We start from the raw sequence: 121896 nt of genomic DNA, 5'->3' as shown, positions 1-121896 counted from the left end.
TATACATATGATCAAGAACTTCTATTCAATGCTTTTACCAGCAAATCTGGCGAATCTATTCAGCTGTTTTTGACGTGTCTGCACAACTACTTTACAGCATGTTACACAGTTTTTTTTCAATCTTTACCAAACCATTTAGTAATATAATTCGCTTCAATGGCGCTTATTCAGATTTTTTGAATCTGTTAAATAAGTTTTATACAGCCACTGAATTCAATTTGATTAAATATTATTTGAGAGGAGAGTAAATTTCGGGAGTTTATTCAATGTTTTTTTTTTTTTGTGAAAACTCAAATATCAATTTTGTTGCTACCTAGATTCGAACTCCTGATCTCCTGATTCAATGGCCGCTGCTCTGTCATCACCGTCACTTTGACATATGTAAATAACAAAGGAAATTATGGATGTGCTTCTTCGCATACCCTATAGGTTGTTTTACTAACGCTATTTTCAGATTCAAGCTGTATAAACGTTAGAAAGAGGCCTACATGCTGCTTTCAGCACATAAGCTTAAAAATTATGCTTTCAGCATTATTTCAACCATTATTCAAACATCTATCAGCATGATCTGTTGGCTAACTTTATCCATCATCAATCCCTGAAATTGTTTTTAGGCAACATTTTCTCGACCTGTATAGATGCTACTTTGCTGCTAATCGTTTAACAGTAGCCGTCAACAGAAATATCGCTTCTAAATGGCTTGTTTTCTTACGCTATCTGCTAGCATTAATGACAGCGCTTTGTCAGTTGCTATAAGAGCAGGTGAATATCTTTGTAGCTGCATTACAGAAATCAATAGCTCATACACAGCTCCGGCAACAAAAATCAAATGTAAACATAGCGGTTTTGACGTTCCATACTGATATGCTATTAAAAGAAGCAGTAATAGGTTTACTTAAACGTTGTGTAATCTTCAAAGGTACAGAAGTTGCCTAAAAGCTTCGTTAGTTCATTTATAGCACCATTACGCTATATTGTTAGTGCTATAACAACAGCAAAAACGTTTTCATTGTGAATGCTACTCACCGTAATATGGGAAGTTGCTAACAAGCAACTCAGTTACATACATGAACTCTTAACCGATACGCTTTGTTGCTAATTCAGACAGAGCTGTTTTATGACTATATGAAAGCTGCATAAACGATAAAAGATTGAATATATTCGGCACACTGACTAGCTGATAGGTATTTGGGTAATAGTCGAGTTGAAGTTTAAGGATTATTTGTGGAGGCTTTTCTTTTATTCAGCATTGGCTGCTTTTATTCAAATATTATACAGCCAAAGGCTAGAAGTTGAAGCTTTTAGCACCAAAAATGTTAGTTGGGAAGAGGATCAAGTCTCCCCAAATTTTAAAATTGCATGTGATGTCGAATTCAATAAAAAAAATCGTTCATGTATACGCACAGCAATTCAAAAATTCTGTATATTTTGAAGGAAAAATATTTAAAAAATCTGAGGACACCTTTCTAATTTTATCAAAGCAAGTTCTTGAAGAGGGATCAATTTCCCCCGAAAATTCAAAAAGTCGATTTTTGACAGCACTCCAAAAAAACGATTGTGTATCAATAACAACAATATTTTAAGGACTGTCTTACATCAGTAAAGTTAAATACTATATTTCTTAGAAAGTCTGTGGAAATCGCGAAAGTTTATTTATTTTTGGCTGTTATATATCGAAAATCAGAAAAGCGGATCAAGTCTACCCAGTCTCCCAATTGATATTGGAAACGACAACTTCCATGCTGTGTAGAATTATTAGCAATTTATTTATTCAAAACTTTTTATTTTTTTGATTTTTTTCAGCAGTGAGCACGCATGTTTGCAAAAAAAGCGACAAGATTGGTGCTGAATTTCTCTGTTTTGCGATGAGATGAATATATTATGTTTAGTGAGATGGGAAATGGAACATTTCCCCTTTTTGAAGTTTAAAAAATCTATTTATAAAATTTCCAGACTTGGGCAAAATGTGCTATTTTGAGGAACTGTTCCGTTTTCCAAACAAAGAAGTACAGCACCCATTTCGTTGCTCCTTTTTGCTAACATGCGTTTATCAAGTCGAGGAGCAGTAACCCTACTAAAATAGAGGAGGTACTGCTAATATGTTCCAAACTCCGAATCTACGTCAACTTTAATAATATAATTTATCAGAAAATGAAAAACAAAAAAAAAGATAATGCTTATTTAAATTTTCTTCTGGAAACTATTTTTTGCGGACTTTTTTAAAACATTTACATGTAATACAGTGAAATTTTCTAATGTAAAATGTTGCTGATTGTGCATCTTTAATTGCCAATGACTTCTGCGAATAAATGAAAGTAATTATTTTAATCAAATTTTTATTTTCATCAGTGTAGTTGATTTTTTTGCTGGGGAATCAGAACTGTTAAAGGATAACCATGTTTTAATGTACGTGTCGGTAAGTACCAACCACAACTTAACATATGGTCCGTCATATGCCATAACTCGTATCCATCCCGGGATCATGTGGATTTTGAAACCAATCACTCTTCGTGAATGAGCAGACCAAATCTCTTTAATTTTATTCTTCTTCATCCACCACCGCTGCTACCCTCACTGCCTCAGCCATTATCGGCCTCTAGCCGTGAACTCCGACCGATGCGATGGGCGACTGCATCCGGCCATCATCAAGCACAGAATGACAAAAAAAATGCGCCCACTCACGCATATTCGCAGACTCATCGGCAGCTCCCCCCGCTGAGGACTGCATCCTGTGTAGGTAGGTAAACACAGCGAACGAACGAACGAAACGAAAATGGGCGAGCAAAAAGCACGTCAGTACGTGCTGCTGTCACAAATTGTAATGACTCGCACACGGCAGGCACTGTTCTTTTATACACAAAGAAAATCTTTCGGTGGACCCGAAGGCCCGTGACATACCGCATTCTGATGTCCGTGTTAGGAATGCACGGGATTGGTTACATATGAATTTTTTGCTGGCTTTGACAAGAATTGACATAATAGCTTATCGTTAATAATCTAAAGTTTCAATGAAATAGGCAAATTGCTGGAGAGTGTCCGAGTCGATTGATATATAAATCATAATTTTTTTTTTTTTTTATCTTTATTAAAGTGATTTTTAAGATGGTACAAAGTTCATCACTATAAATCATAAAAATCCATTGAAAGATAAAGGCGCTAGTAACGTTCGAAATCTTCCCTTCCAGCGTAACGCTTTCGATTTCCAAAAATCTAAATGACACCCAGTATAGTAAAGAAAGACGTAAGTCCTACGTCAAAAAATTGTAACGAAGCGATTTAGGATAAAACGAGCAATGGGTAATGTTTTCAACATAACCGCGAGTAGACGTAGGACTTGTATAACCGTAACGTATTTACATTTAACTTAGCAACCCTATAACCAGAGACCGGTGGAGTGAAAAACCGTCAGAATGGCAACGTATGAAAATGCATGAAATCGCGAAAATGATAATGGCAGCACTTGAACTTTTTGCTTGCTTCTTAAGGAAGTCGAATTGGAACCTCTTTTGACGGTTCGATTGGAAACAAGATGGTGTCTTTGCCGATCTCTTATTCTAGTATTTCTAATTTAACTTCTTACTTTTGCATTTATGGAGTTTGATTACACCCAGGTTTTTTTTTACACGGTTTGGTTTTCGTCGTTTTAGACCTTCAGCGTCAATAAAACTATGAGTTAATCCCACGAAAAAATTGACAAAAAAATCAAAGAAAATTCATGGGGTATTTAAAAAGCTGCAAAAGTTTAGGTTAACCGAGAAATTAACGAATTCCAACCGCGTAAAAAAAACCTGGGTGTATAGGTTTTGATATTGAAAACGACAACTTCCATGCTGTGTAGAATTATTAGCAATTTGTTTTATTCAAAATATATGGGAATAGAACTAATAATTAAATACATAATTAGAATTGGTTTGTTTTTAACTATTAAACCCTTATTTACTCAAGCAAATGTAGGTAATTTATTTTTTTTTTAATAATGATAGTATTTGAAGTTCAAAATTTTATTTATACATTTTTCAGACCTGGGCCAAATGTGTTAGTTTAGGGAACTGTCCGTTTTCAAACAAAGAAATACAGCACCAATTTTGTTGCTTCTTTTTTGCTAACATGCGTGCTCACTGGTTTAAAAATCACAACAATAAGAAACAAGTCAAGGAGCAGTAACTCTACTAAAATAGAAGAGGTGTACTGCTAATACGTCAACGGAAAATTATTTAATGTTTTGATTCCAAACTCTAAGTCAAGTTTAATAAGTCTACGTCAAGTTTATTAATACAATTTTTCAGAAAATGCAAAACAAAAAATAAGATAAAGTTTATTTAAATATTCTATTGGAAATTATTTTTTGTGAACTTTTTTTTTTTTTTTTGATATTAACACTATTGCTGATTGTGCATCTTTAATTGTTAATGCCTTCTGCAAACAAATGAAAGTAATTATTTTAATCAAATTTTTATTTTAATCAGTAGAGTTGATTCTGTTTGCTGGGGAATCAGAACTGTTATAGTATAACCATGTTTTAATGTACGTGTCGTTTAGTACCAAGCACAACTTAACAAATGGTCAGTCATATGACATGACTCGTACCCATCCCGGGATCATGTGGATTATGAAACCAATCACCTGGATGAGCAGACCAAATCTCTCTAATTTTATTCTTCTTCATCCACCACCGCTGCCCTCGCTGCCTCAGCCATCATCGGCCTCTAGCCGTGAACTCCGAGCGATACGATGGGCGATTGCATCCATCGCAACCGACCCCACTGCATCCGACCATCATCAAGCACAGAATGACAAAAAAATGCGCCCACTTCTTTCATGCATATTCGCAGACACACCGGCAGTTCTACCGCTGGTGACTGCATGATGTCGCTGTGTAGGTAAACACAGCGAACGAACGAACGAAACGAAAAAATGCGCGAGCAAAAAGCACGTCAGTACGCGCTGCTGTCACAAATTGTAATGACTCGCACACGGCAGGCACTGCTTCTTTTATACACAAAGAAAATCTTCCGATAGACACGAAGGCCCGTGACATATCGCATTCTGATGTCCGTGTTAGGAACGCACGGGATTGGTTACATATGAAATGTTTGCTGGATTTGACAAGAATTGAAATTTTCAATAGCTTATCGTTAATATTCTCGAGTTCCAATGAAATACGCAAATTGCTGGAGAGTGTCCGAGTCGATTGATATACAAATCTTAAAAATCCATCGAAAGATAAAGGCGCTAGTAACGTTCAAAATCTTCCCTTCCAGCGTAACGCTCTCTATTTCCAAAAATCTAAATGACACCCAGTATAGTAAAGAAAGACGTAAGTCCTACGTCAAAAAGCTCTGATGCATTCCTTCAAATTCGAATCGAGTTTGTTCATGTGGGATGATTGAGGGGCTCGGGCTCGATGATTGAGATTTGTGAATGATTTACCAACACTGTCTGTTGTTCAACACTGCGCTAGAAGATGTCATGGGGAGAGCTGGGTGTAACAGCAGAGGCATGATTTTCAACAGATTCAGTCAATTTGTTTGTTTCATGGACATGAACATTGTCTGCCGAACATTTTCAAAGGTGGCAGAACTGTACACCCGCCTGAAACGTGAAGCAACAAAAGTTTGACTGGTGGTGAATGTGCCGAAGACCAAGTACATGCTAGTGGGCGAAACCGAGCACAACAGGACCCGCCTGAGTAATGCAGTGCACTGCAGTGTTACGATAGACGAGGATACTGTTGAGGTGGTCGATGAATTAATCTACCTTGGATGCTTGGAACAATGTTACTCATGAAAAACGAAGGAGCATTATCCGTGGAAGTCGGGTTTACTATGGGTTGCATAAGGAACTGCGGTCAAAAAAGATTCACACCCGCACCAAATGTATCTTATGAAACGCCATAGCGCTATCATCTACAGAAATGAAACATGGACTATGCTCGAGGAGGACTTTCAAGCACTCAGGTATTTGAGAGACAAGTGCTTAAACCCATCTTTGGAGGTGTGCAAGAGGACGGTGGTTTGGAGACGAAGGATAAACCACAAGCTCGCCAATCTCTACGACGAACCCAGTATCCAGAAGGAAGCTAAAGCCGCTGCGTTAACCAGCTGCAGTGTAGCTGCCAGACAATTTAGATACTCACGCTCACTCTAAATGTGAAAGTGTGCTACACACATGTGGAAGCGTTGGTGGGGAATATGGATTATGAGTTCTTCGACCATGCGTCCGATTTGGGAATTTTTTTTTTACTTTTCATTATTTATTTCTGTGAGACAGATGTTTTTCGCTGTAATCTTCGAAAAAAGATTTTTATCCGATCCGAAAATCGGTTGATTTCATCTCATCGAAACGAAAAGTACGAATCCTGCTTCCTACATATGTAATTTATTGTTAGTGATGCTAGCTGGCATTCTTATGTCTTAAGCCAGGTGTCAATAGATATCTTCGAATTTCGCTGTAAATCCATAAATTATTCATGAAATAAAAAAAAAATTGGAAACAAACTACTCTTGAGTCTTGAAAATCTATAATACATAAACCCTTGTAGGGATGATTGTATGAAAGTTATATAAATGAATGCGCATTTTTAGCTATTTTCCCTTACCAACACACTATTATTGACGCTCATCACTTAGCATAGCACTGTACAACGTACGCGAGCAACCGAGACAATCTCTCGGCTCGATATGTTTCCTCGTTGCAGTGATTTAGTGAGTTTTGTTTACTGACTTGAGCAACATCGGTTGTCTACAGCTGGTCTAATCTAATATTTATAGTAGAAGTAAGAAGTCGAATATTTTAGGACATCCTCTGGGAATTATACTGAAGTGATGAGATCTGTTACCGACAAAAATCCTGAACCAGAGAAAAACTCCCATTTTGTTGAATCCCTTATCAATGATGGCGCTGTATTGCCAATTGACGAAGACATTAATTGCTACAAGATTCATCTGCCACCCTGGTTCGATGGGCCGACGTTCAAACGGTTCGAATGTTACTCTTAGTTTTACTAGCGTGAACACATAATGAAAACCCGTTTCGATAACTCTACAGTGGTCAGCAGTACTTCCGTGACAATCTGGCGGCGATTGTAACGGCCGGTTTTTGTGGATTAATATCAGTGCTTGCCATACCCTCTATACTGGATGTGCTTATCTTCACCAATCGATCGTCAACGCCAGTGACGGCTTATAAGCGCTACGTACTCACCGTGCTGCACTCGTTTAATTGGTATAACGAAGAGCTGCGACCGGGATCCAAGTGAGTGAATATGGGGAGATGTATCACGACGGCTCTACCTTAGCTGATGTTGTTTTTATTGTGATTGCGCACATTTTGATTACTTCGGCACGTGTCATGATGCGGCGTTGTTTTTGATACGATAGCGGGCTTTAAATGTATGCGGAAAAAAATCTTTGACGTTATAGACGCAGCGAACGTACATAGTAATTATATTTTAGCCTATATCAATATATAATAGGGGAACTGTTCGGCACTTCATCTCATAGCTCCCATTTCCATCCCATCAAAAACAAGGCAATGAAAAGGTGATTTGTTATTTATTTTCGTGATTTTGTTTAGCAGTAAGCACGCATGTTAGCAAAAAGAAGCGACCAGATTGATGCTGTATTTCTCTGTTTTACGATGAAATGAATATATGTTCAGTGAGATGGAAAATGGAACAGTTCCCCTATGTACATTATTCATATAACATTGAATCAATTGAATCTTCAGTACTTCTCGTACTTCACGTACTAGTCAAGTACGAGACACTGAAGACGACTATACTGTTGAGGTCGAAATACGTATCTGTTAAGGTACAATAAAGTGGTGGAATTAAATGGGATTGTACAAACTCGTCTTATGACAAGTGAAGACATTCCACTAAAAAGCTCAAAATAATTTTCTTAATTTCAAACCACCTAAAAGCTGCGAAATCCCCTAAACATGGCCAAAACCTAAACAAAATCAATCACAATGCTCAAAAGACTTTTAGAGCTCACCAAAAGCGTTCGCTTACAGGTTGTTGAGATGATTTTTGGCGTCTATAACTTTTGTTAGTTTTTTTTAGACATGTGCCCAAAACACCGAATCCAAATGTGGCATTTTGAAATTTCATTAACATTAGTTTTAAAATTTGACTGAAGGCCTATTTTGGCATAATAATTGTGATTATACGCAAACTGGTTGAATTTCTGGTACTTTTTGAAAACAATTGAATACCATAAAAAATCCTAGATTAAGCCCCATAGTTTGTTCCAGCATTAATTTTATTTAGATTGCAACACATTGTATAGAAACACCTTAACGTTATTTTTGTGTTTTAGGTCATGGAAATCTCTGGAATATGTTCGTCGTATCCATGCCCTCAGTGGAAAGCAAGCCCACGCAAAAGACCCAAAGATGCTTGTGTCCCAAAAGGACGTGGCCATAACGCAGTTTGGTTTCGCTGGGTAAAATCAAATGTTGTTTTCCATGACATGAATAAATACTCAAATAGCTCATTTGTTGATCCGTTTTTCAGCTATGTGGTGCTAAGCTACAAGAAATTAGGTGTCCAATACAGCCGTGAAGGCATGGAGGGCTTCGTTCATATGTGGCGTACCATTGGATACATGATTGGATTGGAGGACAGGTTGTTGAATGAAGCTATCTGAAGCATTTTCATTTCGCAATTCATGGTTCAATTTTAGATTCAATCTTTGTACTGAGGATTTGGATACTACTTATCAACGAATGCAGCTCATCAATGACCATTTTATGCGTCCGGGTTTGCAGAACCCCAGTGCTGATTTCGTGCACATGACTAAGGCCATGATTGACGGGATGTGGTGCTACAGTACAATGCTAGACTACGATGCATTTATGTTTATTACAAGACGATTGTCGAATGTTCCCGGTCACCATTATTGGGACAATGAACCAAGTGAAGGGGTAGAAGCCGTTTATAAGGCAATGCCATGGTTCAGCAGGATTATGTTGAACATTTTGACGGTAATTCATGAGGTGCTGCTGGATATCACGGCTATACGATGGTACATCAATTGGACGTTTCGTTTCAACTCTAACATTGTGAACAAATACTTCCCGGTATTGGCTATGGTAAAATATGGTTTTAGAAAAGCATATGTGAAAATTGTGTATTGACAAATATGTTGTAAAGAAATCAAATATACATACTGCCCATATGACAAAGACTGGTTTAAATGATTTCAACCTTCATAAACTGATAAAATTATATGCTGATAATATCATATGTATTGCCATTTACGTGCAGTTTGCAACTAAACAATAATAGCGCAACAAGTTTTTGTTTTCAAGAACAAATAAAGTGTCCAAAGTAAATTTTCATTCGTTGAATCCTAATCTGACTTTGTTCTATCACGTTAAGGTTTTGAGATACAACAGCTCGATGAATGTCGTCAAGTCAGTGATTTCGATAATTTTAAAACGACCGCCACTAAGCACACAACTGAAAGTCAATCAAGGTCCAAATTGGTTCACACTCATCTAGTCTATTATAATATAGGGGAATATGTGGTAAAATGAACACATTAAGGTCTTGCGTTGAATTCAATCATAAAACAAGGATAATTTGTTAGTTTTACCGCTTAGTTCAACAATTTAGCTCATATTAATATTTCACTGAACATTTTTCTCTCTTATAATGGTTATATTTTATATAGTTTTTCTTCGAAATGAGAAATATCGAAATTTCGTATGTACAAAGATAGTGCTGGTAAAATGAACACTGCCTGGTGGTAAAATGAATATCGCTTTTAAAACTCATTTGAAACATTTTATTTCCTGTTTTTAAACTCCAGCACCGTATATAGATATAACCAACTAAGATTACGAGAGCCTTTTGAAAAAATCTGATATAACTTTTGAAAAGCTCATAATTATCAAAATAACAAAAAGAAGAAAAAAAGTTTTAAAATATCAGTTATTTGGAAGTTAAATTTTAAATTTTTTAAATTTTTAAAACGATGCAAACCAAAAATTGTACTACAGTGAACTCTCTCTAACTCTAACTGTTCTGTAACTCGATATTTTCCCATACTCGTTGAAATTCAAAGTCCCTTGAATCTAGCATATTGCGTTCGCTCCGTAAGTCGAAATCTCCCTTACTCGATATTCGGTAAGTCGAAGTAATTTTCCAATGCATTTTCGTTCGTTCGCTAACTCGATGCTGTCAGAAACAGTTACATGCACGATATAGTTAGAAGTGAAAAGTGGTAAGTTAGAAGTGAGGAATGCGAATTGAGAAATAACAAGCTAGAAGTGAGAAATGAGAAGTAAGAAGTGAAAAGCTTGAAGTGAGAAATGAGAAGTGAGAAGTGAGAAATAGGAAGTGGGAAGTACATAGTAAGAAGTGAGAAGTAAGTAGTGGGAAGTGAGAAATTAGAAGTGCGAAGTGAGTAGTGAGAAGCAAAAAGTAAGAAGTGATAAGTAAAAGTAAGAAGGGATAAGTGGTAAGTGAGAAATGGGAAGTCAGAAGTGGGATATAGGATGTTATAAGAGAGAAGTGAAAGGTGAAAAATAGGAAGTGAGAAGTGCAAAATGTGAAGTGAGATGTGCGAAGTGAGGAGTAAGAAACGAATTCGAAGTGAGGAGAGAAAAGTGTAAAGTGAGAAGTAAGAAGTGCGAAGTGAGAAGTGAAAAGTTAGATGTGATAAATTCTAAGCTTGAGTAAATAGTGATTAGTTGGAAATGATGAGTGAGGAGTGAGTTGTGAGAAGGGAATAGTGTAAGAAGTGAGAAGTAAGGATTTGAGAACGAGCAGAAATGAGATTCGTTTTTTTCCCTTTCTTCTTGTTTCTTTTTCTGTCTTCTTTCTTCCTTCTTTTCCTGTCCTTTGTTTCTCCACTCACATCTCACTACCCAACATCTCACTTCCCAATTATCATCTCTCTCTTCTTACTACTTGCTTCTGTTTAACTCACTACTCACATCCTGCTTATTACTTCTCAACTATCCCATATCACTTCTCACTTTCTGCTACTCACATGTTACTGAACACATTTCACTACTCAATACTCATTTCCATTTCTCAGTCTTCTCACTACTCTGCTTTACTCATTTCGAACATCTCATTTCTCAGTTCTCGCTGTTCACTATTCACTTCGAACATCTTACTTCTCCCTTCACTTCACAAGGAACCAAATTTCAGTAGTAAAAAACAAAAGTTTTCCCTATCTCGATAGTCCCTTCAATGTCGAGTAAGGGAGAGTTTACTGTATTTACCTCTGCTGCATCTTTGTGAAGGTTGTCCTATTTCCTGCTGAGTTTGCATCAACGTTATGATAAATTTATCAAGAATTAAAGATTACGGAAAAATGATTGAAAATGACATCAGATCCAATTTGCACGGCCTCGTTTGATATTTTGGATAGTAATAGCTCCTTAGCCGTGCCGGTAAGACTCGCGGCTACAAAGCAAGACCATGCTGGGGGTGGCTGAGTTCGATTCCCGGTGCCGGTCTAGGCAATTTTCGGATTGAAAATTGTCTCGACTTCCCTGGGCATAAAAGTATCATCCTGCTAGCCTAAACGAATGCAAAAATGGTAATCTGGCTTAGAAATCTCGCAGTTAATAACTGTGGAAGTGCTTAATGAACACTAAGCTGCGAGGCGGCTCTGTCCCAGTGCACAATGGTCCGATTCAGTTATTTAGCAGGAAAAAACTATTTTCCTCCGTTTTCGTTCTATTCAGACACTTGGTGTCTTCAGTGAAGTTGTTTATAATAAAATATTGCTTCTTCGGACAAAAAGTTCGATAGGGTGGTCCTTATCGTTTCTCAAAACTGAAATTAAACTTTTTTATTTCGGGTTTTTTGTGGATGACCTCTTCAGCAAACTTGCAGTAAACATTATTTGATGCAACTTTGCCGAAGACACCTTGTGTCTAGCACATAAATTGAGTTCAGTAAATGAAATTTTCGATTTTAACCTAGGGTGGCCCCAAAAAAATCAGTTTTTCTATTCTAACTTTTTTGTTTTCAGTTTTACGAGAATGTGGTCTTCAGAAGAAATCAAGAGCAAGTGATGGTGCATATTTTTGCTGAACACATCATGTTTATAAGTCTTACCATTTAAAAGTTATATGAAATATATACCAAAAAACAATGCAATCTCAAAATGCCTATATCTCATGGAGATGGTTCAATAATTTTTTTTTGAAGGTGTTATCTGAAAGTGCACATATATAGTAACTTTTACTGCAAAAATTACGGGAACGTATATTTTTTAAATTGAATAAATCGACTTTGAAAATTTCTTCGACAAAATTTAAATTTACTAGTATTTCACTATATATTAAAATTATGAGTAAATTACCTTCGGCAAAAGTTCAAATTTGAACTAAAAATACATATTCGATTGTTATTATTTAATCAGACTAAGACCGAAGAGGCCTGTGCAGTATACAAGAGTCTTCTCCATTCGGTTCGGTCCATGACTATTGACTACACGTCGCCAGTCACGCAGTCTACGGAATCATCTTCCATCTGATCGATCCACTTTGCCCGCTGCTCACCTCGCCTTCTTGTGCCCGTCGGATCATTGTCGAGAACCATTTTCACCGGGTTACTGTCTGACATTCTGGCTACGTGCCCGGCCCACCGCAGTCGTCCAATTTCGCGGTGTGATGGATGGTTCTCCCAGCAGCTCATGCAACTCGTGATTCATTCGCCTCTTCCACGTACCGTCCGCCATCTGCACCCTACCATAGATGGTACGCAGCACTTTCCTTCCGAAAAATCCGATACAAAACATTTAATAACAATGTAAAATAAAAACCCTAATTGATCCACCTTGCAATAATATTGCCATTCCCGTTCATTATAGAAAAAAAATGATATAGAATGACTCGACTTTGAAACTTGCAGTTCGTTTTGAGTTGCTTATATATTTTGTACAAAAACGCAATAATTATAAGCCGATCGCCGAGTGATAATTTCCGTAATTCTAGTTGAACACGCTTTGTACAAGATCTCATGTGTTCCACATAAGCTACTGTAACTCATATGTGATCAGATTTAGTCACAAACAAGTTATTGCTGGGAGAACCATCCATCGTTCACACCGCGAAAATCGGACGACTGCGGTGGGCCGGGCACGTAGCCAGAATGTCAGACAGTAACCCGGTGAAAATGGTTCTCGACAACGATCCGACGGGCACAAGAAGGCGAGGTGCGCAGCGGGCAAGGTGGATCGATCAGGTGGAAGATGACTCCGTAGACTGCGTGGCTGGCGACGTGTAGTCATGGACCGAGCCGAATGGAGAAGACTCTTGTATACTGCACAGGCCACTTCGGCCTTAGTCTGATTAAATAATAATAATCGGATATGTATTTTTAGTTTAAATTTGAACTTTTGCCGAAGGTAATTTACTCATAATTTTAATATATAGTGAAATACTAGTAAATTTAAATTTTTTCGAAGAAATTTTCAAAGTCAATTTATTCAATTTAAAAAAATACGTTCCCGTAATTTTTGCAGTAAAAGTTACTATATATGTGCCCTTTCAGATAACACCTTCAAAAAAAATTAATCGAACCATCTCCATGAGATATAGGCATTTTGAGATTGCAGTTTTTTGGAATAAATTGCCTATAACTTTTAAATGGTAAGACTTATAAACATGATGTGTTCAGCAAAAATATGCACCATCACTTGCTCTTCATTTCTTCTGAAGACCGCATTCTCGTAAAACTCAAAACAAAAAAGTTAGAATAGAAAAACTGATTTTTTTGGGGCCACCCTAGGTTAAAATCGAAAATTTCATTTACTGAACTCAATTTATGTGCTAGACACAAGGTGTCTTCGGCAAAGTTGCATCAAATAATGTTTACTGCAAGTTTGCTGAAGAGGTCATCCACAAAAAACCCGAAATAAAAAGTTTAATTTCAGTTTTGAGAAACGATAAGGACCACCCTATCGAACTTTTTGTCCGAAGAAGCAATATTTTATTATAAACAACTTCACTGAAGACACCAAGTGTCTAAATAGAACGAAAACGGAGGAAAATAGTTTTTTCCTGCTAAATAACTGAATCGGACCATTGTGCAGTGTGGGGATGTAATGCCAATAAGAAGAAGAAGAAGAAGAAGAAGTAATAGCTATTCGTTCGGTCTCAAAAAAATATTAGCTCAGGTATCTTATTTTATTTCAAGCAAGACTTGTGCATGGTTTCGGTGGGCCTGGCCGTTTTAACACTTGTGTCATATTTATGATATGTTGCAAATATTAATGCAGACAAGAAAATGCTCGGGAATACAACCGACATTTCCAAGATGCTTTTCAATACTGGCTGTGCATGTGCTAAGACAAGACAAGACAAGACAAGCAAGACTTGTGCATGGTTTACATACGCCCAAATACTGTTAGCTCGAATACCTCCAAATTTGGTTTTATTCACTCAATATATGCCGTTTGTTGGGGGAAGCCAGTTTTGAGTTCAAGCCGTAAGCTATAGTTGAAGGGTTTTATTTCTCCGTTTTTAATATCCATTAAGAGTAATCAGGGGTATACCACAAAAGTTCAACTCAATGGACGCAGTGGTTCTACGCCCCAACAAAAAAAAAATATCCATTAATATCAATGGAAAATTTCCTTCGTTACCCTTTCCCACCGTCCTAGTCGAAAATTTAGTCTAGTTTTTCTATTACTCGTTTCCTATCTGTTTCTGTTGAACTCTCATATGACCTCGTTGGGGCTAATATGCCACCATCGATGGTGCACCGTCGATAGAAAAACATCCCTCTATTGGTCCTACTTCTTGTGTCTTGTATTTAATGGAATGTAAATAAAATTTATTTATTATTGCACTATAAATTTGAGAACAAATATAGGTGATATGTGATAGGTGACTCAGTAGATAGAAGATATCTTCCGAGCAGTTTGGACAATCAGTCAAGCCAATGATTCACCGAGAAGTTGTGTTTTGGGCTGAGAGCGAGCCGTCTTTCGATGACATGGAGGAATTTGTGTATGTGCAAAACCATCAAAACCGTAGGCGTATCAACATCAAACAAATCGGCAGCAAACTTCTAGTTAGCTGGAAGGATATACGAGTGTACGTGCACATTTACTCCACTTCTGTGTCCTACAAGCAACTATGGAAATTGGTCGACAAACAATTGGTCAAGTTTCAGCAAACCAATCGAGCAGGTGCACCAAGCAACCTATCGCTTTCTCAGTTGGCTGTTGAGCTTCAAGAGCTTCATGGCAATCACTTTACAGGTCATGCAAGTTCATGGAAACTATGGGCAAATTACATCCACACGGCACCAGCGCATGAAAAGGAGCAGAAAAAGTCAGAGCTTCCACCGCATTCTATCATCAATCTCTAGATCTGTTCCGGTTTCAGACGCTGTACGGATGGAAAGTGCACGAACAGGATTGTCTGTTGCCAGTACCATCAATGATGCGTTTTCTACAGGGCTGGCAGAAATATAGGAAGAAGCTACACAGTTGATTGATTGAATTAATTCAAATAAACAAACTTATCTCTGAAGTACTAAGTTTATATTTTGACTGTCATAATGAGATAAGCCATTTTTCGGATCGAAAAATCCCCCTGATGAGTAGCCACGATGTGCGAATATTTTGGTGCAATCGTAGTTTTCCAGCTTCATAAAAGTTTCAAGAGCCAATAAAGATAAAGTTTCAAGAGCCTTTTCGTTCCTGTTTTCTACATAAGCTTTTTTTATTCGTGATTTTACAATCCCAAAAACCAATTCCACTGGATCAAAAAATGGGCAGTAAGGAAAAATACTGGTAGAATACCTATGCGCCATAAACGATAGAGTATGATATCGGGATTTTTCGTTACATTCTTCACAACCCAAAGATTCTACCCGAGATAAAATCTTAGTGATAAGTGGAGGGAGTGAAAATTAATCGAGTTTTTTTTTATATAGGTATTTTGCATATTTTACAATAGTTATGACATTTCCAATTGGTAATCTGTAAAGTTACAAACAAATAAGTGGAATTGAATTGGATAGTACTGCATCATGCGCAGGACGTCGTGGGCTCAATCCCAGGCATGTTCCATTCTTCTACTTTGTATTTTTCGTTCTTCCAATCGGTAGAACTGGAAATGGAGTCCCAATATCATCTCTATTTTCTTCTATATCTTCAACTAACTATTCTAGCATTGTGGTAGAATTTGTTTTTAACTGTACATACCTACTATTCATACCGGATTGTGATATATCACATAGGTGCCAGTTAATCCAGAACCTTTTTCTACACAATAATGTTATCATAATTTTATTGTATTCGCTCGATTCCTAGCAGTTTGTGACGTCACATAAACTTCAATTCCATACTCAAAAAGCAGCTCCACGTAAACAAAAATGCCATCGGTTTTGTTTGATTTTCTTCCTAAGATTCTCAATCTTGTTTTATTTTTCATTGGGCGTATCACTTCTAGCTTTCTAACACTCTACACACCGTGTCGTTTGTAAATCCCTGTGCTTCAAAACCATCTTCCCTTCTACACGCTACTGATTCAGTTTGTGCTTACGTGTCTTAAAAGCCTTCTTGTTGTTTGGAATGTTTTCCAGTAAAAATCCTATTTGAGTTTCATTGATTGAGTTGGTATATATTGTATAATTAGACTAAACTACATCGAACAACAATGGTACACGAAAACACGTATTGAACTGTGACCGTTGTTTGTTCTAAGTTGTTGTTGTCAATAAATGTAGTTTCTTCTAGGTTTGTAATAGGTGGCTATTCTGGTATAAACTGTTATTACAAACATTCAGTATTGTTGTATTACAGTCAGGTCTTCTACTTCCGCTTGAAAGGCTCACTGGGTTAATTATGCAAGCTCGTCAGCATCCTTCAATGAACTTGAGTGAGTTATTCTACACGTAGGATTTGTTATTTGATCCCATTCGTTCGTTCGTTTCATAGGATTTTGTGACTACACCCTGGTATTGTTTGGGTGTGAACTTCGAAGATTAGATGGTTTAAACTGGATTATAAAAAACAGTGGTCACTCAAAGCGAAGGACGAATATAAACACTAAATACGTCATCTAAGAATACCTATAGATTAATCGTTATGGGGGACATATAGCTTAATTAGAACGAGACGGTTCAATAGGCAAACTCATCTCTAGTGTGTGGTGATGAGTTTAAATGAGTCTTAGTCGAGCTATTAAATTAGTTGAAGCTGTTGCCATTGAAACGATATGTGAAAATTTTTGAAAATTATTTGCTTCAGAGGCTTAAATGTTTAGAATTATTACAACGAAGAAAGAAGAATTATCACAAAACATATTCTACTGCTGTGCATATTTCAACGGTCAACATTTCATCTTTTTTATTTTACTGGCATCTGATTTTTCATTTGATATTGGTATTCATTATGTACCTTTTCGAAATTATTCTCAATTAAAATATAGATACTAGAATTTGTGTTGTTGAATCATTTTACGATGATCACTGACAAATAATGATAAAAATCAGACAAGTGGTGCCGCATTTACTATTTTATCAGCGGGTTTGGAACTATCTCATTAGAATAATTGGCATTAGCAACTTTTTGATTCAGTGGAATAACACAGTTGCCTGAACCATAAAGAAAAAAAAGTTTGGTTGGAGATAAATAGTGTCAAAAGAAATTCTGCTCCAATTGATTGAATAATTGAATATTTGATCAACCGCAGATTTCTCCACAGGATCCGGAAAATGTTATCGGGTTATTTTCAATAAGAAATAGATGACTCCAAAAATTGTTTCAAAAGAATTCTCAAGGCGGAGTTTGATTTGAATTGAAATATGCACGATACGTATGCAATTTTTATAAATAATTCAGTTAAGTTCTATAATAAAATTACTGAATACAATTTAGAGAGATTGAATCAAAGGATTTTAGAAATCCTTTATTGAATTTGTAAACAAATAATAATCACTACCTCGGTTAAATATGCCCACAATATTCTGTGTTTTTCATAAGTATAATTGGGTTTATTCCGGAGATCCCAACAGATGAATCTTACTTAGTTGGAAAAGTTTGCTTCTTTATTCTTATAGCGTTGTTAAAAATCAATTAGAACCATTAATGCCATCACTGCTAAATGTTCAATCAATCATTCTTACCACTCTTCGTTTTTTTTCGAAAATAGATTTCATATAACGATGAGCCATTTTTTCGTAGCTTAGTTCTTATACGCCAAACAGTTGATTCAACATACATTTATCACAATAAAACACCACACATGGTTCTTGTTCAATTCCAATATCGTGTTTTTTCTGTTTCGGTCCAATCTACCGATGATTACTTATAAATACACAGGCTTAAATACTCGCATTGTTTAGCGCGGAATGAGTAATACAAAAAAACTTAAAATATACTTGACGATGATCATAATTTTCACTGCTCAATTCCGTACGATAAGCAATTCTAGAGGGCACCCAAAAACGTTCTACGTTGTTCTAGCTAATTTAGCGACTTAGTACGGTCGGTTTGTCTCAATTACGTAGGATTTTCTGATCAATTAGATTTTCTTATTGTGCAGATATAATCGGTGTCCAATTTATATCTGACTGAGTTTTCCCTCAATCCACATTCCCTTCGCCATGGTCTACTTTTGATGTGTGCAATACTTCAATGAAGAATTTGTGGCTCTTTGAAGTCTTTTATTTCCGGTTGCAATGGCGTTGAGGCCGGAGTCAATAAAAGTGATTTGGTGCGACGATTCCTCAACAGAACCGTCGATAGGAGCTGCTTCGATAGAACCAAAATGATGCTCCATAGAGAAGGTGTGGAAGGTGCGGCCACTACTGGTGAAAACCAACTGCGGAACCATCCGATAAATCGGTTGGATGAGGCCGCGCTTCCATAGGACAATGATGGCGAGGGGAATGAAAGTGGATCTTAAATGACGGTAGTCCTTTTGGCTACCAGCACATCGTTATGGGACATGACAATGCCACCGATCAGTGAAACCAGTGCCCGATCCAACCAGGTGACCGGATTCGGATAGATGAGACCTCCCTCATAGAAGCCGAGATGACCACCGTTGGCAAGTTCGATGTAGAGCGATTGATTCTCTGTCGCTAAAAGAGTAGAATTGGTTTTTGATTACTACAAACCCGGCGATATAAATATTTAAAACTTTTTTATACATACTTGCAAACTGCTTGATCGGTTCAAGTAGCAAATCTGGCACCAACGGATCGTCCCTGGCGTTAACGAATACCATTGGTCGCTTGATGTTTGCGAGGTAATTTACCGAGCTGCTCCAAATGTACATCTCTCGAACATTATTGAAATTGTGCACCCTTCTGGTGTAGGCCTCATCCAGTTCCGGCAGCGTGGCAGCTGCAGCGATGTCCCGCTCGTTAAGTTGATATCGTTGTTTGATGTCGTCCGACAACAGGACATGTCTATGCTTCATTATGATACTCTTTACGTTTTCGGTCAGTACGTAAAGATAGAAGCGGTGGAAGTTCTGCCACTTAAGAAGCCACTGGGTGCCACTGAGGAATATAATTTACCATTGTTTTAAAAAGACACAATTTTCATGCATTTATCGCGACCACTTACCTCTCAGCATTGTAGCCTTGGCAGATGGAGATTCCACCAATGACATTCTCCGGTCGGACTTCCTCGCCCATGTACTTGGAAATGAGATTACCACCAAGTGAGAAACCAAGCGAAACCACGTACGTCGTTGGGTACTTCTTCAGTAGATTATTAATCATTGCCGAGTAATCTTCGGTATGGCCTGATGGGGGTAGAAAAGTTGATTAGAGTTAATCCATAAGGAGTGACTACATAGTGTTAATTAAATCTAAAATTATCCCAATCATACATGTTTTACGATAAATAAATAATGCAGGCACATTTGCAAATTATAACAAAAGCAAGGAACTTTTTGACGAGCAATGTGATATTTGATAAAATGGTTCCGACTGTTTGGGAAAATTCTGGTACCTCCTTTCAAGAGGCTCGGAAGCCTCCTTTCAAGAGGCTCGGAAGCCTCCTTTCAAGAGGCTCGGAAGCCTCCTTTCAAGAGGCTCGGAAGCCTCCTTTCAAGAGGCTCGGAAGCCTCCTTTCAAGAGGCTCGGAAGCCTCCTTTCAAGAGGCTCAGAAGCCTCCTTTCAAGAGGCTCGGAAGCCTCCTTTCAAGAGGCTCGGAAGCCTCCTTTCAAGAGGCTCGGAAGCCTCCTTTCAAGAGGCTCGGAAGCCTCCTTTCAAGAGGCTCGGAAGGTTCCTTTCAAGAGACTCAGAAGCATCCTTTCAACAGGCCCGGAAGCCTTTTTTCAAGAGGCCCGGAAGCCTCCTTTCAAGAGGCTCGGAAGCCTCCTTTCAAGAGGCCCGGAAGGTTCCTTTTAAGAGACTCTGAAGCTTCCTTTCAACAGGCCCGGAAGCATCTTTTTAAGAGGCCTGGAAGCATCTTTTCAAGAGGCTCAAGCCTCCTTCAAGAGGCCTGGAAGCCTCCTTTCAAGAGGCTCAGGCCTCCTTTCAAGAGGCTCAGAAGCCTCCTTTCAAGAGGCTCGGAAGCCTCCTTTCAAGAGGCTCGGAAGCCTCCTTTCAAGAGGCTCGGAAGCCTCCTTTCAAGAGGCTTGGAAGCCTCCTTTCAAGAGGCTTGGAAGCCTCCTTTCAAGAGGCTCGGAAGCCTCCTTTCAAGAGGCCTCAAGCCTCCTTTCAAGAGGCCTGGAAGCCTCCTTTCAAGAGGCTCAGAAGCCTCCTTTCAAGAGGCCCGGAAGCCTCCTTTCAAGAGGCTCAGAAGCCTCCTTTCAAGAGGCTCAGAAGCCTCCTTTCAAGAGGCTCAAGCCTCCTTTCAAGAGGCTCAGAGCCTCCTTTCAAGAGGCTCAGGAAGCCTCCTTTCAAGAGGCTCAGAAGCCTCCTTTCAAGAGGCTCAAGCCTCCTTTCAAGAGGCTCAGAAGTCTCCTCTCAAGAGGGTCAGAAGTCTCCTTTCAAGAGGCTCAGAAGCCTCCTTTCAAGAGGCTCAGAAGCCTCCTTTCAAAAGGCTCAAAAGCCTCCATTCAAGAGGCTCAGAAGCCTAATTTCAAGAGGCTCGGATGCCTCCTTTCAAGAGGCTCGGATGCCTCCTTTCAAGAGGCTCGGAAGCCTCCTTTCAAGAGGCTCGGAAGCCTCCTTTCAAGAGGCTCAGCCTCCTTTCAAGAGGCTCAGAAGCCTCCTTCAAGAGGCTCAGGAAGCCTCCTTTCAAGAGGCTCAGAAGCCTCCTTTCAAGAGGCTCAGAGCCTCCTTTCAAGAGGCTCAGGAAGCCTCCTTTCAAGAGGCTCAGGAAGCCTCCTTTCAAGAGGCTCGGAAGCCTCCTTTCAAGAGGCTCAGAGCCTCCTTTCAAGAGGCCTGGAAGCCTCCTTTCAAGAGGCTCAGAAGCCTCCTTTCAAGAGGCTCGGAAGCCTCCTTTCAAGAGGCCTCAGAAGCCTCCTTTCAAGAGGCTCGGAAGCCTCCTTCAAGAGGCTCAGAAGCCTCCTTTCAAGAGGCTCAGAAGCCTCCTTTCAAAAAGCCTCGGAAGCCTCCTTTCAAGAGGCTCGGAAGCCTTCTTTCAAGAGGCTCAGAAGCCTCCTTTCAAGAGGCTCAGAAGCCTCCTTTCAAGAGGCTCGGACGCCTCCTTTCAAGAGGCTGGAAGCCTCCTTTAAAGAGGCTCAGGAAGCCTCCTTTCAAGAGGCTCGGAAGCCTCCTTTCAAGAGGCGTGGAAGCCTCCTTTCAAGAGGCTCGGAAGCCTCCTTTCAAGAGGCTCGGAAGCCTCCTTTCAAGAGGCTCGGAAGCCTCCTTTCAAGAGGCTCGGAAGCCTCCTTTCAAGAGGCTCGGAAGCCTCCTTTCAAGAGGCTGGCTCGGAAGCCTCCTTTCAAGAGGCTGGCTCGGAAGCCTCCTTTCAAGAGGCTGGCTCGGAAGCCTCCTTTCAAGAGGCTCGGAAGCCTCCTTTCAAAAGGGCTTGGAAGGGTTTTTGTTCTATTGCTTTGTTTGATACCTTTAATATATGGTAACACGATACCATATAGCTGCTACGACTCAATACAGAAATATTATGGCGCAAAATTTTCCGTATCAAATTAAGAAATTGTCAATAAAGAAAACCGGGTATAAGCAATAAATGAACAATTAAGAATTTTTCACAAAACAAAATTAAATTAGCACTTAAAAGCAAAAATTGTAATTATAAAAAAATAACTCCATAACGAAATCAAAATGTTCCATTGAAAAAAAAAAACAAATTTCCATAAATAAATAAATAATAGAAATACGCTGCAGAATAACAGTCATAAGAGAAATAAGAAGGAATTCGCTTTGGTGTGGTTCCAGGAACAAGATCAATGTCTTAGCAAATGTGTTTTACCCAAATGACCTCTTTATCCAAGAAAGGATAAAGTGAAGCAGAGCAGTTTAGACGACAATATATAAACAAGTCGGAACTCGGAGAGTCCAGCAAACGCTCGCAACCTCAGTCGAGTCCCTCATGTGATGGTTTAAAATTTCTATAGAAATTCCAAGTATAACTATTTTTTAACAATTACGATAAAATAACTAGTAGTTGATCCTCTCTGCACATTTACATTATTAAGATCTAAAAAATCTAAAAAATAACGTAACGAAAATACCGGATTTTCAGACTCCGTCTACCGCTCTATGTAACAAAAAGTTGCATATTTTATTCTCCACCAACACCTGATTAAATCTGGATTTTAAAATAGGGTGGGATTTCAGTGATGCTGAGAAGTTTAATTGCCAAATCTAAAGATTCGCAACCTGGAATAAAATCGGGTGATAATTATTGGAGTGACCAATCAATATGCGATCCATGCTGAATGAAAGCTTTTGAATATTATCCCCAGTCATGTGGGCACTTTGCTGACCAGCGCCCAATGGGGAAGCGCCTCAATTTGTACAAAGAAAAATTCAACCTTCTCATACTACCACCCCTCATATAATCCTAAAACAGCAAATCAGCCTTATCGGAACTATAGCCCAAACAAACGGAAGACACTCAGAATATGGAACAGAATCAACTGAGCGTGGCGAAGCAAAATCTATTGTTTGAACCACCTTAATTATTAGTTTGCTACTACCAGTGCCGGTCTTTACATTCGATCTGCGATAATTTTTTTTTGTATTTATTGGGAAAATAATTAATATTACGTTTTTGCTATCAAGAATTGACTAATTTGAAAAAGTGAAGTTTGATAAGAATCCCACCAACATTTTGGGTTAATCCTGTGCGGAATAGTGTTTGAAAACTTGATGTTAATTGCGCTGTGAGAAGAAGCGCAGTGATAGTTTCAGAGGGAGGTATTACATAAGCCATGTACAGGTTGGTAATTTGAATATTGAACTTTTGTTCGACGCTATTTGTAGCATTCAATGTTGATGGCAGAGGGATGAGGGAAACCAGAGAACGGGCGGGTGCCATATCGACTGCCACCATAGTACTCTTCCAACTATGTCCTTCATGGATCTTCCCTTAGTGCGACCAAGGGAGGGTTGTTTGAATTATAAAAATGTCATTTCAATTTGTCAAACTATTCATCAAAACCGAGTAACGATTGGCAATAACCAACCTCTAGCTGATATCGACTGTTAGTGGGATACTGTTTGGCGTTTCATATATACATACTATTTGAAATGAAAAACAATTACAAATATGTTTACTTTCTATGACTTTTCAATCCGTCAATACACAAAAATACCGTTTTTCACGTCAACATTTTCCTACCCATCCCTTAATTGATCTGCATTCAGTACAGACACGGCTGGCGTCGGTATTGCTTAATTTTCGGTCACCAGTTTTTACACACTGAGGATGCCGTTAGTCCCAAATATTATCTGTTGGTTCTCTGTGTAATTACAATTGGCCTGGTAATAACGAATTCGCAATCGTCTTGCTAAATGCTCATGCTCGTAAATATACAAATATATCGTATACGTAATATATACGTGAATATACAATTTAATGTAATTGAAAAGCTTTTATTTTCAATTTTCATAGATCGAAGACTGAATGAGATAGTTTTTTTGCTTAGGCATACAAAGCTGGGACGTGACTTGCGAGGAGGGATCGAGGTAACGCAATCTGCATCAATGCAATAATTGTGGTCAAGAGCTGTCTGATGCATCCAACAGAGTTTTGCGTTAAAACATTGACATTGACGATATTTAACATTCTGTAGGACTTTTGTTTTACAAAGATAGCAGAATATTCCAAAATAACCGGTCAGCCTAATATTGAGTGCTACAGCTATACTGAACGTTGCAGTATAATTTATTTCGAAAAGGACAGTGTGATATCTTTCATTACCGTTCTAACCAACTCTTATAAAGATAATATGCATTTTTATGCCGACAGAAAGAAGTTCATGTGGAACACCCTTGATACGGTTCCTGCTAAAAATTTCAATTAACGTATCGTAACCATTGACATGCACCTGAATCACATCACCGCCAGCGTTGTGCTCTGGTTATTGTTTAATGTTACGAAACTCAACCCACGTGGCTGATATCGAATGTGGTTTGGAAAATGATCAAAGCATTTTCACGTCAGCCTCCTAGGTATTCACCGAAACACGATTTTCCGATGCGATGCGATATGTTGGATTTGAACAATGGGAAGCGAAATTGCTACCATACAGTCATTCGGATTCTAATGGGTAAAATATCAATATAAATTTGTACGAACATCCATTCTGACTCAATTTGGCAAATTGTTTTTTTTTCCTTCCCATCTGTATCAGACCAATCCGAACCATCTACATCACTATGCGTCGCTTACCATTCAGGGCTGATTGGTATGTAAATGGAAGCGACAGTTGCGTGACGATAGCAATTATAATCTGCTATCAGCAATTTGTTCAACATGATGCACACTGGGACAAATCAATCAAGAGATTTTTTTCATCTTTTTCTGCGAATTAGGTTATTTTTTGTGTCATTGGTTAAACATGTAATTGTTTAATTTTGAACAGTATTGTTGACAGTTGGGTATTCGGTTATCCGTACAAGAAAATAGGTTTACAATTATTTTTATAAATGAATTAAAAAAACCAACATGCATTGCATGTTATAACAGATTTGCATAAAACAAGCAGCATTTGAACATATCAAAATGACCACCATATCGTGCGTTATACTCTTTTGAACGTGTCGAAATATTATCACGATGGCATGTTTTCATATCGATACTCCTGAGATAATTCTGATAACTATAAGACAATTTCGAATATCTTAGTGACGTATTCGGCATTCTGCTGGCTCTTGTTTTCAAGATGGACCAATTTTCTTCAAATCCGCAGAGTTGGAATGTTTTGTCTTTATATTCACACACAGAACTACTGAGTGAGTTAATTACTATCTTGTTTTGCTTTGTAGAAGCAAACTGCCGGATAATCTGTACGGATAATTTGCAGACACCCTGGATATCAATCACATGAATAATCGTAGTTTGTTTGTGAGCTCACTGAATATACGCATAAATCACAAGTTAGCTAAGAGAATTCACAAACCATCCTGAAGTCCACGCCTGATAATAACTTATTGGATTAAAATGATTTATCTTAAAACCCGTTAAAATGCACATTCTACACCAATTTGATTTGTGACCTGCGTAACATTTCTTCTGTAAATGCTGTATCAATTAATCAGAAAAATTGACTTTCGTTCCACTTTGTGACGGTGGAAACTTTCCATGTACTCCTGTGTGGGGAAAAGATCGGATTTCATTGAACAACGTCCTTTAATCTTATATTGACAATTTTGACACTAATAGTTGATGTTGGTTCGTGTGTTCTAAGCGGCTTTATTTCAAAATCGTTGAATACGGTTTAAGATATATCTTCCATTTAAATAAAAACGTAAGTTTGGTGACTATCTTGGTAACTGTCGAATTCACAAAACAAAAATTGTCGATTGTAAACCAAAATATTTGTTACTTTTCCCAAGATAAACACTTTAAGTTTAGGATAGAGTTGAAAGAGTATCCCAATGATGGCTACCACAATAAATGACCACTCCATATTGCTATTTCAATGATTGAAATATGAACTTTGAAACTTTTTTTACTTCCAAAAAAATACTTTAATAAAGCAATTTAATCAAACTTAATTTATTTGAGATGCATACTAAAACGTTTTTGACTTATGGATTGATCCATCATAACATTTTAGAATATAAACTCTACTTACCGTAAGTGAAAATCCGACTGGACGTAACCTGGACGCTGTCGAGCACCCCAATGTGATTGAGCACGGCACAACGATAGCCATGACACTGTGCATAGTGGACGAAGGTACGGATGTAGACCGATTCGGAAGAATTGCCAATTCCTGGGCAGATGGCCACCGTAATGTCATCTGTGTGAAACGAAATGTTCGGGCAATGCATATAAATTTGGGATAAATCAAAGCCATCTCCTTGCTGGCAGATGGATTTGGTTAGAATACATACCTTCTATGGAATTTATTAACGGCTGATATAGGTCGTACGTCAGTGTTGATCCGTCAGTCAGCGAGAGATACACACGCTCTCCCAGTGGCCAGGGACATTTTACGCGGCCGACAATACTGTGAATTATGGTCTGGATGTGACCACTGAATCCCCACAGGCGTGTTGGAATGTATCTGTGGAGACGAGAGATAAAAATTTATGATGAAGGATAAAGCTAGGGTTGACACACAGGAGCTTATCGGTATTCAGAGATAAATAGGGGAGAACTTGTTTTAATTAGATCTTGCTTAGCTTGGCGAACATATAGATTATTACAGTACTCAAACTTCTTCTCAAATAACACTTGGAAGCAAAAACAATTGATTCATCTTACGCAAGAGGCGTGACCAAATTTCGACAAAAAGATTCTCCTGTTATATAGATAATAGTTATATTATTTTATTAGTAGTAAAACCCTCGTCTTAACGAAGTTGAATTAGACCTTCCACTTTTCAAATGAAATAAACTTCTAGGTCGTTCGAGAATAAGTAGATTTGAAGATTGGATTTAAATAATCGTATAAATTAATTTGAACGCTATCATCGTGTTCGTTGGCTTTCGACGTGTGCCATATAAGTAGAGAAAGACGAAACGGAAAACAAACGAAAATCTCTCCTGGAAATTTTCCTTCACTGAGACTCGGGCCAGCCGATTAAATATGTAACGTTTTGCATTTCAAATTTTAACTCGCTTCCAAATTCCTGTTTCACGTTTGGCATGACTTTTTCAAAATTTATTGGAAAACCTTTACAATCTGACTGAGGTGATTAGAGTTAGTTATAGTGTTACAAAATTCATGAGGGTCGAGACTGGTGATGATAGCACAATAAAATCAAAAAGTGTAAGAACATGACGGCATTTAAAAGATGTGAAGTGCGTTGCCCTGGTTATACATTCTGTAATCCAATTTGAAAACCAAACGGTAACTAGCTGATTGATTACAAAGATTGTTTGTAGGTGTTTATAATGGATTTAAATTTTGAATTTGAAAATTGGAATTTTATTTTTCATATTTTGGGTTTGTTTCAATATTTATATATGTCTTTGTTGCTGTTTAAAATAGTGCATTTCACTTTTCTCCTATTCCTTATTTCTATAGGGTGCGTGATCCAAATAATTGCTCTTGAATACACGCAATCCGACCATTCCATCGGACACCGAAACCTTGACGATATCATTTCCAAATGTTTGAATAATTTATATCCATATTGTTTATCGTCGTCGCAATCTGTTTTCTTTTACAATCAACTCGTATGACCTATATATGTGGAGGACAAACTGCACTTGATCCTGAGTGCAGTCACGTGACCAAAGATGTCGTGCAGCATTTGGAATACAAAATGTGACTCCCGGGAAGTTCCCATGTCTTTATTTTCCCCTCACCCAGTATCGCATTTCGTGATACGTTGCGACGGTTCATTCTATCATTTCAGAGGAAGTGTTCCAAACTAGTCAGATATTTCCACAATAACGGCTTCCGAGCTGTACGTCAATCACCAGACTCGAGTAGTGGAGGCAAACACCTAGGAACAGCGCAGCGTATGAAGCATCCAATTATTTGGCAGCCATGAATGGCAATTGTCCTGTGGGCATCCCTTCCCATAGAAGCGCATACATGGAGCTTAATTGAATTTAGTCTACTCGGAAGATGAAACGAAACGGCGAATAAATTAGGCAGAAAAGTCGCCAAAATCAGGATGGATTTCAGCATACCCGCAGAAACGGATTTGGATTTTGATAATAGCTCTGGGATATGTTTAGTTGATCTTATCGTCTGGATTGGTTCCAAGTTTTCAGAATCGCGCACGGATAGAGCTTGCAGTGGCAGTACAATTCTTATAAGCATCTTTAAATCTTTTTCCAGCAGAATATCGTTCTTGGCTAATAACAATCTCGCATGTAGTTCGTTTTCTCGACCACTTCTGTTAAAATTCACAACTATTAGGAAATAAAAGACGAAAGTTTCGGAAAGCAAGTAATAATACTAATTAGTAGAGGGATCAAGTTTCTGTCATAAGCATGTAATATTCAAGGCGCAATGTTCGAGAGAAACATAAAAATGTTGCAGCGAAATAAACATACACCATGTACAGCGTACATTGTACACATAAAAATACCCCATTCAAACCAATGTATTTTGTTGACAATTATCATGCGGTCAGTCGGGCTGCTACATGTCTCCAACACCTGTCGGACCTCATGGAGCTCTGTTTGTGTTTGCACTGAGCATGCACAATTGCGATGCTTCAAACATGGCGTCCTTTGTTATTATCTACTCTCGGTAATTGCCTTCGTCAATGTCCCCCGTTCATATCCACTGTGGCACTGCCTCGTTAGAACTTCTAGATCTATGCCGGGGGAGTTTGGCGCTTTTTGTGCCCATGGAGCGCAATTCATATCCCCCACAATCAAGCATAATGCAAGAATTGAATTTAGGTTTCTTTTGAACGAGATAAAGAACTTTGATTGTTATCCGCTGACATTTAATAATTTTCATTTTTCTTGACAAATATTTGAAAGAAAAAGAAGTATTTTATTTTAGCAAAATTAGTATTTTCTCAAATATCTGTAAATATCGGGGCGCAAAAACATTTTGGACAGTGAAAAAAAAACCTTAGAGGTGCATTAAAGACCACAATTTCCTACAATTAAGTCTGTGGATTGTGTGTTTGACTTTGTTGATTGTGTGACTGACCGACCATCTGTGGTGGTGACTGAATCGTACCACGATAGCATTTATAATTAATGCTGATAATAATATCCATGGAACATCGCACTACCTATGGAAATAAATAAAAGTAGTGAAAATTTGTGCTTTTGTTGCGTATTTGGAGCTTCAAAACTATTACCAGACAGATGGATAAGAGTCATTAGAAACAAATCTCTATTGACTAAAATCTAGAACTTCATGAAAACTGCTGAACAAAATTTAAAAAATCTTTTTTTCTGCACATAGGCTATATCGTGCTATCCACATTTATTTACGAATTCATGTATGGTAGCATGGCTTCGAAACCTCTCAGTTAGTAACTGTTGAAGTGATTTATGGGTAATCAGCTGCGAGGCGAAAAGAGATAACAGAGGAAATATCTAATGATATTCAAATTACTGTTCTGCCGCCTTAAATCTTAATCTAAAATCTTTGTTTGACCAAAAAGTCATTTAGATGAAAATTCCTTAGGGATAGCTTTGCAGTTTTGACAAAATCAAAACACTGTTATTCAATCTTGCCCACAAAATTCCGTTTGGCCGAGAAGGTCACAAGAGTATTCATTTATTTAGTTAACATCTAAACAGATAACACTGAATCAACAATTTGACGCCACAATGCACGGTTCGAGGCCGCATCTCTCCATCCTCGGATACGCCCCACGCTCGCCAAGTCGTTCTGCACCTGGTTTGCCCATCTCGCTCGCTGCACTCCATGCCGTCTCATACCTGCCGGATCGGAAGCGAACACCATCTTTGCAGGGTTGCTGTCCGGCATTCTTGCAACATGTCCTGCCCATCGTACCATTCCGGCTTTAGCTACCTTCTGGATACTGGGTTCGCCGTAGAGTTGGGCGAGCTCATGGTTCATTCTTCGCCGCCACACACCGTCTTCTTGCACACCGCCAAAGATGGTCCTAAGCACCCGTCTCTCGAATACTCCGAGTGCTTGCAAGTCCTCCTCGAGCATTGTCCATGTTTCATGTCCGTAGAGGACAACCGGTCTTATTAACGTCTTGTACATGACACATTTGGTGCGGTGTGGTCTTTTTCGACCGCAGTTTCTTCTGGAGCCCGTAGTGGCCCGACTTCCACAGATGATGCGCCTTCGTTTTTCACGACTAACGTTGTTGTCAGCCGTTAGCAAGGATCCGAGGTAGACGAATTCCTCGACCACCTCGAAGGTATCCCCGTCTATCGTAACACTGCTTCCCAGGCGGGCCCTGTCGCGCTCGGTTCCGCCCACAAGCATGTACTTTGTCTTTGACGCATTCACCACCAGTCCAACTTTTGTTGCTTCACGTTTCAGGCGGGTGTACAGTTCTGTCACCTTTGCAAATGTTCGGCCGACAATGTCCATGTCATCCGCGAAGCAAATAAATTGACTGGATCTGTTGAAAATCGTACCCCGGCTGTTACACGGCTCTCCGCATGACACCTTCTAGCGCAATGTTGAACAACAGGCACGAAAGTCCATAACCTTGTCTTAGTCCCCGGCGCGATTCGAACGAACTGGAGTGTTCGCCCGAAATCTTCACACAGTTTTGCACACCATCCACCGTTGCTTTGATCAGTCTGGTAAGCTTCCCAGGGAAGCTGTTCTCGTCCATAATTTTCCATAGCTCTACGCGGTCTATATTGTCGTATGCCGCCTTGAAATCAACGAACAGATGGTGCGTTGGGACCTGGTATTCACGGCAATTTTGAAGGATTTGCCGTACAGTAAAGATCTGGTCCATTGTCGAGCGGCCGTCAACGAAGCCGGCTTGATAACTTCCCACAAACTCGTTCACTAATGGTGACAGACGACGGAAGATGATCTGGGATATCACTTTGTAGGCGGCATTAACGATGGTGATCGCTCGAAAGTTCTCACACTCCAGTTTGTCGCCTTTCTTGTAGATGGGGCATATAACCCCTTCCTTCCACTCCTCCGGTAGCTGTTCGGTTTCCAGATTCTGACTATCAGTTTGTGCAGGCAAGTGGCCAGCTTTTCCGGGCCCATCTTGATGAGCTCAGCTCCGATACCATCCTTATCAGCGGCTTTGTTGGTCTTTAGCTGTTGAATGGCATCCTTAACTTCCCTCAAGGTGGGGGCTGGTTGGCTTCCATCGTCCGCTGAACTGACGTAGTCATCTCCTCCGCTGCCTTGACTTTCACTGCCTGTACTCTCAGCGCCATTCAGATGTTCCTCGTAGTGCTGCTTCCACCTTTCGATCACCACACGAGCAATTTGGCCGAAAATTGCATTTCACCATACATATATGGGTTTGACCAAGAGTTTCCATCCCGGGATAACCCGGGATTTAGGAAAATTCGGGATTTCCAAATTAACCCTTATGCGGCCAACAAAAAAAAACACACGTCGATGGCCGACAGGGTACCCGTGTTCCACTGAATTGATATTCTCATAACTTCAACAATTTTCAACCGATTTGGATAATTTTGACAGTTTTGGAAACAGAAACTCATATACTTTTTGCCTATTGTCAAAGTTTACCGCATATGCCCATGGTTATACAAGAAATCTTTGAAGTAAGGCTTAAGAGTCTACACGCGTAACCAAAGGCCATTCAGCCAGTTTCAAATATGCTACAAGCTCTTTGCGCTTCTTAGAATTGAAGGTGTTTACAGTATATGCTTCGGGTAATGGCAAAATCCCTGAAATGAAGTCTTAGTCATCCGAGAAATCCCTGGAGTAAAGCCTAAAGATCTACTCGCGTAACCAAAGGCCTATTATGCAAATTCAAACACGGTACATGCTCTTTGTGGTACTTAGCATAGAATGCGTTCACAGTATATGTTCCGAGTCATCCAAGAAATCTCTGGAGTAAGGCCTTAAGGTCTACACTCGTAACCATGGGTCTATGGACTTGTCTCAAAAGTGGTACATGCTCTTTGCGCATCTTGAAATCAAATGTGATCACTACATATGTTCTGCACAATCGAAGAAATCTCTCGGATAAGTCCTCTGGCGCCTGCATTGCATATGTTCATGGTCATCCAAGAAAACCCTGGAAAAGGCCTTCAGGTCTACACGCGTATCCAGAGATCTTTTAGATTGTTTCAAAACTGGTACATGCCCTTTGTGGTACATAGAATAGAACGCCTTTATTGCAAATGTTCATGGTCATCCAAGAAAACCCTGGAAAAGGCCTTAAGATCTACACGCGTAACTAAAGATCTCTCAGATTTTTTCAAAAGTGTTACATGCTCTTTGTGGTACATAGAATAGATTGCGTCCATTGCATAGGTTCATGGTCATCCAAGAAAACCCTGGAATAGGACTTTAAATCTGCATGGGTACCCAGAGATCTTTTGGCTTGTTTCAAAAGTGGTACATGCCCTTTGTGGTACATAGAATAGAATACGTCCATTGCATATGTTTATGGTCTTCCAAGAAAATGCTAAAATAGGCCTCAGGATCTTCACACGTAACCTTTCGGATTGTTTCAAAAGTGGCATATGCCCTTTTTGGTACATAGAATATACCGCTTTCATTGCATATGTTCATGGGTCTCCAAGAGAACAGCAAGAACTTCACGCGTAACCAGAGTTCCTTCGGCCTAGTTGAATAGTTATACATGCCATTTATAGTACGTAGAATAGAATACACCCATTTTAAATGTTCATGATCATCCAAGAAAACCCTGAAGTAAGGCATTAGGATCTACACCAGAGATATATCAGCCTGTTTTAAATTTGGTACATGCCTTTGGGGCCCATGAATAAAATGCGTTCATGGCATATGCTAATGGTCATCCTAGAAATTTATGGAGTTAGACTTCTGGCTTACACGAATATCTAGAGGGTCTTTAAGGTCACTCCTTACGGAATCTAAGCTTCAAAGTGCTCGCGTTTTCAGGGGCACACCACTCGATACGGAAGCAACGCAAAACTGCAATTTTTATTATTTCACGCAAGCTGCGACGCAGCAAAGCTAAATCAACAAAAAATACAGTTGTGCGCCGCCTCCGTATCGATTGGTGTGCCCCCGAAAACGCGAACACTTTGAAACTTGGATTCCGTGAGGAGTGGCCTTAATCTAATTTTAATATGGTACATGATCTTTGCGATATTTGCCTGTTTTTTGCCTCACGTTCTCGGCGTGAAGTTGTATCGTTCCAATTTAGTTACATTTTGCATTTCCAAAGCATAGACTTCATATTAGTGATATCAATGAAGTTTGTATACTACCTGGAACCAACAACAACAAGACAACAATAACTACTTGGAATGCTAATATATCAAGATGAGGTTTCACATCTTGTTTATTCTTCAATAACTGCGCAGAGCTAATGACAACAACTTGAACTACTTGAAATGCAAACATATATCAATAGCCTTCCGTTCGTGGGTTGATCTACAGATCATTCCTATATGGAGTTCATAGACTACCTAGTACCATGGCAAAAACAAAAACTACAGCAGACGTTCGATAACTGCAAGTCATTTGACTGCAATGCTTTTAACTGCAATTCGATAGTTGCAACAGTTTTACAGTTATCAGACCGCTAAACCTCAAACCGATGTCAGACTCAATGACAGCTGCATTGCGCTGCACATTTAGATGCACTTTTCTTGTATTTGACGTTCGATTGACAACCGTTTGACGAAGGCGTTGCAGTTATCGAACGTCATTCGATAACTGAAAAGTAAACATTTTGCAGTTATCGAACGGCTACTGTACTAGGAATGCGTATATTCACTCAGATGAGGTTGACCCGATTTTGTCACTCCCAGATTTTGTCTACCCCTGATTTTGCCTAACCCGATTTTATCACGTTTTCGACCCAATTTGCCGCAAACAATAAAGATTTTCATGAAATAACTTTCATTGCCTGTAGCTTATTATGAATCATTTATGAGTACCTGTTAATAAGTTTGTAAGTCTTTTCGACAAAAAAATACGGATTCCATTCACGTATTTTGCCTTGCCTTCATTACGGAGCCCACGACAATGAAAATAACTACTTAAAATACAAACATATACCCAAAAGAAGTCTCACAACTTGCTTATTTTCAAATAACTGCCTCTATTAAGGAGGTTGATCCATCGACCTTGACTGTATTTCATAGACTACCTGGAGCTCAAGACAACAACAAGAACTACTTGGAATACAAACATATGTATATCAAGATGGGGTCACAAAACTTGTTTATTCTTCGACAACTGCCTCCATTACGGAGATTGATCTAGAGAACTTCGGTGGGGTTTGATCCAACGAAACCAGTACCCTAGACAGGTGTTTTCCCTACTAAACTATGAAGGACCTCCGTCGTCCTCCGCAGCTTAGCGGGTACTGATGAAACCAAATTCACAGCACCGGGCATGTAGCCGAACTCTCGCAATACATTCTCAGAACTAACCCTCTCATATATGTTTTTGTACAATGCCAACCAAGTAGGACGAGTATTAAGTATTATCTGGCTCCTACACACTTGCTTCATCACCAACGGCGTTCGATGAAGTAGGGTTGTGTGAGATTGGGCCAGTTGGTCGTCAGATCCCAACTCGACCACATAAGCGAAGAGAGATCGCCTTTCGAGTTCAGTACATTCAAAGTTAATTGCCTATGTTCCGGGTATTGAGCCACCCGGAGTGGAAATTAATTACTTTGTCTGAAACTCGATTATGCATATGCACAACATGTGATAGATTAAGTTCGGAAAAGGTATTGGAGGAAAACCGCTACCTTCCATCCCTCCCAGTTGTTCTTCAATAACTGCATCCGTTACGGAGGTTGATCCACCGACCTTGACTATATGGAGTTCGTAGACTACCTGGAGCCCACGACAACAACAAGAGCTACATGGAATACAAACATATACCAAGAAAGGGTCACGCTACTTGTTTATTCTTCGATAACTGCCTCCATTACCGAGATTGATCCGAAGATCTTGACTGTATGGAGTTCGTAGACTACCTGGAACTCACAACAACAACAACAAGAAATACATGAAATACAAACATATACCAAGAAGGGGTCACGCAACTTGTTTATTCTTCGATAACTGCCTCCATTACGGAGGTTGATCCACAGACCTTGAATCTATGGAGTTCGTAGACTACATGGAGCCCACGACAACAAGAACTACTTGGAATACAAACATATACCAAGAAGAGGTCACAAAACATGTTTATTCTTCAATAACTGCCTCCATTACGAAGATTGATCCACAGACCTTGACTCTATGGAGTTCGTAGACTACCTGGAACCAATGACAACAAGAACTACTTAGAATGCAAACAAATACCATGAAGGCGTGACACAACTTGTTTATTCTTCAATAACTGCCTCCGTTACCAATGTCGAACCCCATACCTTGACTCTATGGAGTTCGTAGACTACCTGGAGTCCTCGACAACAACAAGAACTACTTGGAATACACACATATACCAATAAGGGGTCACGCAACTTGTTTATTCTTAGATAACTGCCTCCATTATGGAGATAGATCCGAAGATATTGACTGTATGGAGTTCGTAGACTACCTGGCACTCACGACAACAACAAGAACTACATGAAATACAAACATATACCAAGAAGGGGTCACACAACTTGTTTTTTCTTCAATAACTGCCTCCATTACGGAGGTTGATCCACCGACCTTGAATCTATGGAGTTCGTAGACTACCTGGAGCCAACGACAACAACAAAAACTACTTGGAATACAAACATATATCAAGAAGGGGTCACAAAACTTTTTTATTCTTCAAACGCTGCCTTCGTTACCGAGGTCGATCCCCAGACCTTGACTCTATGGAGTTCGTAGACTACCTGGGGTCCTCGACAACAACAAGAACTACTTGGAATATACACATATACCAAGAAGGGGTCACACAGCTTGTTTATTCTTCATTAACTGCCTCCGTTACTGAGGTTGAACCACAGACCTTGAATTTTTGTAGTTTGTAGACTACCTGTAACCAATGACAACAACAAGAATTACTTGGAATACAAACAAATACCAAGAAGGGGTCACACAACTTGTTTATTCTTCAATAACTGCCTCCGTTACTGAGGTTGATCCACAGATCTTGACTCTATGGAGTTCGTAGACTACCTGGAGCCCACGACAACAACAAGAACTACTTTGAATACAAACATATACCAAGAAGGGGTCACGCAACTGGTTTATTCTTCGTTAACTGCCTCCATTACGGAGATTGATCCGAAGACCTTTACTGTATGGAGTTCGTAGACTACCTGGCATCAATGACAGCAACAAGAACTACTTGGAATGCAAACATGTTTTAAGAAAAGGTCATTGGATGACCCGGAACATATACTGTGAAAGCATTATATGCTAAGCACCATAAAGAGCATGTACCGTTTTAAAATTTACACGATAGACCTTTGCTTACGTTAGCAGACCATAAGATCTTATTCCAGGGATTTTTTGGGTGACTTAGGCCTTACTCCAGGGGTTTTTGGAGACCCAGAATGTATACTGTGAACACCGACTATTCTAAGAAGCGCAATGAGCATGTAATTTATTCGAAACTGGTTGGTAGTCCTTCGGTTACGTGTGTAGACTCTTAAGTCTTACTTCAAAGATTTCTTGTATAACCATGGACAAAAGCTGTAAACCTTGACTATGGGCAAAAAGTATATGAGTTTCTGTTTCCAAAACTGTCAAAATTATCTAAATCGGTTGAAAATTGTTAAAGTTATGAAAATATCAATTTAGTGGAACACGGGTACCCTGTCGGCCATCCACGTGGTAAAAAAATCAGATGCCCCTCCCCACGTCCCTCCTCACTGTATCAACGTGATTTTCTCACAGATGCTACATTTCGTGGAGTTCTTAGATGTCACCGAGTTTCAGCTTTCAGCTATAAAAATTCATTGAAATATCACCACTTGAATTTAAAAAAGGAACACGGGTACCCCGTCGGCCGCATAAGGGTTAACGAGATATTTTTTTTATATCTTTAATTAAAGCGATTTTCGGCTCTTGACCGGTTCATCTCTTTCCGGGATATTATTTCAGAAATGCCGAAAAACTCGGGATCCAGGGACAAAAACCCTTAGGCCAACTTTTACACTTTTCATCAGTCATGAAAATATTGAAGGTAAAGGAACCCACAATATTCACAGTATTCCTAAATATACAAACAAGTAGCAACATTCAACTGGCACCTACAGTCACTCTCAAAATTGAGCGTACAGTATGGATTAGTTGACTACATTCGAAAATTTCAAAGGAAATTAAATGGTTAGCTCGGTTGTTTTTAATGCATTTCAATATTCATCCCTTTCTTCAATGTATGTGTACATAAAATTGTTGAAATTTTTTCTCTAAAGTTCATTTATTTGAAAATAATCTCAAAATACGCCTATTAGATGTGACAAAATTGAGCGTACAGCTAATGTTTTTCTATAAAATTTCTTATTATAAACACGATTAATGTATTTTAATATTGTTTTTCATGATTATATTTATAATAATAAACATCCGCTACTTAAACATTCAATGTTTTGAAATTAAACCATGTTTTGGTCAAAATGGCGAACAAGTGAGAGGTAAGAACATTGCTATTTAACAATTCAATGCCTGTGGGCAAAATAAATGCTTTAATTTGTATGTTTCACCGGCATCGTATCTTATATATGATAGATAATCGAAATCGAGCGAGACATACGATTAATTTGTCAAAATTCAGTCGGTAAATGATGAAAACAGATGTAAACATACAGAGAAAACGACAAATGTTAGGAATGACATAATTCAAATTTAGTATGTCTTTAACTAAAATTTGTTTTAAAGCTCGATTAATGTCCCAGGTCTATCATTAAGAGTAATATTATTGAATCCAATCATTCACAGTCAAATTCTAAAAGTACAAGGTGCATGTTAAGGTACCGAACATAAAAACAGCTTTTCAATCCCGCAGAGCACTTCTGATTGAATATTGAAAAGATAGCTTAAAATCGTAATTTCATAATCAAATTTGGATTGAACTCCACTGTCTGTTACCATAAGGGATACAATTGGATGATTTCCATGTGGCGAGTAAAAATAAACTTTTTTAAGAGTTCGGCAGCTTATTTAATGATATCTTGGTGAATTTAAATGATTCAACCAAATTTGTTCCTACGGTGACTGAGTCTTCAAATATAAAATGACATCTTATAATGTATCCGTGTGCTGCTCTTTTATTAATATTATTATTAATGAGTGTCCTGAGCTTATAAGCTACCTATACATCGACTTTTTAATAAAGTTATACTTAATTTGAAATATGCCGTTCCCAACATTTGTCGTTTTCTTTGTATGTTTACATCTGTTTTCATCATTTGCCGACTGAATTTTCCCAAATGTATCGTATGTCTCGCTCGATTTCGATTATCTATCATATATAAGACACGATGCCGGTGAAATCCATATCTTAAACCATCTATTTTGCCCAGCAGCATTGAATTGTTAAATATCATTGTTCATACATCTTACTTGTTCGCCATTTTGATTAAAACATGGTTTAATTTCATAACATTGAATGTTTAAGTAGCGGATGTTTATTATTATAAATATAATCATGAAAAAACAATATTAAAATACATTATTCGTGTTTATAATAAGAAATATTATAGAAAAAAATCGCTGTACGCTCAATTTTGTCACATCTAATAGGCGTATTTTGAGATTACACTGGATTCTGTTTTTACACGATTTACATTTTACAATTTTCCACTCATCCTAAATATTAAACGTATATTAATTATCATGTGATTTTTCTTTGATTTATTCTGGATTTTTTGAAACATGTTGCGAAGAGTTTGGTGGCAAATTGAAGTCACACGATCAAAAATACGAGCGAAAAAAAATCGTGTAAAAACAAAATCCTGTGTATTTTCAAATAAATCAACTTTAGAGAAAAAAATATGTACGCATACATTGAAGGAAGGGATGAATATTGAAATGCATTAAAAACAACCAAGCCAACAATTAAATTTCCTTTGGAATTTTCGAATATATCCATCTAATCCATGGTGTACGCTCAATTTTGAGAGTGACTGTACATAATTCTTATCCTTACTACAGCGAGGAGTGGCACATTACCTGGATATTCCAGTCCCAATCTGTTACCAGTAGAAGTGACATTCCATTCGAAGTTTGAACAACACATGTGGCGATTCAAGATGCCCAGTTCAAGAGGCCCAACTTCGATGCTTGCACAGTGCTTGAATGTTTTGGACTGTGTTCTGTATGACGCTACAAATTTTCGACAATAATTCAACAGTGTTACTGTTGCGGTCACTTTGCTAAATGCGGGTTTTTTCTAGTTAACGTTTATTCTAGTTCTAAATTTAAATAGATTAAGCTTATTTCAAAATTGACAAAAATGCAAATGTTACAAATATGCGCTCATGGGCAGAATAAAGGATGTGAAAATTGTGAAGTGATAAACGATAATTTAGAAGCAAGAAGTACGAAATGTTAAAAAGAAATGAAAAGTGAGAAGTGATAGAAAAGAAGCAAGTAGTGAAACGCTCTTATTTCTCTATTATCACTACAAATAGAGAGAAGCAGGGTTCGTAATGCTCACTCAATCTCAGGAGAACAGGATGCTCCCTAACGAAAATTTTCGGGGAGAAATCGCTTTTCGGGAAAGAAAAACAGCCTGGAGAGTGATAACAATTTTTCGCTTACTTCAATTGCCGCCAATCGTTGGTTTGCTCTATTTCTTTCATATTCGAGTCCTTTCGTGGCATCATAAATGCAAATGGTAGTAGCTTATGTGGAACAAATAACTTAACGCTTTCATACAGATAGGATGATGGTGTGGCTAGAGCAAGCGCATCCCCACAGCTATTATAGTTACTATTCTGGGTTCGAATCCCGGCGCGGCCATACAATTTTGTAATTGTTCTGCGATAATTCTCGCGAAAAGTGAGTGAGAGGTAAAAGTTATGAAGCGAAAAAGGATTTTCATCTAATAGGCAAGATTTCCGTTTATCTCCCAAAACTAGTTCTAGAGAAAACATTGATGGGTGAAAGATGATCCTCAGCATAAACAAAGAAAAAAGATTTTTCCTTGGCCCGAAAAACGCTTGCTTTGGTCTCATTGAAACGAAAAGTCGAAACCCTGGTGAGAAGTATGAAGTGAGAAATGATAAATGAGAGGAGAAACATGAGGAGCAAGAAGTGAGTAACAAGATGACTCACTTCTCACGAATCATTTAACACTTTTAACTTCTCAGTGCCAAATGAAAAGTTCAATGTCTCACTTTTTGCTTCTCACATCTCATATCTCACATCGCACTTGCTACTCTTCACTTGTCACTTCTCATTGTGAGAAATGAGAAATGTGAGAATGAGAAAGGGGAAGTGAGGGGTATCACTACTCGTTTTTTGATTCTAACTTTTCGTTCCTTACGTTGTTCGGTCAAACGACATTTATGATCATATGATCCGTCCCCCAAATAACATTTTTGGCCATATGACCTGCTATAAATCCACCTAGGATCCAAATAGCCCCCCTAGAATTTTTGCTACTTCGCATAAGTATTGCACATAAGTTACTGCCAAACTAAAACACAGTTACCGCCAATTCAAAACAATTGCAAAACCAAAACACGTCGACCCGACATACGATCAAGTCAACGATATCACCGAGCCACACGGAGACCACACATCAACAATCGATAATTATCATTATCGAATCAAAATAAGGAGTCAGAAGAAAACACTTTTCACCATCTATAAATAACAGCAACCATCGGAATGTGAACAGTCAGTTTGTGATTAGCTTAGGATTAAGACAGTAGGATTAATAAGTGAATAAAGTTATTTTTTAAAAATAGATTTAGGATAGTAATTCGTTTAACTCATATCTAGCTTAACTACAGATAGTGAATTTTATTCATCTTCTCTCTTTTCAAATCTGTTTTTGGTTTCATGGTTTTGAATTTCGAATAATTCAGGACCACTTTACGATTTGCAAATTCCCGCTAAAACATTTTTTTTGCTCGAATACCACAGGGTTTGAATCCAAAGGAGAAAGGCAAAATCTTTCACTTTTATGTCTGTATACTCTCTAGATAGGTAGCATACCGTGAGAGACGTTTTTCGGAATCTGTTACGATAATGAACTGATTCGGGGGCTATACCTCATGATAAAGGTCATATCAAAATTATATCAACATATGTTATTATGTTTTAAATTTCTTCAACAAAATTTGTTACAAATTAGATGCATCATGTTTTTAAAATATCAAAATAAATATAAAAAATAACACTAGGGGAACAGACGGCTTTGGCAGGTTTTGTTCTATTATTGGAAGGGGAGTTTTTGTCGACCGAATTTTATGATATTTGGCCACAATATTCTTTGATATGCAAAGAATGTTTGGGCCAAATTTGAGCATAATCAGTCATAAAAAAAAACCCTGCCATTAATAGAACAATACCTGCCAAAGCCGTCATTACCCCTACTTAAAACAAAAAGTTTTCAAATTATGCTACAGTTTTGTTACAAAGATAACATATTCTGTTAGAAATTTATAACAGAATCAGATACATAATACATTGTTTACTGTGTAGTTGAAATTTTTTACAGGTCGTAATAGGTCTCAGGTAAGTGATTAAACATGAAACTAAGCCTTTGCCAATTCGGCAATCTTTTTAAATAATATCAAAGTATGATGATCTATTTGGCTTGGAGACTTCAGCATGCCTAGATAACCGAAGAATTTCAAACAAATCTTGATTTTAGGGATTTCGTAATGCTGCTATTTCTTGAAAATTTTAAATTTTCAGTAAACAATTTAGGCTTCTTTATTTTCGACAAAGTTTTGGCAAATCTATCACATTTTAAAGAAAGGTACCGTCAACTGAGGGGAAGATGATCATTGAGGTGAAGATGATCATTTGATGTGTCAGTCAAAAGTGCCAAATTTTTTTTTATGAAACGGTAGTCAACAATATTATCCGTTCAAGTAATGTTAACGCTAGGTAGAAAATCCAAGTTTTTCGATTATAATCATGAAAACGTATTTTGTGGAAGAAAGAGAGAGATAGTCATAAATGACGCTATTTTCGTTTCAAACATTCACTTCGTAGACCTCCATACGTAGTAAATTCAACATTCATACAAATAATCTAGTGTATTTTGACTACTAGGTCATAATGATTTTAGTAGAGCTAAATGTAAAAAAACTAAAAGTAGAAAACTAAAGTTGTTGATTATTGCAACGTATAGCAGTACATGTTTTGAAAATATTTGTTTCGATTTAAAATGTAAACAAACATTGTTATTGCATGTTTTGTTTTAAAAATGATCATCTTCCCCCCAGTTGACGGTAATTTAATATTAAATGAGAAAGAACTTGGAATGCTGTTGGATGGATTATAAAAACCATTTTGAGACTCATTTTGCTTTGCTAAGCCTCCTATGATTTTCTATTTTTTATAGACTGAGTGTCGTCGTGGACCATAGTTTATAATGTTCAAGTCGTCAATGAATGTGTTGTATGTTAATAGGTCAATGTTTGTTTGGTTGGCCAACTTGCGAACAATATATATTAGTTGTTTTGAGCATTGAGCGAAAACGATAAATTATTTGTTTTGAGTGAAAAAGTAGAAATATTAAAAAAAAAAGTTCGCCTCCCCTAGTATTTTCCATTAGTTACGTCAATGGAAATAACAGGAGCAGATTTCTATATCTTGAATAATTTGTCCTGTGCTATCGTAACTTTGTATCAGCTAAACCAAAACAAGCAGCAGTCAAAATATTTGTTGCAACCTAATCATATTCAAGAGAACCACAAGAGAAGTACATATTACTAGAAAAAAAATTAATCATGATACAATAGTTTTATGCCAAGTTTATTCAAGGGACATCAGTTTTATTCAATTCTGGAATAATTTGTTATGGTTTTATTCGCTATAATTAGCAACAATGGCGATCAAATTGAATCAAATTTATGACTGATCTATGACATGTTTATAAGGGGGTTGAACGCATTTTAGTTTTATATTTAGGGTTTTCACCAAGTTGTGCTTCCATTTCACTTCAAAGGTGTCTTAAAACAAATATTGTTATTTGGGTGGGCAATCGACGTTTATGGCCGTAAGAGAAACGTTAAAGAAACGACCAGTGACCAATTCGACCGAATGATTTGAGCTGTTTGCCTATATGCCCCCATATACAAAATGACATTTTCGGCAAAACGGTTTTCGGCCTATATTCGGCTGGATGTCTTCCGGTCTAACGTGTTATCAAACGACCCTTCCTCGAGATTCAGGAGAATTTTGTGGAATTTCTTTACACTTCCAGAGGAACTTCCCTAGAGAATTTGATATATAAATTCTGAAGAATATCTCCCGGAAAAATGTACAAAAAAATGTTAGAAAAATAATTGAAAAAGTTTTTAGATTGTTTAGGCAAAATTAAAATAATTCAAGAAATATTAAAAGCAATCCATAAATAAGTCCCCTGGACCGGCGCGTAAACAAATAAAAATCATACCCGAAAGCTTTCCAAAATCTGATGGTAATGGAGCAATAATTCAAAACCTGAAACAGCCTGTCTATACTTCTTTTTTCCCCCTGAAGCATTAAGACATTGCCGCTATTGCCACGAACTTATGCTTCAAAGAATCATCAGTCTAGGAATATCTTCTTTTTCTTCTTCAATGGCTCTGCATTCCAATTGGAACTTGGCCTGCTTTTCAATTTAGTAATCTAATAGCATTTTCTCAGTTATTTATTGAAAGCATTTTCTATGCCCGCCATTGCATGTGTATGTATCTTGTGTGGCAAGTACAATGGATAAACCACGATACACTATGTCCATGGTGTCGAGAATGTTTCCCACCCGAAAACATGCTAGATCGGACCGAGAATCCAACTCATCATCTCCGGATTGGAAATTCTCCGCCTTTGCTCGCAGAGCTAACTGGAGACCAGCTCCACCGATGGGATCATCCTGAAAATAGACGATCGAAAATGTTTTGACCTCCTAAACGGCGTCCTTCGCCACGGTGCCTTCCTATTTATCCCCTGCATCAATAGAAATATAAATATCAAGTGTCAATTTACATGGACATCCGAACAAAACAAAATTTCCGAGAATTTTTTTATGAGGGTTGATGTCTTTAGCAAAGTTGTAGAGTATGTTATTTTGAACATCTTTGCTGAATAAATCCTATACTTTAGGCTAACCTCTTGGCGCACCTCTTGGCACCTAAGTTTTTAATAATTTGCTAGCCTATTAGGGTAAATGATATATTTTGGACATGTACATATTTTGGACAAGCCTGAGTTTCCTCGATCAATTTTAGGTAATGTGTAAAAAATTTTTTATCGAAAATATGATCATTGCATACTTTTACCTCAACTCTAGCGTCTCCTAATGAGAATTCTCAAATCAACTATTATTTATCTTTAAAATTACCTAAAATGTAAAGCTTTCTACCAAAGTGCCTGCTGGACGCCAGTATGCAGGAGAACATGCATTATAGGACTCTTCGTAACATGCACCTGAAACACGTTTAAATTGGTTCAAACGGCAATCTTGAGGTCTTGCGGCCAAAGTTTGATTGTAATTGAGATACTAACATATTCCAATCGCTTAACATGAACTTGAGACGGATGAAAAGGAGTGTCCAAAATGAAGTTATGTTTTAAGCATCAGACATTTATTGGTCACCCCATGTACAGTACATGGATGAACCATTAATTGCCAACTTTCAGGCTGTTTTCAATGATATCGATAAGATTGCGAAACAATGTTTATTTCTGGTTTAATCTCTGTCAGTTAAGCAAATAAATGTATTTAAATGAATGTGGATACGTGTAGGTAAGTCATACCATTGAGATCTGTAGGTGGCCATTTTAAATTAGGAGAAAATGACTTTGTCCAAAATATATGCATTTTCCATGTCGAAATTATATATTTGAAAAGAAAATATTTCAGTTCGCAGTATATCACAGTTTACACCTAGTAAAGGTAATTTACTCAAAAATTGGGCAATGGAGACACAAGACTAATCATAGGTTATGTATTTGGATGAACCTAGTGGATTTCAATTGTTTTATACTATTCAATCTCGATATATTTTCTAATGAATGTCCTGCGCTTGTCCAAGATACATCATTTACCCTATGTCTAGAATAACCAAATATAGTCTATTACCAATATAGTCAACTTCGTGAATCCCCATACATTAGGCAACAGGCAGCACATTCGGACCATCTTGCGTCACAAAAGGGGACTAACGCCTGAAAACGATAACCAAGCCGTGCCATAACTGCAAAAATTACACAAATTTTACAATTTTTGAAAATTTGAATTACATTAAAAAAAATGATTATTAAACTTGAATATCAAAATGGGGTCATGGGATGATTGGTAGTATATTATTCCGACATGATGTACTGCATATTGTATCATACGTTTAAGTACCCCTCAGAATGTTTCTTCACTACATTGCTTACCTTTTGTACCACCGTGGCGCTACTGCGCTGTCTCTTCAATATATCAATATATACTATACATTGTTAGAGTGAAATCAGTAATGATTCAATTTCATTCTGAATTTTCGACCACTATTCTAGTTTGAATCTGGACCAAAACAATTAAAAAATATTTGAATCTCGTGATTTAATCGTGGTTCAAATCTGCAGAAAATAGAACGGAGCGTTATACAGTTACAGTATACAGGGCAGTTTACCAAACTGAAGCGATTTCTCCTACAAATGTTACTCCAAAGTATAAGGTTTATTCAGCAAAGATGTTCAAAATAACATACTCTATAACATTGCTGAAGACATCAACCCTCTAAAGCAATTGACTGTTTCATTGCCCCTTTTTGCGGAAGAAGTTTTTGATTCGAAATTTCGATTGTGATATATTTGCACTCTGTGAAACATGGCTTTCTTTTGAAAATAAAATCACCTTCCACGATTTTAAACTAGATCGGGATGATCACTATAGTGGCGTACTTTTAGAGATCAAAAAATGATACTCCTTCTTCAGAATTCCCATGACCATCCCATGAATGAAGACCTTTGCATAGCTTCAGTCAGTGTTATCCTACACTTAGTTAAAAAATATCTGCCTGCTTAGAAGATTGTCTTCACTTACCATTAGACGAGTTAATTCTATTTGAATTCTAAGTAGTGCTTTACAAAGTATAGTACTTTTTAGAATCAACACAAGCTAACCATGTCGATTATCTTTTGTTATTGAAAGTGGAACAGTCCAGTTATTGTGTTCCTGAATGCCATTTTAACACAGGGGCTCTGAATATATTCAGCTGGTTTATGCAAAATGAAGGAAATGATGACAATGGATCGATCGCCGTGATTTTATGTTTCGGTTGCTAATCGATTGATTTTCGGCGAAAATCTCGGCGAGAAACAAAAAATGAAGGAAAGGGATTCTTTAGTTAGTATATGAGAATGCTTATTATAATAAGCATCTACCTAATTTTCCATAACTCTATCTATAATAAATCGCGGCGAATCCAATTTCAAGAATTATACTTTTGGTTTGATTCTAAATTGTCAAAATATAGAGCGCCAATATGAATTAGGGGAAGAGGCCCCAAAACGCCCCCCCGATGCAAAACGCCTTTTGTGGTTTTCCTCATATTTACCGTCATTAAAATGTCCGTAACAAAACTAGATCTAAAATTATGTAGGATAGGCGAAGAAAGTTTCAAAATAGTGCATGGGAAGGTCGGAAAAACCGAAAATTTCCACATTTTGAAGAAACATCTAACATTTTGGCGAGGCAAAATGCCCTAGTGGCAATAACCTACAAAGTACTTGCGTCTCCACGGACTATCCATACTAGAATGCTGATTCGCCGACGCGTGGTACTTTGTTCCCTAGGAGCTGCCAGCTAAAAGGCGTTTTGCCTCATGAGTTTTCCGGCAACAGAATATCACCACTTTTTTGAAATGTGAATATTATCAATATGTTTGAGATTTTTGTCAATTTATGAATGGCATCAACTAGCTATCTTGTTTAACTGATGCATAATGTAAAAATACCTATGAATAGCGTTACAAATAAGACAATAGAGCAGTGTTTGCTTAGCTAGGGCATATTGCCCCCTTCCCTATTGGGAACTGCATACACTATTTGAGGCTTTGTACGTACATCGCTAGATGAATTAATCTGGATGTTTACTCCTGATGTCGACCACAGCCTGTCGTTATCAAATCAAACAGTCTAAACGCGAACTTTTCCCATTATACTCGATTGCTCTCAACTGAGACATTCTTGAGGAATTTTCCACGATAACTTTCTTAACAATAGATATGACATGCTATCGCCGTAGGGACTTTCCAGCGAAGTGTTTGCTGCGAAAACGATCCACTTTGCCTACAAACTTGTTCAGTTTTATCGTTTTTATTTTTACGCTCTTGATTCGCCGGAAAATTTTCCGGCCGAAGTCGCACCATTTTGCCGGGCGGTCCGGTGTTTTTTGTCGATGTACCCATTTATATTCTCCACTTTCGTGTTTTCGGCATGGTAAATGCAGGAAATCGTTTTGTTTGATGTTGAAGCATATTCAAAGCAAAGTTGATGATTGAAGTATAATGTTAAATACCTTATACTAAGTATATGTAGTGTTCGTCGAAATGTGATAGTTTCCAATATTCTTTTTGATTTTTGAGAAATGGAAACTAATTCAGTTTCAATTAGAGTAAAACACAACCAGGCAGCTAGTTTTAGAATTAGTAATGGATCTGGAACTCCATTGAGGCATTATCTAAAAATGTTTTGTCTTCGCTTTATCAAATATTTTATCTTCGAAATAAAGACAATTTTATTAGATTGATACATAATCTTTTCTATTCGACATGTTGTTAAAGGAAAAAAAGAAACATCAAACGCGATATAAATCCGACTTTTTCAATTATCAAATGATTGATTACACTCTCAGCTCTACAATCTATATTGAATCAGAAAGTGTTCAAATTTAACAACTGATTTGGTACGCAGTGTCCCCTCTTTATTTATTTTCTCATGTGTCATGGTCGATTATCAAACGGAAAGGTGTCAAATTTCATTCCATTACCACCAGACAGCACCTGGGAGGCACCCAGAAGCCCTGTATCCTTAATTGAAACGATATTGTCCTGCCATTTTGATATGGAGCGGAGGCGCTTCATGATGCCAAAAATGGCGTGAAAGTGAAGAATGGGGTTTGAATTTTGGAGCAACAGTTTCCACTCCTTTATAACAAAATCCACGGACAATACGTGGGTCGGTAATTGCATTACCAGGGCCAAGGACCAAATAGCGTTTTGAATATATTATTCATTCCAGTTTCCCTGAGGGGACATTCATTTTATGCATTGTTTGTGGTGGAATCTATGCAGCCACTTCGACTCATGGTGATACTTATTTCTAGACAGACGGTACACTTGGCGTTGCAGTAAAAATCGATTTTCTCTTCAGTGAACGAGTTTCATTAGAATTAGGAGTACTACTACGGGGCATGGTATGCATACTTCCGACTCAACTGTAACGTATGACATATGGGGTGAAACTTATGTAAGCAAATACCGCCATTAATAACAAGCCGGAATGGGATTTGTCACAGTTCATGCAACATCTGGCAGGTTTCAACGTAAAGAGTTCAAAGCCCCATCATGAGTTCCACGCCTTCCACAAGGACATTTCACCGATTGACAGCGTCACTAAATCAGTCCACTCCATTAATCATCAACTTTCCCAACCGGCTGCCCAATAGCCGTAAGGAAAGCAAGCAAAAGTCCCCAACAGAGACTATTAGCACAACACGTCGTCACCATTCATCGGATCGACAGCCGTTGTTGGTTGCTCACACCATCATGCTCATCATTATTATCTCTCGCCCCGTTGTCATCCCAAATAAAAGCCAAGCCACATAGCTTATCGTATATCCGGTAGCAACGTGGATTGAATTATAATTTGGTACGCTTCTTAGCCCTTCATGCTGGGTTGGACTGGTCCGATCGCCATCATTGCACAATGATTCAAAAACTAATGTAATGGAAATTAAATTACCTTCAATTCTGATAGTATCGCAGCAGATATTTTCATTCGGATGTGAAATTCTATTTTCTTTTTTATATGTTTAGAAATTAGATTACGTAATCTCCAAAAAATGGGATTATAAATAGCAATAAGTTGCTCTCAAATTTATGGAAATAAATGATTAGATTAAATAAAAGAAAGAAATTAAATAATTCATATCGCTTACAAAGCATAGAAAAATTGTCTACAATCAACATAATTCCGAATGATGCAATTTCTTCTATCTGCTGAATATATAACTGATTGAAATGCGAATCACAGTTTATTAAAATAAGATTATGTGTTTTATGGGTTTCTAAGTTAAAAAGAACAACCATTAAATACTCTTCAAAGTGCGATTATATTTTAAAGCCCTATAAAAAAAATGTTTCCTTTCTTGTGAACTACAGTGCCATAGTCTGAAGACGAATGCCGTTGCGTTTGATTGCCTTTGAAAGTATGCATGCTAGGGGCAAATTATAACTTAAACAAACTACATATTACGTTCGCATCAAATCCGATATAAAATTATAATAACAGAGAAAAAAACTTCTCTTCATCGAATTCGAAACACGATTACGTTTGGTGTTATAATCGTATATATTTGGCACGCTTCGTGCCAAGCTGTGAATCGTGATGCAGGTCCGAATCAATTTTATGATGCATCGCAAAATTCCGCGTGTTTAATTTGCCGACCGCAGCTCGCGATTAAGTAACCATTATTATGCTTATGGTTCAGTTCACTGGAGCAGTAAACTTGCCAATGCAGAGGTCAATCAACTGAGTCTGTTTGTTGTTTCCAACTTTTGGTTTCATTGTTTACAATTCTTCAACGAAGTGGACATGTGAATAGGTGGCAACTTTACTATAGGGAAAATGATCTTGTTTTCGATCTAAAAAAGTGTATTTTGGAAGTAAATCATCAATAATTTAACATATCAGTTATTATGTGTTTTGAATAATAACAATATTCAATGTCATTGGACTGCATTTTTCTCCTCCATTAACTCTTTAGATTCGCTGTCATACTAGCCGTTTATCTGAACCGGCGGCACCGTGCCAAGTGCAGGGGTTGCGGTACTACAAATGGCAGATCGAATAACTCTCCAGTCATCTTAGCTTAGCTTAGCTTTGACTGACTACACATATCTACGGTTGTTACTCCGTGGTTGACCAGAATCAGTGAAATTGCACAAACAATCAACTTAATGATTGGCTGGTTTGTTTAAGCATTCTCCGTGTGCAAGTTTCAGTGACTTAAATGTTCAAATGATCAAAAACGGCACCGGTCACGTCCTTGTAGAGGAGGAAAATTATTAGGTGGTTTTTATTATTTGAAGACCGTGTTTTCCTCTGCGTCTCCACAAAAACCACAGGAGGGATTATCAGTTAGTCGGTAGGCATCGTTGGATCTGGATTCGCTCTGATAAGCGATACGACCGTCGAATATCTATCCAGCCATCTTCTAGAGAAGCTGCCACTCAATAAAGCGTTGCCACATCTTGGTCAGTACTATGAAGCCAGTTCCCTAGCTCGTGGGTGGTGCCACATATTTGGTAGATGATAGCCGCTCAATGCCCGCTTTTCCACACTTTCTGTCATGTCCAACAAATTTCCTGCGGCGCCATGACATCTGAGTTGCGGGGACGTAATTCATTGTAGATTATCCTGATTGCAGTTCCATGCTCCAAGCTTCCAAACATCCTAGGCATGCACCACAACTCGTCGCTGGCCTGGGGAGGGATCGTCGAGTCCTTGGACATACTGACTGCACTGCCTATGATCGCATATCAGTCCCATCTTTGCTGGATTTCCTATTCGTAGGGGACGAATATGCGATTTTGGGCAGTGCACTAGTTAATCATTTATTTCATTCATTGCATTTGTTCAGGTTTTATATTTTTTTATAACATAGGATTATTCTATTTATTATTTTATATGCTGGTATAATACAATAATTTTATAAATCATATTATATTCACTTGGGCGTAATTTTTGGCACAATCTGTTCATTAATGATTTGGCGTTAGCAGTCAGAACTATAGTCGGATGGGTTAATCAACGAGGCAAATAAACAATTTAAAAGTTTTGGCGTTAGCAGTCAGAACTATAGTCGGATGGGTTAATCAGTGAGGCAAATAAACAATTTAAAAGTTTTGTTGTGTGCTCTTTGGACGTCTGCCACAATCATTCTGAAACTATTAAAATTTAATAACACCAAATGCTTATTTTTTCTAGACTCTCTGATTGTATATTAGCATAGCATAGTTACGGTGTACTTCGTAGGTTGGACACTAGTGATACTCATGTTTTTCTTTTGAAATCCTTATTCAGATTGCTATCAGAAATCAAGGTGAATGTGGTCCTTGATTTCAATCTAGGATGAAAATCACAAAAGCATGAGGATTACTACTCCTGACCACGCCCATTTTCACCGTAACTTGGAAGGGAAAGAAGTGTTGATATAGTACTTACTTAACGAGAGGCCCCCGACTCAGCGACACCCTCATAAGTACCACGGAGTTGGATATTGGGGAAGGTATTCGTTGGGTCAGGATTAGCTGACAATGTGACCGTGGTAGATCTTACACCGTAACACACCACGCAAAGGTGTCTACCCAGCGTTACGGGGCTAACCTTTAGTTAGGTCAAGGAAGGTACAAAATCAAGGTTTTACTTTTGGACAATACTACTTAATATGTGCTATGTGTTTTTATAGTTCTACAAATCAACTGGAAAAAGGCCTGCTTGTTAACATACAGGGGATGGACAAAAAAAGTAGGTAGTCAAATAGTCAAAAAATATTATATGTAGTCAAATAGTCAAAAAATGTATATTATGGTCTTAAAAATGGTTTGGTAATTTTTTGTGAAATGCTCTAAAAACTTTTTAAAAATATAAACTCCTTCAGATCAACTTAGAAACTCTAGGAATTCCTTGATCATTTCTTTCAGGGATCTTTTATTAGGAATTTATCTAAAAATGTCTTGGAAAATTGATCAAAATGGTATTTCAGGAATCCATTCAAATCCATAAGCAGTTCATTCGGAACTTCATCGAGGAAACACATCTGAAATTCCTCTAGGAATTCTTTCTGAAATTTTTCCAGGGATTCCTTTGGAAATTATTCCAGATCCCTGGGATCCCTAAAGGAAAATGCGAAGGAATTCTGAGAGAAATTTCTTAAGGAATATCTAGAGGAGAAATTTCCGAATAAAATTCTGAAGGAATTTTCAAAGTGTTTTATACAGGAGGAGCTCCAAAGAAATGTTTGAAAAAGTTTCTATTTCTAAATGTTATAACGCACTAAAGTCAACCTAGTTTGGACCTTATCCAAGCCTCATCGAACCAACAGTAGGAGGCTCCGGTTAAGGATCGGGAATGGTATTATTGACGGCCTGGAACTGACATGTAGCGCCCACCGTAGCCTCGTCGAAATTCTGTCGCCAACTTCCAATTCCTACGTTCCTCCTTGACAGAGATTTCCACAACCACGAACACAGATTTACGGATGGGTCAGTTTCGAGCCGTGGAGTCGGCATTGGGGTCACCGGGACCGATTTTACTGTCTCAGACAGCCTCCCTGATATGTGCAGCATCTTCTCGGCCGAAGCAGCCACGGCACTCATCGCCGCCACCTACCCTTCCAGGAAACCCATCCTCGTCCTATCTGATTCTGCCAGCGTCATTTCCGCACTCCAGATCGACAAGCCTAAGCACCCCTGGATCCAAAACATCTTGGCGAACATGGTATCGAACACAACCTTCACTTGGATCCATGGCACTGGGCAGTATCACAGCAGGCAACATCACAGCAGGACTCCTTGCTGGAGTCGGACATCCATCCCGTTGGGTGACGTCCAAACCTGGATGAGAAAAACCGTAAAACAAAACTGGGAAAGTTCCTGGATAGCGACCATGTCCGAATATCTTCGGAAAATTAAGGGAACCACATCGGCATGGACAGAGTTGCCCAACCTGAAAGAGCAGCAAATCATCTCCCGGCTAGGAACCGGCCACACGCTGCTTTCGCATAACTTCGGCGGGAGCCCTTTCCGCCTGGCGATGCTCCAAATATCAGGTTCCTAGAGACATAATCGCCCTCATCTGTTTTCTAAAAGATGGGGGCCTATACACCCTAATTTAACCCAAATGGCCGTACGGGCATCCTGAGATCGATCTCGGGAGTAAGTTCCCATAACACGAGGCTTTCGGGCATTCCTGGACCGTTAACCGGGCAGTTCGGGGACCTCAACCCAGATTCTCAGTTCCTCTAAACATTACCTACAAACCTAAACAAGGTCTGCTGGGGGAGGCTCGCACTTCCGCATCTAAAACAACGTCGCCAAACTAACTTTATCTGAATTCCCTGGTCTTTTACCGCAGCAATGTGAGATCGAAAAGGCTTCCTTCCAAAAATGCAATGTTCTAAAGCTGATTACCAGCGTTCTGATATCGTTCTGTTGATTTTCCGACGTTCTGCACAGTCATACTGCTAAGATCGCATGTCAGTCCCATATGAAAAAACATTAATTGGAGAAAATGATAAAGAAACATCAAGCCTACTTGTCCCATCGTGAAAATGATCGCATATGAGTCCCATTATCAAAGAAAAAGGGACTCATATGCGGTCATTTTCCATCTGGGACAAATTGACTTGATATTTTTTTCTACTTTTCCTGAACAAACATTCCTATTTAACAGTTGCATTCGATAATACTATGATGAAAATGACCGTTACTAACTCGAAAACGACGAAAATTCATATGGGACTGATATGCGATCATAGGCAGCACAGAACTGTCGAATCTATCAAACAGCCTCGGAATTCAATTCCGTTCGGAAGCTTTATGGCCAATAGGAATATCAGGTTAGTCTGCGACTTCCGGGGTAAGTTCCATACCTCAAGCCAACCCAAGCATCTCCGGAGGATATTTATGGATTTCATCGTACCATATTTTCTTGATTTAATCTTTGTTTAAGCATCAATATTGTCTGTTTTGTCACCACATAGTTTTCATTCGTCGACCATTTTTACCCATTAACTGTTTTTACTCAAATTTTAAACGGGCTTGGTGGTCATATGGCTACCACTTCTGCCTTATACGCAGGACGCCGTGGGTTCAATCTCAGGCCCGTTATCATGTTCTAGCAATCGCTAGAACTGGAAATGGGCTTTCATACCATTTCCATCTTCTATCCCTATATCTACAAACTTGAAAAGTTCTAGCAGGTAACTGTTAGAATTCGAAATGATCAAAAAAGCTTTCTACCATATTTCCAGTAAAACTCTGCTTGAACTAGTGGCGAGCGCAAAGGTGTTCTCAGCTTGCAGTGGGCGAGTGATTGCATCATCAATTCTTTCCCATCTCCGATAGACGGCGAGGACGTGGCAAACGCCGTTATCCACCATTCAAAATACAAGAGCTTTTGGCATGTGCATATTAAAGGTTGGAGAGCAAATCTCATGCTTCTATCCATTGGTTCCTCGTGCAATTGCGATTGCTCTGGTCAATCACGGAGTAGCATTTAAAGTTTTTAAAGTATTTAAAGTTTTATTATAAATTTTTGTTTTTTAAATTTTATTATTAAGGTCAATTTTAGTAAATTTTTGCCTATGGAAGGTCCCACGGTTGGACCTGAGGGTGGCAAATCCTGCACAATCCCCCTTCCAAGTGCCCCTGGCCTTAGTACTACTGACGAGTGAAAAACTTATAAGCCATAAAAATTCACGTTAATGAAAAAAAAAATTCCGTCTGGAAAAATTGTTGGTTCAAGACTATGGCTTTCTCAGTCTCTTGATTGAGAAACCAAGAGACTGATAAAGCCATATCCTTGAATTGTTTCTAAAGGAATTTCCTGGAAATATTCTAATTTTAAATCTGTTGGATTACACTGTTGGAAGTAGATTCTTTCTATCCCATGGGCTTCGCATAAGTGTCTCTGCTTTTTTTTTTAGCCATTTTCGGCCTTTCACGTAGCAGTCAATGCAGAAAGCAGAATGATAATCAATAAATGTGCTGTACACTGGGGTCACTTTTCCTTGATCTACCTCTATTTCCTCGGATTGCTAAATTTTTTATTGATTCTTAGATTTTTTGTGGATTTTTTCGCAGGGTCAACTCAATGTTTTAATAAATCCAAAGGCCAGAAATAACCAAAGATAATCCGCGTAAAAAGCGAGCGGGTGTAGTCATTTTTGCTGTGAGCCCCGTCTCTCGATTATGAATTTGTAAGTAGTCTGGGATCTCCGGAGTTATTACAAAGAGTGGTTTCAAGCTGACAAAGCGTGTTTTCTGGAGTCTGAAAGAAGTGACAAGCACTGATGATGCCAATGTTGCGCTGAGAAGTTTCACCAACGAACGGCCGGCTGGCATACAACTATTACGAGCCCTACGCATCGGGAGTTGACGCTCCCAAATGTACGAAATCTGATCGCTTCATGGGATGTAGTATTCCATTGGGGGAAGGGTCGTTTGGCCGAAACCCATTTGGCCGAAAGCCATTTGGCCGAATGCCACTAGGCCAAAAGTTGTTTGGTTGAATACACCATTTGGCCGAACAGACCATTAGGGCGAAAGTAGTTTCGCCGAAAGGGTCGTTTGGCCGAAAGGGTCATTTGACCGAATGAATCATTTGGCGTCTCACTTCTCACTCCTCATTTATCACTTCTTGCTGTAAAAGTGAGAAGCGCAAAGTGAGTAGTGAGCATCTTACTACTCACTTCGCGCTCTTCTTTTCTACAGTGAGCAGTGAGACTTCTCACTTTTTATTTCTCATTTATCGCTTCTCGCTGTAAAAAGTGAGAAGCGCGAAGTGATATGTGAGACGTCTCACTACTCACTTCGTGCTCCTCATTTTTTACAGTGAGAAGTGAGAAATAAGGAATGAGAATTGAGACGTCTCTCTTCTTACTCCTAATTTCTTACTTTTCAAATGACCTATTCGGCCCGGCCAAATGACATATTCGGCCAAATGTTCTATTCGGCCTAATGACCCTTTCGGTCAAATGACCATTTCGGTCGAACGACCCTTTCGGCCAAATAACCCTTCCAGCCAAACGACCTTTTCAGCCAAACGACCCTTTCGGCCAAGCGACCATTTCGGTCAAACGACCCTTTCGGCCAAATGACCCTTTCGGAATAATGACCCTTCCGGCCGAATGGATTTTGGCCCAATGGTTTGTTCGGCCTAGTGGCATTCGGACAAATGGCTTTCGGCCGAATGGGTTTCGGCCAAACGACCCTCTCCGTATTCTTATCTGTTGAAATAATTTTTTTTGTTGTGCGTATTGCTCTTTCGAATTTAGTATAATCATGAGTGGCGAAACAAAAATGTTACCACAACCAAAGACAGTTCTTTATGGAATTTTTCAGTAGAGGAACAGAGAGAAGAGGATGGCGGATATATTTCACTCTAACTTAGAGATATGTAGATAGATTTCCACAGAAGGAAAGATGGATGTTTCAGAAATAATGTTTGAAAAAATATCTAACCGTCGAAAATGCCATGCGATACACACATTTTTTTTAGAAAGCACACATGATTGAAGCATATTATTATTGTCACACATATATAATCTACACACTCTCATGATAATTGGTAGGCAAGTGAAAAGTATGCTGGAGATGCTATCTAGCCCCAATGGAATTGCTACACCCGCACACGTTTCGTATAGCGTGAGTGAGCGCACTCGTCTACTGCTAGTCATCCAGTCAGTCTGGCTTTGATAAGGCTAATGTGACTCCACAAAAATCGATGGAACAATTTGGCGTACCCAATCCGGAAATCATGATTGTCGCTAGTCTCTGCAAAGCTAATATGACTCAGTGGTATGACACACTTTTTATTCCATTTTGTGCACCATCTGGTACTCTTATCAGTCAACAGCCAACCTTTTGATTCCGGATCCCAACAAAGAAATCATATCAGCAGCAGTCATTTTTTCGACCATTGAATTATCTTTAAATTTGCACGGCACCTTCAAACGGCGCTATGGAAATGCCTAGTATTTGGCCAAAGTTCGCGTTGAATCTTAGTCGTCCATTGTATGAAATATTTTACAATAAGTACCGTCAACTGGGGGGAAGATGATCATTTTTAAGACAAAACATTCAATAACAATGTGTGTTTACATTTTAAATCGAAACAAATATTTTCAAATCATGTACTGCTATACGCTGCAATAATCAACAACTTTAGTTTTCTGAAATGCGTTCGCATTTATTAAAATAAATTAAATTATCACACATTTTTTGAGTAATCTGGTTTGGGGTGAAGTTGATCAAGACAGCTCTACTAAAATCAATATGACCTAGTAGTCAAAATACACTAGGTTATTTGTATGAATGTTGAATTTACTACGTAAAGAAGTCTACGAAGTCAATATTTGAAACGAAAATAGCGTCATTTATGACTATCTCTCTCTTTCTTCCACAAAATACATTTTCATGATTATAATCGAAAAACTCGGATTTTTACCTAGCGGTAACATTACTTGAACGGAGAATATTGTTGACTACCGTTTCATAAACAAATTTGGCACTTTTGACTGACACATCAAATGATCATCTTCACCTCAATGATCATCTTCCCCCCAGTTGACGGTACATGAATTGATGATCTCATTTGTTTCCAATATTGATTTTCTGACATAATTTAGAAGCGTTATCAGTTCTGAACAAAATTCTGATTGTTCTTTGCTGTAAGATTAAAACAATCAACCATTTTGTTTTTGTTGTTTTCTCGGAATTGTATAAAATGGACGAAGTTCTACGAAGCGGCATCAAACGCCTGTTCGACTGACTTGTGGTACTTTGATCGTAAAATGAACAAAATTATTTTGAATCCATCTGATATCCTGAATTATGGCTTTGAGGGATATCATTAACGGTTTATGATAAATTGAATCTGCTACACAAAAACTTTGGCCAGAAAATGAGTAATTTTTGAATGACGCTTAGTGTGTTTTAGCAGAACCCCGACCAAATAGATACCTATGGGCAAGTTTTTTACATCATGTATCCATCTTGTATGCAGTTTCTCACACAAAAGATTGATTTGTTTCCAGTATTACACACATAGATGGGTAGCTAAATTATCATCTGTTTAACCTTTTGTGGCCCTCCTCGGCCTAGCGGGAAGATACGCGGCTATAGAGCAAGACCATGCTGAGGCTGGGTTCGAATCCAGGTGCCGGTCTAGGCAATTTCGGTTTGGAAATTTTCTCGACTTCCCTGGGCATAAATGTTTCATCGTGTTAGCCTCATGATATACAAATGCAAAAATGGTAACTTGGTTTAGAAACCTCGCGGTTATTAACTGTGGAAGTGTTGAATGAACACTAAGCAGCAAGGCGGCAATGTCCTAAGGGGGATGTAATTTCCATCCTGACTAGCAAATGCGTTGTTGATATTGTCGTCTATGTAAGAAATTTCATTCAATTTGACTATCACAAACCTCAGCCACCGCTGTTACAATTGACGATTTGGCGGAAAAACGTATCGAGCAAGTGTTTCCCACCAACCTTGTCGCCACCGTCTTTGCTCGGCCCAGCAAACGAAAGTAAATTGTGTTTGGACGGGAAAACTTCCAACAACGAGCGTTTTCCATTACACGGTGGGTCACGCTTCAATGGCTTTGTTGGGGTGGCCATGGCATGTACAGAAACCCGTACCTTTCTGTCTCGCGTTTATCAGAAGAAGCAAAGATGAAACACTGTACCTACTTAGTCGCCTGTTTTGACGTAAACTACGTCTAAGGGAAGACTCAGATACAGGGTGTAAATCCGAAATTTCCAAATTCGAGACCGTCACGAAATTAGGATAGATTTCAAACGCTAATAGCGTCTTTATCTTTCGATGGATTTTCGAGATTTGCTTATCAATAGATTCGGAAACTCTCCAGCAATTTGCCAATTCTATTGATACTATTGATTATCAACGTTAAACTATTGAAAATGTTATTTCTTTCCAAATCGGGTGAAAAATTCAATTCCGTTCATAAATCCCCAACACGGACATCAGATTGCAGTAAGGTACGGGCCTTTTGATCCACTGCTTCGTTTTCCCTGTGTATAAAAAGCCCCGTGTTTCGCGTGCGCGCGTCATTTTCATTCTGGATGTCACGGAGAACGGACCAGGGCGGTTCAAGCGATAACGCCTGTGGTTTGTTCTGTGGTGGTAAAAACTCAAAACTCATGGACGATTCTAATCAAGCGTGAGTTGACAAGCACCCAACTCGGCACCTTTGAAACTCCTGGATAAGTTGAATCATCGTATGTTTTTGTTTTGTTCTCCTTTGTTAAAAACAGTGAATTCACGTTTCTCGCATAAAATATTAGGCACTCTCTCATGTATAAGCAATAAATTGCCCTCAAATTAATTTCGAATGCGATTTAAACCAAAATGATGTTTTGCCAAATGAGCGGAATGATGCGTTTTAGCATTACAAATTCAAGCGTGATGCATTCCTGATGATGCATTCCACAGATGATTTCGTTCGCACGGGAAGGCTCGTTGATTACAATTTATGAGTGATGATGCGGATGAAATTTTTCGTTGGGTGGTGGTGGCGGTCGTGGCAACAGCAGTACATCTTTACTTCCGTGTTCCCAACAGCATCTTTGAATCTGGCAATCAACGCCGTGTTGTTGAGGCACATAAGTGGAAATGAATCGGTTCTTTTCAGGACCACCATTATGTTTGGGAGGATGATTAAGTTGAAATAATTTTTTGACGTAAACTACGTCTAAGGGCAAGACTCAGATACGGGGTGTAAAACGGAAATTTTCAAATTCGAGATCGTCACGAAATTAGGATAGATTCCAAACTATTAGCGTCTTTATCTTTCGATGGATTTTTAATCACTAACCCTGCAGAAGTAAAATGATGGATTGAATCTAATGAATTTTTGCGTAACTGCTGCCGATTTAACGCAACCATCTCATGAATTTACTCCCAATCAAACCAAATTCCTCCAATGAAAAATTTTATGCCCTGACAAGGACAGATTTCAGATCATGCGGATTTCTAATCACCAACACAACAGCAACCATTCGATAGTCAGAATATCACAAGAGTATTTCACTTAAATGCAGATGCTGGCTCTATGATTTTACCGCTACACTGCAACGTATTGCCATCGTTGGATTCTCTGTCGCGACGATCCTGTTACGAGCGCTACCTACGCCATCAGTGGGAACGAAGAGCGTGCGCCAGAAGGAGAAGTTGGAAATTTATTCGCATGGATGGAAATTAAACCTGAAACAAGTAACAGTCTATCTACTAAAATTATAATTTTGACGGGAAATTTCACTGGTATTGATATCCATGCGAATAAATTTTTGTAGCGTCCCTGACGCACGGTCGTGATTCCGCCACCGACAGAAATATACACCACCATAGCCGCCATCGTAGAGAAACACGCAAGAAAAATTCCATCTCAGTGTTGTCTACATGCTGATACATTTACAGTTACATCAAACAACTGAAAACCGAAATACGCCACTCCAAAATTACGAGGTGACAATGTTAGAAAGAGACAAAAGATAGGAAAAATAACACGGTGTGTAGTGCCTCCCCGAGTCACCTTAAGGGAAGATCCTTTAATTACGTAACGCAAAAATTGGGCATTTTCAAACCCGCCTCCCCCCCCCATTGTCACAATTTTTGTATGAAGCATCTAAAAATTATGTATGCGTCGTCACACTTCGCCCAACCCCCTCTAAGCGTTACGTAATTTGTGGACGCTCCCAAGAGCCACTTTCATTGATGGTAGCCGATCGTTAGTACTTCATATCAAATATCATATCATACCATAGCATATCAAAGAATATTGTGGCCAAATTTCATAAAATTTGGTCAACAAAAACCCCCCTGACAATAATAGAACAAAACCTGCCAAAGCCGTCATTCCTAGACCAACATTTGAAAAGGGCGTAACAGCCAAAATTTATTCCTTCTGATTCTTCGTCTACATATATAGCTATATATGTAGACGAGAAATCAGAAGGAATAAATTTTGGCTGTTACGCCCTTTTCAAATATTAGTCTAGATTCCTCCGTCAAAATTTAAACTGAGCGCTGCTAATGTTAATGACGACGACCGCGCGATCCACACCATCGCCGGGAATAAAATTTCCGGTAGGAGCTCCGCGAACGGTAGGAGCTCTTGAACGAAATGGCTCGCGCGCGCGGAAGAGCTGCTTTCTTGTAATCAATAAAGTTGAACCTGTAGCCACGCCCTTTTGGTGAGTGTGTGACGGTTACACAATATTTGCAGTCATACCGGAAAACAAACAGGCGGGACTAATGAGCCATCTTTATTGATTGTAAGAAAACTGCTCTCGCGCGCGCGTGGCATTTAATTTGAAATATCGCGGAGAGCGGTACCAGCATCGGTAGAGATGTCGCAAATTAATCGATTACTTCGATTAATCAATTATTTGTTGTGATAATCGATTAATTTTTAAATCGACAACTTCCCAACGATTAATCGATTCAATAATCGACAAGAATCGAGAGTAATCGATTAATCGGGATTTTACGACAACTATTAGATTTCGATTACTTCAAATAATCGATTCATCGTTATGATAATCGATTAATTTTGATTCGATTACTGCTCAACAATGAATCGACTTAATAATCGTCAAGAATCGAGAGTAATCGATTAGTTACTAATCGATTAATCGAGATTTTAAGACATCGGCGGAGTTGCTGAGCAAATTTTATTCCAAATACATATGGGATATTGGAAAAATCGGTTCTTCTCAGGGCTTCCATTCTATTCAAAGGAAGATTGAGGCGAGGCGAACTTTTTTCAAAGTGCAAGTTAACCGCTTGGAGACGCCATAAAGTTGCCTGGCGTCCGTAGCAGAATCACGAGCGCGCGTCGGAGGGAGATGCTACAAATATGTATTCGCATGGATGGCTTCAGTGGCAGTCAAGTTTAATTCTTTCAAGACTCTTATTTGGTTTTGTTATTCCAGCCTATGGCGTGGGTCAGTGGCGTAGCCACGGGGGTGGTTTTGGACATAAACCCCCCCCCAGAGACAACATTTTAGAAGAAATTTTTTCGAACCTTCTCGAAATTAAGACATGTTCAGAAAACCCCCAGACCAATTTTCTGGCTACGCCACTGGCGTGGGTCGTGGTCGTTAGTGATTCGAAATATGCATTATTGGCTATTAATCGGTTCTTCTCAGGACCATCATTGTATTCATAGGAATATTGAGGCGAGACGAATTTGTTCAAAGTACGACGTCGTAGCAGAATTACGTTGCCGTTCGTAGCAAAATAACGAGCGCGTATTGTAGAGAGCTGCTGCAATTATGTATTCTTGCATTGGCACTACATTCCTCATTTCACCAAAATGTTTTACGTAGTTTACGTCGGGCGGTCGTGTCTTGCACACAACCCTTATGATTTTTTCTATCAGTAGGGGGTGGCATTTGCGAACGGGCTTTTGTTGTAACTGTTGGATTGCGTGGGCAGAGGTTTTGTATTTTCTGTCTATTAATACCTTTCGAAGAAGTAAGCCAAATCACATCCGTCTACTATATGCTAAAGAGGAATCAGTCTCTTTTCATGAGGAAGTGTTTGGAATTTTATGGTATCATTGAATTTCTTTCGGATAGGTTTATACTTCCCTCACTCCGTGATGATGGAAGCTTATAGCAGTTTCGTAATCGTTTTTTTTTGGTTTCCAACTCAATACATATATCTGATGAATTTAATGGCTGCTGTTTCTGTGATTAATTTCATGTAATTGATTGATCTAGGGGCTAAGCATATGCGGTATTTCGAAAAATTTCGTTTCAGGTGGTTCGAAACGAAATTCCGCGGAATTTCGCGGAATTTGAGCAAGGCGAAATCTAATTTTTTGATTTCGTTTCGATTCGTTAAATTGCAAAAATTTTGCTAGAAAAAACTAGTTGCTAACGAAATTTAACGGAATTTCGAAACAAATTTAAACTTAAAACAGACTTTATATTATCAAAAATTTTGGCTGCGCCGCTGAACAAAATCGTAAAGTTGTTTTCAAAACTTTAGGTTATAAGATACCCCGGGGCAAGTGGGACCTAAAAAACGCTAGTTCAGCAAAATTGTTAACGCACTGCCATCGGGGGTGACAATGGGTCTGGGGGGTGAGAATGGGTCAGCGCTCTCACCGGCAGTCTGGAGGGCGTAAAGCAAAAAGGTCTCTTATAATTTAGTCTTCTTGCCCTCAGATACATTCAATTTATTCTACAAGTATTCTAAGTAGTTGAAACAGTGACCCATTCTCACCCCCATTTGACCCATTGTCACCCCCGACGACGGCATACGAAAACAGGGTATTTCAGGACATTAACCACGGATACATCATAATATGCTTCCGTTGTTGAAGTGTAGAAGTGTTGTAAGCTATTTATTCAGCTACAAATATGTTTGGTAGTGACAGAAATAAATTTACCTGTGGAACCCACTTACCCCTTCAAACGGGGCAAGTGGGACCTATTCTGCTTTATACATTCGAACGAAACTAATTTGAAGAATGTAGATATAATGTTCATGTTATTTCTGAGTCGTAGTATTTCAGATCATATATGGAGGTTTATTGCTTGTCAGACTTTTTTTTCTGCAAAAAGAAAGGGATTACAATGTTAGCAGACATAAAAACAAGACAACAGCCGGTTTACTGCTTAATTGGCTGTTGCCTGGCTTTCCATTAACTAACTTTCTTACCAAATGTGATGGAACGAATAAGCAATTTTTTGTTCACTTTTCGAATAAATGTTTCTCTGTTTAGAACACAAATTATTACATAAAACAGAGCTTTAAAAGGAACATTTTTATTCAGGCGATGCACAGTGTTATAAATTTGTAATAGACCGAAATGGACAATTTATGTCTTAAGCACTTTATTTATCTGAAAATCTGTAAATCTGATGCGAAGTTTGAAAATAACAAAACACAAGACAAAACCTGTTGATCTATTATAGAATAAATAGAATATTTCTACTGTAAACAGAAAATTTCGCATAGTTATAACCATTGCTCTTTTCCATTTTTATCATCAGACTAAGGCCGGAGTGGCCTGTGCTGCACATAAAAGACTTCTCCATTCAGCTCGGTTCATGGCTGCACTTCGCCAACCACGCAGTCTGCGGAGGGTCCGCAAGTCGTCCTCCACCTGATCGATCCACCTTGCCCGCTGTGCACCTCGCCTTCTTGTTCCCGTCGGATCGTTGTCGAGAACCATTTTCACCGGATTACTGTCCGACATTCTGGCTACGTGCCCGGCCCACCGCAGTCTTCCGATTTTCGCGGTGTGAACGATGGATGGTTCTCCCAACAGCTGATGCAACTCGTGATTCATTCGCCTCCTCCACGTACCGTCCGCCATCTGCACCCCACCATAGATGGTACGCAACACTTTCCTTTCGAAAACTCCCAGTGCGCGTTGGTCCTCCATGAGCATCGTCCAGGTCTCGTGTCCGTAGAGAACTACCGGTCTTATAAGCGTTTTGTAGATAGTCAGTTTGGTACGGCGGCGAACTCTATTCGATCGAAGCGTCTTGCGGAGTCCAAAGTACGTACGATTTCCAGCCACTATGCGTCTCCGAATTTCTCTGCTGTTATCGTTATCGGCGGTCACCAGTGAGCCCAAGTACACGAATTCTTCAACCACCTCGATTTCGTCACCACCGATAGAAACTCGTGGTGGGTGGCTCACATTGACCTCTCTTGAGCCTCTTCCTATCATGTACTTCGTCTTCGACGTGTTGATGACTAGTCCAATCCGTTTAGCTTCGCTTTTCAGTCTGATGTAGGCTTCCTCCATCCTCTCAAAGTTACGTGCCATGATATCAATGTCGTCGGCGACAGTCAATCCCTGCCCTTCGTATTACTCCCTCCAAAGCGATGTTGAATAGCAGACACGAAAGACCATCACCTTGCCGTAACCCTCTACGGGTTTCGAAGGGACTCGAGAATGCCCCTGAAACTCGAACTACGCACATCACCCGATCCATCGTCGCCTTGATAAACCGTATCAGTTTATCCGGAAATCCGTTTTCGTGCATTAGCTGCCATAGCTGGTCCAGATCGATTGTATCATATGCGGCTTTGAAGTCGATAAATAGATGATGTGTCCTTTATTCGTCGCCTAGGTCGTTGCCGATTGTATCGAGTCGTATTATCTTCTATGTCGTTCGTAATAGTTGTTTTTAAAGGCGGCTTATTGGGCCTGCGCAAACCTCCTGTCTCGTCGGAGGGCCATCGTGTCAGGGCTGTTTAGCGTCCCACCTAACACCAGGACTTGGGCTTGTGCGCTTTGAGCGGCACACGGTCGCTTTGGCGGAGCCTACTTGTGGATACATGCAGCTTTTTATAGAGGTTTAACAGGGCCCACTGTCAAACCCTACCACATTCTAGGCAGGCGCCACAACTCGCAGATGGCCTGGGGAGGGATCGTCAAGCCCTTGGACATAGTCCCTGCTGCCCCCAACTTTCCATGCGGGAGATAATTTTCAGAATGTAAAATACACATTTGGTAAATCAACTGTACACTACTAATTAACAACGAAACCAACGATATCAACTGCATTTGATTCAGATCCATATGATATAAAAATGTCGAAGTTATTTTTCACTAGACAACAATCTAAAAACAAGTGGAATGGCTCTATCGAAAATGTTGTTCAAATATGTCCCACTTGCCCCATGTATGTTAAAACTCAAGGGCAAGTGAAAATTGCAGATTTTGGCTTTAATCAAAACTTTTAAATCGTTTTCGATGTCACACAATTATTAAAATGCTCAAAATATTCACTTTCCACATCAATGATGAATTTAGAAACGACTATTTTGTTGGAAATCCATTTAATTAAAATAAAAGTAATAGTTTTTGCCGGTAGTTTAAAGTCATGATTAAGCAATACCATTAGTATGGTGCCGCAAATGGTTTTGATTCCAAATATTTTTGTGTCAGGTGAATTCGTTGATAGTTCTGCTTCATCTTTCTAGAACATTGTTACCATTAAAAACATTCACCGATTAATCGGCAGCCATAGTACCCACTTACCTCGTATTTTCACTTGCCCCGGGGTACCTTACATTTTTTTCTATTAACGCTTACTACATAACCCCATTCTTAGTCGACAAATACGTATGTAGTTTTCTTCTATAAAACGTCTTCAGTGTTTCCAAGATTCAAATTTAAATTTTGTGATATTTTTTTACTATTTGCACAATATGAATGCGGAATCCATCGTGGGACGGCAGTGAGTAAAAAAAATCTACCTCGCGTAGCAGAAATTTGTTTAACCAGTGTGCAATCGATCGTGTTGATGTTGATCACGCCAGCTAGTGTTGGAGAACGCGAAGTGATATAACTAATGTCTGCATCAGTTTTAGTTTTCTTGTTTTCAAAATAACTTCGTTTACAATAAATATTTAGTCGCTTACCAAGGGGCTTCACATGAATTACCTTCTCAACTAACCAACGAATCTTTTCCCGGAGCGCTCACGGAGATGCAGAGCATTCCTCGGTCTCTTATAACAATGAGTGTTAAACTAATTTTCCGCTCCTAATCCTAAATTGACAGTACCCGGGTAGAAACCGTGATATTGAAAACAAAACATGATATTAACTTGTTTGAAATAAGAGTAAAAATACCTAGCGAAAATAACAAAAAAATGCACCTAAATAACATAAAAATATCGGGTTTTGATATTAACAAGAACAAACTAATAGATCAAGATATTGATAAGTTCTTGTTAATGGAAAAACTTGATATTTTTATGATATTTTGGTGCAATTTCAATTTCACGTTTTACTGTTGATGAGCCATTATCGTCTACCCGGGTAAGGAACATCGTCAGGTATTGGTCATGAATTGGAAACTCTGAAGCAAGTATACAATAAGAATAACTTTTTTAATTGATAACTAATAAATTAATAATTTATTTTCATTTCCCAAGAATATTATTTAATTGGTGAGTTGTGGATATTTGCTGTTTCCCGGCCAATCATGATTGGCAACTACGATGTGTACAGTTAATCAAGCGAAGCTCTTCTTTGACTATTTGCACAGTATGTAAGGAACATTACAGATTTGTGGGCATTTCTAAATCTTCGCATGGAATTTACAAAAAAAAATCCAGAACGGGTTGAAAGATCATTAAAATTGCTGAAAGCTGAAAGCTTACAGGTCATACTGACCATAACAGCTGTTCTCATATGCCAAGGACACACAGACAATAGCTCAATTCGTCGAGCTGATTGTATATAAGACTATATGGGTCTGTGAAATTCAATCTGAAATACATATCTTAATGCATTTTAGAAAGGTGCACAGAATTCTTCTAATGAGCAAAAGTATATATATGTGGACGAATAAGAAGGAATAAGTTTTGGCTGTTACGACCTTTTCAAATGTTGGTCTAGTAATATCAGTTCTTATCCCACTGAGTATCCCACTAAATAAAAAAATAAACCTAAGCATTCATTTTCTAATTTGACTTAGCTCAATACTATAAAACCACGCTGACAAGACAATATGTAGTATGCTTCCGCATAATTACATAATTCTTAAGTGAACTAAGGTTTTAAATGAAATTTGGAAACGAAAATGGAAAATCCCACAATTTCTATATTTTTATATACTTACTGATATAAAATTGATCAGATTCGGGAGCATACGCTCCACGATGAATTCCTTTGAAAGCGGCACAAATTTAGTTATTTGACTTCGAAAAAGTGAAATCAAAATTGCGTACATAATGTTAATCCAATTTAATAAAAATTCCGCGGAAAAAAATAAAAATTTCGTTTCGTTTCGAAAAATTTCGAAATTAATGAACCTTGATTTCGTATCGTTTCGACGTCTCGAAAGTAAATCTATATTTCGTTTCGTTTCGATCCGAATCAACATAGACATTTTAAATTTCGTTTCGTTTCGTTTCGTTAGGGAAAATTGTGTTATCGCATACCCTTACTAGGGGCCCTCCTTAGCCGTGCGGTAAGACGCGCGACTACAAAGCAAGACCATGCTGAGGGCGGCTGGGTCCGATTCCCGGTGCCGGTCTAGGCAATTTTCGGTTTGGAAATTGTCTCGACTTCCCTGGGCATAAAAGTATCATCGTGTTAGCCTCATGATATACGAATGCAAAAATGGTAACCTGGCTTAGAAACCTCGCGGTTAATAACTGTGGAAATGCTTAATGAACACTAAGCTGCGAGGCGGCTCTGTCCCAGTGTGGGGATGTAATGCCAATAAGAAGAAGAAGAATTGATTGATCTAATCCTGAATATGTAATGAGAAACCAGTTTAGGGACGGTTATTCCTGGGTCTTTGATGTTGATGAAGCAATACTCGACGCAAGAATGATTAACCAACTTTCTATAAAATAAGCATCAATCGACTATCTCGCAGCACGTTGCATTCAACAAGAGGTAAAACCTAGTCGATCACTATTGAATTTGATCATGATCGTTCGTTGTGTTCCAAAGTTATGAAGAAATTGGTGTAACGAACCGAAAATGGTTGATGGCTTGACTAATCACAAACATATTCACTACTATGCGAATTACACACAAATCTATCCAATGCAAAATAATAGATTTGATGCGAAGGCAAGTTTGTGTACTTCATACTAATTTTTCTACTTGTATCTTGTCAAACACGCGAATTTTGAACTCAACTCAAGCGTAATGTCCCGCTTGATTCGACCTTTATCAGGTTGGATTTGGGTTTTCCCAACATGGCTTTCATCCTTTCCTTACATTTGCTTTTACTTCTTCGCAAACAACGAATAATTTATTGAGATTCAACACACGGGGTTTTTTTGGGAAGGATTTGCTGAATCGTAAAAACTTATGGTCGAACACCTTTTATAAAACCGGCTTGATCACATCTGGTGAGCTCATTTGTTATTCCTAAAATTCAAAGGATAAAAATTAAAAAAAAGGCGACCGCAGCGCTGATTGTTTGATAATTTTCGTCATTCCATTTTGGCGTCATTTATTTATGCATGCATCCGGCTTCTAGTTTATTTGTTTATGAATGTCAAAAAAAACAAAATTTCAAGGTTCTAATTCACTCAGGAGAGGCTCGTATCAGAGAACTATCAAAGAAAACTTAAACTAATGACAGTTAGATTCAAATCCTGGTTTAGTCCAGAGCATTAGTTTATGAGACAAACAGTAAGGCAACAATTCGCATTTTCGGCACAAAACTTTTGGTAGTGAAATAACATTGGTAAAATTTCACTGTAGTCCTTCAAGCTCATGTGAGCATTTACGATGCAAAACTTAGTATCGAGAGATTGTTATGTCAGAGGGGCGCGGTGATCCAAAATTCATGTCAAATATTTGCCGTTTCTTCATTGGTAGTGCTTGCCATGTGGTATCACTCATTCATGTGTCCCGAGTACTTCTAGAGCCAACGTAAAGAATCTTTATCCTAGGCTGCTGCTTGCTTCATCCTTGCCCTGGGCCCATGTAAAATTTCTGTCGACTTTATATCTTTATTGTAGTTACATCGCTACTACTAGCCACATCCATTTACGTTTTAGAGTTTCTGGTGATAACGGTTTTTGATGGCATCGTCGATGGAGCTCAGCATTCGACACCCAGATGTGAGGCCACCAGGCTCGAATTATAAAACGTTGACATAGGCTGATGAATACTTGCAGTTTTTGTGGGATTTCTGCTGATACTTGTGGAGACGTGAAACATGACAATTCAAATAAAGTTTATCAAGTTTCCCACAAGACTTTGAGGACTTTTGCAGGCTTCCGAGCTTTTAAAAAGGAAGCTTCCAAGCCTCCTGAAAGTAGGATTTCGAACTTCTTTACAGGGACCTTTCGAGCCTTTTAAAATGAGGCTTTCGAGCATCTTGAAAGGACGCTTATCAACATCTTGAAAAAAGACTTCCAAGCCACAAAAAGTTCCGATCATCTTGAAGGGGGGCTTCTGAGCCTCTCGAACCTCGAAGTTCTGAACCTTTTGAAAGGAGGCTTCCGAGTTTATAGACAGGTGGCTTCAAAGTCTCTTGAATGGAGGCTTCAAAGCCTCTTATAATTAGGCTTCCAAACCTTCGGAAATGAGGCTTCCAAGCCTCTTGAAAGACCTCTTGAAAGAATGCTTCCGAGTCTCTTGAAAGGAGGCTTCCGAGCATCTGGAAAGGACCCTTGTTAACATCTTCAGAGAGGCTTGAACGAATTCTGAACCTCTTGAAGGGAAGCTTCCAATCCTCTTGAAATGAGGTTTTTGAGCCTCTTGAAAGGAGGCTTCCGAGCTTCTATAAAAGAGGCTTCCACGCCCCTTAAAAAAGGAATCCCGACTTGTCTCGATCAGAAAGATTACATAGGAAATTTTTTAAATTTGTCCATTCGACGTCTTATCCTTTATGTCCCATGCATATTATGTACAACACAAAGGTTTAGAATAGAAAAAATATGTAAACGTCATCAATAAGTTTTTAATGGAATTATGACAATTGTAATACATCCGTCATTACGCATTTTTGTTCGAGGTACCCCCTGGAGCCAGTACATGTACCCCAGATTAAGAACCGTTGTTCTAGTTTGTAAACTCACTATTTCGTAGCCCTGCCACGTAGCATACTGATGCCAAATAGGTTATAGGGATAGCCCAATATTGGCTGTCGACCTGTAAACGAAGAATACGAAGTTACTAGAGGATTTGAGAAAAAACGAACCTGAAGCTTTCCATGTAACTCACCTGCTGAGGCAAACATATGGCTCCAGTGTACCTCCTTCATGCCCTAGGGATGGGCATTCCATATGGGCTACTGCAACTCATATGTGACCAACTTCAGCCACAATTATGTTGCTGTAATCATTTTAGTCTGACTCGTGCTGTTCGAGATTGGAGAATATATTATATTCCCATATCATAGAATATATTATCAAAACTTTTGGTGGATTTTTGATGTTGTCCAATATAGAGATGAGAAAAAAATTAGACACTTTTATTGAAAAAAATCTTTATTTCACGTGTTTTAAGAAACTGTTTCGGAAGGATGATTGTAATACAGTATAAACTGAAAATAGTTACAAATTAACATTATTTTGAGTGTGCTTTTTTGCTTATTCGAAAGCTTCTTACGGAAATCCTCAATGTTTTCAGAAGGTTCTGGAATTCATTTTCATGCTTAGTCAATGTCACATTTCTGTTATAGTCTTGCATAACCCAAGTAACCAATAAGCACTATACTCCGCCAAATCTGCCATATAATTTAATGCTTATAAGTTTCTAAAAAGCCATATAGTGGCCCTATATGGCGGTTTGGCGTAATATAGTGCTAATGGTTACTTGGGAACTCTTATTGCTTTTCCGCTGGACCGTTGACTATATCAAGATAGGGTTACGGCAGGTTATTTCGTCCGTGGTCTAATTCCCGTAATATGATCTAAAAACAATGAAGGCAACTTTCATTTGCTATAACTCCACTACATCAGAACGTTGCCCCTGGTTCCACATTTGGATACGGATGAGTTATAGCAAAACAAAAGTATCTCATTTATTGGCTTTTGAGTCTATGATGGGAATTAGAACGCGTACGAAAATACCTGCTGTAGCCCTAATTAATTGATTCTTCACATTTCTGATACTAATTTTTGGTTCTCCAATGCTTCGTAGGCTGCTCAAAGAAGGAATATCAATATCTAGGGGAAATCGCCAAATGCGGAATGGCGTTTTTTGCCTATCGATGAAGGCCCATAAAAATTCACGTGCGTTCAACAATACGCTAAAAACCTAGCCGTTCCACATTTGACCATTTTCCATAATATATTGAAGAACACTTAGCAATCCAAAATTATCATAATATGAGGCAAATTGCGCTCTGGTGATACAGTTCCAGTCTGTAAAAAGTCTCACCTGGAGTACAAAACTGAATAACTTTAAGTAGAACGTAGCCCAAAAATATAACGAAGAGAACAGCTCAAGATGATTTTAATTAATGTTCCAAAAATACTGTTCATCATCAAACAGGTAGTATCAGATGATAATAAATTCTGTCTGATTGACATAATTTTTTTGCTCGAGTGGCAATGAAATATGCAGCAACCTCGATGTCTCACCCTTGGAATATTGATGAACGATTTCCTTGTTCCTTCCTGAATGGCGCATTGTCAAATTCAGAATGTATGATATCACCGAACAATATTAGCAAATTGAAATTCAACCATTTTTCTTATTCCTAGCCATCCCACAAGCCGTACGTCACTGTCACTGAAAGTTCGATGCGATAATCGGCGTCCACCAGCGGATGCTAATTTGCCATCAAGCAAACCGGTAAGCGACATTCTCCCAAATTGGCAAATGTTTCGCGGGAATTAGTCGGAACCATTTGCCATGAACAAAACAGACACCAAAAAAGAAGTCTGTCAAGTCTAAACCGGTTCGGTGGACATCAAGCAAAGGATGTGAGAGGGATGGTCAGAAATGCTTCTCTTAGGCTTTTTCCATATTTTAAGCAATATACTAATCGATGTATCGAATCATTTTATTAAGCAGACGCAAAATTTACAAAACTATTTACATTTCACAAAAATCTCCTATTAAAAACAACAAGGTTTTTTTACTTTCTAAAGCATTTAAAATGTGTTTAAAATAGATTTAGGTTGAAGCACATTAAGGGTGGTGCCAATGACTCATTAGCACGAGAAATAAACGGCGAACGCATGGTTGTTTGTAAACCTGGTTAAACGATTAGACGAGAAGTTTTATGACCCGGGTTATTTTTTTCCCGTGGAAATTTTTTGTACCGCTCTCCTCTATTAAATTGCATTTATGGTTCGCATCAGGAGCCAAACAAAACCAAAGTGGGGATTAGGACATATTTTTAGAACGTGAGTTCTTGTTGTTCTAGGTTTGACGTTGCAACTGGAATGGATCGGATAATAAATTCTATTCGAACACTGATCAAAAATGCTTTAGAGCTGAGGGGTACAACTGTTTTCATTGCTTGAGTAATCACAAATTAAAAAACTACAAATTCTTCTTTGCATTCACTATGCAGACATTGACCAAAAACAATTCGTCAGTGAAACAAAGCTAATCTTGCTTTGATAGAGGGCCATTCGTCATTAAATCATTTTCATTTCATGTTTGAGTGTGCTGCGGAAACTGTTGTACAAAAAAGCTATCGTTTTTCTCTAAATGATATCTTGGTAAAAAATACGCAGAAGACAAAAAAAATACTATTGACTTCATATACATTGACTTCGATTTGAAGTGGGTATGTTTGAGGATTAACAACTCGATTCAAAGCCAATTGAGTTGAAAATCTCGAAATTACTTAAATTTTCAGTTAATGAAAGTTGCTTGTTGTATTTTAATTGCTTGTGCCGATTTCAGTTGGAAATGAATATGTACGTCACACCACATGTATGAAGCCCCACATAAATTAAAGTTGTTCTTCTTATTCTTGGCATTTAATCCCCCACTGGGGAATTACCGCCTTGCAGCTTAACGTTCATTAAGCACTTCCACAGTTATAAACTGCAAGGTTTTTAAGCCAAGTTTCCATTTATATCATGAGGTTAACACGATGATACTCTTATGCCCAGGAAAGTCGAGATAGTTTCCAACCCGAAAATTTCCTAACCGGGAACCTAGCCCATTCACCTTCAGCATGGTCTTGCCATGAAGCCGCGCATCTTACCGCATGCCTTTATAGGAAGGCCCCATAAGCCATTGTTCTTTAATTATATCGATTTGAAATTGGTTGACATGCTTTCATTAAACGACCTCTTTGTTCATCTCAGCACCTGGCCATGTCTTTACGATCAGCGGGAATGTGGCCTTGCAATAAAATGACAACTTTCGTGAACATTTCCCAAAGCTCTCATAGATGTGGGAAATTTATCCGAGGTTCAAAAGCACGTGTTGTCAACGTGTTCATCATCATCATAACTCATCATGTGGCGGCCGAATTTTCAAAAATATCAAATCAAAGTATCATCTTTCTGGAGGTATGTTTTTTCTTAGGCGACTATCTGGCGCTCATTTTTTGTTGCGATTAAATATAAGGAAAGGAGTAGATTTTTTATGAACGGTACAATATCTACTTAAGTAGATGCTGAGAACTCGTGCGCTTTTCATATGCCCACGGTGTGTTTGTCTGAAGAGGCTTATTTTCAAAAAATCAGTATCTCTAAAACACTCACTACACGAAAGTATAGATTTTCCTCTATCACGTAGGTGCATTTATAAAATGTTCTATCGGGGGTCGTTTTTCCATACATTTTTGGGCTTGGGTTAAAGCGGCTATTATTTGAGATTTCTATGGAATTTGCACCGAAAATAGTGAAAAATCATAAGGGTTGTGTGCAAGACACGACCGCCCGACGTAAACTACGTAAAACAGTTTGATGAAATGAAGAATCTAGTGCCAATGCAAGAATACATAATTGCAGCAGCTCTCTACAATACGCGCTCGTTATTTTGCTACGAACGGCAACGTAATTCTGCTACGACGTCGTACTTTGAACAAATTCGTCTCGCCTCAACATTCCTATGTTTAAAATGGTGTCCATGAGAAGAATCGATTAATTCCCAATAATGCATATTTCGAATCACTAACGACCACACGACCCACGCCAGTGGCGTAGCCAGAAAATTGGTCTGGGGGGGGTTTTCTGAACATTTTTTAATTTCGAGAAGGTTCGAAAAAAAATTTCTTCTAAAAATGTTGTCTCTGGGGGGGGTTTTATGTCCAAAACCACCCCCGTGGCTACGCCACTGACCCACGCCATAGGCTGGAATAACAAAACCAAATAAGAGTCTTGAAAGAATTAAACTTGACTGCCACTGAAGCCATCCATGCGAATACATATTTGTAGCATCTCCCTCCGACGCGCGCTCGTGATTCTGCTACGGACGCCAGGCAACTTTATGGCGTCTCCAAGCGGTTAACTTGCACTTTGAAAAAAGTTCGCCTCGCCTCAATCTTCCTTTGAATAGAATGGAAGCCCTGAGAAGAACCGATTTTTCCAATATCCCATATGTATTTGGAATAAAATTTGCTCAGCAACTCCGCCGATGTCTTAAAATCTCGATTAATCGATTAGTAACTAATCGATTACTCTCGATTCTTGACGATTATTAAGTCGATTCATTGTTGAGCAGTAATCGAATCAAAATTAATCGATTATCATAACGATGAATCGATTATTTGAAGTAATCGAAATCTAATAGTTGTCGTAAAATCCCGATTAATCGATTACTCTCGATTCTTGTCGATTATTGAATCGATTAATCGTTGGGAAGTAGTCGATTTAAAAATTAATCGATTATCACAACAAATAATTGATTAATCGAAGTAATCGATTAATTTGCGACATCTCTACCGATGCTGGTACCGCTCTCCGCGATATTTCAAATTAAATGCCACGCGCGCGCGAGAGCAGTTTTCTTACAATCAATAAAGATGGCTCATTAGTCCCGCCTGTTTGTTTTCCGGTATGACTGCAAATACTGTGTAACCGTCACACACTCACCAAAAGGGCGTGGCTACAGGTTCAACTTTATTGATTACAAGAAAGCAGCTCTTCCGCGCGCGCGAGCCATTTCGTTCAAGAGCTCCTACCGTTCGCGGAGCTCCTACCGGAAATTTTATTCCCGGCGATGGTGTGGATCGCGCGGTCGTCGTCATTAACATTAGCAGCGCTCAGTTTAAATTTTGACGGAGGAATCTAGACTAACACTTGAAAAGGGCGTAACAGCCAAAATTTATTCCTTCTGATTTCTCGTCTACATATATAGCTATATATGTAGACGAAGAATCAGAAGGAATAAATTTTGGCTGTTACGCCCTTTTCAAATGTTGGTCTAGGAATGACAACTTTGGCAGGTTTTGTTCTATTATTGTCAGGGGGTTTTGTTGACCAAATTTTATGAAATTTGGCCACAATATTCTTTAATATGCTATGCTATGATATGATATTTGATATGAAGTATTAACGATCGGCTACCATCAATGAAAGTGGCTCTTGGGAGCGTCCACAAATTACGTAACGCTTAGAGGGGGTTGGGCGAAGTGTGACGACGCATACATAATTTTTAGATGCCTCATACAAAAAGTGGGACAATGGGGGGAGGGGAGGTTGAAAATGCCCAATTTTTGCGTTACGTAATTAAAGGATCTTCCCTTAAGGTGACTCGGGAGGCACTACACACCGTGTTATTTTTCCTATCTTTTGTCTCTTTCTAACATTGTCACCTCGTAATTTTGGAGTGGCGTATTTCGGTTTTCAGTTGTTTGATGTAACTGTAAATGTATCAGCATGTAGACAACACTGAGATGGAATTTTTCTTGCGTGTTTCTCTACGATGGCGGCTATGGTGGTGTATATTTCTGTCGGTGGCGGAATCACGACCGTGCGTCAGGGACGCTACAAAAATTTATTCGCATGGATATCAATACCAGTGAAATTTCCCGTCAAAATTATAATTTTAGTAGATAGACTGTTACTTGTTTCAGGTTTAATTTCCATCCATGCGAATAAATTTCCCAACTTCTCCTTCTGGCGCACGCTCTTCGTTCCCACTGATGGCGTAGGTAGCGCTCGTAACAGGATCGTCGCGACAGAGAATCCAACGATGGCAATACGTTGCAGTGTAGCGGTAAAATCATAGAGCCAGCATCTGCATTTAAGTGAAATACTCTTATGATATTCTGACTATCGAATGGTTGCTGTTGTGTTGGTGATTAGAAATCCGCATGATCTAAAATCTGTCCTTGTCAGGGCATTAAATTTTTCATTGGAGGAATTTGGTTTGATTGGGAGTAAATTCATGAGATGGTTGCGTTAAATCGGCAGCAGTTACGCAAAAATTCATTAGATTCAATCCATCATTTTACTTCTGCAGGGTTAGTGATTAAAAATCCATCGAAAGATAAAGACGCTAATAGTTTGGAATCTATCCTAATTTCGTGACGATCTCGAATTTGAAAATTTCCGTTTTACACCCCGTATCTGAGTCTTGCCCTTAGACGTAGTTTACGTCAAAAAATTATTTCAACTTAATCATCCTCCCAAACATAATGGTGGTCCTGAAAAGAACCGATTCATTTCCACTTATGTGCCTCAACAACACGGCGTTGATTGCCAGATTCAAAGATGCTGTTGGGAACACGGAAGTAAAGATGTACTGCTGTTGCCACGACCGCCACCACCACCCAACGAAAAATTTCATCCGCATCATCACTCATAAATTGTAATCAACGAGCCTTCCCGTGCGAACGAAATCATCTGTGGAATGCATCATCAGGAATGCATCACGCTTGAATTTGTAATGCTAAAACGCATCATTCCGCTCATTTGCCAAAACATCATTTTGGTTTAAAACGCATTCGAAATTAATTTGGGGGCAATTTATTGCTTATACATGAAAGAGTGTCTAATATTTTATGCGAGAAACGTCAATTCACTGTTTTTAACAAAGGAGAACAAAAGAAAACATACGATGATTCAACTCATCCAGGAGTTTTAAGGTGCTGAGTTGGGTGCGTTTCAACTCACGCTTGATTAGAATCGTCCATGAGTTTTGAGTTTTTACCACCACAGACCAAACCACAGGCGTTATCGCTTGAACCGCCCTGGTCCGTTCTCCGTGACATCCAGAATGAAAATGACGCGCGCACGCGAAACACGGGGCTTTATATACACAGGGAAAACGAAGCAGTGGATCAAAAGGCCCGTACCTTACTGCAATCTGATGTCCGTGTTGGGGATTTATGAACGGAATTGAATTTTTCACCCGATTTGGAAAGAAATAACATTTTCAATAGTTTAACGTTGATAATCAATAGTATCAATAGAATTGGCAAATTGCTGGAGAGTTTCCGAATCTATTGATAAGCAAATCTCGAAAATCCATCGAAAGATAAAGACGCTATTAGCGTTTGAAATCTATCCTAATTTCGTGACGGTCTCGAATTTGGAAATTTCGGATTTACACCCTGTATCTGAGTCTTCCCCTTAGACGTAGTTTACGTCAAAAAATAAAAACTGTTCTAGATCCCCCGATAGAACATTTTAGTTTACCCACTATATGAAAGAGGAGAGCATCTACTTTCACGTGGTGGGTGTATCAGAGATACTGATTTTTTAAAAATAATGTTTCCCCATAGACACACCGTGTGCCTGCTTTGATGCATTTTCTTAATTATAGGCGACTGGGTTAAAGAGGGTTAAAGGTGGCTTCATCATGCGGGACCGGAATTCATCCAGGTTCGTAACGTGAGGATGAATTTATAGAATTTGGGTGAAATTAAAAAACTATTTGATAATCTTACAATATGACGTGCCTTTGACTGATTAAACTAAAAAGTAGGACTTCAAACTTAAATAACATCAAAAAAGAATCGTCTCTCGGGAACGCCATCTTTTCAGTGTAGTTTGCTTACATTTTTATCAAATTCAACCAGCATAATATTTCATAAAATAATTGCAATAAATTACATCAAAATCAAATGATAGGTATTTTCAACTGAACCTCTTTGTCGTCATGCCACTTTCATCTGTGTAGTGTTCTTCGGTACTTTTCCACAGTCCGCTAACTTGGAGCATGGTGTCTTACTTGCCGGCATGACATCATCAATGGTTACCGTTTGATTCCATTCTCTTTTTTCTTCTTCAAAACATTTCGTATCTTTATTCTTGTTAACATTTCCTCGAACCGATTGCAAGCCAGACTGCTAGTGTAAACATAAAACCGAATGATCGCAATCAACCAACGACGCTCAACGTTGGCGGGTGGAAATCATTCCAAAACAAAAACTTTAATCAATCCACCTCCGATGTGACTGAGCACATCTTGCGCGTGCATCACTCACTGCTTATAACTGAAGAAATTTAATACAGAATTTTTGTAAATCAGTATTGGCACTAGGAAGTAGAGAGATGATTTTTATTAGAGATAAAATTTATTACGCCAATGGAAGGTTCTTCACGCAACTTCCCACTGAATGATGGAATGTTACTTTATTCAAATTTTGTTTTGCCTTGATGAATATCTTCTCCTTGATTTTAGTATCCTGAACTTCCTTAATTTATTCACTCAAGTCATCAAGACATTAGCAATATACATTTCGCACAAGCAATAAACATGGGTTTGGTCTAATAAGATTCGATGTCCCTGATGACTTTCAACCTCCGTTCACGGTTCATAGTTCCAGTCCGATGATAGTTTACACTTTATTGGCTGCTATTTTTGTTCAATGTCCTATTTTGACTTTTATTTTATTTGTATTCTACACATGAAAAAAATATTGATGAAATATACGAAACAATTATGTTTAGGATAAATTCAACGATTTCAAATCTGGTCGCCATTTCAGTTTCCTAGGATATGAAATTTTTGGTCGATCTACTCTACAACATATGACGTGAAGAGGACCATTTCAGTGTAGAATAGCGTAAATTTCCGCTTGGTCTGAGTAAATAAATAAACTTAGAGAAATTTCTGAAAGTTTGTCAATAATCTGTTAATTTGTTAATCTTCTTCTTCTATATAATAAAAATGAGTTGAGATTTCCTTCCTGACGATTTAACTCGCGAACGGGATGACCGATTTGCAAGATATTTCCCTAATCGATTCGTTCTGGGGTCCGCAAGGTTTGTATATGCAAAATGTTGATGAATTTAATGGAGAAATGTAAAAAAATCATTAAAATACAATTTTGGGTCCGCTGTTGAGGAAAACAAAACAAACCCATGCAAGTTATTCTAGAATGCGGAGCTGCAAATAGTTCATTGTGACATTTGCAACACCCGGGCAATGCTGGGTTTCTTTCGCTAGTTAATTAATACAACTAGCTTGTGCAGAAAGCTTTATTTGTTAATTAAAGTACTGTTGTTATTTATTTGTTAATTAAAATAATTGCTTTTTTAGCAATTTATATTGATTTCTAGCACTAAAGTGATGGAACTGCAGCGAAATTGCTTTTTCACATAGTAAAAAACATTGACCATTGATATGATAGAGATGGTCATAGCTTGTCCAGAATTGCTGGCACAGTTAAGCGGTCGCGATTGCCAATACAATATGTGACACAGAAATTAAAAAAAAAAACAAAATCATTTGAAGCTGCTCCCGGAAAAGGCTGTAAGCTGAGGTTTAGTGCCCCTAAATTTGCTGGCTCAGAATTTAGTTTATTTTGACATTTTGAAGAATAACTTGGAACCAAGCGGCGTTGAATTGGACCATTTATTTAATTTTCAATTTAAACAAGACAACGGTTCAAAACACACACGATGAACAAAAACTTGTATGTACTTGAAGGTTCTAATGTAAGAGTGGCAGTAGATCAGAAACTGGTCATTCCTGAACGTATCACAGCAAAGGGTGCACAAACGAAGTATTAATATAAGGTTTTGAATTCTTATTGAACTAATTTTTATTTTTTTTATTTAAACTAATGTTTTGAATATCGTACGGACAATTTTTATGGGTTAATTTTGTATATTTTTTGTTAATGAGCTTAAGGAAAATATTGGACTGTTTATTTGTTATACTCATCGCTGAGTGGACTTTTGTTTTGACTTATGAAATATGTTTTTTCATGATATTGTTTCCGACCTTTCACTGGAGAAGAACATAGTGTACTATGGATGAAGAAGGTTGTTAAATTTGATGGGGCATCAAAATTCACTTGTGAATATTTCTTCCAAAAGAAGAAATATTTATGGTCGGAATTGGAATTGTATTTCTCTTCTGAAGTTCTCCAAAAAACATGCAGTTATAGTACATTGAAGGTGACTGTTGAAGTTTTACTGTGAAGATTTCAAAGTAGACATCTGAGGAGTTACCGTGTTATTGTTGACTGTACCCGGTACTGAATCGAACGGTTCAACATAGGGAAAGCCATCAAGCGCACTGTTGATTCAAAATAGAACATATCATGGATGATATGAAGAAAAAGATGGAGAAAGATCATTCATATTTGGCGTTCTTTGAAGGCTATATCCTGAAGACAATGTACTTTTGGGAAGACAAATGGCAGGAGATAAGGGCAGTGAAAAACTGAAAATTAGGAAAATCATCAAGCCTTATCATGGCCCGTGGCTGATCTTCACGGGATGCTAATTCTAATGCACTTCTTCCCGAAAACCGGAAAAGGAATCGTATAAGGAATGGTACTAGTAAGTCCGATCTAAGTTTGGTAAGTCCTTATGTTCTCTCACTGCCATTATACATACAAACGTCATACATACATCATGGTGAGTAACCATCAAGGTAACAAGACAGAAATATTGTTTTTGACTAGGGATGTCCTGTTATCGATCGATTAATCGATTAACAAGCTCAATAATCGAGTGATTTTCAATCGATTGACTTCTCAGTTTGCTTCAATTAACACAATGATTATCGCAAAAAATTAACAATTGTATTCCTGCTTACAAAAAGATTACAACTCGATTGCTGGTACCATATTCCAACTTCGGCTGCACTCCAGATTCTCCAAGTCGTATTGCACCTGGTCCACCCACCCAACTCACTAGCGAATACCATTTTTGCAAGGTTGCTATACTTTTGCAACAACCCCTACCTTTCTATTCCTTCTAACAATCTTTATAAAAAGTTAATTTGATTTGGTGCGTTCCTAGATTCTAGAACTTTCTATCACCAATCGAGTTATAAGAAAAACGGATAACTAATTTTTTTTCATCAATGGTGATAATAACAACCACCTTGTGCATTAAACTTTTTAATTTTAAATTTGTTGATCAGCTTTCTATAAGGCATTCATACTGCGAAATCTTGTGCAAGATTCGTCTGCATTAATAATGAATAACCATCAAGAACGAATATGAATCGAAGTTAAAGTCGCAATACTTTTAAAACTGTATGCTGGCACGCATTGCTAAAGATGTTCGCTACACTGAAAAGAATCTGTTGCCACGGGGTTGGTAACGACTGAAGGCATTCAACAAAAATAGCCTAACAATATTCTATCGAAATTGGTATAGACTCAAGGTTATTCAATGAGTTTCCAACGTACATATATGCCAATTTCCACATGTAGCATTTCAAGACTTGAATGATCTTATAGACCTTATGATTTGAATTCAACGACGTTTTGAAGTACCTTGAGTGAGTTGTGATTTTAGTTCAATAAGGAAGCAATGAAATTATAACATATAACTTTCTTGATCTATAGCGTTATATTATGGAGCAAGGAAATTTGAGACTAGATTGATCGCATTGATGATTTGAACCTCAGCACGTTTTGGAGAACCTCGTTAAACCTTCCAAATTCAGCATGTAAGGAGCAGTAACTGTATGTAAACTGATTTAATGGATACACAAACGTTGTGATTTTTGATAAATTTGTTGATGTATAGCCTAGTACGCTGTTCATACGCAATGGGAAATTTGATCAAATTACCAAAACAATTTGACAGCTGGTTCAGTATGGGAGAAATGTCACATTTCTGTACGAAATAAGGCGGGAACAAATTTTAATATCTTCTTCTGTCACCACCTCCCTCAAAATTTCGTTGTCAAATTTATTCATTTGACCGGAAATATAATAAAATTTTGAACTTCCATAAAAAAAATCTTTAAGATAACTGATGAGTTTTTCAATTTTATCAATTTATGCCTATTTTTCAAGCTCCCCTGCAGTATCGAAAGGTCAGTGGGACAAAAGAAGAAATGTTTATTTGCTCCGGTCTAATAGCACGGAACATTTTTCAGTAACGAAAAAGTGACAGCTCCATTTACTTTACCCAGCAGGCGTTATTGGCGTTACGAAATTTTCTCTACTTGTCAGCTCCACACTGCTCACGGAATTTCAGTAGCTTGATCATTTCATGACCATTCCGTATCCTATCTATTTGCACAATACTTTTCAGCACCGCACTAGCCTTATGTTAGAATTCCAGAATAGTTTGGACATATCTAAGACAACAATTTTATTATTCCTTGTTGTTTCTGTACAGTACTGATGGATGAAAACAAATCTATGAATTAAAAATACGTAAGTCGTCGCCATGGAAAGAATAAAAAAATCAACTTTACATTGCAGACGAGTGATGTCCTCGAAATTAACTCGATTTGAGACTAAACTATTTATTACTGTTACGAGGGAGCGTGTCGAGTGGGATAATAAATTCTCTGTTTCATTTTGTCATGAAATAGAAAGAATCAGTTCGAAAATAGACAGGAACATGTCCAATGGGAGCCTTCTAAGAAAAACGAAATAAGAACTGTATTGCGTATTGTATCGAGTAATGCTTCAATAGGAGATCGTCAGTTGCGTTCTAGCAAAAATTCCGCTTGAGGCCCTTCCTAAATATTTTAACAACAGCCACTACACCTGACGGTATAATTGCAATATTTCCATTATCGGGCGACAGGTGGAGTTGCTGTGTGTTTGTATCAATGTAATATTGCGTATACACTAGTGACATCTGCTGTTCGATATCGTAAACTTTCAATGTTCCTTCCCCACACACGAGGTGGAGAACAGTCTTGAAGAAAATGCAAGTACACACCTAGAATTTAGTACTGAGGTACAAAGAAATCTCTTTTATTGTTTAAAACTGTAAAACAAGTCGTGGAACAAAAATCTAAAAATTATTTGTTGCTTTTTGACCTAGGTTTCGTATTGATGCGATGCGTAGTTAATGAGAACGAATGATTTGTCCATACAAGGAAATTCATTTTACTTTAAATGTTGTGGCGCCATCTCGTTCAAACAGCACCTTTGTCTTTGCCTTATTGATATGTAATAAAATGCAGAATAGCCATATTTAATGCAAAATGCTCAACATAGGAGATTTAAATTGTCCTCCCAAGTAACATTCATACAGCTCTTTGGCATTCGATGTTATTTATTATGGTTTTATTACGGCAATAGGCTTGCTCTCCAGTTTTGATAAAGCTTTTACCACGCCTAAATTTTGATACATCTTCAAGCTGTTGCCAAAACCATTTGTGGCAGGTTAGAAATTCCGAATACTATGAAGTTTTAAATATGAACTTGTTAAGGCAGTCCATGCCTCGATTAAACCTGCCTGGAAAATATCATTAACCCTTGAAGGCGCAAGGCGATTTTTTAGAAATCGTCGAAAGTATTTTTAGCGTAAACTACCATTAAAATGATTAACATTAAACGTATTTTCGGTTTGTTGTTTTAAAACAACATTGCGCATTTAAGGTTTGTTTTATTTGGCATGATAAAAAGCTTCTTAAAGTAGTTTTGTTACTATAAAAGTTACTTTCGGCTTTAAATCAGGTCAATTGGCATTTGTGCTTGCTACATAAAGAGTCTTATAAAATACAAACTCTGCAGCTCTGAAAAAAAATCAGAACCAAAAAAGTGGGAAAGTGAAGACGAGTAGTAAGAGCTGAATCCTTCATTATTGCAAAAAATTAGCTCAAAAACATCACCACACTGCTTGCTTACTCATAATATGCATCCTGACCAATTTTCAGCTTTATAAATCAACTTGATATCGAAATATTCATTTCCGAAATCACGAGGTGACAAACTTTAAAGAATACAAGATAGAAGAAAAACACGGTACGCAGACCCGCTCCAGTCGCTATAAATGTTTCACTTTTCCACTTTTCCAACAGTGGTACGGAAATGTTTTTTTATGTGTCCGACTGATAAAGCGCCGTCACCACTAGTTGAGTACTTCATGTTTTACTTACGTGTATTAAATGATCAATTTGAATTCTATCCAAATTTTATCCATGCCCTGTGTTTTTCTTTCGTTTGGTAAACATGAACTGTCAAATTCACTCTAGTTATGGTCACCATATATGTCGAAAAATGACCATTCAGCATTTATAACAGTCATTCGAGCCTTCATACATGCCATATCTAAACATTATGATTTTATTGTTAATTTCATCGAAGCAAAGCAATGTGAATAAATGGATGGCGAGAAATCATCTCGCATGCCATCGCCATATTTTTTTCACTACACATTAGGAGAGAATTTGAAACGAAATATCTATTAGTACTGCATTACATTTAAGATTTTTTATGAAATTTTATAAACAAATCAGCTGCAAATAATAAAACAATTAAATAATACGCAATTAACAGATAAGTGCAAATTTAACAACAATTTGTTTTTCGAAAAATAATATTTGATTATTTTTCTCGATGATTATAAATATTTCATTTCAATGTTTGATTATGGCACGAAATGGTTTCATGTGAAATAAACATCAATTTATTTTGTTGAGACTGAACGTATTTTATTATTTCATGTGAATGTTTGCACAAAGCTAGATCTGGAGATTTCCGCAGGCATCAAGATTAAGTGGCTTAGAAAAGGTTTCAAATGAGGCCAACTGTCTTTTATAATGGTTTACAAATAGATTACGAAAGGTTTTTGGTGCCGAATTCGTATTCATGTTTTGTCGTATTCTGATCTTGAAACACGTCTTGCATTTACCCTTCAAAACCATTTCAAGAGTGGGCCAACTACGCAGATACTACTCTCCAAGAGGTTTTGGTGCCTTGACTATGGTTTTATTGTTGTAGGATTCAAATACTATTGTAGTATACCATAAATCTTAAAATGTTACTTGGGCTGTAAATAGCATTAAAACAGCATTTAAAAATCTCTAAAGAAAGGAAGAATATCACAAGAAAAACAAAACTAGGGGTAGAACTTCCTCTTCAGATATAATTTTCATAATCTTGAAACAATGTTTCTAGAAACTCCTGAGATGTTTAAAATAAAGCTAGTAAAACTATTCATTCGAAAACAATGTAGAACGGGGACTAATTTTAAAATTTTCAAATAAATATTTGATAAATAATCGATTTTGTAGATTGGCATTTTGGCCAATGGCATGGAAAAATAACCGATTTCTCGATTAATTGAAAAAATCAGGCATCCCTATTTTCGACCAAACTTTACAACGTATGACTGAACACTTAACACCCTACACAGAAAAAATTCTAAAAACTAATTAGCGCGTAAAAAATATAGACGTAGAAAATTACACTATTCCGGGCGGATATGGATCTTTTCCAACTATTTCGCCCTGAATGTATGCAATTTCTATTGCATTATGTCAATTCCTAAAGAATAAATCAAATAAAAACATACATGTATGCAATGGAAATGGCATACATTCAGGCGATAATATCGTTTAAATTTACGCTCTTTCTAGCGTTCCTTTTATGTGCATTAATTTTCGTGTAGATTTCTACAACATTTTCTATCTGTGATGTAGTACATATATTGTGGGTGGTAATGTCTAAGGCGAATCTTTTTGTTTTCGCGCTTTAATTATCAATCAATCAATCAATTTATTAGCTTTTTCTGAAGCTTTACAAGGAAAGTATTGTAGAACGGAATATACTACAGCCAAACCTCTATAGTGCCAGAGGGAACTAGACTAAAAAACTGTGTCCCATCCAGGGTTGTTAACGTTAATCAACGATTAACGCCGTTGACGTTAATTTTCTCTTGGTTCAACGTCAACGTCGTTGCGTTGAACTACTTGGATTGTAACGTTAACGTTAACGACATGCGTTGATTCAACGTCAACGGACATCGGTAATCTGCTCGTTAGTTTTTTCTCCTTAGCTCCTGAGATCTTAGCTCCTGCCCAATAAACAATCAGGTCGTTTCTAAGCCAATGCGGTATCCATGGGTCATAGATTTTTTCATTATCAATCGTAGTTCACCACCGGAAAGCCAATGACAGTCTTATTAATATTTCCATTCAAGCCAGATCAAGATTTATCATGGAAAAATAATATGCGATTGGAGCTAATGAAATGACAACTTGTACATCTTCAGGAGGTCATTCAATATGCGAGCAGTTAAAACATATGTGTGGGCTGCTGGTGTTAGATGCATTCATGATACCAAACTTGACAACTTCGAGAAGTGAAAATACAGTTCTGCGCAATACAAGAATATGAGAAAAGTGTATCTATTTGTTTATTGCATTCATTGAAAATACTAAGCGAAAAAGATCTTTCATTGGGCATATCGTTATGTCATGAATACAGTTGCATGGTGACATCTTTCATTAAATACACAATTCGGGTTTATGAGTTAATAATTGATAATTTGATAAAAACTGAATTCATAAAAATGAATTTCTGTCTGTCTAACCTTTAATTAGTATGTAGAGGTTTTTGGGGCCGGGGAAGGTTCTTAAGATGGTTCGAGACCTCTTCCCCTTTGGAAAGGGTGGCTCCCATACCAACGAAATACTAATTTCTGCATAACTCGAGAACTAATCAGAGAATAAATCAATTTTAGATGAAACGAAGTTCGACGAGTCTGCTAGTCCCTTATTGGCAGATAAAAGCGAGTTTAAAAATGAAGGATCATCATTCGATAAATTGATGATTAATGCATTATATGCTCTGTTTCTTGTGTTTGAAATGGTAGATTATGTTTGGTAATGAAAACCCTGCTTTGATTCTCACAATTAAAGTTATAGGAGAGCGTAAATTTTGATTCCTGTTTTGAAATTTTTCGACACCTAACCTCACTTTTAATTTCAAATAAAATACATTGTTATCTACATACATATTACGTCATCTGACTAATGAAAGTCATCTGACTAATGAAAGTAGATTAGTAATGAAGTTCTATTATTGAAAACAAATTTTACATTATCTTAATTTTTTGTAAAATTCTTTTGGATATCAATGCCTTATGTCTCAATAAATTTTACATATGTTGACACACAAAAACTCTTGCCAATAAAAAAACAAAAATCCTTAAAAAATGGATTCTAACAACTCATTAACGTGTAAAATAACGCAGCCGTTAACGTTTAATTAACGAAGAGCGTTACCGTTATCGTTGATAAACGTTTTATAAAGGTTAACGGAAATATCGTTGATCGTTGAAATTAACGTTAACGAATTAACGAAACGGCGTTAATCGTTAATTAACGTTAACAACCCTGGTCCCATCCCAGGATGTCGAGGATCTAAAGAATGCATATTAACCCTCTTAGCTATGTAACTTCCAACGGCTCATCTTATATCATTTTTACTTAATATTCTAAAAGCAGCGGTTGGTACGAAATGTTCCCATTCTATGGTCAAGTTGACCAAGTTGAAAAATTGATTTTCACAGAGATATTAAACAACGCTGCATAGTAGGCCTGGTCGTTTCTATGTTTGAACTTCATTTAAGATGTGCATTAAACATAACACGGTGCCCCGGTAGACCGTTATTATAAAATAAAAATGTCCATCAAAACCAAGTACAAGGCTCGATTCCTGTGGTAATTCTGCACCTCTGGACCAATTTTTTTTAAAAATCCCTAGGAGGAATCTTGAGAAATCTTGATTTGAAGTTTTTAATTAAGATATTTCAAAAGAATCTATATTTTAATTCAATAATATCCACAGAATACCTTCAAAGTCGTCCAAAAAGTGGTCTAAGTTATTTTCAGCCAGTTTGCATTTGTTGCCTTACTACAATTATAAATTTTTACAACTGATTAAGCTCACCAAACTGACTTAGGTATGTTTTTTGTATGGCTTGAAGCCGTCTATCTTCAAGTATGCTACCTCTCGTTCAAAACCATTCATGAATTCACGTGCAGGATGCTGTTTTTTTGTTGAATGCCATTCAGATTAAAGTTTTTTTTTATTGTATTCACAAATGTATTCGAGCATCAGAAGTAAAGATTGTAGTACGGAACAAATTGATAAAAAACAACAGCTTATAGATTTGTTTAAAGTAGTGTAGCTGTTAAGCATTATATAACAGGTTAGGTCTTTGTCAGATGCTGTAACAATTGAATTGACGGAGCTTTGTCATATTCTGAGATTTCCCCGCAAAAGGATCATCGGACTGGTAATGACTCCAAAGATGGCGGTAAGGAAAAGCTACGATTTTCAAGAGTGAGCTCGGCATTTAGAATGAGATCTCGAGAACCAAGGAAAAATGCACAAGAAAAAGAAGAAAAAATACAAGCTTTGGGCATATTCTTTTAGGGGTTTCAGTTACGACGAAGATAGAATATTCAATTTTTGAACTTTTAAAAACACTTCAATAAAGAACCAAAATAAGCCTTTGCTTATCTCCGTCACTACACATCTAGTTCGGAATTGTTAATTCGATTTTAAAGTTGCTCAAGAAGCGCCATGTTGAGTAAATTTATGGGTGAACCAAGTACAGATGAGGCATCAACAAATTGCATAGAGTTCACTAGAATCCCGATCTTTCGGATAACGTAATTACTCTGCTTAAACATTAACAATTTTTTAGTAAATATTTCATTCAGCAAGTTCTGAATGATTTCAAAAAAGTGTACTCTTTGAAACTCGAGCATGGTTTTGAGGCAGCAATTGATGGCTTTGCTAGCAGCTGGAAAAAGCCGCAGCTTCCATTCACGTCACAGTACCATATCTTGAATTATCATTTCTCAGAGTACCGGAATAGGTTTTGGCTATACATATCAAACATGCTTTTTCTAGTCCGTTGATTAGAACTTTGACGAGATTTGGCATCAAAGATCGGTTAATATGTGCTGTGATCGAGTATAACAGCTTCTAACTACTATTATTCTACACGAACTCTGGTCTTACTTCTCTCCATTATGAACATAAACACTAAATTCAAATCAATTTTTACCTTTCATTCTATTAAACATTGAAAGCAACACTTATACTAAACTCGAGCAAGTTAGCCATACAAAAACATACTTAAGTCAGTTTGGTAAGATAAGTCAATTGTAAATATTTATAGTTCTAATAACGGCAACGCGTGCTTAGAACCATCTTTGGCGTTGTGCAAAAGAATGGTGTGTGGCGGCGAAGGATGAAACAAGAGCTCGCCCAGCTCTACGGCGAACCCAGCACCCAGAAGGTAGCTAAAGCTGGAAGGGTACGATGGGCAGGGCATATTTCAAGAATGCTGGACAGCAACCCTACAAAGCTGGTGGTTACTTCCGACCGACAGGTACAAGAAGAATTGAAGGACATCTACTAGGTGGATTAATCAGGGTTTTTGGTAATATTTTTGGATTCTTATATGGATTCTTCTGAAATTTCTTAACTAAAAACTTCAAATCAAGATTTCTCGAGATTCCTCCTAGGGATTTTTTAAAAATTGGTCCAGAGGTGCAGAATTACCACAGGAATCGAGCTCTGTACTTGGCTTTGATGAACATTTTTATTTTACAATAACGGTCTACCGGGGCACCGTGCATAAATTACAAGAAAAGTGAGAGTCTATTATTTTATTAGTTTTTCTTGAATAGGAGGCAATTCAATTGGAGCCTCTTTCTGCAAGAAAATTAAAATCATCAAAAAAACGACACAGGGCGCTTATACGAATCGGGGCAGTATATCCCAGAAGTAAAAAGGTAACACGAAATTCGGAGTAAAAGTAACTAGAAATTTTAAATGACTTCTACGTTATCCTTGAAATAACATACTGAGCGGTGAATCAAAACGAAAAAAAAAACAATTTCTTATTCTCGAAGGAGTTCCAAAAGGAATTTCCAAATGAATTTCTTATTGGAATCCAGAAGAAATGCCTGGAGGAATTTCTGTGCTGAAGAAAAAGATTATTTGAGGCGATTCTCCATCAGAGATATTCAAGCATCCTACCCAACAAAGCTTGAAGAACTTTCTGACAAAAGGATGCAGGGAGGACAAAAACGACTGTAAGATCTTCGTTTTTTGGCAAATTGAACAATATTGGAGCGAAAAGGTATACAAGATTTGCGTGATTCCATTGCCTTATGAACTACAAACCCATCAATCACTAGCAGTGCATTATCGAATGTGCTTCCAACAGTAGCTTTTTTACTCATGGAGTCCCAACTGCTGTAATGACTTAGTAGGCATAAGCAAACGAAAAAACTAAATATTTTGGACCAAAACGTAACAATATTTAAGGGAATCATTGTCAAAAGCTTCGGAGACAAAGCCTAAGCCCTAGACACAATTCGGCGTTCGAGATCCAGAATTGACCTTTCCCGTCAAAAATTGTATCTCGTTTTATTGTCTCAGTAGATTCTTTGGCTTATTTAAGGTTAACTTTCCCAAAGAACCCATTTTTTTGGAAGCCTCTAGCTATTTTGAAAATCAAAAAAGTGCCTTTTTTACGATTGGTCCGATTTTGAACGAACATCGGGTGAATTTTTCATTTTCATTCATTTTTCAAAATAAAGGTTGTTTGGAAAGTTGACCTTTAATAAGCCAAAGAATCGATTGAGCAAATAAAAAATTTTGACGGGAAAGGTCAATTGCAATATCATCAGTTTGTTTAATGGAATATCGTGAAGACTGCAGAAACATCCATACATACTTTTTTTTTTACCGGGATCTCAGTAAAATGTTAAACTTTTACCGAGCTTCGCACAACTGTGCCCCAGCAAACATGTTTTTTTTGCCGAGATTTCTGTCAAAATAGCTGAAAATCAGCAAATAATTTGCCGAAAATCAGCTAACAAACGTAATTTTTGCCGGGATATCAGTTTTTATTTTGCTGGGCAGACGGCTGTGCGGATTTTTACCGAGCTGCCGGCTCCGGATCTCCAGGAAATCCAGGAGGATATTGGCCGGCTGAAGAACAACAAAGCCCCTGGGGTTGACCAACTACCAGGAGAGCTATTTAAACACGGTGGTGAGGCACTGGCTAGAGCGCTGCACTGGGTCATTACCAAGGTTTGGAAGGAGGAAGTTTTGCCGCAGGAGTGGATGGAAGGTGTCGTGTGTCCCATCTACAAAAAGGGCGATAAGCTGGATTGTAGCAACTACCGCGCAATCACATTGCTGAACGCCGCCTACAATGTACTCTCCCAAATTTTATGCCGTCGACTAGCATCAATTGCAAGGGAGTTCGTGGGGCAGTACCAGGCGGGTTTTATGGGCGAACGCTCCACCACGGACCAGGTGTTCGCCATTCGCCAAGTACTGCAGAAATGCCGCGAATACAACGTGCCCACTCATCATCTATTCATCGACTTCAAAGCCGCATATGATACAATCGATCGGAATCAGCTATGGCAGCTAATGCACGAAAACGGATTTCTGACACTGATACTGACACGGTTGATCAAAGCGACGATGGATCGGGTGATGTGCGTAGTTCGAGTGTCAGGGGCATTCTTGAGTCCCTTCGAAACCCGCAGAGGGTTACGGCAAGGTGATGGTCTTTCGTGTCTGCTATTCAACATCGCTTTGGAAGGGGTAATACGAAGAGCAGGGACTAACACGAGTGGTACAATTTTCAATAAGTCCGTCCAGCTATTTGGCTTCGCCGACGTCATAGATATTATGGCACGTATCTTTGAGAAGATGGAGGAAGCCTACATCAGACAGAAGAGGGAAGCCAAGCCGATCGGACTTGTCATCAACACGTCGAAGACGAAGTACATGATAGGAAGAGGTTCAAGAGAAGACAATGTGAGCCACCCACCGCGAGTTGGCATCGGTGGTGACGAAATCGAGGTGGTAGAAGAATTTGTGTACTTGGGCAATAACCCAGTGAAAATGGTTCTCGACAACGATCCGACGGGCACAAGAAGGCGAGGTGCGCAGCGGGCAAGGTGGATCGATCAGGTGGAAGATGACTTGCGGACCCTCCGTAGACTGCGTGGTTGGCGACGTGTAGCCATGGACCGAGCCGAATGGAGAATACTCTTATATACCACACAGGCCACTTCAGCCTTAGTCTGAATAAATAAATAAAATAAAAATTGAGAATACTATCAGGAAATCCTCTAGAAAATTTCTTCAGGAGTTATTTTAAAAATTTGGAAAAATTTCATCTGGCATTTCTTCAGAGATTTCGTCGGAAAATTCTTAGATTCCAATGAATTAATTTTTGAAGGAACTCCTGATGGAATTTCCAAAGATATTTTTATAGAAATTTCCAAAGAATTCCTACAATAATTTCCAAAAGAATTTCAAACTCCCGAAGGAGTTCCAGAAGGAATTCCAAAATGAATTTCTTATTGTAATCCCGAAGGAATTCCGAAAGAATTTTCTATAAACGACGTGAAGGAATTTTTGATGGAATGCCTGGAAAAATTTCCATGCTGAAGAAATTTGGGAAGGGATATCTGGAGGAATCTCTTTTAAGATTTCTTGAAATAATTTCCGAAGGAATATCTGAAAAAATTCCAAACGAATTCCCGAATATATTGCTTTAGAAATTTTCGAAGTTCAAGAAATTGAATCAATAATTTGAACCATGTTGTTTGCTGTAAAGTCTTATCTCTCGTTTTGCCATGCTATCTTTTCAGGAGAGCAATAACTGTGTTGGCAAATGCATATTGACGCTTGTTTGCTCTAAGGAACAAGTCACCACGCGTCCGCTTTTCAAGTTTTGACAATAGAGCGTGGTGCCGTTATACGTGGTTATTATGACTGTACTTTTATCTTTCAGTGTTTAGTCCTGGGGATTATCAGTTTGTGTGACCTTATTTTTGGGACACGATTGCCAGCCAATCTGTGGTGGCAATTCGTTAGGCCTCATATTATCAACCCATAGAATATTCTCTGTGGACAAAGGTAGCAATGGAAAGCAATTGAAAACAGACGGCGGAATCTGTCTGCGACGTAAATAGAGGAAACGTCACACAAGTGAATGGTAAGCTCAAAGTGATAAAAGTGTTTTACATCCAGCAGAGACTGGGTCTCCAGTTAGACTTGCGAGTAAAGGCGTAGGATTACCAATCCGGAGATGGCGAGTTCGATTCTCGGTCCGGTCTAGGATGTTTTTGGGTTGGAAACATTCTTGACTCCCTGGGCAGTGGGCATAGTGTATCCATTGTACTGGCCACACAAGTTACATGCTCATGAAATGGCGGGCATAGAAAAGCTTTCAATTAATAACTGAGGAAATGTTAATAGAATACTAAGTGTAATGTAGAGCAATTGAAGAAGAAGAAGATCCGGCAGAAAGAAGCAAGAAATGATTATGATAAGCTTTATGATTGTGCATCGATCGCTTGCTTTAAAACACAACTTAATTGACCATAATATTTCTGGTAGTTACCTCAGCCATTGGAATCGTTCCGAATTCTCTTCTGAGATCCTCGGGAGAGCTGGAACTATCTCATAGCTTCCAAAAGGCAATGTAACTCTAGCAGTATCAATAGAAGATTCCTGAAGCACCATTAGATGTATTAGTACTAGATGTATTAGTATCCGGTGAAAATGCTATTATAGAAATTAAGACAACCGGCGAATAAGATACACAGAGCCTAATTTCCTTTGGCATTCAGATTGCCCGGGGTAGGTGAAAATTCGCAGTATTTTCACTGAGGAGTGCCAAAATTCTATTGAGTACAAAATTTGAGAATTACGGATTTCCTCATTGAACGATCATTATCATTGAGCCACATTTCAAATCAGAAGTGAACGTTTACAATCTCATCTTTTGGTTTGATCGGTTATGCTCTTACGGGCTTTTACGCCGTAACTGAAAAACATCATTTTTTCTTCCTTTATTTATGTGAATTTAATTTTTCAAACTTATTTTCTAAGAATTTAATTAGAATATTATCAGAAATTAAAAATAGCATGATTTCATACCCATTTTCGGGTGTAGAAAAAGTAAGCACAAAGTTGTCTTCCTCGACCGCGCCTTGAGCATTTCACAATTGATGTACCTACTTTTCCGAGGCTCTTTATGTGAGAAGTGAGGAAAATGCAACGAAGGCCCCTTTCGCGTTTTCGTTTGTGTTTTTGCATTTATAACTTTTCACCAGCTGTTGCTGAATGTGAATGAACGATCCCCCTCATATGCTTAATTTGAATAGATATGTATGTATAAATTACGTATATGCGCTCATACAACCGGACGGAGTGAATTCTACTTACGGGTCTCTCAGCATGGGTGCAATCTTGTGGAAACACTCCATAAATTGCCCATCCTTGCAAAAAATCTGCGGAATCTGCGGCTGGCTGTTTACGTTTAGAATCCGAAACAGAATACAAAGTATCACGGCTATCACTGCTAGAAATGCTGGAGACATGTTTACACAAGTGAATTGCACTGAACAAAAATGTGTTGAAATGCACTACGGATCGATTCAACCTTTTCTTTTCTAATTGGGAATGATTTTTTTTTCAAATCACTTTATTTTCCGCTCACTGCTGTTCACTGGACAATTTTCCGATAGCCATTACACCTTGACCGCGACGTCCGATGGCAACAGTATTACACACACTGGCATTGGATCAACTCGCGGAAGATACCGGGCAGCTGGTGCCGGGGCACTATCGAGCAATGCAGAATCACTTCTCAAACGGATGATTTTGGGGTCATGGATGCCAAACCGTAATTAACTCCCGCCTACGTAGATAAAGCGAACTACTAGAACAAAACTCTTCTGTCACTTCGAGAAAGCCGTAATTCGTAGCTGCGGCGTCCCCGATGGAAAGCTGAGGTGTCGGAGCACTACTGTCGCCTACTTTTCGAATCACTCTCGCTAAAAATGTGTCTATCAGATTCGAAACGCACCATTGGACTGACACATACCGACGACAACGATCAGACGGGCAGGGCACTGAATCGCGACAACGACAACGACGACAAATCGGTCACCAATACCCCAATACCCAGCGGAGCTCGACGAGACGCTTTCGCTTGAGAAACGGGGAGCTGATGGGTGTATGGAGCGAATGCCACCCTAAAATGTGGCTGGAGGGGTAGCTTTGTTTTTGAAGCATATCTGTTTTGATTTGGATTATCTTCGAAACGTTCGCGGAAATTCAAGCCCGCTGTCAACATGACGGTTCGATCCGAACGTATCGAATTCTGCAGGGAAAATTTCCATAGGGTAAAAAATGTCCACCATCGTTGGTTGAAGTCCGAGCTTTTATGCGAGTATGTGTATGTAGTCTTGACACAAACTTATAAGCTTATGTTGAGGTCGGCCATGACAGTTGCGGCGAATCGGAGAGCTTTTATGCTGTGCTTTGAGGCGAAAATGTAGAACAGAAAGCATAACATTTCGGTGCAACTTTAGCGATGTTGTGCAATGTGTGAAACTGACATTACGGGGCCACATACGTATGTAAAGCAAATTTAGCTCATCAGAGAATACCGCTCAATAAGCTTATTTTTTGGGTTGATCTTTCATGCTATTATGAAAGCTTATGGGAAATAGGGTTTAAATAAACGATGAAAAGATCAGTATGATGTTTTCACTTTTCTTGTATACAAGGTGTATAAGATCACTCCGAAAACGTTTTGCCTTTCTCGTACAAAGTTGTACCGAAAGGCTATAAGATTGCTTCAGAAAACAACTTTTGATAGAAGGCCTGGAGATACATAGTGTTATATACCGATCGACTCAGTTTGACGAACCGAGGTGATGTCTGTATGTGTGTGTGTGCAAATTTTGTAGATTTACTCATAACAAAGCTCCATTCGGGGAATGTTTGCTATTGAAAATTGGCCTGATCGGACATTGTACTTCGGAATTATTGAAAAATCATTGTTTTTCTAAAAGCCCGATTTGGATTTTTTTTCCAAGGGGGGGGGCCTTGGAAAAAAAATTCAAATCGAAATTTTTTTTCAAGAGTGGTGGCAATGTATATTGATTAATGCAAAACCAGGTAAAATGATATAAAAAAGCGATCTATCCCCCATAGTGCTATTTGACCTTTCTAATGAAATTTTTTAAATACATTTTATGATGCACTAGAAAGGCATCATCGCCGCTACGTGGATTAATCTTTTTTTTTATAAAAAAGCTTGAAGAACCATAGTGTTATAAACCAATAAACTCAGTTCGACGAACTGATGTAGTGTCTGTATGTGTGTATGTGTACTTCTTCTTTCCTGATTTTTCCTTCTCTCTACTTCCTTCTTTTTTCTCGTTTCTTTTCTCTTTTCCCTTCCTTTAACCATATGATTTCTTCTGTCCTCTTTCTTCATTGTTTCTATTTCTTTTTTTTCCTTCTTTCTTCTTCTTTCATTATCTTCCTTGTTCCTTGTTAATTTTTTCCATCTTTCTTCTTTGTTGTTTCATGTCCCTATTAGAGACGTATATTAGGCAAAAGTATTCGATCCATCGTCGGTAATTTATTATCTGGTTTAGAGGAAACTGGACACATATAATCCCCACTTTTTGATTCGGAAATTTCTCTATGTAACATGCATAAATTTATACGATTTTAGGTGAACTGGATAAAGAAATATACTAGCTGAAACATCATTGGGACAGTTATTTTTTGTGAAATTTATCAAAACATCGATTTTCCGATAGTCTGGAAATTTAGCATTTTCAAAATTTGCGGGTTATTTGATCCCCATATCGGGGAGACTTTCTCCCTCTATGAGCCAAATATGCTGAGGTTCTTGCAAGTCTAATGAAAGGCCAAACTGATTTTTTTTGCAAACCCAACAATTCTTCATAGCTTTTTTTAACCTATGGGCAGCATTTTGGCATTGAGTAAGGCGAGCATTGTGGTTCTCGAATAGAGTAACAATCACAGAAAAAACGCCTCCTTTATCAGTGGCATGCTGGTCATGATTTATCAGCTGAAATCAATTCACTTCACTGGAAGCCAGCACGTGGCCATTAGCGATGTCTCTAAATTGAAAATTGGTGACACCGCAAATGCCTTGACCAGTAGTAAACATCCCTTGGCCTCTATTTTGAAACCAACAAAAAACTACTTCAAATGGCTATATCTCAATCATTTCCAACCGTTTTTCCCAGGTTTTTTACCAATCTCTTAGCAATCTCTTCTAGTTTCTGGGCATCACAAAGTATTGTGTCTAGGGGTGTTCAATTTTTTGCTAGAGCTATGGGAGTAAAGACTTTATTCCAGATTCAGAAAACGAACAAATTCTACTTCCAGTCGCTGGGGAAAATGAAACACTAGTGTTTATATTTGACAGAATGGCTAGCCTAGGACTTAACCAAATCAATCACATTAAAAATCAACCAAACTGTTACCTTGATCTCCTACTAACGAATATTTAAGAAAATTTCTGTGTCGGAATCATTGAATCTCTTATGGAAAAACGAAACATTCTACACGGCAATCGAATACTTTTTGTTCAATCGTGAGTATCAAAAATCCAGTTACTGTGACTTTGAAGAAGTCCTCGAATACCATAAAGCAAACTATGATAACATAAGACATAAGCAAAGTAGATTTAACTGGAAGCAAATTTTAGAGAATTAAGGTAATATTGAATCTTTCGTTGATGTCTTCTATATCATCATTTTTGATATTATTATTGACGAGGTTCCATACAGAAGAAAACGACGGAGCGGAAATTCAAAATATCCAATTTGGTACAACAGGCAAATAAAAAATTTGAAAAATCCCAAACAAAAATTACACAAAACTTACAAGCTAGACAATATACAATATGAAAATTTGGAAAAATATTTAGACGTCTGCTATCAATTAAAATTAGCAATTGATGTAGCATTTGAAGAACACAACACAAAAACAGAAAACGAAATGTCCAATTACGTAAAATCAAAATTAAAATCAGACAATTTTCCGTCATCCTTGTATTTAGAGTTTAAATTTTGGAGATTTATACACCACCATTTCGGAACAACATCACAACCTAGATTTTTTTTGCGGATATCCCAGAATTCGCAAGGGATATCGGTGTTAATCAGATCATTATGAACGATATTATAAACGCTCCAAAAAACTTAGATGCATCTAAAGGCCCTGGTCCTGACGGTATTCCATCGATATTTATGAAGAGTGTGGCTAAAGAGCTGACGGCACCATTGTTTTGGCTTTTCAGATTGTCATTGGAATCCGGTATTTTTTTCTGGGTATGGAAAAGCTCCTATCTTGTGCCCATCTTCAAATCAGGCAAAAATCTGATATTCGTAATTACCGTGGAATAGCCATTAGCTCTTGCATTCCCAAACTTTTTGAATCCATTATCAATGAAAAATTACACAACTTAAAACAGAATTACGAATAAGCAGCATGGATTTTTGTTAATCACTATAACACTATCATTCACAAAGCTAATAATATGCTAGGCTTTATAAAGCGATTTTGCTTCAACTTTCAGGATCTCCACACAATCAAAACACTATATATTTCGTATGTACGATCTATACTGGAATATTGCAACATTGTATGGTCGCCTTGTTCAACCACACATGAAGAAAGAATAGAATCAGTACAAAAATAATTTCTATTATACGCTCTTCGTAAATTAGGTTGGACGTCATTTCCTCTTCCATCTTATGAAGCACGTTGCATGCTTATAAACATACAAACATTGAAAGAGCGTCGAGAATTTGCAATTTTTTACATACTTTCTCGCCTACTTTGACATAGAACATTATTTTTAACCAACCACTGCCGAAAAAATTACGCCAAATTTTGTCTCTCAACCGAATAATGGCTGTTTACAATCAACACTGCGAAACTATTGACTTAACAATGTCCCGGCATAAAATTGGACAATATTTTCAAAGAATAGATATTACAAATTCAGAAATAAATATTCGAAATCAAAATTATATATCAATTTACCAAAAAAAAACCCTATCATTTAATCATACTTCTTCTTCTTCTTCTTTTGGCATTTCATCCCCACACTGGGACAGAGCCGTCTCGCAGTTCATTAAGCACTTCCACAATTATTAACTGCGAGGTTTCATTTTTGCATTTGTATATCATGAGGCTAGAACGATGATACTTTTATGCCCAGGGAAGTCGAGGCAATTTTCAATCCGAAAATTGCCTAGACTGGCACTGGGAATCGAACCCAGCCACCCTCAGCGTGATCTTGCTTTGTAGTAGCGCGTCTTACCGCACGGCTAAGGAGGGCCCCCTTAATCATACTATAGCATTACTAAAACAAACATGTATATGTACTAGTCCACGTTGGTTGACGAAATAAAATAAATAAATAAATAATAAAATCTCTTGACACCCTCGTACAGAAAGTAACTAATATCTAATATTACTCAAATTCAATAATCTATCTAACAGATCTCTTTACATACGTCAGTTGTATATAAATATTATTAATGTTCAAGAAAGCAGGGGGATCATGTGTAACCGGAGATCATGTGTGTCCAGTTTCCCCTACTGATTATTATGTTAATCATTCGATAGTGGAAAATTCGCTTACCTTTAAATTGTGATACAGAAGTCCGAGTTGTGTATTATGCCTAGATATTCTTGGGCTAGCCAATATGATTTATATTTTTTTCAATAAGTTTCTTTGATAGGCTAAGGCGTGTATACTTGTACTGTACATAAAGCCTGGCGACATCAACAGATTGTGGAAAATATCCACGAAGCTATGACTACAACAGCGCAGGAAGTGTTAGGCACTACACAGCGAAGCTAACGAAATGGTTGGTTTGATGAGGAGTACCAGCAAGTGACGGCTGAGAAAAATGGTGCTAGGAGTCGAATGCTACTGGATCGTACCCGTTTCAATAGAGAGCGGTACAGTGTAGCAAGAGCAGAAAAAAAGGCAACACGAAGAGAGTGTGATAGCTGTAGCGCAGGAGAACATGGATAGAAACGATATGCGGAGGTTTTACGCAACTGTCAATGGCGCGCGGCATAAGACTGCGCCATGTGCAATGACCGAGAGGGGAAATTGCTGACAGATAAGACTATGGTGGCAGCCAGGTGGAAGGAGCACTTAGAAGATTTGTTGAACGGTGAAAATGAAGGTGTATTAAGGAGTAGGATGGACATAGTCGGCGACGATCAAGCTGTGGAACCACCAATGTTGGACGAGGTAAAGAAGGCTCTAAACGAGTAGCACGGTAGCAATCAATCCTCCACGTTATCCAGGGTATGGGAGGATGAAGAACTGCCTGCCGGCTGGTTGGATGGCCTCATATGCCCAATCTGTAAGAAAGGCCACATACCAATTACAGCGGGATCACCCTTCTGAACTCGGAGTACAAAATCCTGTCGCGTATCTTGTTTAACAGACTGAGACCGTTTGAGGAGTCCTTCATCCGGAAATACCGAGCAGGTTTTCGTGAGAGCCGACCAACGACGTATCAGATGTTAAGTCTGCGGATGATCCTCGATGAATTCCGGGAGTGTAACTTGTATGTGTTCATTGATTTCAAAACAACGTGCGTTTCAGTAGAATGAAATGAGCTGTGGCAGATGATGTCTGGTACATGGTTTTCCATCGATACTGATTAGACTGATACGTGCAAAGCTTAATGGCTCGAAATCAAGTATTCGGATTGCAGACGAAGTGTCAACATCGTTTGTGACCTTAGACGGATTGAAGCAGGGTGATGCACTTTCGAATTTATTGTTCAACATTGCACTCGAGGGCCCTATTAGGAGATCTGGTGTGCAGAGGAACGGCACTATCATCACACGGTCGCATATGCTTCTGGGCTTTGCGGACGACATCGACCTTGGATCGCTTGTGACATGTGACAGTTATGTTTCCCGTGAGGTGAAAAGACGTATTGCTGCTGCGAATAGGGGCTTTTACGGATTACGTAACCAGCTTAGGTCCCGCAGCATGCAGACGGAAACGAAATGAACGTTAAAAGAGGCGAACCGGAGAGCTTTCGGAGTTTTCGAGCGAAAAGTGCTGCGTACAATACTCGGAGGAAAACTCGAAAATGGTGTGTGGCGCAGAATCATGAGCTGTATGAAGTATACAAAGATGAAAATATTGTGAATCGTATAAAACACGGCAGACTTCAGTGGACTGGTCTTACTTGATACTTGATGGGCTACAACTCTCCGAAGAACCTACGCTGAATGGAGTATCCTTTTCCACTGGACTCGATCCTGGGCCAATCGCTTCCAGTCGCCCCGAACGTTGAGCGCCTTCAGGTCCTTGTGTACGCGGTCTTCCACGAAGCCTGCGGCCTCTTCCGGGTTCTCTATTAAATATTATCTTCGCTTGACGTTGACAAGTGGGCTGGCCACTTAGTACAAATGTCGGAAGAAAGAATAGTGGAAACAATATTCAACAGACGTAACAGACGTAAACTCGAGACGTAAGACAGTTTTATGAAATAGTTTTAACGATGAACGAAGCAAATTTAACAAATACAATTTTATTCACAGTATGTAGCGACACCATAATAACCAGACACTTAAATTTAGACAAAATATAAGACAAAAAGCAAACAAATCATTGTAAGACTAACATTAACCTTCCGCAACTCGCTTCAGCTTTCATAACACGAGAACTCGCGTGTTTTAAAAAGTACAACAGTCCTAAAATCCGTTATAATGAAACCAATTCAAATGATATCAACCTGATTTTCTCGGGAAAATAATGAAGGGGATATATTCTCTCATTGAGGACATTTTTAAGTCCAATGGATCTTCTGCTGGTTCTCCGGAAAATCCGGAACTAATGGAACACCGGTGAAAATAGTCCATCTTCACAATAAATGGCGCAATGTTTCTTATAAGAATTCTAAAAACTCTAAAAACTCTGAAAAAAATCTAGATCCATCTACAATCCCATGCGGCCCTAAGAGTCAAGAAAAAAATGATTTAGAATTCTCCCACTGTACGGCGCTAGTGTACATGAAAATACCAGTTTGGTTCGATATCTCGAGATCTATGGGATTTAGGAAATTTCCGTCTTCTACAAAGTTGTTCAAGGATTGGAAACCAATATGTTGAGAAACTGTTAAGTTCAGAATTCAGCCGTAAGGCGGCGCTAGTGTATATGAGTTATTAGTTTGGTTAGATATCTCGGGATCTGTGGGAATTAGAATGTTGCCGTCTTCTACAAAGTTGTTCGAGGATTGGAATACAATATGTTGAGAAGCTAATTAGTTTGAAATTCATCCGCGATGTGGCGCTATTGTATTTGAGAGATCAGTTTGGTTGGATATTTCGGGATATATTGGTTTTGGAAAGTTGCTATCTTCTATAAAGTTGTTCGAGCATTGGAAACCAATATATTGAGAAACCGTTAAGTTCAGAATTAAGTCATAAGTGTATATGAGAGATCAGTTTAGTTCGATATTTCGGGATCTGTGAAATTTAGAAAATTGCCGTCTTCAACAAATTTGTTCGAGGACTGGAAACCAATATTTTGAAAAAAGAATAAATTAAAATTCATCCGCAAGGAGGCTTTACTTCATATGAGATATCAGTTCTTCGATATCTTGGGATCTGGGGGATTTAGAAAATTGCCGTTTTCTACAAAGTTGTTCGGGGATTGGAAACAAATATGTTGGAATATTGTGAAGTTTAAAATTCATTCGTAGAGTAGTGATAGTACATGTAAGACCACCAGTTTGATTATATAACCCCGGATCTGTGATATTAGAGAGTGGCCGTCTTCTTCACAGCTGCTCGAGGATGAAAACCATTATTCTGAACAACTGTTTAGTTTGGATTACATCCGCTGGGTGCTGATATATGGATTAACCAGTTTTGTTAGATGTCGCAGGATATTTAAAAGTGCCTGTTGTCAACGGTACGATAGAAAAGAATAATTCCGTTTTTTTTAATTACAGCAATGTATTAAAAAAATCCTGTAACATAGTATAATCCAGTAAATTGAATGGGAATACATCTCATGAAAGAACTTATGACTTACGTTTAGTGTTCTAGTTAATTCCAGATCTTTTCTGTACCGCTTTAAGTAGAGTAGAGCAAGTTTAAGACTTCTGCGATCAAGTAGATGTTTCTTTAGGATATGTTCAAATAAATTCACTAATTAATTTACCGTTTTCGATATTGTGCGAATTCAAACTTAAGCCTTCGAACGCCTATGTTTAACTACTTAGAATTGTTTGTTCTTTCACCTGCTTAATTACATTTATTTCAGTTGGTGGTAAAATTCTAGATTCGTATCGATCTTACCATTCAAGGTCAAAAGAATTTTACAGTCTTGACTACCGCGCATGAATGAGTGAAACCTTTATGGTTAAGTATCTAAGAAAACAAACTAGACATAATGCAGAAATAATTCAAGAGTTTTAGGTCTAATTCATACCACCACTGAAAACAGGTTGGATTTACGCACTATTTCAAATAATATGATTAGCCTATATAATTTTACACTATAGTTTAGCTTGTTGAAGAGCACTAGCATGAAACCACATCAAATTTGTCTTCCCTATTATCTCGCATGATCCATTACAATTTGTTATTGCCTATTGTCTCCTTCTATGTGCGGCCACAGCCTCGGCCACAGCTGACCACTACTCATTTCTCCATGTAGTGAGCCGCGTCGACCGAGGGGTCGTTACAGTGCCGTTATTTACAGTTATTTGGGATTTGAAAACCAATGTGTTCAGAAAAGTGTGTCATATAACTAAAGTTACGCAGGTTGCCTTGGGTTCGATCTCAGGCCCATTTCATTCGCCTACTTTGTATCTTTTTGTATACTTCTCATGTTACAGTAATCGCTAGAACAGGAAATGGATTTCCGTAGCGTTTCCATTTCAATCCTGTACCTTCAACTTGACTAGTCTAACTGTAACTGTTAGTATGTATTGGAAATGCAGGTAAAACTTATTTCTTACATCCAATTAGAATTCCGTGTTTTGCGTTCGTATCACATCCCAACAAAGTTTTTTTTAGCTGAAATAGCTTCTTTTTGGTACGGAGGTGAACTAGCCTTGGGCTAAAAACCTCTTTAATAAAGATTATAATAATATTAATAATAATTCTTTTTGGCCAAATAAGACCAATATCTCTCGAATTTCTAATGTGGTTATTATCATCAATGACTACTATTTAGGCATTATTACACTCAAAATAATTTTCACTTAAGAGTTACATGAAAACATATGCGGATATTTTCCATCTAGTTTCGTTTGTAGAAGTTAAATGATTTGTTAGTGATGGTACTCACTGCTCTCAATTCACAAAAAAATGCAATTAAATTTAAGTGATTTAAAATTTCAACAAACACATAGATTTTAAGTGAATTGGAATAATAGTTTGCGCAATACCCGTGTGAGTGATAATAAATCCCGTCCACTAGAGGCGGACGGGACCAAAAATAGAGTTATGAAATAATTATTTCATACTCAAGACTTATTTTTGTAAATTGCTCTCATGATGTTTCTGCTCAATTTTTCATTAGCGATTGATGCAAAACATAGACTTCGGTCTGAGTACCCCACTCATATATTTTTCATACATTCGTGACAAGTAGTATTCACTAAAAAAGAATATAGATATTGTTTTCTACGTTTTCATTTAAGTTTCACTACATTTCTTTTTGGTAGGCATGTGAGTAAGTTTTATTAGACACAAGTAAGGTCGTCATAAGAATTCATTATTCATTTGTTTGCGTAGTACATATATTTTTGGGCTATTATTATACCTTTGGCGAAGGTGGAAAACTCTATACAATATTTGATGGTAAAGAGCATTGACTAACTTCCTGGTCATTATCAGAAATGGTTTAGAAAAAAATGCGCTGCTCTAGGAAAAACTATCCAAAATCATCATTTCATCAGAGTAATGAATGAGAATTTCATCCAAAATCACCGTCAGAAATGATTTAGAAAAATAGCACTGCTCTAGGACGAACTTCACAAAATTACCATTTTGACGGATGTTCCGGATTTTCCTGAAGGCCGCCTGGTGGCCACTGCGGTCGTAGCAGAGTAGGAGCTGTGTATTTACTCGAATATCGCCGTCAGAAATGGTTTACAAAAAATTGCGCTGCTCTAGGATAAACTTTTCAAAATTACCATTTTTACGGACGTTCCGGATTATCCGGAAGGCCATCTGGTGGCCACCTACGGTCATAGGTGAGTGAGAACTGCGAATTAACTACAAGATTATTGTCAGAAATGGTTTAGAAAAAATTCGCTGCTCTAGGACAAACTTTCCAGAACGACAATTTTTACGGACGTTCAGGATTATAAGGAAGGCCGTCCGATGGTTACCTATGGTTATTGCAGAATGAGAACTGTGGAATTTCTCTAAAATCACCATCACCATCAGAAATGGTTTAGAAAAAATTGCGCTGCTCTAGGACAAACTTCACAAAACTTTTACGGACGTTCCGGGTTTTCCGGAAGGCTGCCTGGTGGTCACCTGCGGTCATGACAATGTGAGAAATGTGTTTTAGCTCAAACATCCCCATCAGAAAAGGTTTAGAAAAATTGCGCTGCTCTAGGACGAACTTCACAAAATGACCATTTTTACGGATGTTCCGGATTTTCCGGAAGGCCACTTGGTGGCCACCAACGGTTATAGTAGAGTAAGAACTGTGGAATATCTCCAAAATCACCATCAGAAATGGTTTAGAAAAAATTGCGCTGCTCTAGGACGAACTTCACAAAATGACGGACGTTCCGGGTTTTCCAGAAGGCCGCCCTGGTGGCCACCTGCGGTCATAGCAGAGTGAGAAATGTGTGTTAGCTCAAACATTCCCACAAGAAATGGTTTAGAAAAAATTGCGCTGCTCGCGGACGAACTTTCCAGAATGACCATTTTTACGAACGTTCCGGGTTTTCCGGAAGGACGCCTGGTGGCCACCTATGGTCATAGGTGAGTGAGAACTGCGAATCAACTCCAAGGTTATTATCAGAAATGATATAGGTAGAAAGAATCGCGTTACTTTAGGATGAATTGTTAATGAAATAAATAAATAATTCATTACTGGTCACTTTTCCCAGTGCACCTGAGCCTTTTATGTAGCTATATTTACTCGAGCCTTCTATCGAATCACTTTCATTATCTTTTCAATTGATGAAGAACTAATTTTTTGAGGAATACATGGTGGTTTGGAGCAAATTGGTCAACTGAATAAAAGTTATCTCATTTTTCCTCAATTTGTTGTACTTTTTACAACGGTGCGAGTCCCGGAAGGTTAAACATAATCCAAGACTGTATAATTAGTATATGTATTAAATTTTAGCTTTCCATGAAGAAGACACTAATCACGTGTCGAAACGTCGGACGAATAATAACTTGTTTTAATCATATGATACTGCGTAGCCGTTAATTAATGATCTTTGCTTATTTTTTTAATATCTATCTCTTCTGTTTTATTATCAGACTAAGGCTGGAGTGGCCTGTGCTGCACATAAAAGTCTTCTCCATTCAGCTCGGTCCATGGCTGCACTTCGCCAACCACGCAGTCTGCGGAGGGTCCGCAAATCGTCCTCCACCTGATCGATCCACCTTGCCCGCTGTGCACCTCGCCTTCTTGTTCCCGTCAGATCGTTGTCGAGAACCATTTTCACCGGATTACTGTCCGACATTCTGGCTACGTGCCCGGCCCACCGCAGTCTTCCGATTTTCGCGGAAGATCTCTTCTCTATTAATCTTTAATAATCGATTCGTCTTGGGATCAGCTGTGTTCGTCTATACTAAGAGTAAATCAATTTTACGGAGAAAGCTAGAACATAAATAGATCTAGAGTGCGACACAGCAATCAACTAAATGATTGACATATTGGCAATGAAATCCGAGCGGGCAGTTTCACCTAGTTTGTTAATAATTAAATATTTAGCTAATTTTGATGTAACTAGACTGAGCTCGCGCAGTTTGAAGGAAATTACTATAGAAATCGCCACTTAAGCGAAAGACCATTCCGTGTTGCGACCCATTAGCTATTCAAATGTAACCCACCAGATGATACCTACTCTGCCGTAATCTAACAAAGTGACGTATACGCCATTGTCCAAAAATGGTGTTAACGAGTAGTACTCATCGTATTCTTTAACAGAAAAATGGAAAACATGTATGTTGTAAAATGGTGCATACGTTACTTTTCAGATTACGGCAGTAGGGGAGACTGGGTAGACTTGATCCCCTATTCTGATTTCCGATGTATCACAACCAAAAATAAATAAACATACGCGATTTCCACACAGACTCTCTAAGAAATATAGTATTTAACTTTACTGATGTATGACTGTCCTTAAATTATTGTTGTTATTGATACACAATCGATTTTTTGGAGTGCTGTCAAAAATCGACTTTGAAAATATTCGGGGGAAATTGATCCCTCTCCAAGAAATTGCTTTTATAAAATTGGAAAGGTGCCCTCAGATTTTTTTAATATTTTCCCTTCAAAATACGCGGAATTATCGATTTGCTGTGCGTATACATGAACGATTTTTTTTATTGAATTCGACAGCACATGCAATTTTAAAATTTGGGGAGACTTGATCCCCTTTCTATAAGATCTACGCAATAAATTATTTTTCCTGCCAACCCTTCATCAAATCCGTCAAATCTACAAAAAATTTGAAGCCTAAGAACAGATTTATATTTTTTAAAATTTTTTCGCCAAATTTTTGTATGGGTGACTAACGGGGGATCAAGTGTCCCCATATTGAGGCAATAACTTCAAATCCAAATATTCTAAAACTTTAATGGAATGTTGACATTTTCATCAGTACAAATCAATAAGCATATTTATGGCTTGTTGCTGTGAAAAAACGAAAGACTTTGGTCATTTTTATGAAAAGTTGTTCAAATTTTGCGTGGCCAATAAAAAAATCTTTAGGAAGGTCAAAACATACAAACCTCCCTGCAGAATAAATAAGGTTGTCAATCCAAAAAATAACTCACCACATAAAGGTCATTTGTCTAGAGGATCTATACTAAAAAATACGCTAGAACGAAACTACTTTACTTTTCGATAAAACAGGGGATGATCAAGTCTCCCCGGGGATCAAGTCTACCCACCTTCCCCTACTTCCTAAGCCAGAGGACAATTGTTGTTGTGAAGCGATCTGATATTGAAGTTATTCTTTTACGAGTTAAATTGAATCTACCACGTTTCAGTATTTCCCTAATAACTTATCTTGCAAGCATAGAAATCGTTTCGCAACAAAGACGATCCGTTTCATTGAAAAATTTTCTATGTGGCCAACGTAGTCATATATTTTTTGAATTTATTGAGCAACGTTGCGGAACGGTTCTCCATAAAAGTGACTGTTTTCATAGTAATTTTATTTATTATTTTATATTAATTTTATTATTATTATTTCTCAGACACAGGTCGGAATGGCCTGTGCAGTAAATAAAAGTCTTCTCCATTAAACTCGGTTCATGGCTGCAGATTGCCAATTCCGCAGTCGATCAATCCATCTTGCTTGTTACGCACCTCGCCTTCTGGTGCTTTTCGGATCATTGCCGAGAGCCATTTTCACCGGGCTATTGTTCGAAATTCTGGCTACGTGCCTGGCCCACCGGAGTCTTCCGATTTTCGCGGTATGAACGATGGTTTGCCCAACAGCTGTTGCAGCTCGTGGTTCATTTGTCTCCTCCATGTATCGTCTTGCATCTACACCCCGCCATAGATAGTACGCAACACTTTCCTCTCGATAACACCAAGGCGCGTTGGTCCTCCATGAGCATCGTCCAGGTCTCGTGTCCGTAGAGAACTACCGGTCTAATGAGTGTTTTGTAGATACGGTGGCGGTTAGAGTGATTCAAATTTTGACTTTTTTGCCCCCCGATGCTTAAACGATTGCATTTGTCTTTTTATTAACCCACCTAATTTTTTAGATGATTTGGATGTAAATTGAGTGAGCACGCGCGGTTTGAAGTTTGTATGAAAATTGCTATGAAAACAGTAACTTTAATGGAAAACCGTTCCCCAACGCTTCCCTTTAAGCTCTAAAAACATATGTGTACATCGACAACATAAGAAATTTTACAAGGAAACAGGCCGTCTTTGTTGCGAAACGATTTGATGCTCGCAAGAAAAGTTATTAAGGAAGTACTGGGAAATTTAATTTAACACGTAAAAGAATAACATCAATATCAATAATGAGCACTTGTTTTCTTCATAACTTTGCTTCCAAACGACAAATCGCTTCGCAACAACAACTGCCTTTCAGCTTGAGAAGTATTCTGTGTAGGCAATGTGTTGATTACATTTAGATAGTTCATGGGCCACCTCACGGAACGGTCTTCCACATAAGGGTCAGTTTTAACAGTAATTTACATACAAACTTCAAATGACGTGTGTCAAATTACATCCAAAATTGCTAAAAATTTAGGAGGATTATTAAAATGGCAAATGCAATCGTTTAAGCATCGGGGGGGCAAAAAAGTCAAAATTTGAATCACTCTAGTGGCGGTGGTGGTTGTTCGATAAAGAATTCATCTGTATTTGCTAGAAATCATGAAAACGTTTCTTTTTCCAAGTAAGATTCTCTTAAACAACTCTCTCGAGGGCTGCAAATTGTTTCGGATATAGCGGTTTGGTTATTTAATAATTTTGTTGATGAGATAGGCATTAATGAAACCATTGTAGAATTGAGAAGGGACTTCGACGTTATAGCTGTTAAGGTGCTTACGATGACATTGATCTGCGATTTTCCTGATAGATCAGATTTGATCGATGACTAGTATTCAGACTAAGGTTTACCCAGTGAAGCAGTACGCATTTTGAAGCACACATCACACATCCTAAGAATGTTGTTGATCACTAAGAACTCTGTGTGCGTCTCTGTAAGTCCAACACAATCGGCGTGGTAGCATTTATTGTATTCCCCTTGTTGTTTTCATACACTGCTGCATTTGACTTTGGATTGGACTCTTTGTTCTGGTCTTCATTTTTGATTTCATTAATAAGGTCACCGTGAAATAGCCACGAAATTTCAATTCTCCGGAATTGGCTGACTGTAAAATTTTGAAAATTTTGCCGCGAATTTCCTCTACCCCTATTTATTACAGAAGAATATTTCAGTAGAAGGATTCAATGGAAAAACTTATCAGTAAGAGAGAAATAGTTTAGCGGTGTTTTACTCACTGCTTGTGCTTGGCCAGTGGATATATATCAGCTTCCACACTGATATTCTTCCCTCCTCCTTCATACGGGAGTTTGGCAGAAGGTAGGTCGTGCGATATATGCCATCACAAATATTGCCCTCCGCTCGCTTTCAAATCGACTTCTATAAAAAGCATTCTTCATGCCTGCCGTATCCTAACGGAACTATCAATTCTATACTTTCGCCTCTAATTCTATCATGAGCATGTACGTCTAAATTTGGAAGATGATATTAGCATTTCTATATCATACAATCATGTTTCTTTCTCATTTTTTTGGTTTACCAAAAATCAAAAATATTGAATGTGTAGAAAAGGCAAACATAACCAACATATGATCGGAAAAGGTAAACATAGCCTCGATAAATAAAATCGATCGGTCTGCATCTTGAAAACTTTTTTTTTATTTTGAAGAGCCTACTCTCATGTAGGCTCAACAACTCAAGCAAGTTTTAACTTGAACCAAAAAAATATCTCGAAGCTCATTACAGATTTGCAGATGTTTATCCACCTGTCACAAGTCGAATATAAACTTTCTTTGGCATTTTTATTGCTTTGAAATTATTAATCAGATAATAAAGTATTAAAAAACAAACTGTTTTTCAGTACGCGTGGAAGATTGGTCTGGGCAAAAACTTCTATTTTCAAGAAAACACAACTATACACATTAAAATCTACCTGTACCGGTACGTAATCATGAAGTGTGACGCTTCAGGTGCTGAAGTTTGAAGAACTTTATGGCCTGATGCGGTACCTTGCATGTTCAAGACCATAAACCTAACGATGACGATCCGTGATCCAATCTTAGCGCAGAATGAATGCGATATGGCACGGAAATCAGCCGACCGTGCACTTTCGTAATTGTGGTTTTATTCATTACCTTCCATCGAAGAGGGGCAGCCAGTCTTTGAAATGCTTCCAAAGAAGTGTTCCCCTCGAAAGTTCTATGGAATGCAATTTCTCACTTGTTGCCTGAACTCGCCGGGGCCACGTGTTCCATGTGCTTCATTTTTTTTTTCAATTAGAACAGGTGGAATGGATGGTGGCTTCTTCTACCAGCTTCGAATCAGTACCCTAAGTGCAGTGCACTGGAGTATCTTTGGACCAAAACAGGCTTGTGGAAATCGTTCAAGTGCAACTGATTTCCACGCTTGACGAGTGAGGAAAAAGACCTTTTTATGCCGTCATGCTTCGACATCACCAGAGTCCTATCTTTCCCCCTATGTCTAGGCAAGAAACGGAAGCACTCAGTGGCATGGCTCAGGTCACATACCGGGCGTTCTACAATTGGCCTCCAACGTCGTCAAATGAGAGAAACGTTGGTTCTCTTTTCGTTGTCGGATGCGATGTGTGTGGCTTTGCCGGAGTTTGTTCGAAATGGCAATCACACTTGAAGAAAGTGGGTTTCATTTGATAGATGACAATCAAGAGACTGTAAAAAAAACTACGCTTATCGTCTGATTGCAATGGAACATTTTAATTACATATGAAGATCGAAATCATTCAGATGCACATATAAGATTGACAAGAAGTCAGATCCATTGAGGGGCTCTGATGGTTTATATGAAAATAAAATAAAGAACTGAGCATAATAATTTAGTTGAATAAACTGTCGTAACAGCACATATCTTTCCTTTTCTCAAAGCAAATTAACAAGCCAGGAATTAGGATTCTATTTTCAAACATATCCGGCCATTATTAAACTCTTGAATTATATTTTTGCTATGGAAAAATTAGCTGCAGAATAAGTTACATTCTTATGAAATTCGAACAGACGATTATTCTATTTATCTGGTTTCTAGAATCAACTGAAATTCCAACAATTCGATTCCCATCGTTATGGATTAGCGTTCATTAACCTGGCCGGTACACGTATAGCTCACATGGAGCGAACCTAGATAAATCCCTCAAAATAATCACCTTCGTATAGTTAGTTTTCTCAATTTCTTCCTACCGGGCACTTCATCAGTCAGCATCTGATCCGGCCAATAAATCTCCACGCGCAGCACGCAGAGCAACAGCAGACCGAGAATAATGATTGGTGGATTTTCGTCGATCGGATACCATCTCCTCTATCGCACCGCATCGCAATATGGCCAAAATAGGTTTTTAATTTGTTTCCCGGCCGACCGATCGGATCCGCGTTAGATCAATTTCCCATTTAGTTCCTCATCCCGGCTGGCTTCAGTATTTAGGAATTTGACGCGCACTTCATTCGGGCTATCATCATCATCTTCTTCAGTACCGACTTGATCTCTATCTTGTTGGAATGAACCTGCTTGAAACTCTGAAAGTGGAATTTCCAACATTTGGAGAATGCAAACTTTTTCAGTCTGCCTCTAGTGGGTGCACTTTCCGAGTTTACCTATTCCAGGTGTTGGAATATATGATTTGTGGTTTGATGAAATGGTACTTATCGGAAAGTGAGTGAAAGAATGATAAGAGCCACCATTACATGAGCATTGAGCACGGATTGTATAAGCTCAGGCATCTTTTTTGTTTCTCGGTCAAGTAGCATTAATCAAATTTAAAACATTTGTTCTGAAAAATACCTTTGCTGGTTTAGCATAATTACAATTAAAGCGCTAAAAATGGCAATGAATATCTACTTTCGTGAGGCGTTAATATTTAAGGTGAAGGTGGGTTGAGTACCAAAACAAAGCTTTGAAAGTATTGGTAAAATAAAGCTTACCAGAAATGATTCAATGCTTTACGATTAAATCAATTTGTGACAATGAATAATGGTTATGATTGACGATTAAATCCAGTGATGAAATCTCAAATTATATAAAAAAACCCAAATTTATCCCCTAGTGGTGATTATGCCTTTCTCGATTCAATGTGTTGAATTCGAATTAGTATGGTAAATGCAACGTAAATTGCCTACATTTAGGCGGTTAATAGCTTTGATGCGATTATATCACGCTGCTTAAAATAACTCAACTATGAGAGTAATGGATTGCATCACGGCTAAATTGATTAATGATTTAAAATGTGCATGTACACAGCGTATTTGATAAAAGAAAATAGAAATATTATTCAAACCGCATGAGATATTAGCAAACAAAAAACAATAGTGTCCAACTAGGACAGTTTCTCCGTCGAATGAAACTAGTTGCACTCGAATCGGTCAAGTCCTTCTATATGAAACGTGTTTAACAATAAAAAATTCTGGGCTACACACACACACACAGTCAGACATGTGCTCAGTTTTTCGAGCTGAGTCGATTGGTATATAACACTATGGGTCTCAGAGTCTTCTATCAAAATTTGGCTTTTGAGGAAATTATAGCCTTCTGGTACAACTTTGTTGTACGAGAAAAAAAAAAGATTGATAAACTTTTTGATAATTATTATCGATTATGATCATTTAAAGAAATGTTTTGAGTATGAGTAACGTGATTATAGTAGGGGAACTGCTCCGATCTCCATCTCACTGAACATATATTCAACTAATCGCGAAACAAAGAAATACAGCAACAATTTTATCGCTTCTTTTTGTCAACATGCGTGCTCACTGTGAGAAAAATCACAAAAATAAGAAACAAATATAAGGTACACTGGGGGAAGTGGAAAAGGAAAAATCGATAGTGCATGCTTGAATTAGTGTAAAACCAGTTTAAATGATTTAAATGCGATCAATCAAAATGGGCTATAAAAAACAATCAATTTTGCACTAACTAGCAGTAGTTCATACCATTTTCGTCGCTTGAAATTTATGGAAATAGATTTTAAAATTAGGAGTTGTTTTTCCACTTACCCTAGTTGGAAACATGGGAAAACCCATGTTACCTTGACCTTCAATAGTGATGAGTAGTTACATATAACTAAAATCAATATGATGATTGCTCTGAGTATCTTTTGTTGAATAATTTTTTTTTTTTTGAAGGTTTACTGGCGGGACTCTGAATAGAGTAGAAACCTCTGCACCAGGCCTTTGATGATACCGTTGCATAATTCCTTTCGAAGCAGTTTGCCAGCCGTACACGGAACATGTCGTCCAAGAAGACGCTGTTGCAACTGAATCAGAGGAAATTACGTTCATAAATAGTCAGACAGGTCTCATGCTAACTAACATCGTTATAGTTTAAAGTCATTTTTGTCATTTTCTTGTCAGAGTCAAACTATTTTGTCAGTTTTTATGCTATTTAGACGTCTATTGTCATTGTACGCGCTCGAAATCGACCGAAGCAGTTTTCAACTCACATGGAACATGTTGCCCAATGCTTCATCGAAGAAACAGAGTCGGAAGTTTTTTTATCAAGTATAAGAAAGTGTTCAATCCCGATTTTTAAAAATGACAAGGTAATAACTTTTGAAGCAGTTTTCCAGCCGTACAGGGATCGTGTCGTCCATTAAGACACTGTTGAACTGGCTCAAAAGACATTATAGTTACAACTCTAATAGGTACGCTCTCCCATTATCTCATTCCAATCATATAGATTTTTTTAATCTTCCGTTTATTTTGGAGGCTCAATTGCCGAATCATATAGATTGATCTGTACGATGTCATTCTTGTCTTTATGGTCAGAAGGTATGAAGTATGCGTTCCTTGAATTACTTTGCTTGCCTAAGTTATTGGTTCATCCTGTGTCAATACTATCAAACACAATGTAAGTTATGTCTTGTAAAAAGTGGAAACTGTTCGTGCATTTAGTCTATTTTATTGTTATTCCTTTGTCAAGGTATTACTATTATTATGTTCTAATAAGTAGCTTGATCGTTTCCAAACTAACTGTCATTATCTATCATGTACTAATGATCAGTTATGAGTCAGCTATAGGATTCACTTTTCGGTGGCAAAGTGAAGCTTCATCACGCCTATTCCCTACTATAAGTAAAAATTAACGTGAATGAAGCCGTCATAAGATTGTTCATATACCATCATTATAATTTGCGGTATTTTTTATTATTGCTCTTCGAAGTGAGGCATAACAAAATAAAACTGGCACCACGTTCCTAGTTTTGAAAAAACTTCTACTCAGTGAATCCAGCAGTCGATTCCCTACGAATGTCTTGAATTTTGTCTTGTTTTTAAATAAATGCCTAGCTAGCTAAATGTAAGCGTGGCTACGACTCATCGTCACAGGGAACACATCAGAAAAGTATTGCCGAAAAGAAGAGAACTTACATCATTATCACTGATGAAAAGGCCTCTGCCTGACTGCACTACCATTCAAGGCTCCAAGACACGATGTCCGTTGGATCACATGCAAATGCCGTAAATTAGTGCGTCAATGCCAGATATGTAACGCGGCACCAAACAAAAATAGTCAACATGTGATACCACCACGACAGGATATGTCTTTGGTTGCCATCTCAGTGCTAATGGCGTAAGCCGACCCACCGCGGCAAGGTAACATATCCGAGGGGAAGGTGCTCTGAGTATCTTTTGTTGAATAATTTTATTACCTTAACGGAATAGATCCTTAAGGAATTCTCGTAATAGCTAGGGGAGGCCTTCTCGAACACTAAGTGTACGTATAGTCTATATGTTCGCTCAAAGATGAACTTTTTAAAGGAAACATGGAAATTAGAGGGTCATAAACTAATCAACTTAGTTTAACGAATTGAGATGATGTCTGTATGTGCGTATTTGTATGTATGTGTGTGCGCAAAGCACGTACAAAATTATCAGCTATTCTTAACCAATTTGTTCGCAAAAAAATTGCATTCAACGGCGAAACTTGTTATGAATAAAAAATAATGTGTACTATACAATATATTTACCTATCAGTGCTATTTTTAACTTTCTTATACATTGTTTTCATATGTAAAACATGGGAAAGGCATCAATACCGATAGGTGGATTAATCAGGCATTTTCTCATTTATATGAGTCCAATCACCACTGGAATCACAATGATAACAAAGAAGAAACATTCACAGCTATCGAAATAAACCCTGGAGGGAAGAAACAAATTGCGTAATTAGAACATTATCCACTTCCCCGCAGTGTTTGATACCTGGGGTAAGCGTAAAATCTTTGAATTATTTGATTTCTTGGTACAAACCACTACCAATTGAATGGGATTAGTTTAATTGTATTATAATGGTCACCTGTGATATAAATTCACTTGAAAAAAGAACAATTGGTGCATATATTAATTGATTTTATGAATGCAAAAATCAACTTTTCGCGAAACCTAAAATTACAGTTCAAGCGTTAACCGTGTAAGTGTATGTATTATACAAATTTCAACATAGTATTAGTGTGAGCATCAAAGTATATTCTTGCATAATGTTATGATGTGGTAAAAACTGTAAAGTATGTAGAATTCCAATTTTTCGAGCCGATTTTTACACTTACCCTCTTTTTCCATTTTCCCCAGTGTACCTCAATTGCTTTTCATTGCTGTGTTTGTGATGGGATGAATATCGGAGCCATGAGATGAATTCCAGGAGCAGTTCCCCTATATAACAATCATGATTAAAGATCGAGATAATATGTGATTCACTATTAAGGATCGATATAATAATTATTTTTTTTAAATCTTTTTTTTAGGAGACTTTCAGCCCAAGGTTCTTTTTCTTCTTCTTCTTCTTCTTCTTCTTATTGGTATTACATCCTCACACTAGGACAGAGCCGCCTCGCAGCTTAGTGATCATTAAGCACTTCCACAGTTATTAACTGCGAGGTTTCTAAGCCAGGTTACCATTTTTGCATTCGTATATCATGAGGCCAACACGATGATACTTTTATGCCCAGGGAAGTCGAGACAATTTCCAATCCGAAAATTGCCTAGACCGGCACCTGGAATCGAACCCAGCCACCCTCAGCATGGTCTTGCTTTGTAGCTGCGCGTCTTACCACACGGCTAAGGAGGGCCCCTTCAGCCCAAGGTATAATTAAGATTTTATGATTAATCAAATTAAGCGTAGTGAAAATTAATATTTTAAACAGAAAATTTCTAAATTTTGAGTATAGTCGATCCTTGTTAGCATTGCTGGTAAAATCAATCTCGTCATCTTGTCAAATCAATCATCATGGAATGCATCGCGCTTGAGTTTTTCATGATAATACTTTTGTCTAATTTGCCAAATAGTTTCACTCATTTAATAGCAAAAAATCATTTCTGTCCAAAACGTGTATAATTTAATTTGTATAATTTAAGATGCTGGGACCGAAGGCCATTCAGTCGAACGGCAACTAGGCCGAATGATTAGTAGGAAGTAAGATGTGAGAACTGAGAAGTGAGAAATAAGAAGCAAGAATTGGTAAGTGGAAAGTGAGAAATAAAAAGTGAGATGTGAAAAGTGAGAAAAGAGAAGCAAAGTAAAAGCAAGAATTCAGAAATGAGATGTGGGAAGTAAAACGTGAGAAGTGAGAAATTAACATTGAGAAGTATGACGTAAAAAGTGAGAAGTGAAAAGGTTGAAGTGAGAAATGAGAAGTGCGAAATTAGATGTGGGAAGTAAGAAGTGAGACGTAAAAAGTGAAACGTGAGAAGTGAGAAGTGAGAAGTGAGCAACGAAAAGTGAGAAAAGAAAAGTGAGAATTGAGAAGTGAGAAATGATAAGTGTGATGTAAGAAGAACAAGCGAGAAGTGCGAAGTTAGAAGTGAGAACTGAGGAGTAAGACGTGAGAAGTAAGAAGTGAGAAATGAGAGATGAGATATAAAAAGTGAGAAGTGAGAAGTTAGATATGAGATGTGAGAAATAAGAATTAAGAAATTAGTAGTTAGAAGTGTGTAGTAAAAGGACAAATGAAGAAGGGAAAAATAAAAAATAAAAGGGAGACAGAAAAGGTAAGAAGAAGGAAGAAGAAAAAATAAATAGGAAGAAGGAAGAAGGAAAAAGGAAAAAGGAAGAAGGAAGAATGAAAAAGAAAGAAGGAAGAAGGAACAAAGAAGAAGGAAGAAGTATGAAGGAAGAAAGAAGAAGGAAGAAGGAATAAGCAAGAAGGAAAAAGGAAAAAGGAAGAAGGCAGAAAGAAGAAGGAAGAAGGATATAAGAAGAAGGAAAAAGGAAGAAGGAAGAAAAGGAACAAACAATCAAAAAAGGTAGAAAGATGAACGAAGCAATAAGAAATTGAAAGGGTTAGGAGAAGTGAGAAGGCTAGAGGCAGAAGGAAAAAGGAAGAAGGAACAAGAGCGAGAAGCAAGGAAGAAAAAGGAACAAACAATCAAGAAGAAGGAAGAAGAAAGAAAGAAAGGAAGAAGGGAGAAAAAGGAAGAAGGTGGGAGAAAGATAGTAAAGGAAGAAGGAAGAATGAAGACGGAAGTAGGTAGAAAGATGAACGAAGTAATAAGAAATCAAATAGGTTAAGAAAGAAAAGTGAAAGCGGAATTAAGTCAGAAAAAAGAAAGCAAAAAGGATGAAGGAAATAATAAAAAGAAATATGAAGAAGGAAGAGGGAACAAAGAAAGAAGGGGGAAGGAAGAAAAATGAAAGAATTAATAAGTTAGATGGCGAAGGAAGAAGGTAATTTAACGAAAGATGGAAGATGAAGATGGAAGAAAAAAGAAAAAATCAAATAGGTTAAGAAAGAAAAGTGAAAGCGGAATTAAGTCAGAAAAAAGAAAGCAAAAAGGATGAAGGAAATAATAAAAAGAAATATGAAGAAGGAAGAGGGAACAAAGAAAGAAGGGGGAAGGAAGAAAAATGAAAGAATTAATAAGTTAGATGGAGAAGGAAGAAGGTAATTTAACGAAAGATGGAAGATGAAGATGGAAGAAAAAAGAAAAAAAAGATAGAACTGACTGATATCTCTCTTCTCATTTCCCACCCTTTACTTCTTGTTCGGCCTAAAGACCTTATGCCTGTAGCCCCTATGAAGCAAGCTTCTGCATATCATATCAATGTCGACGATTCGTATACCCTTCCTATATGTTACCCAGCGGGAAAAATATTGAAATTATTGAACTTCGTTTTAGTAGAACCCTTATTGAAAGAAACCTGAAAAATGCCCTTAACAACGGTGGGGTAAGTGTACGCAATTTTCCAATCATGTGTTTTAAGTATATATTAAGACGAGTTCGTACTACCCCATTTAATTCCATCACTTTGTACCTTTGACAGATACGTATTTCGACCTCAACAGTAAGGACGTCTTCAATGTCTCGTACTTGACCCGACTTATATACTTATACAGTGACCGGCATAATAAAAAGCCCACTTGCTGTTTTTCATATAAAATGGTAAACTTTGGAGAAAGATGTCCTGGGATACACTTCATGTCTTCTGTTACTTGGCCAAACTGCGCAATGATTTGAAACCGTTATACACCGGTTTTCCGGTGTAGTCCCACGAAACTACAGTTCTGTAGATGCGTAATGCGCATTTCGAGCTTCATGGATATCTAGTACCTTTAACCATCAACAAGAGGCTGTTTGCGGTGAAGACTACGACTGATTTCAAACCATAAGCGACGAGGTTACAGTCAAGTATGTTGCAATGGTGTGGCGGATTTTAGTGCGGTGACTTATCTAAATATCTGTTTTTCCCGATATTCCTAAAACTCGCAAAAGTCTTCTTGATCCATTTAACTACCAAAATATTGAAGGCTTTTAGATTTCTATTTAAAGCATTCCACCCAGTGAACGCCACAACGAGAACGCTAACACGAAACGTACCAATGTTTAAACGGTTGAAATACCTTCATGAGCACATTGTAAGTAAATGAAAAATAAACTACTTCAATTACGAAATCATAGGAAGAATGAATGATGAGTTTACCAAGCAAATGAATGGATATTGTTAGCCCTTTGTTTATATGCCGGAAGCAGATCATGCGAAAATAACATGCAGTACAGAATTTGTAAGAAACCGCAGCCTTCGTGAAACTACGCGTTGAAGTTGACGAGGGCTAAATGCATTAAAAGTTCAGAGCGACTGGAAACAATAAGTCTCATATTATTTCCAGAGGCGAAGAATACACCATATGGTTTAGGCTTATCGGGAAAGATTTGTAGCTCATCGAACATCATGGTAGAACCATATAAGGCTTATATGAATGAGCTTTTATGAAGTCGTGTCTGAGAATGGACCCAACATCGAATCTAGTTACCTTTTGCAGGTATTTTCCGTCATCTTCTTCTATCTCTTTATACATATATGTAAAACAAAGTTGGTAATTGTACTACCGCGCATCACTCAAGAATAGAGAGCCCAATTTTTGCTAATTTATGTTCGTTTTCTTCTTCCATGTACGAGGAAAAATGTTATGGCGAAATTGGAATGCTTGGCAAATCAAAACTCAATCTTTTCGATGAAATGGTTTTCGTAAAATCACTCTGAAGAACCGATTTGTTTTCTAGACAAAATGTGGACGCAAAAAAATTTATCAGAAAGTTGATCCATTTTTGGGCGAAACAAAGTCAGCTGGTCTATTATATATATAAAACAAAGTTGGCATTTGTACGACCGCACATCACTCAAGAATAGAAGGCCAAATTTTTGCTAATTTTTGACCCTTCCTTCGGAAGTGTCTATAATTTCACTTTGTATGCGTTACGCAGGTGTGTTACGTATTAATCCATCAAGAAATCTCGTGAATTATTAAATAAGATGTGTGGTATTTGAAACAAATTCACTTTGACATTGAAAATATAATTATAACAAATGATATGATATGGAATTATGCCTATTTTACTGATTTGTTTCAAAGAAACAAATGATTTTAATTGAGGAACATATAGAAGCATGTACAAAAAATCTTCTCAGAAAAGCAAAAACGTAAAAATTGAAAGGGATTTCAAAAATTTCTTCAGTGGAAGCTAGATAGCAAATGTGAGCATGTTTTGAGACACTAATAGATCACTTGTATGCATGTATGTGTGCGTATGTGTGCAAATTCTGAAATTTACTACCAGAAAAATCTAGCTCATTTTTAAGGTATTGAACAAGTTTAGTTTTATCAAATTAGAGATCCATAAGGCGAAATATATGTTATTATTGAACGCTATTGAGTTTCGTTCAGATCAATGACTGATTTAGTCAATTCTGGATTAATTAATATCAAGGTCTCTGGAAATTACGAGTACATTATGTGCAACCAGCGTTAC

The 121896-nt window shown here is 38.1% G+C and overlaps 2 protein-coding genes across 3 annotated transcripts; one reads left to right on the top strand and one right to left on the bottom strand.

Annotated features, from left to right (window-relative positions):
- The first annotated feature begins 6661 nt into the window (after window positions 1-6661).
- On the top strand, window positions 6662-9189 carry LOC134217017 (uncharacterized). 2 transcript variants are annotated; one of them, XM_062695770.1, is made up of 6 exons: window positions 6662-6736; window positions 6797-6979; window positions 7048-7254; window positions 8322-8447; window positions 8519-8629; window positions 8688-9189. In XM_062695770.1, the coding sequence occupies exons 2-6, from the start codon at window positions 6825-6827 to the stop codon at window positions 9139-9141; spliced, it is 1053 nt and encodes a 350-aa protein (XP_062551754.1). In that variant the 5' UTR covers window positions 6662-6736; window positions 6797-6824; the 3' UTR covers window positions 9142-9189. The 2 variants fall into 2 exon arrangements, with proteins under 2 accessions (XP_062551754.1, XP_062551753.1); XM_062695769.1 differs by having other exon boundaries at window positions 6711-6979.
- An 8826-nt stretch (window positions 9190-18015) lies between these two features.
- LOC134212871 (abhydrolase domain-containing protein 2) lies at window positions 18016-95851 on the bottom strand. Its single transcript, XM_062691126.1, has 6 exons — window positions 95031-95851; window positions 26426-26598; window positions 26164-26331; window positions 19566-19746; window positions 19149-19498; window positions 18016-19075 (listed from the first exon to the last, which is right to left on the bottom strand). Exons 1-6 carry the CDS (start codon window positions 95183-95185, stop codon window positions 18894-18896), a joined length of 1209 nt encoding a protein of 402 aa, XP_062547110.1. The 5' UTR covers window positions 95186-95851; the 3' UTR covers window positions 18016-18893.
- Window positions 95852-121896: the final 26045 nt, after the last annotated feature.

Source organism: Armigeres subalbatus, chromosome 2, assembly GCF_024139115.2.
Source record: "Armigeres subalbatus isolate Guangzhou_Male chromosome 2, GZ_Asu_2, whole genome shotgun sequence".
Lineage (NCBI taxonomy): Eukaryota > Metazoa > Arthropoda > Insecta > Diptera > Culicidae > Armigeres > Armigeres subalbatus.
This window is presented reverse-complemented; position numbering and strand designations above follow the sequence as displayed.

What these genes read in the sequence shown, in the direction of transcription:
- LOC134212871 (XM_062691126.1), bottom strand. Translation starts at nt 95,185, where the DNA reads ATGTCTCCAGCATTTCTAGCAGTGATAGCCGTGATACTTTGTATTCTG. An exon ending in CAGTCGGATTTTCACTTACG is followed by an intron (nt 19,747 to 26,163) that starts GTAAGTAGAGTT and finishes TACCCCCATCAG; the next exon opens with GCCATACCGAAGATTACTCG. An exon ending in CAAGGCTACAATGCTGAGAG is followed by an intron (nt 19,499 to 19,565) that starts GTAAGTGGTCGC and finishes TATATTCCTCAG; the next exon opens with TGGCACCCAGTGGCTTCTTA.
- LOC134217017 (XM_062695770.1), top strand. Translation starts at nt 6,825, where the DNA reads ATGAGATCTGTTACCGACAAAAATCCTGAACCAGAGAAAAACTCCCAT. An exon ending in GATGGGCCGACGTTCAAACG is followed by an intron (nt 6,980 to 7,047) that starts GTTCGAATGTTA and finishes ATAACTCTACAG; the next exon opens with TGGTCAGCAGTACTTCCGTG. An exon ending in ATGATTGGATTGGAGGACAG is followed by an intron (nt 8,630 to 8,687) that starts GTTGTTGAATGA and finishes GTTCAATTTTAG; the next exon opens with ATTCAATCTTTGTACTGAGG.